The 129,910-nt window shown below is 35.7% G+C and overlaps 6 protein-coding genes across 6 annotated transcripts; 3 read left to right on the forward strand and 3 right to left on the reverse strand.

Annotated features, from left to right (window-relative positions):
- Positions 1-2,922: 2,922 nt before the first annotated feature.
- LOC121372617 (glutamyl-tRNA(Gln) amidotransferase subunit A, mitochondrial-like) lies at positions 2,923-18,787 on the reverse strand. Its single transcript, XM_041499042.1, has 10 exons — positions 18,638-18,787; positions 16,372-16,531; positions 15,238-15,433; positions 13,218-13,457; positions 11,560-11,735; positions 10,286-10,398; positions 6,732-6,924; positions 6,121-6,238; positions 5,438-5,643; positions 2,923-3,161 (listed from the first exon to the last, which is right to left on the reverse strand). Exons 1-10 carry the CDS (start codon positions 18,659-18,661, stop codon positions 2,989-2,991), a joined length of 1,599 nt encoding a protein of 532 aa, XP_041354976.1. The 5' UTR covers positions 18,662-18,787; the 3' UTR covers positions 2,923-2,988.
- A 161-nt stretch (positions 18,788-18,948) lies between these two features.
- LOC121372618 (fructose-2,6-bisphosphatase TIGAR-like) lies at positions 18,949-28,865 on the forward strand. The gene is made up of 5 exons (XM_041499043.1): positions 18,949-19,104; positions 21,532-21,569; positions 24,233-24,426; positions 24,630-24,740; positions 26,351-28,865. The coding sequence occupies exons 1-5, from the start codon at positions 19,064-19,066 to the stop codon at positions 27,386-27,388; spliced, it is 1,422 nt and encodes a 473-aa protein (XP_041354977.1). The 5' UTR covers positions 18,949-19,063; the 3' UTR covers positions 27,389-28,865.
- Positions 28,863-29,333, forward strand: LOC121372288 (the record flags this gene model as incomplete). The annotated part of the gene is made up of 2 exons (XM_041498580.1): positions 28,863-29,016; positions 29,058-29,333. Coding segments are annotated over 2 exons (267 nt in total), but the record flags the coding sequence as incomplete, so codon positions are not given.
- Positions 29,334-38,107: 8,774 nt separating this feature from the next.
- LOC121372620 (src substrate protein p85-like) lies at positions 38,108-75,865 on the reverse strand. The gene is made up of 15 exons (XM_041499044.1): positions 75,742-75,865; positions 61,410-61,554; positions 61,165-61,238; positions 60,245-60,374; positions 57,932-58,042; positions 54,998-55,052; positions 53,159-53,269; positions 49,990-50,100; positions 49,302-49,412; positions 48,157-48,320; positions 46,374-46,440; positions 44,748-44,896; positions 42,663-43,017; positions 41,507-41,562; positions 38,108-40,808 (listed from the first exon to the last, which is right to left on the reverse strand). Exons 2-15 carry the CDS (start codon positions 61,494-61,496, stop codon positions 40,728-40,730), a joined length of 1,662 nt encoding a protein of 553 aa, XP_041354978.1. The 5' UTR covers positions 61,497-61,554; positions 75,742-75,865; the 3' UTR covers positions 38,108-40,727.
- Positions 75,866-76,734: 869 nt separating this feature from the next.
- LOC121372621 (polycomb protein EED-like) lies at positions 76,735-95,513 on the reverse strand. The gene is made up of 12 exons (XM_041499045.1): positions 95,428-95,513; positions 92,255-92,401; positions 91,676-91,768; positions 90,932-90,997; positions 89,735-89,857; positions 89,194-89,275; positions 87,330-87,421; positions 85,770-85,903; positions 84,385-84,490; positions 83,123-83,275; positions 81,967-82,040; positions 76,735-81,333 (listed from the first exon to the last, which is right to left on the reverse strand). The coding sequence occupies exons 1-12, from the start codon at positions 95,461-95,463 to the stop codon at positions 81,207-81,209; spliced, it is 1,233 nt and encodes a 410-aa protein (XP_041354979.1). The 5' UTR covers positions 95,464-95,513; the 3' UTR covers positions 76,735-81,206.
- Positions 95,514-97,748: 2,235 nt separating this feature from the next.
- LOC121372622 (dehydrodolichyl diphosphate synthase complex subunit nus1-like) lies at positions 97,749-109,367 on the forward strand. The gene is made up of 5 exons (XM_041499046.1): positions 97,749-98,283; positions 100,892-101,029; positions 101,890-102,048; positions 106,199-106,298; positions 107,725-109,367. The coding sequence occupies exons 1-5, from the start codon at positions 98,007-98,009 to the stop codon at positions 107,813-107,815; spliced, it is 765 nt and encodes a 254-aa protein (XP_041354980.1). The 5' UTR covers positions 97,749-98,006; the 3' UTR covers positions 107,816-109,367.
- Positions 109,368-129,910: the final 20,543 nt, after the last annotated feature.

Below are 129,910 nucleotides of genomic sequence, written 5' to 3' on the forward strand. Positions count from 1 at the left end.
GGTGTGTGTGTGTGTGTGTGTGTGTGTGTGTGTGTGTGTGCGTGCGTGTGTGGTAATATGGGTAATAAGTGGTAGTACGTAACTGCAAAAACAGAGAATACGCGGGCTGCAGGTTATATAACAACCTTAAAAGTGGTCGGTTTGTACTAATGGCTCGTATTTACCAGATACGTCCTTGTAATGATGGTACACATTCGCGCATGTCGGTGCTAGCAGACGAGAAGCATGGGAATAGTATAATTGATAGCACTTCATCTTATAAAATACCAAACTGGCAGACGTGGGTGGCGTAAGCTTAAGCTTAAGCAATTCGTCTTGTTTACAGTATTATTATAATGGAATGTTTCACGTGAAAAGAAAATAACAGCATGTCTTTGTAATAGTGCATTACGTTTATAGAAGGTTAGCAAAACTTAATAAATAATTATAAAATGATTTTAATACGAAACTGTACGATGTAGGATATGATTTCTCAACACATCGAATATTGTATAAACCTGCGTCATCGTACAATGCAGCATCAAAGGCACACTAATTAATTCACGGCTACTAGATGTCAGACATCCGATAATTGACACATGTAGTCTTCAGAAAAAAAACTAAAAGTTTTCATTAACAGCAAGGGATCTTTATAACACTTTCCCACACAGGGCAACACATATAATAGCCTTTGTAGGTGGGGTCCCTCAGTGCTGGAGCAAATCTTCGGATTCAGGCAAAAATGATGGAGATGTTCAGGCGAAACGAGCTGACCTGAACAGTTTTTACCCTGTATTTCCATTATTCTACTAAAAGTATTAATTGTAATCCATGAACGAATAGGTAGTTATTCATTTAGAACCCTATATATAGCAGTTTGGTAGTAATGTAAATATCACGGGCATAGGAAGGTGACAAAAAATGGGGGGGGGGGGGGGGGGGGGGGGGCACACACACACACACATATATATGTAAATACATGTATAAATATATATAAAAAAAACATCGCTGCTCCCACAAAATGGGAGGCACGTGCCCCCCCCCCCCCATCTTCCTACACCAGTGAATATGAATAAACATTGTTATCCAGATTGAGGCACTCGTACAAAAATGGGAGCCTGTACAGCAGTGAAAAGGTGTTGAAAATAATATACACTGCCCAGTAATGTACTAATGTGACTGAACAGTTTCAAGGTTGAAATATATTATTGGCCTTGGCACACCCAGCACTTAACTTTATGGTTACATGGCGTCGGACATATGGTTAAGAGCCACACATAAAATAATATACACTGCCCAGTAATGTACTAATGTGACTGAACAGTTTCAAGGTTGAAATATATTATTGGCCTTGGCACACCCAGCACTTAACTTTATGGTTACATGGCGTCGGACATATGGTTAAGAGCCACACATAAAATAATATACACTGCCCAGTAATGTACTAATGTGACTGAACAGTTTCAAGGTTGAAATATATTATTGGCCTTGGCACACCCAGCACTTAACTTTATGGTTACATGGCGTCGGACATATGGTTAAGAGCCACACATAAAATAATATACACTGCCCAGTAATGTACTAATGTGACTGAACAGTTTCAAGGTTGAAATATATTATTGGCCTTGGCACACCCAGCACTTAACTTTATGGTTACATGGCGTCGGACATATGGTTAAGAGCCACACATAAAATAATATACACTGCCCAGTAATGTACTAATGTGACTGAACAGTTTCAAGGTTGAAATATATTATTGGCCTTGGCACACCCAGCACTTAACTTTATGGTTACATGGCGTCGGACATATGGTTAAGAGCCACACATAAAATAATATACACTGCCCAGTAATGTACTAATGTGACTGAACAGTTTCAAGGTTGAAATATATTATTGGCCTTGGCACACCCAGCACTTAACTTTATGGTTACATGGCGTCGGACATATGGTTAAGAGCCACACATAAAATAATATACACTGCCCAGTAATGTACTAATGTGACTGAACAGTTTCAAGGTTGAAATATATTATTGGCCTTGGCACACCCAGCACTTAACTTTATGGTTACATGGCGTCGGACATATGGTTAAGAGCCACACATAAAATAATATACACTGCCCAGTAATGTACTAATGTGACTGAACAGTTTCAAGGTTGAAATATATTATTGGCCTTGGCACACCCAGCACTTAACTTTATGGTTACATGGCGTCGGACATATGGTTAAGAGCCACACATAAAATAATATACACTGCCCAGTAATGTACTAATGTGACTGAACAGTTTCAAGGTTGAAATATATTATTGGCCTTGGCACACCCAGCACTTAACTTTATGGTTACATGGCGTCGGACATATGGTTAAGAGCCACACATAAAATAATATACACTGCCCAGTAATGTACTAATGTGACTGAACAGTTTCAAGGTTGAAATATATTATTGGCCTTGGCACACCCAGCACTTAACTTTATGGTTACATGGCGTCGGACATATGGTTAAGAGCCACACATAAAATAATATACACTGCCCAGTAATGTACTAATGTGACTGAACAGTTTCAAGGTTGAAATATATTATTGGCCTTGGCACACCCAGCACTTAACTTTATGGTTACATGGCGTCGGACATATGGTTAAGAGCCACACATAAAATGAGAGAGGAAACCTGCTACATTATTCCATAGGTTACTTTTTATTAGCAGCAAGGGATCTTTTATATGCACCATCCTACAGATAGGGTAGTACATACCATGACCTTTGTTGAATAACTTATGGAGCACTGGTTGGATCAACAAGTAGATAGTTAGACGCATACAACTAACTAGTTTGAAATGCTTTGTAGCATTTATATAACACTGCCATAAGAATTTAATGATGGATACACCAGCTGCGAAATCAGTTCATGCTAAAGAAAATCTATGAACACAAACAGAAAAGACATCAGCTGTTCAAACCACTTTATATACGCTTAAATGTTTTCTCTCCTAGAATCACAGACTGGCCAGTTGTCAACTCCGCTTGTCTAAAAAGTCTAGGTTTAAATATGGAAATCTTGTGTTCTGCTCAAACCACTTTGCGGTACTTAGCAACATTTGTTCACTGAAGTGTGGTCCCATGAGCTGCAGGCCGATTGGTAAACCGTTAGATGACAGACATGCTGGGACTGTCACAGCTGGAATCCCTGGAAAAAATGACAAAGTCTGACTGAACATACAGCTCCGAGGAAACATATTACATACACAGAAATAGAGTTTTGTAATGTAAATATTATAAAATTGGCAGATACAGCAGTATGCCTGAATAGCTTTTTTTCAGACACTATACAACTCTTTTGATGAATTTGGTCATAACAGATGAGAATGAATGAACAAGTGATGAAATGAATAAACAAAATAATGGTTGAATGAATGAATCAATCAATCAATATAAAGAATGAACATATGTATACATAGATGAATGGGAAAATAAATGAAACAATGAATAAACAAAATAAATAAATAAATGGATGGAGGAAAAGATAATGAAAAAATGGATGGATGGATGAATAGATGTATGGATGGGTCGATGGAGGGATGGATGGATGGGAAAATAAATGAAACAGTGAATAAACAAAATAAATAAACAAATGAATGGACGAACAGATAGTGAAAGAATGGATGGATGAGTAGATGAATAGAAATATGCATGGATGGATGGATGGATGGGATGAAATGATAAATGGATGGGATGGGATGGTTGAATGAATGGAGTGAGTGAAAGAAAGAAAGAAATGTTTTATTTAATGACGCACTCAACACATTTGATTTACGGTTATATGGCGTTAGACATATGGTTAAGGACCACACAGATATTGAGAGAGGAAACCCGCTGTCGCCACTTCATGGATTACTCTTTTCGATTAACAGCAAGGGATCTTTTATATGCACCATTCAACAGACATGGTACATACCATGGCCTTTGATATACCAGTCATGGTGCACTGGCTGGTACGAGAAATAGCCCAATGGGCCCACCGACAGGGATCGATCCTAGACCAACTGCGCATTGAGCAAACACTTTACCACTTAATCCATGGGCCAGACCAGAATTTGGTACCACCCAGAGGGACAAAGGCTCATAGAGCTTTTTGATAGGTCTATGCATGTAGATAATAAAATGAGATGATAGCATTCCGTATCGAGTAGCTTTCTGTCATTTTCACCCTGAAAACTGAATAGTGTGCGGAAAAAACTCCAAAGCAAATTTTGGGGGTAGGGGAAACTTAATTTGGAATACTTTCCTTATCATAGCAATTCACCACTCAAAATGTGTGTTTTGAAACCCTCTGATGATTACATATCATAATATGCAAATGAACCACAAAAGTAGGTCATCAGGTCACTGATTTTGGGTTGAGCTCAAAATTTGTTGTTTTCTGCTTTGCCTTGTCATCTATTGGGACATCAATTATCAAGGTATCAATTTCTGCAAAAACTGACCTTGGCTCATTTGTTTCCATTTCAATATTTTTCTAGATGGCTGAACATGGGAGCCTTTAAATGGTTGGAAATTCCTTCTGACACAATTTTCAGCCATTTCTAGGCCTCATTTTGGCAAATGTCCCAATAAATGATGAGGCAAAGCTGATATCTGCAAATTTTAGCTCGACCCAAAATCGGTGACCTTTTGACCTTTGATGACCTACTTTTGAGGTTCATTTGCATATTATGTGTAATTGATAGGGGGCTTCAAAACACACATTTTGAGTGGTGAATTGTTATGATAGGGTGATTCTAAGGAAAGTTATTTCAAATTAAGTTTTCCCTACCCCAAAAATTTGCTTCAGAGTTTTTTCTGCACACTATTCAGTTTTCAGGGTGAAAATGTCAGAAAGCTACTCGATACGGAAGGCTATCATCTCATTTCATTATTTACATGCATAGACCTATCAAAAAAACCTATGAGCCTTTGTCCCTCTGGGTGGTACCAAATCATGAAAATTTGGCCTCTGGCCCATGGGCTAACTGGACTACGTCCCGCCTCGAATGGAGAGAATGAAGCCGGGAGTAAGGAAGACCAAAAACCCCAACTAATGACACCCAGGAACAACAATAAATATCAGGCAAAAGTTTTCTTTTACAGCATATTTAATGCAAATAAATTAAGTAAATTAATATTCATAAGCATATGCCCCAGATTAAAATATTTGGCATTGAATTTCTCATTACTCAAAAAAAGGAAATGTATCAGAATTGGGGCTTAATTCGCACAGCTCTCTGAAACTCTCTTAAGCATCACTGTATCGTCCTTGCAAGTCTTGTGCACTGCACTGCGAGATCGTGAACTTTAGACAGTTTAGTGAATTGGGTCACTGGTTATTTTCCAATGTCTGCATTACAACTTACAAACCTGCCATGTTACTGATACCTTTAATGGTTCTTTTCCAATGTTTGCATTACTCTATCACAACTTACAAACCTGCCATGTTAGCCGGCTGAGTGAAGACGTCCTGTTGCTCCGACAGCGCTCGGTGGTCTATCTGTTTGGATTGTCTGTAGGAGGGAGCCTCACTTAGGGAGGTGGGAGTTAAGAGAACATCAACACCGCTGTTAAAAACCTTCGCAAAGTCTTCACTGATCTTGCGTCTCACTTTTTGAGCCTTGATGAAATAATCGTCGTAGTTTCTGAAAGATAAAAATATTTTTCTCCTTAACAGCAATCAAAATACCAATACCAGATGTGAGATTAAATGATCAATGATCCAAATCTCACAGAAGCAAATATTGGAATAATTATTGTATTGTTGTAAATAATTCAGACCAATAATTTGTTTTTTAATTTAATAACATAAAATAGACAGACAAACAAACAAACAAACAAACAAACAAACAAATAAATAAATAAATAAATAAATAAATAAATAAATAAATAAATTAATACTGGGCAGTGCAACATCCAACTTCATCAAGATCAGACACTAAATATAAAACATGGTTTTCTTTAAATGCTGACTGACCAATCATCTGATCTGTTACAGAAATCACATGCTCAATATCAGTTTAATTTAAAGTCTATATAGTATTAGGTTAAATGTGATAGGACTATAGAGGAAAAGTGTTAAAAACGCCCAACACAAATGGAGGAATTATCAAACAACATACTTTCGTAGAAGATACCAGTTTCCCGTGAGAATGCGACTGCGGACGACAGTGTTGAAACCTTCGTGACGACTCAGAGCGTACAACTCATCCGTGGATTCATCATTATTACCACGGTGACCTGAACAAAAGAAAAAAAACCTTTTCAAGTATAATTAATTAGTGGATCTAGAGAAGACATAAGACATTGTATTTTTAAAGTTCTCAATAATTCTCACATTCCAGCCTTTTTCAATAAAGTTGAAATCTCACCAAGGTATTTTACGTAACAATAATAACACAAAAACCCTCAATCTACAGATTTTAACAAGATATGTTATGAAATTATAGAAAGTACTTCTAAGTTCTCATAGGAAAAATTTTTGGAGTGGGAGGAACAATCTAGTGAATCTCTAGTGGTGGTGGGGGGGGGGGGGGGGGGGGGGGCACAAGCCACTTTTTTATCTATATTTATAAAGTGTAGGTAAAAAAAGTACATTTTCATTCCCAAATGGGGTGGGGTGGGGTCTGCTACCGCGGTCACCTCGGTTCCTATCAGACTGCAAAGGTATTCATAGACAAAAAGTCGAATTTCAAAAATCATTCCAGACAATATTTGTGTGGCCGATACTTACCGAACTGGATTCCGTCATATCTGGCCATGTTGGAGGCCACTTCACAGCAACACAGGACCGAGTAACAGACGATGGAGTACTGTGTGTGAGGTAGGGACACCTGGGATACCTTGGCGCCGGCTCGCTCAAACATGTCCGCCGCCCGGCTCCACGCGGCCAATACATCAGGTGTCACACCAGGGGCGTAATATTCCTGAAATACCACGATTTCACAATTTGTAGACTGGCCTCGGTGACGTCGTGGTTAGGCCATCGGTCTACAGGCTGGTAGGTACTGGGTTCGGATCCCAGTCGAGGCATGAGATTTTTAATCCAGATACCAACTCCAAACCCCGAGAGAGTGCTCCGCAAGGCTCAATGGGTAGGTGTAAACCGCTTGCACCGACCAGTGATCCATAACTGGTTCAACAAAGGCCATGGTTTGTGCTATCCTGTCTGTGGGAAGTGCAAATAAAAGATCCCTTGCTGCCTGTCATAAAAGAGTAGCCTATGTGGCGACAGCGGGTTTCCTCTAAAAAAACAATGTCAGAATGACCATATGTTTGACGTCCAATAGCCGATGATAAGATAAAAAATCAATGTGCTCTAGTGGCGTCGTTAAATAAAACAAACATTATTTTTTGTCAGTTTAAAAAAACAACAAAAAAAAACCACCACAAACATTTAACACAAAGTTAAAAAAATTATTTAATGACACCACTAGAGCACACTGATTTATTAATCATTGGATGTCAGACATTTGGTAAATCTGATATATAGTCTTAAAGAGCAAACCCACCAGATTTTTCCATTAGTAGTAATGGATCTTTTATATGCACCATTCTACAGACAGGACAGCACATACATTGTACCACAGCCATTGTTATACCAGTCATGGTGCACTGGCTGGAACAAGAAATAAACCAATGGGCCCACCGATGGGGGTTGATCCTAGACCGACTGCGCTTCAGGTGAGCACTTTACTACTGGGCTATGTCCCATCCATACGGAGATAAAGACATGTGTTTGTTTTTGGACATTACAAACATGGATGATGCTAAGACGAATGGTGAAACCGCAGTATTTCTATTTCAGTACGGGATTACTTGACAGGGCCGTGCTTCATGCTTGCTGTCAGTGAGCTATCACTGACAGCTATCTCGGTATCACCCGAGCCCTGGGTACACAGAGCCTGCAGTGTATGCCGGGTAATCATCCCCCATGGGAGTTCATACACTTGGGACACACACTCATAATTGCACCCGTGAAGTGGGTGAAACTCAGTGTATGCAGCCTACACCTCACCATTGTGCCAAGCAGTGCACTCACTCAGGGTTAGAGCCAGTAAAGGAATAAAAAATCCCCCACTGCATCAGGTGGGATATGAACCCAGTACCTACCAGCCTCTTGACTGATGGCATAACCACTTCACCACCGAGGCTGGTATTTTTAGAAACATTACTTTGCCACAGGGCAAGTACCAATCATTTATCTACTTTTTCTAACCTTATTAATCTTATTAATACATGTAGTTACGGGTACTTGAAATATGTGACTTTTTTAATAGGGTTTTTTTTTTTTAAATAAATATAAATATTCAATTTATATGTACATGCATATGAAATCACACACCTCAACATGTAGAGGGGGAAATCTCACCCCTCAAAATAATCAGAATTAGAGGCAAGAGACCGATAGGAATTGCACCCATGAACATGATTAAGTTTGAGGAGTAATGATTTCTAAATTAAATATCTTAAGGGTTAATGTTTTGTGTTTTCAAAATAAATATCCTAATTTAACTAATATGATGGTTATTCTCAAAGATGAAGGAATGGGCCATTGCAGTCTTACACAAGAAAAAGAAACACCATGAACACAATATTTATCAATTTCTTATGTATTATAAGTTCCAGCCAGTGCACCACGACTGGTATATCAAAGGCCGTGGTATGTACTACCCTGTCTGTGGGATGGTACTTATAAAAGATCCCTTGCTGCTAATCGAAAAGAGTAGCCCATGAAGTGGCGACAGCGGGTTTCCTCTTTCAATATCTGTGTGGTCCTTAACCATATGTTCGACACAATATAACCGTAAATAAAATGTGCTAAGTGCATTGTTAAATAAAACGTTTCTTTCTTTCTTCTTTTTTTTCTGAATCATGATAATCTGTTGACTATTTATGAATAAGGAATTGAAACTAATTTGTTTGTGCTTATTCTGTTTTATTTAAAACAAGTACAATAATTTTAGTTTTCATTGCAGAATGATACGATTTCTCCATGGACACAAACCTGTGAACTGAATGTAAAAGTGTAATAACCACATAGCACAGGGTTATCACATTTATCATGATATCATAATATACATGTTATGCACCTGCAAATTCTTTATTTAAAAAAATAAAATAAAATACTGTCATGACAGAGAAAATGTCAACATCTATTGTTTTCTACCGAAATATGTCTGACTACAATTTTTATAAATATATATTTTTACAAACAGGATTAGCTTTTATTATCGGTGTACTGTAGTTATTATACACTCGAATCATAGCAACCCATTAAACAAAACAAAAAAACAAACAAACAAACAAACAAACCTAATGTAAATTTAATGTTAAAATATACATGCTCTACACTCGGTAAATTCGAATTACTGAGTTGAAATTAAATCGGTGTATGTTTGTTTCAGGTGCCCGTCAACCGATTACATGTACTAGAAATCTGAATCTACCAAGGTTAATGTCACTGGCTTTAAATCACGTGGCAGTATCGTGAAACAGAAAGTAGAAATGTCTGGAGTACGTCGCTAACAAAAACAAAACCTGCTTTACTAAATTCGTTTGTTGTTGGTGTACGCATTTACTGTGATATCAACATGTATAAACATTATACACATCATAGAATTATTTGACAACGCACCTATTATTTTTTGTGCGACCATTACCTGCATTGTATGAAATTAAACAAAACAAAACAAATCCGACGAGATGTTAATAATAAGTGAACTCCTAGCTGATTGGCTCAGTGTAAAAGATAGATGTAACCAACCAATCGTGTTTTAATTTATAAAAAGTATTTTAGGAAGTTCATTGTGAACAGAATGGAAAGGTTTGTGGCATTGTGGATTGGATTCAATAAACAATTAAAATGGCAGAGTTAAAAAAATTAAATAAAAATACAAGCATGATTTGTTCAATTTAGGGGCGCATTATTTTGCGCCCGTCAGATTGAGTTGACAGGGGTTGACGGGCGTGTTAGCGCTCGTGCCCATCAAAAACGAAGGTCTGCAGTCACTTCATACTATTGTGCTTAAATTTTATTACCGAAAGTAGTAGATTTTATAACGTGTAACTGGCATCAGCTACAGCTAAGACATGCACACAAGACATTTTAGTCAAACACTGACAGAGACAAAGTAAGCATAATTATAATAGTGCATTTTAATGCATAAGAACAGAACTCTGATAAAATCAGAATATTCTTACTCTAATCCTACTAACGTTACAATCCACTCTAAAACACCAACACAACAAAAGTGAAAGAAAGAAAGAAGTTGAAGAGAAATTTACTTTGGGAATTCCAACATGGAGATTCTTCACCGATATTTCATCAGGCAGTGTCACAGGCTGGAATTTGTCCCGGACAGTAGTGGAATCCATGACATCATGACCAGCCAGTGTATCTGAAATAATATCGACAACACTCACATATCAGATAATACAAGAATGAAAGAAAGAAAAAAAGAAAGAAATGCTTTATTTAACGATGCACTCAACACATTTTATTGACGGTTATATGGCATTGGACATATGGTTAAGGACCACACAGATATCAAGAGGAAACCTGCTGTCGTCACTTTATGGGCTACTCTTTTCAATTTAATAGCAGCATGGGATCTTTTATATGCACCATTCCACAGACAGGATAGCACATACCACGGCAATTGATATACCAGTCATGATGCACTGGCTGGAACGAGAAATAGCCCAATGGGTCCACTGAGCTACTTCCTGCCCTCGATAATACAAGAATGAAAGTTAAAGTCTGTTTTTGTTTAACGACACCACAAGAGCACATTGATGTATTAATCATTGGCTATTGGATGTCAGATATTTGGTAACTTTGACATAAAGTCTTGGAGAAGAACCCATAACATTTTTCCATTAGTAGCAAGGGATCTTTAATATGTATCATCCCACAGGCAGGATAGCACATATAGGCCTGGAAATAAATAAAAATTGTGGTGCCTGTGAAAATGACCTATTTGTCTAACCATGGCCTTTGATATACCAGGTGAGTACTTTACCACTAGGCTGTCCCGCCTCATAAAAGAATGAAGAAAACATTTTAGAAATAAGTAAGTTATGACAATTCCCCACTGGTGTTCCATGGCTAGCATTTATTAGAGGTCAAACATATTGTAATTAAAGAATGGTTTTTTTATAAAAATTACTGGTCGAACATCCCAACAGCCAATGGGATGGGCTAAAATTATTCTAATGCACACCCCTTCCTGTTCCAATCACGTGATTGTAACTTGCTTCTTTATCTTTCGCTTTTGTGGTTCAGATGTTTTTCCTTTTTGCTAACTTTTTCCTTCCAACCAGGGACCTAATTCACAAAGATCTCTTAGGCTCTGCTAAACAACAAAACCATCCTCTTTGCAAATCTTTTAGCATTGCACTGCGAGATCACAAAGTTGCGAGAGTTTAGTGAATTAGGCCCCAGACTACTATCTTTTGGGGAACATGCATTTGTGTTTAAGAAAGGTGAAGTTGAAAAGAAATATATTTTAATAAATAAATAAATAACAGTAGGCGTAATAAAACTCCAATGTTCATACTCAGTACAATAGCAGCGTCATCGACAGTGCGTGTGATTATTCCAGGCACATCCATGGAGTTGACAAGTGGGATCAGTCCGTGTCGGGACAGAACTCCGTATGTCGCCTTCAGTCCCACAACTCCACAAAACGATGCCGGAAGTCGGGTCGATCCTCCAGTATCAGAACCAAGAGATCTAAAACAGATGGAGATTTTGTCTCTAAATACTGAAATGGAATACACAACTATACATCTAGATTCGATTATACAGGGTGGTCACTTATCACTACATTATAGACCTGTATTGTGTTTCTACCAACAGCTCTTTACACTCTTTTGTTTGTTAGATAATTATATACACTGTCAAGTTTTGTTTTTAATTTAATCTTATTCAAATACTTACCTTTGTTTGACACCCAATGGCTGATGTGTAATTTTGTGCTGGGGTGTCATTAAACATTCATTCATTATCGTAAATAATGTGTAACAAACTGAAAATAGGCTTAACGGGTGTACAATGAACTAGGATGTGATAAATTTTGTGTACAAGATAGCTAATGATTTCCGAATGATATTCACAAATATTTAGACCACCCATGTTACAATATTTCAAAATCTGAGGTAACTGGAAGTTGGTTCACATGGTTTTTACCTAGGTAACCAATTTTTCGGTTACGTGAATTGTATTTGCATATCCCACGGGTTACCTGATGGGTTACCTCAAAGTTGCGTTGAAATTATATTTTAAATACATAATTTTTAGCTCAAAAATAAAGTTAAAACAAAATACAAAATGAATGAATGAATGAATGAATGAATGAATGAATGAATAATTGATTATCGACACCCCAGCACAAAAATATACATTGGCTATTGGGTGTCACAAATGTTAAGAAAACATTTTATAAAACAGATTCTTTAATGCTTCCTGAAGTTAACAATATTGTAAAAGGACTAAATATCAGCCCCAGTACTAAAACAAAATAGGTACATTTGGAGGGAAAATACCCATTCTCTGGTTCCTCTGAAGACTAACACACAACACTCACTGGTGCATGATTAGACTAATAAAAAATATATATGCTACTTTCACTTTATCGATGGTAAATGTACTTCTATACTACAGTGACATTCCAAATGTTTGTTTTTTAAAGCTCATTATGTGATGTTAGTATTTTTTCAACTTTTGTGACACTTTTGGATTCCTGCTTACGTTAAAACCGTTTTCAACATTTGTAAAATTATAGACAATCCAATATTATGTCTACATGTATTCCTTTAGAGATAAAATAGCAGCAGATAATTTGCCCGTCCCCAGCAGTCCATGCACATTTCTTTAAAACTTTTGGCTCAACTATACTGACAATTTAGTTTAACTTTAGACTGGTTATAAGTTACAACTGTTGCAATATAATGTTGTCTACTGGTTTGCTGCACATCAAGTATCTAAAAATCAGTCTAAAACATTTGTCGGAATACTAGTAGAATGCCTGCATGAATAAATTTCCAGTAATTGTGAAGTTTGCATGTTTCAATGGGTCAAAACGTAACCGATTTGCAGTTCGCGTAAATTTAATTTTGTGTAACCAACATGTGAACAGAACGGCGGTTCACGTGAAATATTGTGCTCTGCCACTATTAAACAGCAAACTCTACCAAACCTAAGTTGTTAACTTACGCACAGCAAACACCAGATGCAACTGACACCACACTTCCTCCAGAACTACCCCCGGCAAGGAACCAATCCCCATCTTCCTCTTCTACCAAGGATGCTGATTGGTCAGGCAAACTGCTCTTATTAGCCAATGAGCTGCTTCTGGTATTAGAAGTCTGTCCATGATCTAATGATTTGCATTTTTTGAATTTGAACTTCCATGGATTTTTCACAGGACCTGCAGTACTTTCTGTACTGGTTGATCTAAAATAAACCAATACAATTTCATTACATCAGTGTGTCCTTAACATAATCATTATTTGAGACATTTTTCACAGACCAGACAGGAAATAAATGATAGATATAATAATAATAATAGATTTTTATTTCAGATCAGAGATCCATAGAACATATATAAACATCACTTACAAAACTGATTACATAATATACAGCAGCTTGTGCCAGCGATTTACACATACAGATTTGACGTACACAGTTGTACACCGCAGGTGGGCAAGTAGGTCGTTTGAAGTTGTTTCGATTCTGCTCTTCAGCGAATATGCTGTTGAGCGAAGTAAAGCGCCAAAGCTTTTTACTCGATGACTGACAAACATCTTGCTGGCACTGTATGGTCGTCGTTGTCCGATCATCCATCGGTATGCATTATTATAACATATGTTAAGATCTTTCATGGTATCCTGCTTAAATTTCACCCATAATGCACCCGCGTACAAATTACTACAATAACTCACAAATAATTGTGTTTTAACAGATTCTGAACATTTTGCAAATCGCCGCAACAACATGTTTGCACGTACACAAAGGGCTCTATACTGTCGTTTAATGTCTTTATCGTCTTTCATGTTTTTGCATATGATATGACCTAGATATTTATAGTTGTCAACAAATTTCAGTACATCACCACACAAATATATCGAAGGCACATTGATCAACTTCAGAGTTTCTGGCTCAATACACATACAAACAGTTTTCATTGTATTATATATAATATCATAATCTTCTGCAAATTTCTCGCAAATCGTTAACATTTTTCTTAATGCAGAAATAGATGGGCAAAGAAGTGACATATCATCAGCAAAACTGAAGTTATTTAGAAACACCCCACCAACATTACACCCAACTGCACATTTTGACAACTGTAGGTTAAGGTCATCAATATATATATTAAATAATAAGGGTGACATTACCCCACCTTGACGGACGCCATTTGTTACATTAAAATTACAGGAAATATATGCACCCCATTTTACACTAAACAATTGGGTTAAATACCATGCTTTGAGAAAGCGAACTACAAAAGTAGGCACGCCTTTTTTCAAAAGTGTCATATATAATGTCCAGTGATTTACTCGGTCAAAGGCTTTTTTCGCATCCAAAAAGCAAACATACACATGGTTGGTATGTAGGCTTAATTGAAACCAGATAATCCAGACAAACTGGGGAAATATAGAATTATGATATGTACCGGTACAATGTATCTTTTAAAAGTTAGAAACCAGATAGCTTAATTGAAACCAGATAATCCAGACAAACTGGGGAAATATAGAATTATGATATGTACCGGTACAATGTATCTTTTAAAAGTTAGAAACCAGATAACGATGAAAGAATGCTAAGATATAGAACCATGGTAGGAACATATAGATTGCTGGTAGAAGTTAAAAGGTATTAGTATGGGTGGTGTTGGAAATGAAGTGATATTATTTACACTGGTGTAGGAAGTGGGGGGGGGGGGGGGGGGGGGCAAGGGGGCATGTGCCTCCCCACTTTTCAGGTATTTTGCTTTATAATAGTGTAAAAGTGTGTCTTTTTGGCACCTTCCTACGCCACTGGATAATATGTGTTGGGGCTGGCACTAAATTATTTTTACCCAAAGGTTGTGTGCCAGGCACCCTCTCCTCATCAGAGCACAATCACAGTTGTGAACTTTTATACAGGCCGTGAAAACTAACTTACAATTCACAATACAAAGCGTGAGAAGTTAAATATCATACTTATTAAATTATAAATTGTGCTCACTGACCCCATAGCAAATTCATCCATGTTTGTCTTGCCCATGAGGACTGCTCCCTGCTGCAATGCTCTCTCCACCATGGTGGCATTGTAGGGAGGAACGTAGCTAGCCAACATCTTGGATGCACATGTTGTTTTAACTCCCAGAGTGCAGAAGTTATCCTTGTATGAAATGGGAATGCCTTCCAATACTCTGGGAGGGTTATCTATAAAATTAAAATAAAAAACTGTCTGAATGATCACTTTTTGTTCACCAATATATTATATGTACCATCATGATTTGAGTTTGTGGGGTCCCCAGCAATTTTTAGTGTCCATTGGACTTGATGAAAAGTATGTGGAGGTAAATAATATTCATAATTGGAGAAAACAGAATGGATCTTTACAAATTTTAATAATACATGTAGTTCTAAGTAGATAGGAAATATTAAAAACTAGATGTAACTAGGTGAGGTTTGATGGCCTTACACTGGGTTATCTCTCCAAAATATGACTGCTGTGTAGATAGCCAGAACTCATTAGCCAAGGCTATGTACACGGCCATTGTGTATACAGTCACTTCTGTGTTAGAGAACAAATATGGCAGCCTCCATCATTACGACTGTATTTATGGAATTCATGTCTATATGCCATATTTAGCACAATGAGTGTACGGTGGTCCACTGGACCTGAGCTCAAAAACATCCTTATGAAAGGTTAAACATCGTTTTGTTTAACACCACTAGAGCACATTGATTTATTATATCTTTTATATGCACTATCCCATGGACAGGATAGCACATACCACGGCCTTTGATATACCAGTCATGGTGCACTGGCTGGAACAAGAAATAGCCCAATGGGCCCACTGACAAGGATCAATCCTAGACCGAGCGCACATCAGGTGAGTGCATTACCATTGGAGGAACTGGCTGGAAGGCAGAGAAAATTGATTGAGGGATAAGTGATATAGGTCAGATCCTAGGGTTGTCTCTAGCTATGCATTGCTAGGACTGCAAGGAGCACTTTGTTCTGTATCGTGTCACAATTCACTACACATGTTTTAGAGATCACTACACAATTTTACTGTGTAATGTTCCTCCAATTTGTTTTCTGCTAGGTATACACAGACAATAATATCTATAACAATATAAAAGACACTTGCCATCGAGCAGCCTTTGAGAGGAACGACTGGCTTCAGACTGCACTTTCTCCGGCAACTCACTGATGAAGGCATTCAACTCTCTCACTTTCCGCAGTCGTTCCAAACATTTTGTACACAATTCGGTTGGTGATACTTTTCCATCCTTGAAGCGACTCAAGACCTGCAATTCAGTATGATCATTGTAGCAACCACAGATCAGACAGGCGAGAGCGATAGTTTCATTCAGGCACCGTTTACATAAGTATAGTTTGCATAACCCATTTGTTGTTTGCGCACTGAGTTTATGATATCGTTTACGTGGTCATGATGGGCTACGAAAAAACGAAATGGGTTACCTGAACTTGTTGTTGCATAATTTAACCCATAAATGGTTTATGCAAATTTTCAATTCTCACAGGTCTGTTAGTAACAGCTTACCCCAATCACCCAATGAATGCATCCACCCCTCCCAGTTACAGTAGGCTAGGTGCCCATAGTAACAGCATCTGGAGTGGGAGTCATAATCTCTAGTGGAGGGGAATGTCTCTTCAGGGTGGGCACTAATTTAAGGTGGACCCACACATTGCTACGTTTGATTCAACATATGGTAAATATGCCTAGTTTTGCCATGGCCAGCCAGCTTTATAGCATTGCTTGCTAGCAGAAGCCAAACGAAGCAAACCCCTACCCATAGCAGTCTGACTGACCAGTAATTGACAACACGTGGGAGATGCAATTCACAATAATAAAAGAACAAAATGAAATTCAACAATGAAATAATGATGCAACTGTCACTTGGATCTCTCTAATCACAACCAACAAGTCACAAACTTGTGGATAGAAAGTTCCAATTCTGTCACATACTATTTATTGAGAATGCCTGGTGCAACATTCATTATATAATGAATAGAAGTTGCAGCCTGCCCCAGCACTGGATCAACTATTCAAACATTTTCAGTTGAGCAGTTAAGTAAGCAGTTTTTTCTTGACTGCCATACATTCAATATTTGCCAAATTATACATTGTGTACACTGTGACATATAGTATTCTTAACCACAGTATGAGAATGCCATGCATTCAACATACCACATCAAAATCATACGCCACGTAAGTCAGTTTCTTATCATCATGAGAATGCCATGCATTCAACATAATCAGTGTTAAAAAACTACCCTAAGCACCAAATGAGTCAGTTTACAGAATCCCCATCATTCATGACTCAACATTGATGTACACAGACCATTTAACTAGTCTGTTTTATACTGTAAATGAGAATGCCATGCATTCAACATGACAACATACCATGCACTGAGAGTATAGGTCTGTGTTTATAACATTTTTATTTGGCCTTAGGCCTATATAAAATGAAATGAAATGTGTTAAGATACACCCAGTCCCTACGTCGGCTCCAAAGTAACAGAAAAATATCAACCTTCACTGAAGGGATTCGAACCACAGACTCTCAGTATAAGAGTCCAGTGCTCTACCAACTGAGCTAATAGGGAAATTCCCACTAGCTACTGCCAGTAGCAGCTTTATATCAACACTACTACGTTATTTAACAACGCACTCAACACATTTTTATTTATGGTTATATGGTGTCAGACATATGGTTAAGGACCACACAGATAGTGAGAGAGGAAACCCGCTATCGCTGCTTCATGGGATACTCTTTTCGATTAGCAGCAAGGGATATTTTATATGCACTATCCCACAGACAGGATAATACACACCATGGCCTTTGTTAGACCAGTTGTGAAGCACTGGCAGAAATAGCCCAATGGGTCCACCGACGGGGATCAATCCCAGACCGACCGTGCATCAAGCGAATGCTTTACCACTGGGCTACATTCCGCCCCAGGCCTATATGAAGTTAAAACATAGTAAAGGAGGCTAAATAATCAATGACTGGCCTCGGTGGCGTCGTGGTAGGCCATCAGTCTACAGGCTGGTAGGTACTGGGTTCGGATCCCAGTCAAGGCATGGGATTTTTAATCCAGATACCGACTCCAAACCCTGAGTGAGTGCTCCGCAAGGCTCAATGGCTAGGTGTAAACCACTTGCACCGACCAGTGATCCATAACTGGTTCAACAAATTCCATGGTTTGTGCTATCCTGCCTTTAAGTTTATCATGGTATACTCTTCAACTAGTGACCTATTTCACATTATTACTTGGTGCCTACATTTTTCACTACAAGTAGTTTTTCAAGAAATACAACTAATCAATAGAAAAGGCTGCACAATTACTGTGTTATTCCTACACTGTTACTAATATAAAATACCTGCCTCTTTTAGTGATAACGAAAGCATGACAAGGGTAAACTTATGCAATATCTCTTCTTCGCCTCTTTCCGTCAGTTGTATTTTTATTCGTTCTTTTACGTCTTACATGGAACAAAGGATCAATTACTAACGACATAATTTTTAGTTGCAATAACAAATCTCTGAAGTTGACGTTTTGTCTTAAATTAATTTATTAAAATGTGTTTATATATGAAGTAGCACAAATTGTATGATAAGAAAGGCTGGCTGTTTTTAGTTTATCTGTTGTTTCAGTATTCCAAATTTTATATTTACTAAATCGGAAAGAACAGCCAATGGAAACTTTCGTCTTAGTCTGGCAATGGGGAAAGAATATGTCTGGTACCTGAGTTGTCTTGGAAGTTGCTCGTTCGTAAAGCTTAATGACCATGTTCTTTGAGTTCCGAGACGATGGGAAAGCTGATCGCAGCTTCGCTAACTCTTGTTAGACAGTAGGTTTCGTAAATGTAGCTTCTTTCTAATGGTGATAATAACTTGGAAGGCTTTTTTTGTATGTTTATTGACACATCGGACATGATTCGGGGCGCTTGATGGGTCAAATTTGGCTTGCGATATCGTATACACTGGATCTTACCATAGACTATAGTAGTTAGGAGTAGACTAATTATATAAGTATTATATAAAAATAAGATATTAACAAATATATTCAAAAACACTTTTTAAATAAAATATTTTTTGTTGTAAATTGTGAAATGGAATACCTGATATATTTTGAAAAAATGGGGGTTGGCCCCAATCACACATATTGGGGGTAGGGGTGAGAGCTTTCCATAGAATCATAATGCATCATGGTAGTAGGGAAGATTTTGTTTAGTAACACATTGCAATTTCAGAGATCACTACACTGTTCCAAACATTAATTTGCAAATCGGTTTTCATAGCCGCTGTCTTCTGCTAATCGAGAGCTAGACGGACATTTGCACAGTTATGATAACTCTCTCAGCCAGAGAGATATATATAGCGAAAACACAGAATGGCTGCCTACCACCGGATAGGCATCTATTCAATTTCTCACACTAATATATCCATAACCCTACGTTTGGCGGTAAATACCATTACATTGATTATTTTCCAATTCGATGATAACAAATAATTCACATATTAATCATTAATACATACACTACAAGAAGAAATTTGACAGCACCCCCTTTTAATAATGTTCTAGTCAAATACATGTACATACTAGGTGCTGACAGGTTTCTTCCTGTAGTGTGTGTATTGGTGATTAATATATCAAATTAGCTTTTATTGGAAACGAACCAGCCTCGGTGGCGTCGTGGTTAGGCCATCGGTCTACAGGCTGGTACTAGTAGGTACTGGGTTCGGATCCCAGTCGAGGCATGGGATTTTTAATCCAGATACCGACTCCAAACCCTGAGTGATAGCTCCAAAGGCTCAGTGGGTAGGTGTAAACCACTTGCACCGACTAGTGATCCATAACTGGTTCAACAAAGGCCATGGTTTGTGCTATCCTGCCTGTGGGAAACACAAATAAAAGATCCCTTGCTGCCTGTCGTAAAAGAGTAGCCTATGTGGAGACAGCGGGCTTCCTCTAAAAAACTGTCAGAATGACCATATGTTTGACGTCCATAGCCGATAATAAGATAAAAAATCAATGTACTCTAGATAGTGGCGTCGTTAAATAAAACAAACTTTTGGCTGGTTTTAACTTTACACCAGCCTCGGTGGTTAAGTCATTGGTCATACGCCTGGTAGGTACAGGGTTCACAGCCCGGTACCACCCAGAGTGAGTTTTAAGACCACATACTACACCCTTTTCTCTCACTAACAACTAACCTACCATCTTGGACAGATAGCCCAGATAGCTGAGGTATGTGCCCAGGACAGCGTGCTTGAACCTTAATTGGATATAAGCACGAAAATAACTTAAAATGAAATGAAACTTTACTTTATACCTTATTATGCAATATGGCCTGCTGAGAAAAAATATGGCCTGCTGGAAATAAAACAACTTGGGCAAGTCGAAGGTTTGAGACAGTGTTGGAAATTAGATTGTCTGAGATGTATTTTAGAGCATTATAAAATTAAAATATACCAATATCACGTGCAGAGCTTCAGCTCTTGAAAATCACCTGCAATTTTTTATGGTAATTATTTCAGGTCAATTTTTATTTCACCTGTTAGGTCTAAAAATAAATCGGACTGCTTTTCACAGGCCACTATTTCAAGCCTTGTATTTTAAAGTTAACCTTTACGAAATTTGTAAGTACAAAATTATGTAGTTACTGTAATCAGTTGATGTTTCAAATCAAAATTTTAAAATATTGTAAATCAGTAAATGTTCACGAGCATAACATTTTAGCAAATTTCGTGAGGCTATACAAGATGCTAAATTTAAAGAGACATATACTATTCCAAAAAATGTTTATAAACTGCATATACGTTAAAATTCATCAAAAGTATTATTTCAGTTGATCCTACAACTTAAGCTGTTTTTAATGACCTCGCTAAAGTGTTACGTCGCTAATATGGGGTTTTTTGTTTAGTTTTTTTTGCTAAATTTCAAGATTGCTAAATAATAATTATAAATCAAAAAAATAAAACATCCATCATTTCTTTAATAATATCTGTTTTTCTTTCTTTTAAAATGTTCTCCTTTTTTTATCTCTCTGGTGTTTTTCTTTTCCTCTTTTTAAAAAAAGAAGTTTTATTGAGTTAATTTCTCCATATCGATGCTATATTTCTGTTATTTATTTGTTTAATTTAAAATATTATTACTGTATTATAAGGCAGTGATTCAGGGCTCCACAACCCTGACATTGTCATTGATGTGGAATAATAAAGGTTTTTAAAAAAAAACAAAAAACATTACCTGTAACTTTAATTTGATTTTTCAGTGGTGAAACGGTTGCTAATCGAGAAAACATCATTCAAGGTAATTATGTCTATCAACTTAATCAGAATTAGGCTGTGTTTTTACCAAGAATCTGTGTTTTCGTGAATCCCAGATTTTAGTTTGAAAGCGCAAGATTATCATTTAATACTGAAACAGTGTTTCCCCCAGGATTTTTGTTCAGAGGGTTGGCAAAATAGTTTGACGTTAACTGAGCCCCCAAAGGGTGCGAAAATGCTAGGGGAGTTTGGGGGCATGCTCCCCAGTAATGTTTTTTAAAATTTCCAGTTGTTTTTAGATGCATTATGGAATACATGAAGGTGTCATGTACACTTATAGAAGGAGATATTTTAAGATAGATTTTAATAATAATGTTTATTATTATTAAATATTTGTATAATGTCAAAACAATAATTTGAAAAGAAGTATAAAAGTATTAGACTAAGCACAAACAGATAATACATATTACTGAATTACTGATTGTAATATGTATTATCTGTTATCTATCTATTTATCTAAAACTAGTAAAAGTAAAACCCAGGTCTTCTAGAATTGAAAAAAAATCCACTAACCATGGGATTGGTAATTTTAAAAATTAATTATCCATGGTTGAATATTCATTAGCCCTACTTCTGTATGTATATCAGGGGTTCTAGAATTCCCATACTGATCAGTGGATAAAATATTTACTGGTCATGATAAAAAATTCACCTTCTAAATTGTAATCACTCGGTGACTGATAAAACAAATAAAAGTAAGTAAATATTTTTTTTTATATGTAGGTACATTTTTAAATTTGTGTTAATTCATCATATAATGCACTTAAAAATATTTTCTTTCAAGTCTTGCAAATTTAATTATGTAATGTTTAAATATAATTTTAAAAACAACACAAAAACAAAAACAGACCAAACCAAAAAAACATTTTGAAGTTATTTAAAACAATATGGTTATGTGCAACCTTTAAAAAAAAACCTAGATCTGACAAGACTGGTCACCATTTATTTTGTTGCGCCTGCTCTGTGTTAGAGTAACAAACTGTTTGGGTACCAGTAGAGTAACAACTGTTTGGGTACCAGTCACTTAGTAGTTAAAGGAAAATTGCACCAAAATGTTGCATTGTTAACTTGGACTTTAATAAAATTACATCTGTAAGTATATTCATTTCAGGGATGGGGCATAGATTACTGGTGACCATATATTCATTAGTGAACTGTTGCATGTGAAAGGAAATCGAAAGTATTGACTTGTAGATCTGTTTTCCTTTTTACATATGATCGATGTTGGTTGATTTTGTTTTTTTTTGGGGGGGGGGGGTGGGTTCATGCGATCATCATCATGATGGTTTATTTGTTTTCCCCTCACTGGCCACCGGGCTCTAACAATGTACATATTTGTGGAATACTAGTATATTTATGACTACTAGCATTTGCTTTCTTTTTTTATATATATAATATCGGCAAATTAATCACAGTCCCTTTTTTTAATGGTTACAATTTTTACGGTCCCAGTAAAAAAATACACAGGGTCGGTGCGGGGTCCTTCCGGCCCCTAGGGGAAACACTGATAATACAAGTTTAAGCATTGCAATAACAAGAAATACATTTGTAATTAAACTTCACTTGAATTCAGTGCTACATTGATAAGGAAATGACAAATACACATTGCATGTACACAAAAGTGCTAGTTATGAGGGCCTCCACAAGTCTAAATAAAAATATTTGACTCTAGTACTCAATGGGTCAAACTCGACTCCGACCCGACACTTACACTAGATGATAATGAGACTAAGGAATAAAGTAAAATAGCATTATACATCTTAGTTTCAGCACTGAACATGGATGCCACATCATACCATTGTATTGTATTCCACACATTCAAGTTTCCCTCCATGTCTCATAGCCGTATAATATAACCAGTGCCAAGCATATGGCAAAATGTCGTAAAATATAGTTAAATGAAAGTGCATGCTCTTCCTTGCATGGGTACTCAACCCTCTACATTAATTTTTCCATCTAGGAGCCAGATGGTACCTACTTGAATTTGTATATAGATAGTATGAAATGTTTTAGTCCTCAAATAAACAAAATAGTCGCATATGTGACCAAATCAGTCTCGATGTAGAGAGCTGGTACTCAAGTGTTGTGAATGGACTCGAGTCTTGCTAGACTCGGCTCGTACTCGAGTAATCGCGGATAGCCTACTGGTTGTTGCTTTTGTCATCTTGATTTCTGTCCATAGTCAGCGTATCATAGTGATACAAATTTCAATGTTTCACCAAGACAGTTTCCAAATGTGCAGCAGGACTAGATCTGGCACTGGCCAAATTCACAAATTGCAAATTTCAAAAATAATTGGCGAATTTTATCTTAATTTGGCAAAATTATTTCATGAAATATATTATATTTTGTTAGAAAATAACTGGGTTTCTGCCATTTTTTAAATTTAAAAGATAATTTGGCAAACATTTTCTGCTGGCCCAGAGCTAGCCGTGTGCAGAGTAATTTCTCAAAAATCATTACAAATTACTTATTTAAACAAAAGTTTGTTTTTAACCAAATATGAAATGACAAAAGGTTGTACTTGTAGCCAATTGTAAGCAACAGTCGAAGCTACCAAGAATCATCCTCTGCTGCTTACTAATAAACACTCTTTGTTTGAGCAGGGTGATCTGAGTTAATGTTAATGTTTTTATGGAATTGCAGGACAGATTGACACATGTTTATCGGAAACTGGTCGTCAGCAGGCGCTGATGGTTGGCAGTCGTCTTCAGAATGAACGGTGGACGCACGTGTTCGCTAGCGACCTCAGTCGAGCAACCCAGACAGCTCAGGTTATTGTTGAGGCCAACAAGTACAACCACTGCTCTATCATCAGTGACCGGCGTCTCAGAGAAAGGGTGGGTTTCTTCAGTTTCGTTTCTGGCAATGTGCTCAAAATTATCATACATTTGTATCTTTTTATTACGAAGACAGGTGGTTCATATAAAGCATTTTAGCAGTTTTTACATATTTCAGGATTATGATTTTTCACATTTCATGAGTTCAGAGTTCTGTAGGTTATTTGAAACTTGTGTCATAACAATATATATTTAATTGTCAGAAATATGGTGTCATGGAGGGCAAAACGTTTCGGGAATTGACGGCAGCTGCCAAGAGCAAGAGTGTGACAGTGACCAACTTCACGCCATGTGGTGCAGAGCATATAGAGGAGGTACCATGTTTGTTCTACTTTATAATACTACACTCGGTGGTGTCATCGTTGAGTCATCAGCTGGTAGGTACTGGGTTCACAGCCCAGTACCGGCTCCCACCAAGAGTGAGTTTTAATGACTCAATGGGTAGGTGTAAGATCACTACACCGACTTCTCTCTTGCTAACCACTAACCCACTGTCTTCGACAGACAGACCAATGATAGCTACGGTGTGTGCCCAGGACAGCATGTTTGAACCGTAATTGGATATAAGCACAAAAATCATTTGGAATGAATGAATATAACACTAAAACAGAATCAACAAATAACACGACTATAAAAAAGTGATTAATCATCGACAGTTGGATGATGAATGCAAGTCTGAAGCTTGCAGTAACTGTTGGTGAAGTAACCATTAAGCTTGCAGTGACTGTTGGTGAAGTAACCATTAAGCTTGCAGTGACTGTTGGTGAAGTAACCATTAAGCTTGCAGTGACTGTTGGTGAAGTAACCATTATGCTTGCAGTGACTGTTGGTGAAGTAACCATTAAGCTTGCAGTGACTGTTGGTGAAGTAACCATTATGCTTGCAGTGACTGTTGGTGAAGTAACCATGAAGCTTGCAGTGACTGTTGGTGAAGTAACCATGACGCTTGCAGTGACTGTTGGTGAAGTAACCATGAAGCTTGCAGTGACTGTTGGTGAAGTAACCATTATGCTTGCAGTGACTGTTGGTGAAGTAACCATTATGCTTGCAGTGACTGTTGGTGAAGTAACCATTAAGCTTGCAGTGACTGTTGGTGAAGTAACCATTAAGCTTGCAGTGACTGTTGGTGAAGTAACCATTATGCTTGCAGTGACTGTTGGTGAAGTAACCATTAAGCTTGCAGTGACTGTTGGTGAAGTAACCATTAAGCTTGCAGTGACTGTTGGTGAAGTAACCATTAAGCCCATCATAATCTACATTTCCTGGGGTATTTAGCTCCATTTGTCACAAACTATCGGTCTTCACCAGGAGCAAAATCAAGGCAAGTTGAAGATCACTCTCCTTAAATGGTGCTAAGCAAAGTGTGAAATAAAATATATTAAACATTTTATTACAAGGTAATCAATTTGACACTCTTAAAAGCTTCCAGGTGAGTGTGGAGCAAAGTGGAAGTGATAGCCTTTCATGGCAATAAGTCCTATATCTGAAATTTAGTTTATAGCTGCACCTATGGACGTTCTTCACTAAGTGTGAACAAAAAAATTAAAGTGTAGTTGTATGTTGGTGGGCTGGGGGATCACATGGGGGATGTAATTGTCAGCAGCATTAAATGCATGTATTGTAGGAGGGATCTATAATTACACAAAAGTCTTATATCAAACAAAAAATTTGCTTTTTATTTCTGTACATAACTGAATCGAAAAATAAAAGAACATACTATCTCTTGTCAGGTCTTTTGAAAGATATTTACATTTACCATAGATTAACTAATGTGATAATACTTATTTAATAAAATACTTTCTGATATTTAGTACTGTATGGTGGGTAGGCTTCTTCTCTTTTTTTTTTTGGTAGGGAGATGGATGTGGAAAATGTCAGATTAAAAAATGATATAAACTTTTGCTTCTTTTTTTCTTTGTTTAAGGTTCGGAAAAGAGCAAAGTCATTTTTCCACGACCTTCTTGATCTGTTGAAGAACAATGCCGTGGAGGAGGTGGACTACACTCCGGCCTCCATCAAAACACGAGTGAGTCACAGCCTCAACAATAGTGTCAACCCCAACACAGACTCCACCCTGGCTGGCCACAGCGACAGCAACAGTAATCTCAGCAACAAAAGCTGTCTCCCAGACGCACCAGACAAACCAGAGAGTATATCGAAACGGCCACGTCATGAAGATGGGTCTGCGGTGGATCAACATACAGGTGTGTTACAGACTGCCCCGTGTGCTAGTGGCAACCAGCCAGCAAATAAAACACCAAGAACTAACGATAGCCCACCTAAAAGTCAGGCTAAACAAACTTCTCATAACGAAAGTGATGGCCGGATAAAAAATAATAATTGTGAAGACGATGGATCGGGATGTGGCAGGAAGGTTGTGAAAGCGGGTTTCCCGGACGACGATGAGTTTGGCTGTCCTAATATCTCCGTTTCACCGCACACCTGTGATGATGATGACTCATCGCAAGTTCATTTTTACACAGACAATGCCAACCCAAGGGAGATAATTTCACACCGACACCCCGCCTCCATATATGGTCGATTCAATGACTCTGAAATCAAAACGATCATCAAACCAACGAAAACTGCCGCACCCGACTGCCCCAACGTGTCTCTCTCGCCACTACTAGAGCACCGTCTTCCCAGCGTCTCTAGTGTCAGCTCGGGTCGGAATAGCAGTTTCGACGACACTGACGGCACCCCTCTTTTCATTGCCGAGGTTCTCGTTGTTAGCCATGGTGGACTTCTCAAGGAGCTGATTCGACACATGATTGAGGACTTCAAATGCAGGATGCCGGGCGGCAAGGGCCATGCACTGCGTGTCGGTCCCAACGCAAGTCTGTCGAAGTTTACCATAACTGTTGACGAAGTCTCCGATAAACCCATCATAACCTGTCTGCGGCTTCACGATAAAGACCACTTACTGTCAATGGATATTCCAGATGCACAAGGAACGTTATAGTGGCACCTATCCTGCCGTGAAACATGCATTTCGAAAGTAGTTGTTCATCCTTAGAAAAGATTCCTTTGTTATAATTAAGGGGGTATTGTATCACGTAGTAGATTGCTAGTTACATGAAGCGACTTAAAAAACACACCGGTATACACAAGATGTTATTATTCATGAGTAACCTGTGTTTTCAAATAGAATTTTAGTGGGAAATCTTGGGTTAATTAATTAAATATTAATTAATTAGTAACAGTTGGACGTGTTGATAGCAAGACATTTTGTGCCTAAATACATTTGGGGTTAGGGGAGGGTAGTGATATTAGTCACATGGTATTAATTTTTATTAGTCTTAATTTCAAGCTTGCTGCGTTAATTACAGTCTGTTCTGTCCTCTTTAATTAGTCAATGGAGCTTTCCAACACAGGTTACGAAGATTCCCAATAATGGTCAAACATTGGGCAGAAGGGTTATATCGGTTATAATTAACACAGGTTTTCTTAGTTTTCAGTTTACCCAGCTTCACTTTATTAGCAATTAGCTGCAACAAGAGATACATCTTCAGAGTTATGTATAGTTGTATGATGTTTTGAGCATAATTACCATTGGCTGGTATTCTAATTTAATAATTATTCTGTCCTCCAAGGTCCTATAACCTTTTTTGCCTCCGATTTCAGTGCTAAAAGTTGTTTAAATGTAAAACTGACTGCAGGCAATTTGTTATGGATTTCAATCAGTAATTGTGTACGTGTATGTTATGGTAATTAATGGAAATACAAATAACCTACGTCTTCCGAGTTTGTAATACATCTCTTTGCATTACGAGGGATTTTGTTTGAAACCAGATTGGTGGAACCCACATTGTTTTTGTTCCAGAACTTGTAGTTTTTGTAATGTGGGTTTGTGGTCCCTTACACTCTTGGATGTTTTGAAAGTAGTACTGTAGCAATATATTATATATAAATATATATATATATATATATATATATATATATATATATATATATATATATATATATAGTAGTGGTGTATTAGATTTTTGTCATCTATTTTGAAAGTTTGATGAGTACATTTATGAGTTCATTTGTATTTTGAAAATATGATCCTACTACTGTTAAAAACATAAAGTTGTGTAAACTTGGTTCCCGACTATATTGAAATGCATTAAGCCAACTTGTTATAGATGTTGCTTGAGTTTTCTCTTTGACCATGCTCAGATTCCTAGCAGACTTTAAATAACTAGAAACACGTTTTTCAAACATCGTTGTTTTTTTCTTCAATCTAATATCAGGCCTCTAAGAATTGAACATTTTCAGCCAATTTTTGGGTTATGCAAAAATAAATCGATTTAACTTCTTTCCTTTTGGCATAAGCCATTATGTCTAGGTAAATGGAGCCCTAAATTTGGCACATTATGGCTAGGTAAATGGAGCTCTAAATTTGGCACATTATATCTAGGTAAATGGAGTCCTAAATTTGGCATAACCCATTATGTTTAGGTAAATGGAGCCCTAAATTTGGCACATTATGTTTAGGTAAATGGAGCCCTAAATTTGGCACATTATGGCTAGGTAAATGGAGCTCTAAATTTGGCACATTATGGCTAGGTAAATGGAGCTCTAAATTTGGCACATTATATCTAGGTAAATGGAGCTCTAAATTTGGCATAACCCATTATGTTTAGGTAAATGGAGCCCTAAATTTGGCACATTATGGCTAGGTAAATGGAGCTCTAAATTTGGCACATTATATCTAGGTAAATGGAGTCCTAAATTTGGCATAACCCATTATGTTTAGGTAAATGGAGCCCTAAATTTGGCACATTATGTTTAGGTAAATGGAGCCCTAAATTTGGCACATTATGGCTAGGTAAATGGAGCCCTAAATTTGGCACATTATGGCTAGGTAAATGGAGCCCTAAATTTGGCACATTATATCTAGGTAAATGGAGCCCTAAATTTGGCACATTATATCTAGGTAAATGGAGCCCTAAATTTGGCACATTATATCTAGGTAAATGGAGCTCTAAATTTGGCACATTATATCTAGGTAAATGGAGCTCTAAATTTGGCACATTATATCTAGGTAAATGGAGCCCTAAATTTGGCATAACCCATTATGTTTAGGTAAATGGAGCCCTAAATTTGGCACATTATATCTAGGTAAATGGAGCCCTAAATTTTGTGTAAAGACAAAAGAGGTTATGAAAAATTAGATTTGCATAAGCAACACACGAATAAAATTGTTCTTACAATTTCCAATGGCATGAATATGTTTTGCATAAGGAGTTTCGAGGCTTTTGAGGGGTTAATGTTTTCTTAATGGTTTGTTTCTTTGCTGTGATTTATGTAATTGCTAGGAAAAATGGGGAATAGTGGAATTTTTCAGTGTTTCTCACCATTTTTTATTGTTTTGTTTTTTTCTTTACCAAATTTGAAACATTCTGTATGTTGACAATGTTTAAAAACTCCTTTCTGTTGGTTTATGGTAGAAGATACGTTTATAAAGCCATAGCAAACAATCCACCCTGCATTTGTAATTATTTATAGTTGCTTTACTTTGTTATCATTTCAAAGCAAAAATTAAAATGAATAATTAGTAACATAATATTCATAAATGTTTTGGGGTTTTTCTACTCTAAATAATTTATCTAGTAAGAAATTGAATTTTTGCTTGTGTGTATTAAAATGTCCTACATACCTTGACACTTCGTGTGCTTAAGCAAGGCCTATGCTTTACAATATTACAGTTTGCTGAGTTTTAGTAATCAAACTTCTTTTCTTGTGCATGAAATATTACTGTGAGATTTTAGTCATAAAATCTGTATTGTTTGCATCCCATTTGCATTTAATTAAGCCTGCTGTATCTTAGTTGATTTTTCAATATTCTCTTTTAATTTCAACACTATAAAATTGGGAGGGGTTTCAAGTACACCAAACATAAAACAACAACAAAAAACCCATCACAAAACTGTAATTTTAATATTTCTTATATTAAATTGTAATATACATTTTCTTGAATAATTATGTATACTAATTTATTTTTTTCTGTAACAATGTAACTTCATTTCTTTTTACTGTATGTTTTTTCTATTCTTTTTAACTTTGATTATAATAGTCATTTTGTTTTATTGACCTAAACTTTAAAAAAATACAACCCTTATTGTATACTACCAGGTACATCTGCTATATTTAATAAGTGATACAAATGTGTATTATTGTACATCTTGAGAATTGTTAGAGTATAAAATAGAATTTTAACCGATACCAGACGATCTTTGTAATGAACCAATTACAGCGATATTAGAATGAACTGGATTTTGTCTTCTCGGCATGACTTTTTATTGTGTGGTATTTTGTGACAATACATATCAAAATAACTTTTTGATACACCAAACTGCGATGTAAAGAAAAACACCTTTGCGTATCCAGTTATTTTTGTAATGCTTGTGATGAATTTACTTTTTCATAAGGAATCTGTAATCAGTAGAATAATTACATTCCATGAAGTCAACAAATATAAAATGTGGAAAGTGAAAATATGCAAGAATGAACTTTACTACCCTTTATATGGAATGATGCGGAACATTTGTCACATTTGCTTTTGGAGTTGCAAGATATGAATAACAATTACAGCTTTTCACTTGTATGCATCTTGGCACTGACTGGTATAATTATTGAATTTTCTTAATAACTAGGTCTCTTTGAATCTGAACACAGTTGGCATTACCAGTTTCTTGTAAATTTTATTGTTTGTTTTTTAATTTAATAAAAAAAAATTTATATGTATAAAAATAACCAAAAACAGTTTTTGATGAATCTTAATTTTCAAGATTTTAAAATAATTTGTTTAGCTTGCTCAGTTTGATTTTGTCAAGTTAGGAAATTTATTAAATTGTATAAATTTCATGTACATGTACTTATTTTATTGGTATTTTTTTCTTTTTATACATAACCTGACCTCTCTAACACTTCCCTCTTAATCCCATGGTCTGGTCTAAACAGGGGCCTAATTCACAAAGGTCTCTTAGACTCTGTTAGACAACAAAGCATCCTCTTTGTAAGTCTTTTAGCATTGCACTGCGAGATCACAAAGTTGCAAGAGTTTAGTGAATTAGGCCCCTGGAATATAGTAACAGAAAAAAAAAGACAATATTATTAGCTACCACATGACTGGAACAAGGTGCCTATGGTTCATTGGCAGGTTGTGGCTATTTGATTGGCTGTGGGGATGTTCGGACTAGGCCATGAGAGTTGGGAAAGGGGGGTTATGTCATAGGTCAGCTTACGGGAAAATGATCCAGGTTTTCTTCAGTTTCATCCTAGTGTTCATTTCTTGTATTCTGAACTTGTACAGTTACTTTGTGTATCAAAATATTTTTAACCTTGTGCAGGACTGACAGAATGGCATATTGGTTTTTTGAACGATATTATTTGAAAGAAATCTTATTTAATTTTAATAATTTTAAGGAACATTGTTTAGCTATTGACATCTGTAATTTAACAGAAAATAAACTATGATTACAGTAAAAAGAAACAAAAATTACACAATGTTGAATCATAGAAAGTTTGTTTTGTTTTGTTGTTTTACAAAAGTGCATTGGTTGACCTAATTAATGAAAAACAACTGATGGGCCATTATGAAAAAAATCCTAGACTTTGATCCACGATGCCCCAACTGGTAGAATGGTGCCAGAAATCTGTGCTAGAAAAACATCCCTAGACAGAAATGAGTCCTTTTAATTGGTTAATTAGTTCCATCATTTAGGGAGAAGACGGCCGTTGTCCTTTTAATTGTTTAATTAGTCCCATCATTTAGGGGGAAGACGGCCATTGGTACTTGTTGATTATGTCATTCTGTAACCAGAGGTAGTATGTGATGTCACGTATATGGAACACTGCATACATTACTTCAGTTGACAATCAGCCAAGAGAAGTTGTGTAAAGGTACAATTACAATAATTATACTAAAAGTATTGATTGATTGAACTAGAAAATATTTCTGACACTCATCCTTTGGTAGATGGTTTTTCAACAATCATCTAAGAAAATCGATGATTTACTTGAGACTTGTCAGAAAAATATCTACAAAAGGACTCGTGCCAGTGACTATTATTCTCAATGCCTCTAGATATTGAATTGACATTGTGTAGTCTTATCATGTACAGTTACAGATCAAGTTTCACTTTTATGTCGATTTACCCATTTTTGACAATTATAGCCCTTGAACTTATACTTAAACATATAATGCTCAATGTGTGGTATTCCTAATCTGAAAATATAGGATAACTGGAGGGACATAGCTCAGTGGTAAAGAGCTTGCTTTATGCGTGGTCAGTCTAGGAATGATCACAGTCAGTGGGTGTATTGGCGATTTCTCATTCCCGTCTGTGCACCACGACTGGTTTATCAAAGGCCATGTTATGTGCTATCCTGTCTGTGGGATGGTGCATATGAAAGATCCCTGGCTACTAATGAAAACAATGTAGCAGATTTCCTCTCTAAGATTGTCAAAATTACCAAAAGTTTGACATCCAATAGCTAATGATTAATATATTAATGTGCTCTAGTGGTGTGGTTAGATGAAAACAAATATCTATATATACAGTTGGACCTCATTACATCAACTGTCGTTACAACGACATTTACACCATCCGACCACAAATTGTCGGGAACAAACGTACATCAGTGTTATTCTGTTCAATACACCGGAATTCACACCTTCCGACACCGACAGAGCAATTTAGGAATAAACATGCATCTGTTGTCTGAAAACACCACTTTACAACGACATTACATAATCACAGATACTGTAGCATGTTGGCAGTACACACACAGCCACTTAAAATCCTTGATCTCGTAGTGAGCCGACTGTCACATGCTGTCCGAGCTACCGATGTCTGCTAAATCTGTAGACATGTAATTGCTTTTGCAAATAAGCCTTTAGTTAAAATGATTAACTTCGAACAATAAAATCTATTTTCATATTTTGTAAACGAAGCAGGTATCAATCGGAGATGTCTTTAACCAAGCAATGATTAGACTGACGGTGAATGCGCCTTGTTTAATACATATAGTTAATGATGTTTTAAAAACATTTAATGTATGTACATGTATTTTGTAGTTTTTAATAATAATTGCAATGCATCAATTACTTAAATGCTATTCAGTCATCGGTTAATTAGGAGATAACCATATGGAGTTTTTAGATTTGCGGGTGTTATTGTCTATTTGATCCCGCAAATGTCATTTTTGACCTCAGGCTAACGCCTTCGGTCAAAAATGACATTTGCGGGATCAAATAGACAATAATATCTGCAAATCTAAAAACTCCATATGGTTATGTCCATTTTGTATTCCGTCCTGTGGCTTTTGACAAAGAATCCCCAATTATCTTTTTTAGGTGTTCTTCATCCACCTTGACAAATCGCTGGTTCTTGGTGTCTGTTGCAACTTGTTGAGCAAGTTGATCAAGGTCATCCAGACCGCTGTTGCCATTGGCGCTTGTCGAGGACGTTGCACTTGCTTCAGTTGTATCATCAAGAACTGAAATAGAGAGAGGAGGCCTATTCAGAAGATAGTTAACCCATCATTTTCCATCTCAAAAGAAATTTAAATTTTGAAGAAGAAAATAATGAAATTGGAAATCAACTAACTTATTTTTAAAATGTCACAAAATTATATATCAACAAAACTTGGAATTTAAATGACTCACACAAAATTATATCTAAGTATATTTAAATTACTTACCATCATCTTTCATCAACATATCTATCAGAACTTCATCTGTCTACCAATTTGTATCGTCGTCAGATAGGTTAAAATTTGGCATATACATTTGAAGAGGTGATCCACTTCGGTTGTCTGCCATTTTGTTGTATGAAATAGTAACAGTGTATTCATGAGCAGTGATTAACTTACCAATTTGAGGGTATCAAATGCCATTCGACAATGTTTATTAGCCAATCATATTACAGAACATACTTACCATCAGTTTACAGTATTAATTTGTATGTTTTGTTACGTTATTTTGGCAATGGAGACAACTCATGACAATTCGATACACCAGCAATTTCGATATAATGACAAAGTGACCCTGGGAGGAACATGGTCGTTGTAACGAGGTCTGGCTGTATACATTTTATTTATTTAATTTTGGGTGTTTTTTTTTTGTTGTCCTTTTAACATAACGATGGAGTATTTTCAATATCCCGAAAATATATGATAAATTTTGCATTTGATTTATACGTTATTACAGGACCGTTTACCAGCATTGTGGGCATCTCCAAAGTGTGATTTTTAGTCTGCTACTGCTGCCACCAACCTCCGCCTACTTTTCATGTTTACAGTTATATATCTCACAGAGTTCAGTAGATACAGCCTGCATACTTTTATGAAACGGGATACTTTCAAAGATTCTGAACATCCTGAATTTCTTGAGTATAGTACACAGTACAGGCTATTCATGTATTCACTACTTGCCCCATATCTTTTCAACCAAGTATACTGTGACTCCAGACAAATGAACCTTGTTCAGTCGAAAAAAAATTCTTGTAAATGCTCCTTTTCCATGTTTGCACAATTTGATATCTAGTACATATCTACTAGTTTTCTTACTTTTTTCCTTGAAATGTGTTAAATTGATTGTCCCTTGTTAAATTGGTAGTGGTTTCTGAAACAACTTTGTGGGTCTGTCACTGGGTATGATGCATTGCATCATGGGCTGGGATGGGATTTACATGTAGCTCAGTTGGTTGAGCACTCTCCTGAGGTGGTTGTGTCGCAGGATCAAATCACCTTGGTGGATTCATTCAACTGATTGCATTTTTTCTCGTTCCAGCCAGTGCACCACAAATGGTCAACGGCTGTGGTATATGCTTTCCTGTTTGTTGAAATGTGCAGTTAAAAGATCCCTTGCTGCTAATGGAAAAATGTGGCTCGTTTCCTTTGATGATGAGTTATTACCAATGTTTTCCATCCAATAGCCAATGATTAATTAATCAATGTGTTCAGGTGGTGTCGTTAAACAAAACAAAATTTTGACTGGTTACGTATTTACAATTCCCATCCCACCCAGAGCTCCTTGAATGGTATATCAATGCAGTGCTCAACATGGTGGCCTGTGAAAAGTGAAAAGTGAAAAGCAGTCCATTTATAGACCTGGCAGGTGAAATAAAAACTCACCTGCTAAACTCATAATTTTTAGAGACCGATATACATGTGTATATACCATTATCTCATCTGCTGTTTAGCTCATGATTGTGTGATATTTTAATTCCTTAATGCTCTGAAATACATCTCACAGGTCCTATTGTCCACACACTAACTGTCCCATCACATCATGCTGTCTTATTTCCAGCAGGCCTTATTCTTTTCTTAGATTTCTTTTGGCCTGCAGTTTCAAAAAACACATACAGCAGGTCATATTTTACTTGCTATTTTGAGCTCTGCAATGGCCTTGATAGATACTGTCCTGTCTGTAATAAAGTTTCTTTTGTTTAACGACACTACTAGAGCACATTGATAAATTAATCATTGGCATTTGGATGTCAAACATTTGGCAATTCATTTCCCAGTGTGGAGCTCAAGGCGGTAAGATGTGTTTGTTTCGCTTGTGCATACTGCACATGCTTTCATGTGCTCAACATGGGGATTCTTCATTTCGTTTTTGTCAGCGAAATGACGGTTTTTTACTAGGATGTATGTGGCCATTGGAACTGATTGAACGCTTCTCGTTTCGACAGCCTGCACCACCAGGTTGGATTCCTTTTTAGCGAGATTCCTTGCCTCCACGTGACTTCTCCAGCTATGTCGAGTTTTTTTCGTGCAGAACGCCACGGTTGTTAGTGTTTAGTTTCTACATGTCCGAGCCTGTCCTAGCAGCACTGTAAGATTGACCACCCCACTCTAAGAAGAAATAGGAAGCGGGGTTGGCCCCTACTACTCTTTTCTAGACTTTGCTTTATAGTGATACCATCTCTTATTCTCCGGAGTCGGGCCCGTCTGCACCACTATACCAACCCATGACGACTGGACCATACCCATCTGATTCTCTCTTTCGTTCAGACGGATCTGGCTTCTCCAGATCTGTATTTCAGCACAACACTACACCTTCAATGTCTATCGACTGTCGGTCTATGGGTTTTCTTGATGGGATGCAACCCATCTCGTCCTTATAAGCTGTGCACCCAAACAGCCTTAACGAGGCCACTCACATGGATGTATAGATCAGACTTTAAACTTTTAAGACTTTCGTCCAAAATTTTATGTCGAAATTACTTTACTTTTTAATATTATTAAATAGTCCGATCCTTTTTTCTTTCTCTTATTTATTTTTGGACTGTCCTAAAATGCCCCAAATTATATAAATATTCAGCCAAGCAGTCAATTCTTTTTATATTTGGCTTGTAATTTTTTTTTTTTTTTTTTTTTTACTAATTGCTATTTTTAAAATTCTGCCCATTTTCAACTCTACTCAACCAAATAAGCTAAATCCTGCCCTGTCTGTGATAAAGTGCATATAAAAGATCTCTGCTGCTAATGGAAAAACAAAATTCAACTCTTATTATTTGGTACCCAATAGGTGTCAAATGAGGCATTTAGGATATAAAGTTTGTAAATTGGGGGATGGAGGTAGCAAACAAAGAACCCCACATTTATTCATGCATCAGATACTTGAAATACACATCAACATTTTAATTACGGTTATATGGCGTCAGACATATGGTTAATGACCACACAGATATAGAGAGAGGAAAGCCGCTGTCGCCACTTCATGGGCTACTCTTTCTGATTAGCAGCAAGGGATCTTTTATATGCACCATCCCACAGACAGGATAGCACATACCACGGCCTTTGATATACCAGTCGTGGTGCACTGCCTGTGACGAGAAATAGCCCAATGGGCCCACTGACGGAGATCGATCCCAGACCGATCGAGCGAGCGCTATACCACTGAGCTACATCCCTCCCCCAGGTACTTGAAATATACATCAACAGTGTGCAGAACTTGGGTGGTGAGGGTTGAAAGTGTGTTTCAATGACACCACTTGAGCACATTGATTTATTAATCATCGGCTATTGGATGTCAAACATACGGTCATTTTGACACAATCGTAGAGGAAACCCACTACATTTTTCCATTAGTACCAAGGATCTGTTGTATGCACCATCCCACAGACAGAATAACACATTCCACAGCCTTTGCTATACCATCGTGGTTCACTGGTTGTGTGGGTGGTGATGGATGCTTCCAGTTATTTAAAACTAGAACATGTTTGGTAAAGAAGAAAACCTAATATCCGTCACTTTACCAAGGAGTCCCATCAAATAGGTGATAAACAAAAACATTGAGTCACCTTTACTGATGGAAATAAATAAGGGAACACATGCAAATGTAGTAATGTCTATATTTCACACACAGTTGTAATGTGGGATTGAATGTCTGTAGTGTTGAATGTGCTGCTTATATGTTCCCAGTCAACTTCTGACAGTATGAACCGATTTTTGATGCAGTCATTATTTCTTGTTGCTATCTGTGTGATCCTTTATTTCTTTTCATCAGTATATATTAAGCTATTGCAGAAAACACTATCTTACGAAGCTATTACATGTCCCCCTCTAAAATAAATCATTTGTATTTCTCTGCTAACACTGGATTTCTCGAGGAACCTCAAAATCCGAACCTGGATCCTTGCCTGGTAGTCTGATTTGAAGAAGTACAGATATGCACAAATTCTTTTTGTAGTATATTTATTTGTTTATTTTTGCATAGTTTTTATCATGTATGAATATATATTAAGATATGTACACTCACAAATATACCAATAGTATGGAGAGTTTTGACTGTTCTCGTACTGTCAGAACTGGACATAAACCAGTCTGGAAGTTGACTGAAGAATCACTTTTTCTAATGTAAACAACTTGATTACTGCACAGCATAACATAGTTAAACATCCACAGATATTGTAAAATTCAGAGCAGCACATACCAGAGCCTTTGAACTGATAATTAGTTCAGTACATCTAGTTTTGTAGTTTCTTAGAAAAACTTGTGTTCCAAAAAACTTAAAAATACAATGCCTGAACTATGCAAACTATTCCCATTATGACTACCTGGTACACACACTGCCAAATAATAAAGTTTTAGTTAAAACATTTAAATAAGAGAAGGAAAAAAATGCTCGAGTTCGCTTGAATGAATTCTTTATAAAATAAAATAAAATGTCCTGCATTATTTTGACATGAGTAACTGACTAAATATTTTTAATAGAATAATTACTTATTCAGAATTCATACTTTGGTAATATAATATCAAAAATCTGCATTATGTTATGATATAAAAAATTTCATAAATCACCTACAGATATATAAAAATATATAACAATTTGTACATAAAAGCATATTTTGTCACTGTCTCCACGAAAATACTTTAATAACCATGCATCAGTGACTCGACATTACAACTGACAAATCTATTGCTAGCACAAATGTGACCAAAACATCCTGCACAACAAAGAATAACAAATATAAAAAGATTGTTTCATTATCCTTTGAAAATCTGTTTTATATACAAAGATATACAGTAATTAAGATTATTCATTTATAAACTTTAAAAGCCAATGACCCAAGTCAGTTTACAATGTTTTAGGTTATTGCAGCTTTTTTACCGTCAATGTACATATTTCTTACATCTTGCTTAAATTATGAAAATTTGGTAAATTATGTTTCTGGTTGTACTTTTGTCTGCAATAGCTCAAAAGGATGATGGTTCACATCTCTGGAACTTGGGTTAAATGCTTTAAATTGTTGTTTACTATTGATAATATTGTATTTCAAACACTGCCATCCATTACTTCAGTAAAATAGTAACAGACTGGTGGAGACGAAGTTTGCTCATCACCAGTTTTACTTCAGTTTCTCGGACAGACACAACCCATCTCTTTCTGCTTTTTAAATGCATAATTTATGTAACAACATACTATGTGAGTTGCCATTAGATAAGACTTATATTAATGAATTGTTTCAAAACATGCAAAAGTGAGTTGAATACATTATAAAATGAAGAGTTATAAAATAAATGACATTTAATACACATTAATTGTAGTATTCTATTTATTATATATTTAAAAAAAAAAACAAGTTAAAAAAAAAATTAATACAAAAAATAATTCAGACTAAAACCTTTTTGTGCTTTCCCAGTAATTTGCACATCATAGTTGATAATTGCCATCAATAGTGTTGTTATCATTGGACAGTTTGGTCTCATCATAAAGCAACCAATTGGATATCTTTAATCTAAAATCTTGCAACAAATGTTGATATAAATCTCAGTCTTTTCTTAAATGGTTGTTTAGGAATACAATACAGAACGGTGTAATAGGACCAAATTACACATTAATACTGTAACAAATGGTAGAGAAAACGCTACAAAATAAGAGTATCAGCCTGCACACAGTTCCTATGAACCCATCATTCAACACTGTCCAGCAGGGTCAAAGCTATAATATCAGTTTTAAAGACAATCTATTTTCAAATTTGTAGGAGTCTTAACAATAAAGTGGTAATGAGCAAAACACTAAGTCACCACTGTAACCCACCTCTCACGATAACAGGAAGACAAGATACATGTATTACAATAAAGCTCAATAGTATCCAAAATAGATTTGTCAACGTACATTAATGGTTACACCAGTCTATAGTCAATATATTGTACAGTTTTATCAATTATTCTGTAGCTAATAGGAATGGAAATCTGCAGGAGTATAACCAAACTTGACACAGTACAACCAATGATGTATACCAGCAAACAAAGTTTATAACTTACAATTATTGAGAAAGTTTGTTTGTAGTTCTAATAACTGTTATTTGTAAAAAAAAAAAAAAGAATGCTCATCTACTGTCATACTGTTCTATAACTTGTAAGCAAATTCACTGAAGATAGAATTTTTTGTAGCTTTTGAAAACAAAAATCCACTAAATATTAAATTCTCTAGCAGTAAAACATGTACTGTTTTGTTATCGCCAAATGGTGCAATATATGACTAATAACAAGCAAAATAACATGCGTAGCTAAGCTGTCCCAGTATGAATGGAACAACCGATGAAGTTCATAAGGGTCTGTATCATTACTTTGTAAGAGTAACATACAAAAGTTTATTAGTCCTGTTGTAGACAGATCAGTGAATTGTAGGAAGATACAAAAAGGGCAGAATCTTGATCTCTGATCAACGTCAACAGTTCTGTCTGTCTTTCATAACGGTCATTTACACATGGAATACTGCGCAGCTAGAATGTTGTGAAGATCATACTGTCCAACTCGGGAGCTGTTGGCTCAGAGCTCTCGCAAACTTCCATTCATTCCTTCATCTCGACGTAATTAGCCGGGAAAAGTCCAGTCTTGCCGTGACACTGCCCTTTCCACCAGCCCTCATCAATCTGAAACAAAAACATCAAGTTAGAGACTCCCCATACAGCTGGTTATCACAGGAACACACAAACCATGTAGCACAATGCATGGCAAATACTACATCTAATGCAAGCAGGGAAAAAATCCTTTTGAGGTTATAACTTTAAAAAAATAAAGGATTCTTGTGAAGATCCAAATAATTTAAAATACAACCTATTCATAGTGTGCACAGTATTCTCTTTGTAACAAGACAGAGAAACAATTTGATACTTTTGACATATACATGTAGTCTTAGAAAAAAAACCTGCTACATTTTTGTTTCATTAGAAGCAAGGGATCTTTTATATGCATCATCCCATAGCACATACCACAGCCGTTGATATATCAGTCGAGGTGCACTGGCTGAAATGAGATATAGCTCATAGAGCCCACAAACGAGTGAGCACTTAATCACTGACCAAAAAAAGTAAATGTCTTGGTCATCACGTGCCCCCACTCTCTCCCCCACTCTCTCCCCCACTCTCTCTCTCCCACTCTCTCACCCCACTCTCTCTCCCACTGTTCCTACTGGCCAGAAATACAAAATTAGAAACATTTTGAAAAATTAATCAAACTTCAGTTGTAAAATATCAATATAATGGCTCAATTCAAAAGTATTAAAAGACAAATTTCTAGTTTAAAATGAGGCTTAAACTACCAAACTACCATCTAAGACATTCACTGTTACCTTTTCAATGTTTGTTATTATATCATCAGGATCAAAAGAAATTTCATCTTCATCATCTGCAACAAAAAACAACAAAAACTGAGCCATTTTCTCTTTCAAAATGTCACATGCTTGCAGAGAGACTGATGTGGTGAATAGCTTTGAAAATATGTTCCACAAAACGTATCATGCTGATATCAAATCGTAAATTAGCAAGTGATAGCCCAAAAGATAACAAACTGCACACAGCTTATCTTCATTAACATTAAATTACTAATTTTGTTAAATACTCAAATTACTGGATTATTTTTAATGCATTATCTAATTCTTTTATAAAATGCAGATAAACAGTTTATTATATTTGTTGATTTCATTTCAGTGTATATTAATTCAGTATACTTTGTGAAAGTGTGATTTTATACAAATTGTCATTTTATACATCAATAGTGTACTCAGAAAATGAAAACATTCTTATTTAACATTCACTCCATTTACATTTGTAAATACACCACTGTTCTTGGAAAAAAAGAGATAGGAACGAAAAAAGAAGAAAAAACGAAGTACACGGAATACTGCTAAAGCAATACATCTTCCGTACCAGGCCCAATTATTTTCACATCTGATAAGATGGGCAAATACCCTACGAAAAAAAAAATTAAAGTTTGGTTTGTTTAACACCACCACTAGAGCACATTGATTTATTAATCATCGGCTATTGGATGTCAAACACTTGGTCATTTTGACATAGTCTTAGAGAGGAAACCTGCTACATTTTTCCATTAGTAGCAAGGGATCTTTTATATGCATCATCCCACAGGATAGTATATACCACAGCCTTTGATATACCAGTCGTGGTGCACTGGCTGAAATAAGAAATAGTTCATAGGCCCACCTGCTGGGGTTAATCCTAGACCAACCAGGCATGAGGCAGACACTTTACCAGTGGGCTACACCCCATCCCTAAATCCTCCATGAAAGTCAAACTTTATCTGTAATATGATAAAACTAGAGACAAAATGTCAACCCAGTAACTTAGGCATTCCCAAAATACAATCGGGGGAAACTATACATGAGACAAATAGATGAAGACAAACTGTAAAGTACACTCAAGTTGGACCGGCAGAGAACTAAACCGACAATAAGACTGATAACAACTGATACAACATTCGGTTCTCACCAGCCTGGTAGTCGTAGAGCGCGACGGCCGTCATGCCTGATGAGGTGTCCACGCTGGAGGTGTTCTCAGGCTCCACATCGTCAGCAGTGTTGTATACAGCTTCATCTTCCACTTGGTCGAACTCGTACACAGACTCAGGCTCGGGTTGCTTGGCTATCGGACTCGTGGGTTTTCCTTCAACGAGACTCTCCGAATCATCATATATCTCCGTTTCCTCGGCAGGACTCGCGGGTTTCGCCTCCAACTTACTTTGCATTTCAACAGCCTCTGATTCGGGCTCCTCTTCATACACATTTTCCTCCTCATACACATCTTTGGCTTCCTTCTCCTGCCATCTCTCTTTATTAATTCTCTCCTGAAAATTATAAATATTTTCTCAAAGAGACTATCGTGAGTTTATAGTTATTAGAATTTATTATCCATTAGAGATTTTTGTAGGAGACATCGCTGGCACTATAATTTGCGATATCTCCTGTGATATTCTCCGCAGGAGATATTGCTTCTTATAATCTTGATTGGCCAAATTTTAATCACAAGACAATATTTTGTTACATTACTCTGTTTGTTTCAGTGCTAAACCTATCATTAATGATGTCACACCACTGCCGTTCTGCTAGTTAACGAGTCTACCACTGCCAAATATAGTGACATTCAACTCATATTACTAACATTGTTCACAACTATCATGCATGAAATGATTGATAATGGATGATATAAAGAATAACACCACCCCCCCCCCCCCCCCCCTCGTGTCTTGTGACATCATAATTTATCAGCACTGGTTGATGAAAGTATAAAATTGTCAGCAAACCTCAGATTTCATACTTTTATCAACTCGTGCTGACAAATTATGGTATCACAAGACACTTGGGGAGTATCATCTATATACAACATGGATTAATACATCTGGGTAACAAGAATTGTTTTTTCTAATATCCCTGTTACACTTAAGCTATCTCTGTTCATGAGAAACAGGAGTTTGATATGTCTGTAATTTCCACCACCACCACCCCCCCCCCCCCCCCACCCCGATTTTTGCAACATACATTCGCACACACACACACACACTTATATTATAGTGTTTTCCCTAGCTGGTTATAGCATGATGCGGCACCATGCCTCAATAGTCTAGCACCATCTTGCCGTAATCAGTGCCATGCTGCCCTGAGATTAAACAAGCCTTTTTCAGTAATTAATTCTAAAATTGCCTTTATAAAACACCCAAAAAAGGTATTATTAATTAATAAAATATGTCTTTTATATCTTTTGCCATTCATTTATTATAGCAAGCACATAAATTACATTAATGTTTATTTCAATTAATTTTTAATGAAATAAAAGTGCCCCAAAAATTTCTAGGGAAATCACTATATTATATACACACATAGACATAGACATATCTGGAAAGATAAAAACTGACAAAATCTGATGCACAAGTAATCGTTAGTTAAACTCCGTGTAATTTTCCCCGAAAAAGGCAGTGAATTTTATGGTTCAAGATTAACATACTGTTTGTAGTGTAAATTATGCCATGGAACATTTGTCAAACTTGATATACTATGGGTTTTGAAAACAATAAACATCGAGATAACAACACTTGACTATAAATTTTGATTTTGAAAAAAAGAACAAAGAGTCATATCAATTGGCTGAAAATGTTATAAAGCACATTGATTTATTAATCACTGGCTATTGGATGTCAAACATTTGATAATTTTGACATAGTCTTTAGAGAGAAAATCTGCTACATTTTTCTGTTAGTAGCAAGGGAGTTTTTATATGTGACATCCCACAGGCAGGATAGCACATACCACACCCTTTGATATACCAGTCGTGGTGCACTGGCTGAACCAAGAAATAGCCCAAATGGGTGCACCGACGGGGATCAATCCTAGACCGACCACACATCAAGCGAGCACTTTACCACTGGGCTACATCCCATTCCATTAAGATGGAATGAATGAACGACACCCCAGCACAAAAAATACATCGGCTATTGGGTGTCAAACTATGGTAAATCAAACAAACTGTTAAGATGGAGCTACAAAGCCTCCTGTTTTATAGGACAACCGCAGACATTTTTACCTCTTCGTGCTTCTTCTGTTTTTCTTGTTCCTTTTTCTCACGAGCCTCTCTCCTTGATCGTTCTTCTTCTGCCCGTTTCCGGTTTTCTTCCTCAGCATCCTTCGCCATATTTTCAAACCTACTCTTAAGACTCTTGGCTCCACTTGAACCTGAAACAAACCCCAAGTTAATGAATTAATTTTGCTGAAGACTGTCTGTTAATATTTACTTCAAAACTGTAAATGTAATTGCAGCATAATGGTGTAGCAACATTCTTCATATGGTAAGGAAACATTTGGAGCTGAATTTACAAGGCTTATTTTTGTCTTACACATGTGTGATTGCATATATTTACAATGCCTAAACATCTGCATTTAAGAAAAACAGGCTTCCTAAATTTGTCTCATTATGTTTCAATAACAAACGATAGAGATACATTCTTAGTTTAATATAAGGTATACATTTGTCTCATTATGTTTCAATAACAAACGATAGAGATACATTCTTAGTTTAATATAAGGTATTTTTTTTTAACTGTGGCTAATAGGTGACTAACACAACATGCAAGATTTTTGTCAAAAAATAACTTGACGGTACGTAATAAAAACAAACAGATCATATGGCCCCCTACTAGGTGGTTATGGGATTCAAATCTTTTGAAAATGGACAGTGCATTCCATGTACTTTTGACAAATTTTAAACAGCACTTCTCTTACTGTAATCTTTCAAAAAATTAAAAATATGTATCTATTACTTTTCACGATTTTAAGGTATGTAATTTTACCCTTTGTACACTGTGGGAAAAAGCCTACATGTGGCTATTTTAATACTCTGATTAGAGACAGGAACCATATTGTTGCCACAGGCCACACCTACCAAATTACAGAAAAGCATCTTTTATATTTACATTTTCATAGGCAGAACAAACACCACATCCTTTTATTAAAAAAAACATGAAAGGTTCACTGAAGGTGATTAATTTTTTACAAGAATGTCCATCAGGTAAGCACTCTACCACTGAGCTACATCCATTCCATCAGATTTCAATGAATTGATCATCTGAAAATGAATAAAATTGCTTGAAGAATGAAAGAAAGAAATGTTTTATTTAACGACGCACTCAACACATTTTATTTACGGTTATATAGCGTCAGACATATGGTTAAGGACCACAGATTTTGAGAGGAAACCCGCTGTCGCCACTACATGGGCTACTCTTCCGATTAGCAGCAAGGAATCTTTTATTTGCGCTTCCCACAGGCAGGATAGCACAAACCATGGCCTTTTTTGAACCAGTTATGGATCACTGGTCGGTGCAAGTGGGAGCACTCACTCAGGGTTTGGAGTCGGTATCTGGATTAAAAATCCCATGCCTCGACTGGGATCCGAACCCAGTACCTACCAGCCTGTAGACCGATGGCCTACCACGATGCCACCGAGGCCGGTCTGCTTGAAGAATGATCGTTCAGTTACTGTGAGATGACCAATAATTGTCTGCTTATAACACGGTAAGCTGTTGGCAGCGTTCTAGTCTACTATCAGTGTATGAAAAAGCTGGGGGACACCAGTCATCTAGTGCTTCAACAGACACAATATTCACATTGTGTTATTGTTCTATTTGAGAGATTTTAGTTTATCAACACTTACTGGCGGCTGGCTTTGTCTTCTCATAACTTGATGAAACACCTTGCATATCTTCGAAACGTCCTGCATTCTATAAAAATCAGTTAGATCTGTATTAATTTTAAAACACACAAGGAAAAGTATCACTTTTAAAACACTTGAGAAAGAACTATACGCACTCAACCACCCCTGAAATATGTTTCATCAATAACTGTAAAAAGGGGTGAATAAAAGGGAGATTAATCCCAAGTACAATCAAATATAGTTATCATCCTTTCTTGGCCAATCAAGTTATAAAATTGTTTGGCTTTAGTGATAAGTACTGCTATTTCATTTATTTCTTAATAAATAAATAGACCGTAAAAAACCCACAAAAAAACGACAGGACCATTTTGTTATTTTGAAAACTCCTTTTTCTCCCTATACTGTGGCAATCTAAACTTTATGATATAAAATATATTTGTGGAAAGTCTACTAAGTATAAAAAACAAAGTTCACTAATCCACAGCACAACAGAGGAAAACAATGTTTGTTTACCTGACCTTTTATATACACCTTCCCATAGACAGGACAGTACATACAATAGCCTTTGTTGCACCATACCTGTCATAGTGCATTGATTCGGACAGGTTAAAAAAGCTGGGTCCATAGTGAAATAATTATCGTTTATCACTCACTAAAGCTCATGATAAATGAAGAATTTATTTCACTCACAACATAAATTCACAATAACTGCTAACTCATTTATTATTCTCTATATAATCACTGCAATAGTTAGTGTTTCATGTCAGCTGCAGCGGAATAACTCATTTATTATCCTCTATATAATCACTGCAATAGTTAGTGTTTCATGTCAGTTGCACTGAAATAGCTCATTTATTATCCTCTATATAATCACTGCAATAGTTAGTGTTTCATGTCAGCTGCAGTGGAATAGCTCATTTATTATCCTCTATATAATCACTGCAATAGTTAGTGTTTCATGTCAGCTGCAGTGGAATAGCTCATTTATTATCCTCTATATAATCACTGCAATAGTTAGTGTTTCATGTCAGCTGCAGTGGAATAGCTCATTTATTATCCTCTATATAATCACTGCAATAGTTAGTGTTTCATGTCAGCTGCAGTGGAATAGCTCATTTATTATCCTCTATATAATCACTGCAATAGTTAGTGTTTCATGTCAGCTGCAGTGGAATAGCTCATTTATTATCCTCTATATAATCACTGCAATAGTTAGTGTTTCATGTCAGCTGCAGTGGAATAGCTCATTTATTATCCTCTATATAATCACTGCAATAGTTAGTGTTTCATGTCAGCTGCAGTGGAATAGCTCATTTATTATCCTCTATATAATCACTGCAATAGTTAGTGTTTCATGTCAGCTGCAGCGGAATAACTCATTTATTATCCTCTATATAATCACTGCAATAGTTAGTGTTTCATGTCAGCTGCACTGAAATAACTCATTTATTATCCTCTATATAATCACTGCAATAGTTAGTGTTTCATGTCAGCTGCAGCGGAATAACTCATTTATTATCCTCTATATAATCACTGCAATAGTTAGTGTTTCATGTCAGCTGCAGCGGAATAACTCATTTATTATCCTCTATATAATCACTGCAATAGTTAGTGTTTCATGTCAGCTGCAGCAGAATAACTCATTTATTATCCTCTATATAATCACTGCAATAGTTAGTGTTTCATGTCAGCTGCAGTGGAATAACTCATTTATTATCCTCTATATAATCACTGCAATAGTTAGTGTTTCATGTCAGCTGCACTGAAATAATTCATTTATTACCTTATCAAACTTGTCTTTCTCTACTCCAAACTTCCCTCCAAATCCTTTTTTGGCATCCACTTGTGACGGGTGTAGTTCTGTCTTGCCCATACTGTCGTAACCCAGTGCGGATGTATCGGTCGCATCTTGAACACCAAACTTACCACCAAAACCTTTTGCATAATCTGCAGCAAAAAAAGATGAATAAATAATATTAAACAAACAAACAAAAAGTCAGGAAATTTGTGCAGGGTGTTGAAACAAATAGGATTACTGTAACCTTTTTACCAAAGAACTAAAACAGGAAGAATTTTAACATAAAATCTAGAATTTCAGCAAAAGCTAGATATTTTTAATTTTTATAAATACAATCATGCTTAGTGCACTCTGTTTTGTCTATTTTCAGTTTATATAATATTACTGGATCACTACAAGCTGAAAAACATCCTTATTATTTAAATTACAGGTTAGAAAAAGCGGAAAGAAAACCAGTCTATACACATGTATATCAATTTCTAAAAGAATGAACTGGATTACCAACAAACAAAATGCATTTTTTAAAAATGGCTTAGTAAAAACCACTGTATTTCAACAGTTAAGCACAAGATTTGTAGAGCTTACAACTATAATTTTCAATTAAAATACTCTTAGAAATATTTAGGTAACTAAAACTGAAACATCTTGTATTTGTTATTTCTCATTTCTACATTTGGTGACACCAGAGTAGAAAAAATTGGCACAGTAACCTGAGTGAGAAAGTTTTCATGCTGAAATAGTCAATTTTAATAATTAAATTTGTTTTTTGCAGCCCTGGAAATTCATATCCTCTTGCAATGAACATTTGGTCCAGATAATACCTGATAATGATAAAAAAAAGCCATTGCAGATCAATTTTACAACAGCTTTTTCCAGCGGTACTGCTGATTGGTGTCGCAAATTTTACTGGCTGTAATTCTGTGTAATTTGTTTCAAAATACAAGTTCACAAGCTTTCACTCTCAGAGTTTATCTCTTTCTGTTAGTATTTTAGTAGAAAACTGCAGAGATGCAGTAAACTCCGATGAGAATAGAGACATCAATCTATTATGGCCAGATCTGGGCTAAGTTTAGAACATAAATATATTGACTGATCTGCCTCAGCTGGCTAACATGGCTAGTGTCTGTCACCTTTCTGTGATTCATGTTTATCAATCTTCTCTTTGTGTTCATAACCGACAGCCGACTTGTCCACTCGATCCGTCTCGACGCCAAACTTTCCACCAAATCCGTGGCTGTAATCTGCAAACAGTATTAAAAAATACTTTTAATATTCAATCAGATTTATGTTGTCTTAACAATAATGTAGTCTACTATTTTAACATGCAGAACACAATTTTATGCTATATATAAAATTCGACTGAGAAGTCCAAGCCACATTGTTAACAACTACGATAAATTACTTTTCTACCTTTAATTACCGATATAGAGACAAAGGGGGGGGGGGGGGGGGAAGAGCCTCCAAAATGCATATGTAATTAATACAACATCATCACAATGCATGTTATGATGTTGTTAGATTATGTCACATCGTTTCATCCCTCTTGGATAGTATTCCATAAAAAAGCAAAATGACAGCCAGCATTAAATGACATGCTTTTTGCTCTAGGCAATCTCAGCGAAATAAATATAGGTTATCATCTAATAGGTGGAATCTGTATCATTGTAATGGGGTTTTTTTCAAGATTTTTGTCTTTACAACATGTGGGGGGAATCTATCGGTAATTAAAGGTAGGAGAGTAATTTATATCTATATTAATTTATTGTAGCTATTAACAAAGTAGTTCAGAATTCAAATACTCATTATTATGTTAATTACCTTTCTGTGAGGCATGTTTCTCCACCTTCTCTTTGTAATCGTAGCCAAGTGCAGATTTATCTTGTCTGTCCGTCTGTACACCGTATTTACCTCCGAACCCTTTACTGTAATCTGTAACCAACGTATTACACACACAATTAAATCACTATCATGTAAGTTTATTGTAATCTGGAACCAATATATTACACACACATTTATATCACTATCATGCAATTTTACTGTAATCTGTAACCAATGTATTACACACACATTTAAATCACTATCATTAAAGTTTACTGTAATCTGTAACCAATGTTAAATCATTGTTAGCTGAACATATTTCAAATATAACACTGTTCCCACAACCTTTGATGTCAAGACTCTGATGGAAGGCAGTAACTAGAATTATGATAATCTAGATTCAACCACAATGTTACTCTTTGAGAAAAATATTTAATCCACATCATTCTTATTCCTCCCCCAACAACCCACTTAAGCTTTCTTTCTTATTTTCTCAAACATTTAAAGAAATGTTTTGCAATGTCTAAATACTTAATTTTTGTCAAATTCAAATCGAAACATCACTCTTAGGACAAAATTTACAAAGCCTATTTCTGTCTTATATGCTTACATGTGTTACTACATATATATTTATAATGCTTAAACATCTGCATTAAAATAAAAACAGGCATTGTAAATTTGGCCTGTATAAAATGTTAACTATACTAAGATCTGACCAAACTGACTCATAATTCTGAGACAGCACATGACATGTACAGCAATTTGTGAATTATGCACAAAACAAACTCCTTGAGCGGTGCTCAATATGTCTGCAATCCAACGGCTCATTGTGTATTTATTAAAGTCCCAACTCAATCTAGATGTGTCAGTAGCTATTTCTATTTAAAATGAAATCTATCTGTTAATATCTCTTCTAGTCTTGTTTGTTAAAACAAGTCGAAATGCATAGTTGACAACCATATTTTACAAGCAACGAAAGTAGCGTATTAAAAATATGAGTGGTCAGTGTTTTAATTAATATGTAATTAGACTATTGGGCAAGGCCTTTTCTTTTATAATGTTATATTACATGTTATTGAAAGCCTGCCATATGGTGGATGATTAACGCTAAATCAGTCACCCGTATTATATAAAGTTGTTATTATAATCATTACTAGTATGCTCTTTGCATCACATCAGATGAAACATTTTACAGTTTTCCGAGATGTTCCCTAATGTTACTGGTTAATTTATACCTTTAGTCTGTATCATTATAAACAATGGATGTTAAACCTGTTCCCAGCCTACATTCCCTGTTTCATGTGAAAGTTAAAATTTGTTTTGTTTGACGACACCACTAGAGCATGTTGATTTATTAATTATCAGCTATTGGATGTCAAACATTTGGTAATTCTGACATATAGGAAACCCACTTTTTTTTTAGTAGTAGCAAGGGATTTTTATATGCACCATCCCACAGACATGATAGCACATACCACAGCCTTTGATATACCAGTTGTTGTGTACTGGTTGGAACGAGAAAGTGTCCAACTGGCACACTGTGATGGCGATCAATCCCAGACTGACCGTACATTAGGCACTTTACCACTGGGCTACATCCCGACCTCTGTCTAATGTTAAAGTCTATTCTCATATCTTCATCACTTTAGTTTACACACACAGACTGTTATACCTTTCTGCCATTCATGTTTATCTAGTAATATGGCATGTTCCCAGCCTACATTCCTCATCTAATGTTACAATGATCTTCATCACTTTAGTTTACACACACAGACTGTTATACCTTTCTGCCATTCATGTTTATCCAGTAATATGGCATGTTCCCAGCCTACATTCCTCATCTAATGTTACAATGATCTTCATCACTTTAGTTTACACACACAGACTGTTATACCTTTCTGCCATTCATGTTTATCCAGTAATATGGCATGTTCCCAGCCTACATTCCTCATCTAATGTTACAATGATCTTCATCACTTTAGTTTACACACACAGACTGTTATACCTTTCTGCCATTCATGTTTATCCAGTAATATGGCATGTTCCCAGCCTACATTCCTCATCTAATGTTAAAAGTCTATTCTCATATCTTCATCACTTTAGTTTACACACACAGACTGTTATACCTTTCTGCCATTCATGTTTATCCAGTAATATGGCATGTTCCCAGCCTACATTCCTCATCTAATGTTACAATGATCTTCATCACTTTAGTTTACACACACAGACTGTTATACCTTTCTGCCATTCATGTTTATCCAGTAATATGGCATGTTCCCAGCCTACATTCCTCCTACAATGATCATCACTTTAGTTTACACACACAGACTGTTATACAATGTTTATCTTCATCACTTTAGCATTTCCCACTCACAGCCTACACATCTAATGTTACAATGATCTTCATCACTTTAGTTTACACACACAGACTGTTATACCTTTCTGCCATTCATGTTTATCTAGTAATATGGCATGTTCCCAGCCTACATTCCTCATCTAATGTTACAATGATCTTCATCACTTTAGTTTACACACACAGACTGTTATACCTTTCTGCCATTCATGTTTATCCAGTAATATGGCATGTTCCCAGCCTACATTCCTCATCTAATGTTACAATGATCTTCATCACTTTTTAGTTATACCTTTTGCCATTCATGTTTACATGGCATGTTCCCAGCCTACATTCCTCATCTAATGTTAAAAGTCTATTCTCATATCTTCATCACTTTAGTTTACACACACAGACTGTTATACCTTTCTGCCATTCATGTTTATCTAGTAATATGGCATGTTCCCAGCCTACATTCCTCATCTAATGTTACAATGATCTTCATCACTTTAGTTTACACACACAGACTGTTATACCTTTCTGCCATTCATGTTTATCCAGTAATATGGCATGTTCCCAGCCTACATTCCTCATCTAATGTTACAATGATCTTCATCACTTTAGTTTAAATACTAGCTGTTATACCTTTCTGCTATTCATTTTTGTCCAGTAATATGTTATGTTCCCAGCCTACATTGCCTATCTAATGTTAAAACTGTTGCAATGTTATACCTATTATTCCAGTAGTACCTACTGTTCTCAGCCTACATTGCCTATCTAATGTTAACCTGTGTCATGACCTCCTCACCACTTTAGATTTTACACTAGCTGTTATACCTTTCTGTGACTCGTGTTTGTCCACTACCTCCTTATGCTCCCAGCCTACAGCCGATTTGTCGACGCGGTCTTTCTGAATGCCATACTTTCCACCGAATCCTTGACTGTAGTCTACGAGTAAAGTGTCAAACATGCAGCAAACAAGACAGTTCAGTTTATAAAACACACAAACCAACACATGCTCTATCAGTCTAGAATATAAAACCAAACCATTCAATTTTAGCTGAGTATGCAAGTATCTACATCACAGTGCATTGGCTAACGATATGCACTCTCTCTGTTGTACATAGCAATGTATTACAGTGTTTTAGGATAAATTTAGTCAAGAATGCTGCAGAATTAAATGTCTCACATAGCATAAACTGGTTCAGTGAATAAAGACATAATTTGTCATGTAACATTCAGGATTAATAATAGGTCTTAGAAAAATTAATTAAATTGTTTTTTAATTTAATAAAAAAATTAATTTTGTTTTAACAGGCATTGATATTAAGATACATAGATGCATCTTGAAATAATTAAATTTTCATTTAGTCTATCCACTTTACAGCAATCCAATTGGTCGAGCATTGCTTACTTTTTTGCATTTATATCTCAATGAAATGAAAACATTTAAGTCACACCTACAGAAGCCCCCCCCCCCCCCCCCCCCCCCACACACACACACTTTTATATGACCCACTACACGGTCAGACAGTGTACATATTGTTGTTGTTTTTGTTCATACTTGCATGAACCAAAAAACAATTGCACTCATAACTTAAATAACCAAGTTTCAAGGACTTATCGTTTGTGAAAAATGGAACAAAACACAAAAAATGCCATCATCTGAAAAGTAATACATCTCATCTTCTGACCTCATCAAGGAGAGACAAAATCATGTGACATTACATCATCACTTTGAGCATACATATAAATCTAAAATTATGTCTTTGTTGCACTGGTGATCAACTATGTGCAGTTAATGGACATACTGGGTCATTTGCTGTAATGTACGTTGAACTGCCCTAAACCCCAAAACATGCCATCTTAGTCCAGTATATAAATCACAAACTTAAAACATGCTATATGAATTGTAGTCCAGTAAATAACTCACAAACTTAACATGCTATATTAATCTTAGTCCAATACATATTAATCCACCAGTACATAACCCGAAAGATGCTATTTCTTAGTCTAATGTCATACTATGTTAACACAATTTAAAGGAAGGAAATGTTTTATTTAACGACGCACTCAACACATTTTATTTACGGTTATATGGCGTCATACAATGTTATCACAATTTAAAGAGTCATTCATTAACTTCACTGAAAACATGACTGTTACCAACAACTATTTATTATTATTCAGCTAGCGTGAAAGAAAGAAATCATATACTATCACCATGAGAAACTGATTTTAAAAAGATATACCGTAGTTTTATTCGTCTCATATTCTTAATTAAACACATATTTTTTTCACATTGAAGATGACGATGCAAGATTTTTTTTATCTTTTGCTTAGAATACAGTAATTATAATTTGCATTTAAAAAATACTTTCAGGAATTATCCATCCCAACATGATATATAACTTTGTAAATGCTAAGACCAGGTAAATGGGAGAAAAATCCAAACAATTCAAATTTAATTCTTTTTGCATACGACTTTGGGATACAAAAATAGTCACATTTCAGCTGATTTAAAAAACATAAATTTAAACTAGTTTTCAATCAGTCAAAATAACTATTTTACCAGCCTAATGGTTAAAAACCACAAGGCATATACCATATTCTGAAAGCCCAGCATGCTATGAAATATCCAATTTATGAACATAAATGATGTCAGTAGAGTAATACCTGTCTGAGAAGCATGTTTCTCAACTTTCCCTTTATAATCATAGCCCTCTGCAGCCTACAAACATAAAATAATCTGTTACATGTATGATAAAAGAAAATAAATACACAAAAGTACAAAACATGTTTCCTTTAATTCGCAATGAGCATAACCTGAAATGGAGTTATGCTAAGAATGTGATTCCTCACTGTTAACCCACTAGAGGTCAGTCTAAACTATTTCAGTGCTCTCTGATTAATATTCATGAAGTTGATTACGGTCGAGTCTGTGTATATACAGGCCTATTTTGTACAAAAGATTAACAACAGTTAATGCCAGTGACAAGATTTCAGAATAAACATATATGTAAGTTAAAATTTGTTTTGTTTAACAAGACCATTAGAGCACATTGATTTACAGATCATTGGCTATTGGATGTCAAACATTTGGTAATATTTTTTTATTTGTAGTCTTAGAAAAAACCTACAAGATTTTTCCATCAGCAGCAAGGGATCTTTCCCACAAACAGGATAATACATACCACAGCCTTTGATACATCAGAAGGGGCGGGACGTAGCCCAGTGGTAAAGCACTCGCTTGATGTGCGGTCAGTTTGGGATCGATCCCCGTCAGCGGGCCCATTGGGCTATTTCTCGTTCCAGCCAGTGCACCACGACTGGTATATTAAAGGCCGTGGTATGTGCTATCCTGTCTGTGGGAAGTGCATATAAAAATTCCCTTGCTGCATTAGAAAAAATGTTGTGGGTTTCCCCTGTTGACTACGAGTCAAAATTACAAAATGTCTGACATACAACGATTAATTAATCAATGTCCTCCAGTGGTGTCATTAAACAAAACAGAACTTCTTGATACATCAGTGTTGGGGTACTGGTTGGGACAGAGGAAAAAAAACAATCTGAGAATGGGACTACTGAGGTGGTTCAATCCTGTAACACATGCACTTCAGGTCAGCCCTCTACCAACTGCGCTAGATCCTGCTCTCAAGAATAAACATAAGCAAACAATGGATGGAATTGTTTATAGATCAGTTGTTAGTGATGGCTGTCATTTTAGCATATAAGATCTTATGTCTTTCACAGGGCATTTTAAACCCAAAACTATCTAATACAACCAAAAATATAAAAAGTTATAGAAAAAATAAAATTGTCAAATTGACATATAGGTATAATTAAACTATAAAAAATTTGCAATATCATCTTCAAAACAGTAATATTGTTTGTGTAATTTTCTGAGCCCCATATAAGTCAACCTCACAGATTTGACTTTTAGATGAAGATATACAGTATTTTATATGCAGAAAAAATTAACTATCAACCAATTTTCATTTACCATAACCAGTTTTAAAATTCCATGACTTTCTAGGCCTGGAAAATTACATTTGCAAGTTTTATAATTTTCAAGTATTTCACAAACCAGTACAGACTCTGTACAATGTATGAGTGAACATAACACTATTAAATGTGTCACCTCGTCCTTTCACAACCATTACAAACTGTGTACAATGTATGAGTGTACCTAACACTATTAAATGTGTCACCTTGTCCTTTCACAACCATTACAAACTGTGTACAATGTATGAGTGAACCTAACACTATTAAATGTGTCACCTTGTCCTTTCACAACCATTACAAACTGTGTACAATGTATGAGTGTACCTAACACTATTAAATGTCTCACCTTGTCCTTTCACAACCATTACAAACTGTGTACAATGTATGAGTGAACCTAACACTATTAAATGTCTCACCTTGTCCTTTCACAACCATTACAAACTGTGTACAATGTATGAGTGTACCTAACACTATTAAATGTCTCACTTTGTCCTTTCACAACCATTACAACTGTGTACAATGTATGAGTGTACCTAACACTATTAAATGTGTCACCTTGTCCTTTCACAACCATTACAAACTGTGTACAATGTATGAGTGTACCTAACACTATTAAATGTCTCACTTTGTCCTTTCACAACCATTACAAACTGTGTACAATGTATGAGTGAACCTAACACTATTAAATGTGTCACTTTGTCCTTTCACAACCATTACAAACTGTGTACAATGTATGAGTGTACCTAACACTATTAAATGTCTCACTTTGTCCTTTCACAACCATTACAAACTGTGTACAATGTATGAGTGTACCTAACACTATTAAATGTCGCACTTTGTCCTTTCACAACCATTACAAACTGTGTACAATGTATGAGTGTACCTAACACTATTAAATGTCTCACTTTGTCCTTTCACAACCATTACAAACTCTGTACAATGTATGAGTGTACCTAACACTATTAAATGTCTCACTTTGTCCTTTCACAACCATTACAAACTCTGTACAATGTATGAGTGTACCTAACACTATTAAATGTCTCACTTTGTCCTTTCACAACCATTACAAACTCTGTACAATGTATGAGTGTACCTAACACTATTAAATGTCTCACTTTGTCCTTTCACAACCATTACAAACTCTGTACAATGTATGAGTGTACCTAACACTATTAAATGTCTCACCTTGTCCTTTCACAACCATTACAAACTCTGTACAATGTATGAGTGTACCTAACACTATTAAATGTCTCACCTTGTCCTTTCACAACCATTACAAACTCTGTACAATGTATGAGTGTACCTAACACTATTAAATGTCTCACCTTGTCCTTTCACAACCATTACAAACTCTGTACAATGTATGAGTGTACCTAACACTATTAAATGTCTCACCTTGTCCTTTCACAACCATTACAAACTCTGTACAATGTATGAGTGTACCTAACACTATTAAATGTCTCACTTTGTCCTTTCACAACCATTACAAACTGTGTACAATGTATGAGTGTACCTAACACTATTAAATGTGTCACTTTGTCCTTTCACAACCATTACAAACTGTGTACAATGTATGAGTGTACCTAACACTATTAAATGTCTCACTTTGTCCTTTCTGTCAGTCTGTACACCATATTTCCCTCCAAAACCTTTGGCAGCATCAGTCTGACTGGCATGCTTCGATAACTTCTCCTGATAATCATGGCCCACGGCAGACTATAAAACAATGTACATATATTAAATCATATTGAATAACAAATACAGCACATTAGTTTTACAACTGTTGTTTCCTGCTTTCAAACATTAAATAGCAAAATTACATCAATTTTGCGTTTTTGTTTATTTATTGGTTATTTTGTTTTTAAAAATATTTACTTTCCTCAACAAGAATTCTGTGGAATTAAATGTCTCGCCTATCACAAAAACAATGTTGATGCACTATTATGAACATACATAGGTGCAACTGTAAACCAAGTTTCACTGACCTCGGACAGAGCTAGCTCTGTCACTCACCAAACTCGCCAATTGTGAATTTTGAAAGCAGTTGGTGAATTTTATTTTAGTTTGGCGAAATAATTTCATGTAATAATTGACATTTTTTAGAAAACAACTGACAATTTCTTCAATATTTGAAGTATAAAAGACAATTTGGCAAATTGTTTTGCTCACCCAGAGCTAGCCCTGCTCGAACATATAGTTTGTGAGAAGCTGATCTTAATGCGAAATGATAAAATTAAGTTTTAATGCAAAAATTGACAGCCACTGCCGCCATTGGAAAAGTAATACCTGTATCAGACCTTTTTACTTTGTACAGGCAAGACACAAATGACATGTTCAGCCTTTGCATCATACTTCTGTGCAGGGCTAACTATTTAGAGCCATATCTAGACTAAAGTCCCTTGCATCATACTTCTGTGCAGGGCTAACTATTTAGAGCCATATCTAGGCTAAAGTCCCTTGCATCATACTTCTGTGCAGTGCTAACTATTTAGAGCCATTTCTAGACTAAAGTCCCTTGCATCATACCTCTGTGCAGTGCTAACTATTTAGAGCCATATCTAGGCTAAAGTCCCTTGCATCATACTTCTGTGCAGTGCTAACTATTTAGAGCATATCTAGACTAAAGTCCCTTGCATCATACCTCTGTGCAGTGCTAACTATTTAGAGCATATCTAGACTGAAGTCCCTTGCATCATAGCTCTGTGCAGTGCTAACTATTTAGAGCCATATCTAGGCTAAAGTCCCTTGCATCATACCTCTGTGCAGTGCTAACTATTTAGAGCCATATCTAGGCTAAAGTCCCTTGCACCATACTTCTGTGCAGTGCTAACTATTTAGAGCCATATCTAGACTAAAGTCCCTTGCACCATACTTCTGTGCAGTGCTAACTATTTAGAGCCATATCTAGACTAAAGTCCCTTGCATCATACTTCTGTGCAGGGCTATTTAGAGCCATATCTAGACTAAAGTCCCTTGCATCATACCTCTGTGCAGGGCTAACTATTTAGAGCCATATCTAGACTAAAGTCCCTTGCATCATACTTCTGTGCAGGGCTATTTAGAGCCGTATCTAGACTAAAGTCCCTTGCATCATACTTCTGTGCAGTGCTAACTATTTAGAGCCTTATCTAGACTAAAGTCCCTTGCATCATACTTCTGTGCAGGGCTATTTAGAGCCGTATCTAGACTAAAGTCCCTTGCATCATACTTCTGTGCAGTGCTAACTATTTAGAGCCATATCTAGAGTAAAGTCCCTTGCATCATACTTCTGGGCAGTGCTAACTATTTAGAGCATATCTAGACTAAAGTCCCTTGCATCATACCTCTGTGCAGTGCTAACTATTTAGAGCATATCTAGATAAAGTCCTTTGCATCATACCTCTGTGCAGTGCTAACTATTTAGAGCATATCTAGACTAAAGTCCCTTGCATCATACCTCTGTGCAGTGCTAACTATTTAGAGCATATCTAGACTACAGTAACTAAGGAGACAGAAAGAAAGGAATCAGGGCAGAGTAATACAGAGTTTTCCCTGGCAAGACAAAAAAAGCATTTAAAAGGGTATGTTCTTTTTTCTTTAGAGGGGGTTGCCCCATTTCACTCCCTCTAATAACAACCATCAGAGGCGGATCCAGAAAATCCATTTCGGGAGCCTCAATGACATGAGGCAGAATGCCAAGGGAATTCTGAGAGAGGTTTGGAGGGGGATCGTAAAAAAATGAAAATTAATATATAACAAAATTATACCTGTTGCAAAATTTAGGGGGGGGGGGGGGGGCCCTGGGGGCCCCACCCCCTAGATCCACCTCTGGCCATGGTATTCTCAGATTAAAAAATTCACAACAGTAATAAAAAAAAAAAAAAAAAAAAAAATTGAGATTTAACCTATAGGGTGGTCATAATTCAAAACAGTGAATACCTGATCCATTCTGTCTTTCTGAACACCATATTTTCCTCCATAACCATACGATGCTTTCGGCCCTTTTTCAAATTCACTCTGTTTTGTCGTCTTGTCATCTTGCTTGACATCTTGTCTTAAAGACTTTAAGCTGCAAAAATATCAATATCTCATGACAAAATTCGGCCTTCATTCTGGTTCATAACTGTGCAGATACATTTGTTATCTCAGAGTTAAAGATGAAAATTACAAATTACAATGCAGAGAACAAATTTTAATTTATTGGGGTTGTCAAGGGCCCCTACTTGGTCCATACTGATGCCAGTCATTCATCCACTCTTGGTTCAAGTCTGTTGTGTTTAACAATACTATTACAACACATTCATTTGGTAAATAAATCATTGACTAACATTTGGTAGTTCTCATAAAACCTGCTATATTTTTCCATTAGCAGCAAGGTATCTATTATGTAAGCTTTCCCACAGACAGGTCATCAAACACCAAAACATTCAACTTTGTTTTATTTAATGACACCACTAGAGCACATTGATTTATTAATCATCGGCAATTGGATGTCAAACCTTTGGTAATCTTGACATACAGTTTTAGAAAGGAAACCTGCTACATTTTTCATTAGTAGCAAGGTATCTTTTATATGCATCATCCCACAGACAGGATAGCACATACCAAGGTCTTTGATATATCAGTCGTGGTGAACTTGCTGGAACGAGAAAGCCCAATGGGTGTACGAACAGGGATCGATCCAAGACCGACTGCACAAGCTTTATGACTAGGTTATGTCCCACCTCCAACACACACCAAGCCCTTTGATCTTACAACCCAAACAGCTCAGGTGAGAATACTTTCAACTGAGCCACCATTTTAACTTACAATGGTAGAATCTCGTATCCTGCTAGTTGGGAAAAAGAAATACAACTCACTCTAAAGATGCTTGGTGTCCAGAGCCTTCCACAGTCTTAGAGCCCCATCTCTGTTCTTGTTCACTGACATCATTCTAAAATAAAATAAACTATTACCAACTCACCATTACTGATGACAGTGCTACTATTATACATTTTTAATTAATGTTTGAAGAATCCTTCCCTCCCCCAAAGGTTACAACAAATGATAGTCCAAGTAGGTTTACAAATAATTTTCAGATTGTCAAATATTTCAGATGACTAACCACAAAATCTGGATCAGTTTCCCAGTCATCATCTTCGGTAGCGACGGGTTTTACACTTATGTTAGTACCAGCAGCAGCTTTCCACATTGTGTATGCACAGATACTCTGTTGATGGATTTAGTCCTCGAAGATCTGCCAATATTCACTGCAAAAAAACAAAACAAATAAAAACAGTCAATGCAAAATATTTAAAAAATAACAAAGATGGAATATATTTGATGTCATATGTTTTCTTCAAAACACTTGTCTTGTGAATATTTCCACTCAAACACATAAAGTTATGTACTTATGTGGATTAGGGGTGACATAAAACTGTTTCTACCCAGTTGTCCTATTTTAACTTGCTCAAACCCTAATATAATAATTGTTTTCATTTCCAAGAAAATGATCAGGAAGGAATTTTTTATCTAACGATGCACTCAACACATTGTAATTATGGCTATATGGCATCGAACATATAGTTAAGGACCACACTGATAATGAGAGAAAACTTTCTTCCGCCATGCAATGGTCTACTCGTTCCGATTAATAACAAGGTGTTTTTTTATAAGCAACATCCCACAGACAGGATGGTACATACTACAGTGTTTGTTACACCAGTTGTGAAGCAATGGATGAAACAAGAAGTAGCTAAATGGGCCCATCAATGGAGATCAATTCTAGACTGACCTGGCATCACATAAGCACTTTACCTCTACACACACACCCAAAAACATTTAGTGTTGTAGTGATCAATTTATCATATAAAATAATTTTTCAGAATAAATTTTTTTTGCAACATGGAACTATTTTTGGTCATTTTGGTTTTGGTCAGCCAGATATTTTTATGAAAGTTTGTTTTGTCTTAACACCACTAGAGCACACCGATTCATTAATTATTAGCTACTGGATGTCAAACATTTGGCAATTCCGATACATCTTAGAGAGAAGGAAGGAAATGTTTTATTTAACAACACACTCAACAGCTTAGAGAGAAAACCTGCTACATTTTTCATTAGTAGCAAGGGATCTTTTATATGCACCATCCCACAGACAGGATAGCACATACCACAATCCTTTGATATACTAGTCATGGTGCACTGGCTTGAACAAGAAATAACATAATGGGCAAACTGATGTGGATCGATCCTAAACTGATCGCTTTACCATATTTTGATAAAGCCAGAATAGACTAAAATGTGGCCTTTATCATACTGGAATCTTGTGACTTCTTATCAGTGCTCAAAGTTCTCGACCAACTGGTCGCATATGCGACTGGATTTGTCATGAGTGCGACCAAAAATTACTACCAAGTCGCACGTGTGCGACTAAACAAAATAACTAGTTTTGCAGTTGGAAAGTTGCCACTGCATTGATGCATACTATGAAATTTGTAGTCTTAAGTTATAACCAAGTGACCCAACATTTGTTAATCTGCACGTGATTCACAACAGAATCATAATGCTTGGTCTGGTGAAATCACCAATTCTGAGAAAAATATGTCACTTTGGCCTAATGCGTTATGGCTGAAAAGAAACAGCTTTTGCTGAACATATTTTTTAAATGGTTAAGTTTAAATAGGATATCAACTCAGTTTGAACAAAATTATAATTATGTATACTGGTTTAATCGGTTTTATTGGGATTCTCGTCTGATAAGCGTTAATGATAACTGAAAACTAAATAATGCCAAGCGACTACAACATCACGGCAACGCGGTTCAAGGCGTTTCTTACAAATAGGCCGTATTTTCTACATGGCTCCATTTGCAAGTCGACTTTTAAACACGTTCACGATTTTAAAGATCTTTAGTTTAAAAACAAGTGTAAGACAATGCACGTGGCATTGTTACATTTACTTTAATTTAACGCAAAGCCTGAACAGTAATGTCTACATACAATCTGATCATCACGTCAATGTCTGGAAAGTTGTGATACATGTACTTTTCAACGATTGGCTAATATTATAATTCGGCATCATGTGATCATCGTAGAAGGCGAAGGAGAGAACTGTTACAGTTACTGTCATTCTGATGATCGTGGAAGCTTTGTTTTTAATAAACTTGTATTTACTCAGGTTTGTATTGTGATCTTTTATATCATTAATATCAAATAACAAATTAATTATTAAGAAGTACTGGTAGAACCATAATCAATATATTATTCTATAGCCTACAATTAACTACTATAATATTCATTGATGATCTGGGGCATCGGAGTTGGGAGCATGCGGGGGGTGCGGGGAGATGTTTTGGTCCCCCCATAATTTGTTTACAAACAGGGTTTTTTCCATCTTTATTACGGAATATATACTCTTCAAAAGAAGAAACGCAAAACCACATTGTCGTAACATTTGGAGAATTGATTTCATTATTGAATGGTGAGTCCGATAATTACCAAATGTTGCAGGATTGTTCACAATTCACTCTAGTCCATTGTGAGTAAGTGATAGGACACACCACCAAGGTCAAGGTCATCTGGAGTCAATACCGGGTGTGGCCTCCGCGTGTGTTGACAACTGCCTGGCACCGCCTGCCCATTGAAGCAACCAGAGTACGGATGACGTCCCGGGGGATGGTGGCCCACTCGGCCTGCAAGGCTGCTGCCAGCTCGGGCAGGGTCTGGGGTTGTGGTTGTCGCTGTCGGAGGTGTCGGTCCAACTCGTCCCATAGATGCTCAATTGGGTTCAAATCCGGTGATATCGATGGCCAAGGAAGGACATTAATGTTGTTGTTCTGTAGGAAAGCCGTTGTGAGACGTGCTGTGTGAGGCCTGGCGTTGTCATGTTGGAACACTGCGTTGGCCATAACTGGAACGATGTGTGGCCGGAGGATCTGGTCAATGTAGCCCTGTGCATTCAGGTTGCCCTGCACGTGGACCAGGTCAGTTCTGCCAGTGTGTGAGATGGCTGCCCACACCATGACACTACCCCCGCCGAATCTGTCCACTTCCTGCACGCAGTTTGCCGCATAACGTTCACCACGACGCCTATACACGCGACATCTTCCATCATGACGTCAGAGCAGAAATCGGGACTCGTCACTGAACCACACCCGTCTCCATCGCAGTTGAGGCCATTGTCGATGAATCTGGCACCACTGCAGTCGGAGTCGACGGTGTTGTGGTGTTAAGATGACACCTCGAACTGGACGTCTGGCACGAATTCCTACCTCACGTAGGCGGTTCCGTACGGTCTGGTCGGATATCCTGCGCAAACCTGGTATTGCTGCGGCTGTGGAGGTGGCAGTAGTCAATCGTTCCCGAAGGTGGCGTACCCGGATGTAGCGGTCCTGCCCAGGGATAGTGACCCGTGGTCGACCAGATCTAGGGAGGTCATGTGTTGATCCATGTTGCTGGTAACGGTCCCACAGTCTGGAGATGGTGCTTGGGGACACATGGAATGCCCTGGCAACGGCCGTTGTGGATTCGCCTGCGTCTAGTCGGCCGATGGCATTGTTTCTCTGCGGTTCACTGAGATGTGGCATGTCCTGGATTGTCAACTGTCGGCCAGATACAGAGGCCAGGCAAGCGAACACCCTGCACTTTTATACTGTCAGTGTTCATGTTGCATGTGCAGACAACGCACGTGCAGTGGTGACATGGTTTGCACGTGGCTGCGTTTTTGCGAATATTCACATTTTGGAACTTTATTGTACAGTAGCTGCGTTTTATCGAATGTAACCGTGGGAATGTGTTTGGGACATGCAATGACCTTATATTCACAAAGCATGAACCGGTAGGAAACATAAAATCGGAGTTATAACCCATTTGTACCCTTTTGCGTTTTTTTTTTTGAAGAGTATATTTAATCTTTAGTCAAAATTGCTCCCTTTACCAGTTCAAAATTCTTTCACTCGGAAATGTTTGAAATAGCCTAAAACAGTTGCCTGGTATCTGAGTGCTAAAATTAGTAATTTGCAAATAATGATTTGGGACTCTTTTCAAAGTGATTTCTTTTGATATTACTGAACTACTTTTAGTTTCAAATGATAAAACTACAGATATCAACAAAGCGAGGTGTACTTAAAGATAGCATCTCTCACCAAATTTTTAAATTTAGGTGGCCTCGTTATTTTCAGTTTTGAATGATAATTCTTTACCATTTTATGGGTTATTGTTTGGGGTATTAATAAAATATTTTTTATTTATCTTCTAAATTTTAAACACTGTTGTAATTTTTTTAATTTAGTTAACTACAGTAAGCAACAGATTGAGAGGACCCCAGAAATTTTAATTAACCAATTGTTATTCTGTCCAAGACACAGCCACTAGCCATGCCAGAGACTGGGCCAGGGATGAATATGTCTGAACTGTAATTGGATAGAGGCTGCAGTTAATACGTTAGGTTTCCAACAGTTGGCAACTGCCAAGTCTTTACATCAGAGGTCACTGTAAAGTCCTAAATAATAAATAATAATGTTTTGAATATTAGAACACAATGTATGTATGTTTTCAGTAAACACTCCTTCCTGTACACATTTTGTACATGACCCCCCCCCCCCCCCCCCTTCCAGGAACGTAAAAACTATGTACTTTATGGATGCCCCTATGAATATTCACCAGTGCTCCAAACTTATTCCCCAGTGCTCCTAAAACTGTGCGCTTATAATTAGAATGTTAGGAGTAGTGCTCTTAAAAAAATATTTCCTCAATTTTATTCTGTAGACCATAATCATTTTATTACACAAAAATCACAAAATATTGGGGTATGAGTCAGGATCGGTGGGGAATTTCTCGTTCCTAATACATGTACTATCCTGTCTGTACATATAAAAAAATCCCTTGCTACTAATCAGAAAGAGTAGGCCACTGCGTAGGCCTGAATGTTGTAACATTCGGAAGTCTCCCCCCCACCCCCTTTTCAATGGTTAGGGTTAGGTCTCACTACACAGATCACTTCCAGGTGAAAGTTCATTCATAACGGTCCACTATAATTCCTAATTGTTAAACTGACACAAGTTATGGTTCATATATTCACATCTAGGAAATGGTGAAGAATTAAAACAATATGTATGTTTAATGGTAAACCATCTGGCTGTATTTTGCCCATGCTATTTTGTAATATTGTGCATTGACCTTTTGGGACATGGGTATATAGCGCAAGAGACAGCCGGAGTGAATCAGTTAATGAACCACCTGTTCGGACCGGTATTACAGCCAGATGCAAAAAATTGAGACGGAAATGTTCTCAATTTTGGAGTGAAAATAAATGCTTATATAATGTATGTTTGCAATGGTATATGTTGTTAATGCCAACGAGAACCCGTTATATTGGCAATCTTTATTTGAAGTTCAGCAATTTAACATGGGTTTCAATGGCAGATTACATCTGTTTAGTGATACCTTAATTTTAGCCTCAGCATTATTAAATTTTAGGGTTAGGGTTAGTCTTTAGAGCTTTTGATAATAGAGGGGTATAGGTCTAATTTTTTCCAAAACAATATTAGATCGCTTGCCCCATTTAAGACACCCTGTGATGGACTACAATCTACAAGTGTACAAATGCATAAGGAGCCAAAATCTTACCGGCTCTGCACAGGGCGGTCTTCCACAGGACGGTCTATAGTATATGCTGCAGTGACCAGTTACCAGTCGTTTGTCTACACGTGTACTAAGATATGGGGGTGGGTGGGTGGAGAGTCAGTAATAATAAAGATAATAATCAATAAATAACGTGTATATATATATATATATAACAAAAAAATAATTAATATAGTGACGACGGCTCTGTACAGGACGTTCCTACACAGCACGGTTCTGCACAGGACGGTCTATAGTATACGCTGCAGTGAATGGTTATGAGTTGTTGTTTGTCTACACGTGTACCGAGTTATGGGGGGGGGGGGGGGGGGGGGTGAGAGTCAGTAATAATAAAGAAAACATATGTATATTGTGGATAATACTCAATAAAATATATGTTTATATGTACAACGTGTGCGTGTGTGAGTATTAAACGGCTCTATCAGACCTGTCAACCCTCCTGGATTCGGCAGGAGTCTCCTGGTATTTGATCAAATCTCCTGACAACCTGTGCAGGAGACAATTTCTCCTGTTAAATGACATTTTTGTAAGCATAAAAAAAAAATCAATCCCCTTTTGCCAAAATAACATAAGGGAAGTAACTATGACGGATTTGAAGTGCCAGACTCTGGCCCAGGGTTGACACAATGTTAAAATCACATGTCACAGCAAGACAAAGAAAAGACCAATTAACTATATAAACATACTTGTGTCAGTTAAGTTTGTATGTTTGTGCAGTAAAATTTTGGTAACAAGGGTATACTTAAATAGATTTTTTTTTTTACAATTAATAAATGTTGTGTTTGATATAAAGTTATCCACGGAAATGGGTATAATTCCGGTATATTTCACACAATGTCCATAATGAGGTTTTACTTATGATTAATGGAAATACAATGTTTATTGCATCATTATAATGATTTTAAATAAGTACCATGCCACTGTTCCTTATTATAGTAAAAACTGAATATTAATTTATAAGATTTATATAAATTTGTCTTGGGTACACTAGCCACAAATGATGATGTAAAGTAACCTGTAAGTGTAATGCCGTAAATGTACTAATTAATGTTCTTAACATTTTTAAACTTTGAAAAGAAATATATACACACATTTAAAAAAAAAAAAATAATAATTAATTAATTAAAAAAAAAATTAAAGCCAAGATCTACGGTTAACAAGTATATATGACATTATGTAGTGTTCATATAACTTATTGTAATAATGTTTACAACAACCATGCGATTTTGGGTTAAATTGTGTGAAGTTAAAAAATCTCCTGTTTTTTGACAAACTCTCCTGCTTTTTTAACACACACCTCCTGCTTTCCCTTGACTAAAGGTTGACAGGTCTGCTCTATACAGGTCGTTCCTACACAGGGCGGTCTTGTATTTTATATACTTAGATATGGTGGGAAAATCATTAACATTAAAGGTAATAAATATATATTTTGTATAATACTCAATGCGTTCGTGATGACACCGTATAAAAATGTGTAAATATATTCTGATATTTAAAATATTACTTTATTGTTAAAACAAAATTATACGTAATTTCAAGTCACTCAGAAACCCGCAAACACTCTCCGTAATTTAAAAAAGTACTTTCTGGTTCCTTTCTTATTGAAATGAACGCCATCTTTGTGGAACTCGGCCGGGTATTGGATGTTCAGACCAATCACACGTTTTCCAAACTTTTTCCTGAGGTGTCTGTTGATGGAATTTCTCTGCTTACAATACGCTCTTGAGGTAAGCCCGGGAGATTTCTTAAAGTTTCCTCGTCTGCTAATCTCTACAAAATATACTTCTTCAACTCGAGTCGTTTGAACGATTGTTCTACTGCGCACAATTTATCAAATATATCTTTTGGTGAACTGCTCCCAGAAATGTCATTTTCCCCTAACTGTACAATAACAACACTAGGCTGAAATTGCTTAACATCCTCCATCATTCCATTAGGGATGTTATCCGTTCTTAGTCCTCCATCTTATCGGAGGTCGGGATGGGCGTGTTCGAAACCCTAGTGGTATATGGGCACGTTAAACTAGTTATCATCATCATCTGGTGTAAGTACTATAGTACACCATTATGTATGTGCCTAGGAAGACTAATTGGTTCTGTTCTCAGTGTAATTAACTTGACAGGGCAAGCTTAGGAAGCAAGCGTATGAGTGCATGTAAGTGTGAAACATCACAACTCTCTGTTTCCTTGAGAAAGGAGCCATATTCGTAATATGCTTATCAAGAGCTGTGTGTGATCACTAACACTGTACCTCATCACGTACTGCTTTCTAATTTGTACATTCACACTGTGAAGAGGACTGACTGACTTGAGTATTCAGGAGGTGTAGTGGTCATACGAAATACTGAACTGTCCGGCAGAAAATGGAAAATAACCCGAGTTAAGTATAGAAGTTAAATAATATTAGGTTTCACTGAAAGTTGCAATGTTAATGCTTGTTAATTACAGAATTTGATGTAATGAACTGAAATGAAATATATTATAATTATGTCAAATAAAAAAATTCCATTAAATAAACAGTTTTAATTTAATAAACATATATTTGGCGATGAAGAACACGTGAAGATTTAACATCCTTACAAACACATAAAACAAGACATTTTCCCCCCGATTGTTGACCGAAATCCAATGTTTCTGCCAAATATACTGCCGTTTATTTTTTTATTTTTTAGTGTACATCCGACAAGATGGATCTGTTTCCCATCATGAAGACGTACTTGTGCCACCTGTGGAATCCCGAGAATTTGCTTATACTTGTAAAACTATGTTTCCAGTTAATAGATCGAGAGTTATAAATAAAGACATACTGGTATATCTTCAATTTAAATGCTACGTGTGTGTATGTATATATATATATATATATAGATATAGATATAGATATAGATATAGATATAGATATAGATATAAATATAAATATATAGATATAAAGGTCTAAAAGTATGTATATGTATATAGATATAAATATAGGTATAGATCTACAGGTATGTATTGTGTTTGATGAAATGAATACTGAGGTGTAGCAACTGGGAATAAATATTGTTTAAACCATATCTTTAATTAACTTCTAGGTTTACAATTGGGAGCTTTAATCTCTCAAGCTATACTTGTCCAGCATTCGACGAGAGAACATGTTTCCCAGTACTTTTTTTTACCTTTTAAAAAGGTTTTTCTACTGGGTTTTTCGTGTCGGGCTGCAAGTTATTAACTAGTGCTGCAACGATAAACCGGTATACCGGTATACCGCGATAATTGATCAGCTCGATACGAACCGCGGTACAGTTTTGCATACCGCGATTTTTTTTCCTTGTAACTTACTTGATTTGAAATAGGCAAACAAACAAACAAAAACCACATCATTTTATTAATTGGTGATGACAGGAAATGTAACAATCACGTCAAGCGTAGTCGGCTTACTTGTTGGCATACGAAGTGATAGGTTGGTTATACTTGGTTCTAACTTCTAAACAAAACGTGTCAAAAGTCCAGTGAAAATAACCAGTTAACGATAATTACAAATAAATGTTTTGTTACTTACACATTATCATTCGTTGTTCATTTACGTTGGAATACGGCTACGGCTATCATCTTCAAAGAAATAAACCAACAAATGAGAATCACACTTCGCTGTTTTTCACTGAACTCGGAATACTTCGGCCGATCGTTCAAAATACCTCGGCTAATAACCTCGGCTCTGGTTCGGTCGATCTGGCGAAACATTGTGACTCAATACGTACATTTCCGTGTTAAGCAAGCAGTAACGGAAAAGCCCGATAGTAAGGATTTCCGAATGTGACAATTTATGAATAGTTTGACCATTCACAGTCTGGAGCTCCACGCGGTAAGACGTGTTTGTTTCGCTTGTGCACACTGCACGTGCTTTCGTGTGCTCGACTTGGGGGGTCCCTCATTTCGTTGTTTTTGTCAGCGAAATGAAATTTTCTACTGGAATGTATGCGGCCATTGGAATTGATTGAACGCTGGAACGCTTCTCATTTCGACAGCCTGCACCACCAGGTTGGATTCTTTTTTAGCGAGATTCCTTGCTTCCACGTCATTTCTCCGTCTGACTGTCGACAGGTTTTTTTCGTGACTCGCATGACGGCCACTCTGCAGAACGCCACGGTTGTTCGCTTTAGTCTCTACATGTCCAAGCCTGTCCTAGCAGTACTGGAAGATTGACCGCCCTACTCTAAGAAGAAATAGGAAGCGGGGTCGGCCCCATCTACTCTTTTTCTAGACTTTACCTTGCTTTATAGTGATACCATCTCGTATCCTCCGGAGTCGGGCCCGTCCGCACCACTATATCAACCCATGACGACTGGACTATACCCTAGTCTGATACTCTCTCTCGTTCAGACAGATCCGGCTTCTCAAGATCTGTATTTCAGCACAGCAGTACACCTTCAACGTCTATCGACTGTCAATCTAGGGGTTTTCTTGACGGGATGCAACCTATCTCGTCCCTTTAAGCTGTGCACCCAAACGGCCTTAACGAGGCCACTCGCGTGGACATATCGATCGGACTTTAAACTTTTAGATCTGCGTTCAAAATTTTATGTCGAAATTACTTCTTTTTTTTTTAAAATATTATTAAATAGTCCAATCCTCTCTTCTTTCTCTTATTTAATTTTGGACTTTCCTTCTAAAATGCTCCAAATTATATAAATATTCGGCCGAGCAGTCAATTCTTTTTTATTTTTGGATTGTAACCCTTTTTTTTTTTTTTTTTATTCTATTAACTTTTTTACTAATTGCTATTTTCAAAATTCTGCCCATTTTCATCCCCCCCCCCACCTCCATCCCAAGTCAGGCCACCGATCTTATCGGAGGTCGGACTCGGGATGGGCGTGTTCGAAACCATAGTGGTATATGGACACGTTAAATTAGTTATCATCATCATCATCAATAGTTTGACACCGTCACGCCAGTGTTCTAGTAGACTAGTATTGTGTTAAAAAATAAAAATATGGCCTAAAACATTTAGCCTGACAGCTGAAACTAATAAAGATCATTAAAAAGTTATGCCTTCTATTTTCATTAAAAAAAACCCAACCCATAAATAATATCAATTATATTGCAATACATATTGCAATACAGTTTCTTATATCGCAATACGGTTTTGACCGTATCGTTGCACCCCTATTATTAACCTTGTAAATAATTTAAATAACTTTAATTAAATACTGTTATGCTTCGTGTGTGTATATATGTATATAGATATAGATATAAATATATAGATATAAATATAGATATAGGTATAGATCTACAGGTATGTATTGTGTTTGATGAAATGAATACTGAGGTGTAGCAACCGGGAATAAATATTGTTTAAACCATATCTTTAATTACAATTGTGAGCTTTAATCTGTCAAGCTATACTTGTCCAGCATTCGATGAGAGAACATGTTTCCCAGTACCTTTTTTTTACCTTTTAAAAAGGTTTTTCTACTGGGTTTTTCGTGTCAGGCTGCAAGTTATTAACCGTGTAAATAATTTAAATAACATTAATTAAATACTGTTATGCTTCGTGTGTGTATATATGTATATAGATATAAATATATTGTATATATTGTTTCTGTATAGAATTATGTACGTGTATAGAATTATGTACGTAAATAAATTGATATTGATTTCCATAGTTGTTCACCGTTTTCTTCATTTAATTAACAGTTATCATCAATAAAATAGCCCAAGTGCTCCCAGAGGGGTGGGTGGGTGGTTGTAGGTCATTAACTGAATTGATTACACAAAAGCAGAGTTTTAACTAGAAGGTGGGGGCTGCAGAACTCACTCGCTCTCTCTCTCTCTCTCTCTCTGATATATATCCAATACACCCGACATTGATGGTACACGGTATTTTACGCAGAGATCACTCCTCTATTAGTAATAGTTAGTGAATTAAATTTGATCTACAAAAACGATGTGTCTATATACGATAATACGGTAGACAAACGTATTTTACGCAGATGGCCTCAGATTATAGTTATCTTCCCATTTGGTTGTCCAAAATCCGGAAGTTTCACCGCGCAAGTAGTCTGCTGTTTGACTGTGATTATTTCATGGCAGACAGCTATGAAGTGGCAACTGTTTGACTGAAGTGACAGGGGATAGCATGTAGTTTGTAAACATGTGTAACTTGCTGACATTGAAGACTTGTTTGTGGTAATTCCGGCCCATGCAAAAGTAGTGCTTTTTGTGTAAAATGGGTGTACTCCGGCCTGGTTTAGAGGGTGTGTCTGTTTAAAGCAATATGCTGGGAGAAAGAGCTGGACAACAGGGGTTGTCCTTTTCAGGGTATGTGTCCCCCATGCAGGCAAAGGTACATACAAAACTTCACGGGCCTGCTGATATTAATAAAAATGTTATAGCCACTAAGGCTATATAGAAACATATAGCGAAATTAATTGTGGTCTGAGGCCTGATATAGTTCACACATTACACCGGTTAAATGCTTGATTCTGATGAAAGTATTATAACCAGAGAGGTGAAATTACACAGACTGATTGTGCATACCACAAGGAATATGAAAACTAATTTATTTATTTTCTAAATATTTTATTAAATTAAAAAACATTTTTTTTTAATTTATTAAAAATTAAAATTAAGATTTTCAACTTTTAAATTTCAGTATCCTCCAAAATAGCATAAAATGACCTCTGATGTTACTACAGGTTGTTGCAATATTTTTTAACAGTTTTGAGCTAATAATTTGGTAAAAAAGAGCAAAAGTTGGATTTTGTTAGTCAATATTGTGATTTTAATTTTTTTTACATATTGAATTTTAATGAGTTCTCAATTATTGCAATTGGACAGAAGATCTAAATATAATGAATATATCACTACTAAATGTAATTAAACACTTTAAATAAATAGTATACAGTTTTTAACAAGATTAAGTACTCTTAATAATACATTTCACCTACATTTATGTAAATTACACACTTCAGTCATTTTTCAAAAATGGTCTTTTATCCTTAGAAAATCTAATAGGCTAATATTCTATGCTGTCTGAATGTATTTATTGTGTTCAGTAATCAGATGCTGGTATACTTGTCAAGTTTATTGCAGAAAATGTGCCAAAAAGGTTAACATTTGGCTTGTAATACATATGGCAGAATAATCCATAATCCATATTCAGTGGTCATTACTACAAACATCCTTCCAATCAAGAAATACTACACTGAGGTATCCCAGACACTGGCACATGACTACACTTGTTAACAGTTATCACTGGAAACTGAAAAATATGGTGCAAGTACCTCTTGGTAGGATTTATATCAGCATTTTGTAACAAAATCTTCATTTTCAAAGTTGTCAACAACAAAAAAATATTATGGTGTATACCTAAGTAATATCTGTAGGGCATATTCATATTAATATGCATTTATATGGACTGTTTTGCCTTTTACAAAGTGGCTACATGTCTAATACAGTAAATGATGTAGATTAAGTAAATACAGCAGGTCAAAATTGAATATGAGGCCTATCATGTCTAATTTTCCCTGAAATTAGTGTGTAAACATTTGTTGCAAATGGCCCCAATTTTGTGACTTTCACCATCCCTCTGACACATTTCTAATAATGTATCATGAATTCAGTCACCATATCTTTACTAAGCCTCCACTTATCATATCTAAAATGCAAAATTTTACAGTTTTAGATTTTTTTGTTTTTCAAAAATTTAAATTTAAGTTTAATATTTAATTAAAAATGAAGTAAAATCTAATGATTCATTTTTTTTCCTTTAAATATTTCAAAATCTTTCCAAGACAACACTGTGCAGATAGAACATATGTAGAAGAAAAAATAGCTGCTCATTGTATGAAGAAATTCCAAAATTTGATAAAGTTATTACATTTTGAAGTTGGTGTCCCTCAAGTTTCCATTGCTAAAATTGGCCATGGCAAGGCACTGTGGTAGGTGTTTTAACACAGCCTCTGTATACTCTCAGTTTAAAGGTGACATACCGATACTTACCGAGCATTGCTTTAATATGTATATCATTGGAATGCATTAGTGTGGGCCAGTTTTTAGGGGAAAAAATGGACTGATAGGCCTCAGATTACAGTTATCTTCCCATTTGGTTGTCCAAAATCCGGAAGTTTCACCGCGCAAGTAGTCTGCTGTTTGACTGTGATTATTTCATGGCAGACAGCTATGAAGTGGCAACTGTTTGACTGAAGTGACAGGGGATAGCATGTAGTTTGTAAACATGTGTAACTTGCTGACATTGAAGACTTGTTTGTGGTAATTCCGGCCCATGCAAAAGTAGTGCTTTTTGTGTAAAATGGGTGTACTCCGGCCTGGTTTAGAGGGTGTGTCTGTTTAAAGCAATATGCTGGGAGAAAGAGCTGGACAACAGGGGTTGTCCTTTTCAGGGTATGTGTCCCCCATGCAGGCAAAGGTACATACAAAACTTCACGGGCCTGCTGATATTAATAAAAATGTTATAGCCACTAAGGCTATATAGAAACATATAGCGAAATTAATTGTGGTCTGAGGCCAGATATCACTCCTCTATTAGTAATAGTGAATTATATTTGATCTACAAAAACGACGTGTCTATATACACAGGGCGGTAAGCTTTTGGATACGTATCTACAAATGTGTAGATTGTACGTTATGCCTGTGGGCTGTGGCTGAGACCGGCGAGGGGATGGTAGAGGAATCGGATACGCAATCATACGGAAGCAGTCATGTGTCTGTCCGACTCTCAGATTTATTGCCAGTTGTAATCGAGCAAAAACAATAATAAGCAATAAAATTAGTGATTGAATATTCTTCGGTATTCATATCGGTAAATACTGTAAATTACCCGTTAGAATAATGCAACTCTGGTATCCGAGTAATCTGCATTCGCAAAAACAAGAACTCTCTTCTACTTCCTCCTCCCGAACTACTTCCGGATGAGTCACATGACAGCATACCAGCAACAATTCCTTCCTTTTCAGGGATTGGATAAAATGTAAAACTAATACGATCTTAAAGTAGCATAATCGTTAGGGACGTTTGCTTTTTTTAAAAGAATATTTCAAATACTATATCTAAATACACTTAAAACATAAAATTATTAATTTTTAATTACTTTTTGCATCACTAAGCAACTTGAGCTAATGTAAAAAAAAAATTAAAAAAAAAAAAAAAAAATTAAAAAGGAAAAAAAACCCAGTTTGCTTCATTTTATATAAAGATTTTTCAACAACAAATAACTTTAGTTTTGTGTTAGCATGAAAAGCTTTTCATGTAAAAATGTACAGTTTATATATTTATGTCAAAAATTTCTTAATCATTTATTAAAAAACTATTTGTAATTAAAAAACTATTTGTAATTAAAAAAAAAGGTCTGTTAAATGGTGACAGAAAGTGGAATGGGGGTGTAAGGTGGCAAAGGAGTGATGCAAGTAGGTTGGAGGTCAGATTAACATGTGAAAGAAACATGTATTCTGCGAGTACTGGCTAAGTAATACATGGCCCCCACCGGGCTTAAAACACTTTTGTATCTCCTAAATAAAAGGGCCATAACTGTGAAAAATTGATAAATCGCCATGAAAATCAAACTTGATCTGTAACAGTATAATATTATATGATAAAGCCATACACAAAATTTCTGCTCAATATCCTGATGCATTGTGAAAAAATTCCAGAAAACTATATGTAGGATAGATGCACAGACAGATGGACAGACAGACAAAACCTATAGTCCATAATTGCTGTAATACAAACTTTTATTAAATACTATGGAATAGTAGGCATACTCCGTGTCTAATTTCATATTTACCAAAACAATTAATTAAAAAAAAATCACTACTAACCATTAAAAACAAATTTATTGACAATTCATGTAAAATACATATCAATGAATGATAAATGTATGTACAAAATGTAAGCCGTATGAAATTCAGTTGATTAATCCACAACTTGGTAGCATAATACATTAAAATTGTTCACTCAAAGAACTAAGAAGGCATTAAAAATCGTGTTCACATTCCAATTTTCATTATTTTTAGAATGTGTAGGGGTCATTCACAATCCTCCAGAATTTTCATTAATGTACATACCATATCGTTTTTGCTACCCTTCCTAAAAGAATGTATATAAAAAAAATTGATATTGTAAGGAACATTTTTTTTTTTTTAAATTTGCTTCATTTTACGGTTATGTTTTGTGTATTTGTAAAAATGTTAAAGAGTGAACACCCAACCCCTTATTTGCATTAACTTATATAACAAAATCATTCTTGTTAGGTTATCTAAAAGAAATCTGAAAATTTGTCTAAAACAATTCTTGAAGTATTAACATACAAATGCCATGTATAAACACTAAACAAATATAACACAAATATAAACAATCTGTCACAATGGAATATAAAATTCTCCAAATGCTTTCTCCTTACATTTCACATTTTTATGACAGTAAATGGTGTCACCATAACAAGGTTTGTAATGATACAAACTATCAAATCAATACGACTTTGACAGAACTCCACACTACCAAGTCATCCATTTGTTGAGTAAAAGATTTGAGATGTTTTGCCAGGTGATAACGAGATTGAAGACATGATTGTACAAAGTAAGCAACTTTTAAGATACATATACATCTTATTGTATAACATACAATCCAAAACATTTTCATGCTTAATGTAGCACTGGCATAGGAAGCGGAGAGGGCACTTTTATCCAGTAGCAGCGATGGTTTATATATATATATATATATATATATGTGTGTGTGTGTGTGTGTGTGTCCCACTGTGTAGCATGTTAAAACGCTAAAAGTAAAAAGGTAAAAGGTAACAAAAGAAATGAGTGAAGGCAAGGAAGGGATTCTCTTGAACCATAGCATATTATTTAAACCTTAGCTCCACAGGTAACGCCTTTTTTCATACTATGGAATTTACTACATGTTATTTACTTCTGAGCCCACTGTTTTCCAAAACACTTTTACTTTTCTTCTTACATCAAACCAAACTGAAATTATTTACCAAAACAAAAACATTCTTGTAGGAGGATGGGAAGTGGTTAACTCTAGTTTTTGAGGTACACATCTTTTCTGTTTCCATAGTACCAGGATGGTGAGAAGTCCATTCAATTTCATTATTTGTCATGAACAGATAATTTAGCAAGCTGTCAGGACCCAATCAAATTTCCACTGTTAATAATGTTTTAACATATTCTGATAAAACTCATATAGGCAGTGTTTTGAACACACCCAGGCAGTACACCAGTAAAACATGGTACCTTACATTTAATCTACCTGCCAAAAATTAGGCTGTCACGTGGCATTCTGCGAGATGTTTTATTTTTATTAACAACCATAATTTTTGCAGAAAATTGCACTTTTAATTTTTTATCAATATTGTATCCTGAATTGGTTTTTTAGTGTACTACTAAATACAAGTAAGTTTACACTGCTTAATAAGGCCTAAAAAAAGGTTTTTTGTTTTTTTTCAACTCGATCCTAGCCAGAAAAAGGGGACAACCATAATTTATTTTGGATGTATTATTATTATATTTTATGTTTTTTAAAATTATTTTATAGAAAAGACATAATTATAATAATGTTTAAAAGCTGATCTACGGTACAAAATTGTTTTTAGCATCTTCCTGGAAACACACTTTTTTAAGGCCTAGCTAGAATTAATGCCTTTATCAGAAACTAATTCTGATATACAGGCCTAGTCTGACCTTAGGAAACATTTGTTATAACCAAGCACAATACAATTGATTAGCAATAGAGAAGACAGGAAAATACATCAGATAGGAAACATTAATCTGAATGGAGTCATATAATGGATAGATGGAATGCAGGCACACCGACGTGAAGTGAAGGTACACTCCCCACAAAAAATTATGCAACAATTTAGTTTTCTCGTAAATATCAATAATAATTATAGCACACATACATGCCTGTACCAAAAATGTCAGAACCATCAGCTGAACAAAAACGGACATCTATATAATTGCAGTTGCAATTAAAAAAACATATGTTGATAATAACTTGCATAATATTTGAGGCTCAGTATATTAAACATCAACAAATTAGTCATGGATACCTGAGGTTTATTCAGTGAACATAAAATTATCAAAAATAGATGAAAATCTGGTCAAGTTCATTTACATCAATAGGAATGACAACTGGTGGAAATAATCAGTTTGCATTAGAACTATTTTCATAACAAAAGCTGTAAACATAATAATAACAAATTAATGTGTATGTTCATCTTAAGAGTGTATGCCCTGTACTATGACCATATATATATGATCACATTGACTTAAAATATGTAACTTTACAACAAAAAACACCATTAATAATAAACTTAATGTTGAGAACATGGTTTTGTTTGCCAAAATGACAATAAACATCGAAGACATCACATTTTTAACAAAACAACATGGACATTTTTTTAATTCACTTTAATTAATAGGCCAAAACCCTAACAGATTTGTAGGTGAAGGTGAAATTAATGCAATGACTGGAAAGAAAGAATAAAATAATGATTTTACATAGATGAACATGTATTTAATCTATGCGACTTTCTACCATGGAAGAAAACAACATCCCTTTTAACATTGTCCCCAAAATAATAAGTTCACCACTAAGAGTTTGAATTATCACTTTACATTGTGGTATCTAAAAGGGAAGCAACTCTCATACAGAAAACACTACTAGAGTATGCAGTTTTAAATGCAGAAATTATATATAGTACATGTAATTAACCTAACAGTCAAATGTCTGCTTCTTTGATGACAGAACGCATGTTACCTGTTGTTCAAATTTGGTATACAGCAATGAAACTCAGGAAATAAACATGTCCTCGAATACATGCCATTTTTAGTTTTTGTGTGATACCCATGCCTAAAAATATAATACCGCCCTAAATAGTGATCCCTAGCAAATTTTTAGTATATTTCAGGGTTCTGTTTAGATAATTTTCAGTCGTGGGGAGCAAAGTGTTAACTTTATGATTTTATTATGCCGACAACAGAAGACAATATTTCAAATCTTAGGTAACCGGAAGACAGTTCACATGATTTTTACTTAGGTAACCAATTATTCAGTTATATGAATTACAGTACATTTCCATAACCTAACCTCAAACTAACATTGCACTTAATTTTAATGACACGGCTTGAAATAGGAAGTAAAATATGACCTGGTTATTTTTTATAAGTAGCAGGCCAAAACAAATATATCTTGCTAAGAAAAAATATGGCCTGCTGGAAATAAGACAACATGGAATGAGGAAATATGCGTGGAAAATGACATCCTGTAAGTTACATTGTAGCATTATGAAATTAAAATAATCGATTCACAAGCTAAACAATATGTCAAACCAATTCACAAGCTAAACAATATGTCAAACATCTGTTTCTTGAAAAAATGGCCTCCGATACTGCAGTAGTTTTAGCAGGTGAATTTGTATTTCACTTGCTAGGTCTAAAAAATGCACTGCTTTTTGTAGGCTGCTATTTCGAGCCCTCGATGACAGTATTTCCAGCCGACCCTGTAAATATTGTATTGCAAATTTTAATGAAGAGTTTCTATGAAAATTGGTAAAGTGACATTCAGAATGGTTCACCACAAAACCAAATAGCAGTTTGTGTAGATTTAACTTTTAATACCCGACACATTAAGAGAACAATGTTTTGTGTGTGAAATATTGTTTTCTGTGACATATACAGTGGTGGTCAGTATCATTATTAGCAAGGTATCAGAATTTTATAATGGTGGTTAGGGCTAATTAGTGCCAAGTCTCTAAGGCAAAAGCCCAATATTAAAATCAGGGACAGTATCCTCCAATTCAGGAAGACATTTCAATTCATAGTTTTAAACTATACAAGTTGAAACTGTATGAAATGATTTTTCAAATTTTATGTGCTATAAAAAATGTTCAATGAGTATGAATCAATTTACCTTTCATTTAAACAATGAAAGTAATAAAATAAAATGTGGACTATTTGAATGCACCTAGCTTGACATTTCTTTCATTTCTACATTTTATATTTTTGATCTATTCTTGTGCAATTGTTTAAGGTCTTGACATGTTTGTATTTTTCATACATGTATCTACGATTCTATTCCCTGTGTACTTCTGACCACTGTCAGCAAGTAACTGCTCCATGACAGACTCTTCTTCACATCAGCTAAGACTGAGGATGTATTACTTTACTTGGCACAACATTCACAAAATCTCTTTCCTTTCAGACAGTTTTTTCATTCTTCTCACTTCACTTTTAAAAATGCAAATTTCTTCAACGATCATTTTATCAAATGTGGATTCCGTCACTTGATTCTGTCCCACCTCCAAATGGTGGAGTCGTCACACACTGCTAGAAGAATGTTTCCATCTTTGGAGAGAGCCGTCTGTCTAATTGGAGTCGTACATTTGTTGTGCGAGAGTTTTGTGAATCTGGAATAGATGTTTAACAAATATCACTGTTATTTACGTCATTCAAAGTTCATAATTGTTTTGAACTATCATTACAGAGAACTAACTCAGGCAGAGTAACAATCAATGAAAAGAATAATTATAAAATTAATATTATACTGAAAATAATAAGTCAGATATTACAGTATACATGTATGCATTTTCTGTTATTCATCCACATAAAAATTTATCACAAGCTGTCATTTAGCCTGGCCCCCCAGCCTGCAGGGTTTCTGCCAGTGGGGTAAAACGGGTATGGCACCATACCCAAATTGTTTTGCAGATTTATTTTTTTAAGTTAACCTTTTGACAGAATTAATAACTTATCGTTACTGTATTATTTTCTTAACCCTAACCCTAAAATTAACCCATTTTCTTTCAACCAACTGTGTAGCACTAACATTTTAAGGTTGATTTCTATTTTAGTGGCGCTGAAGCAATGTCACAAAAATTGCAACAAAACATGACACCAAAGGTAACAAACAGTCCACTGCAACACAAAATTTAAAAAGAACAAAATTGGTTCTTTACAAGAATCTTGAATTTGATCGACAATTAACTGAAACCTGGCATAGCAAAGTACGTCAACAAATGTTGTACTATGTTTGTACTAACCGTGACTGGGTGGGGTCATCAACATCCAAGTCCCAGACAAAGATTCTTCCTACCTGGTTACCCAGAGCCATTATCTGTGAAAACGGAAACAAATCTCACATATACCTCCAGCATCAAGAAAATTTGTATTTGTATATTTTTCAACTCTTAAAGAGTAAAAGACCATCTCATATTTATGTTTGAAACTGACTTTATCCAAGTATTTGTGTTTATTTATAAAATCATTAAATGTCTTGCCTACAATAAACATATTTGGTGTTACTGATAGTTGTATCCACAAATGAAAAAGAATAAAAATTAAACTTAAAAAACTCAAATTCAATTAAAATTTTAATTGAATAAATATCAATTTTTATTTAACATACATCAAGATGAACATTCATGTGTGTAACAAAACCATGTTTTACTGATATACGACTTATAGTCTATGAGAAATGGAGCTAGACACGTAACTTTAATGTTGAGCTAGACACGTAACTTTAATGTTGAACTAGACACGTAACTTTAATGTTGAACTAAACACAAAAGCGGATGCCGTGGTTGCCTCCCTCACAAAAGTAATACCTGTATCTCGCCTATTTCCGTTATAAAGATGAGACATAAATACCATCCAGTAGTATCATAACCAAAGTTAAAGTTGTTTTTTTGTTTAACAAAACCACAAAAGTAATACCTGTATCTCGCCTATTTCCGTTATAAAGATGAGACATAAATACCATCCAGTAGTATCATAACCAAAGTTAAAGTTGTTTTTTTGTTTAACAAAACCACAAAAGTAATACCTGTATCTCGCCTATTTCCGTTATAAAGATGAGACATAAATACCATCCAGTAGTATCATAACCAAAGTTAAAGTTTTTTTTTTTTTTTAACAAAACCACAAAAGCATATGGATTTATTAATCATCGGCTGTTGGATGTCACATTTGGTGATCTTTACATATAGTCTTAGAGAGGAAACCTACTACATTTCTCCATTAGTAGTTAGGGATCTTTTATATGCACCAGCCCAAAGACAGGACAGCACATACCACAGCTTTTGATATACCAGTCAAGGTCGATTGGCTGGAATAAGAAATAGCCCAATGGGTCCTCCGACGGGGATCAATTCCTGCCCCCCGTCATAACCATGACAACAGTGGAGTTTGGCAGATTACCTTTTGAGCGAAGTCGAGACAGAACCTCATGTACCAGATCTCACACTCGCGGTAGTCGAAGCGGTGCAGGATTGTCACTGTGTTGTCCGTGGACGATTTCTCATCCTGGTCCATCGTACCCGGCTTCCAACACGCAATGCAATTTTCACACGACTAACACAAAGAAAGAAATATTGTAATATTTTAACCAAATATGTAAAGTATATCTTGGGTCACTATCAATAGTGATATAGAAACTATTATTGTTTAGAAACTATTACTGGAAGTGGGACAATAGCAGGTGCCCTAGAGCATCATGGGAATGTCAAGGTTAGCCAGACAATAGGTTATGCGTCTCCCAATTTGAAATAAAGCTAATTTGATTTCAAAGTTTGTTCTGCTAGAACATTACCAAAAAAAAGTTTATTTTGTTTAACAACATCACTAGAGCACATTGGTTTATTAATCATCGGCTACTGGATGTCAAACATTTGGTAATTCCTAATATAGTCGTACAGCAACCTTGCTACATTTTTCCAGTAGTAGCAAGGAGTCTTTTATATGTACCACCCCACAGACATGATAACACATACCATGGCCTTTGACATACCAGTCATGGTGCACTGGCTGGAACGAAAAATAGCCCAATTGGCCCATCAATCCTAGACTGACGTGCGTCAGGCGAGTGTTTTACCACTGGGCTACATTTTGCCGCAGTTTAATATTTTAACCACACTTCAGCACACTTTAAACTACAGCCAGTTTATATTACAAATATGGTAAGTGTGATACTTCTTTTAGAAATTGTAAAGAGCTATTTTACTCATTAGAAATGTTATTCCAGATATAATACTATTGTGCACAATATGATTATGACATCCAGGTTGTATTTAAATATTTAGAATTTTGATAATTTAACATACATTTAGTAGAAGAATAAAAATAGGAAAAGATGAATGATGATTATTAATATCATTTTGCTTAAAACTGAACACTGTTTGAAGAAACATTTTAATGTTTTCTCTTTTATTTTCCTCCATTCCGATACACTGATCTGAACATCCCAACAGCCAATGGAATGGCTAAAATCATCCAAAAAGCTCTGGGCTACCTGTTCCAGTTACTTTTCAGTTCCTTCTGTCACCTGAGTCAGAGGTCAGGTTACGGTCAAAAAGAAGTTTTGTGTTAATATTTAATTAGCTTTAAAAAGACAGTTTAAAGGCACTTCAAACAAACTCGACTACAACAATCCCATTTAAAATCAGGTTTTATTCATTATTCACCTTGGACAAGACAAATTTTCCAAGCCATCGCACACAGTCAACATAATTCCGGTGAATATCTCTCGTAGAAAAATCAGGGAAATGATTTGATACTGTAGGAAAAGGGCTGCAAAACAAAAAATATACCGTATATCGCTGTGTATTAGCCGACTCCATGCATTAGCCGACCCCCTAGTTTCACCCTCCAAATCGGCTTTAAAATTATAGACCTTGTATATAAGCCGACCCCCCTATATAAAACTAACCAAGTCAGATGTCTGTGTGGTCTACAAAATGACAAAGTACATCTGCTTTCAAACGTCATTTGTCACAGCAAACTTATCCGGAAGCAGTAGCCGATTTCTGTTTATAGAAACGGTGTCCGGTTAATTTATTTCTCGTAAAATATAAGTACCAAGATAGCGAAATATACCTAAACATTCTTGATTGCAGCCACACGTTAAAAACACAGTGACTGTTTGCATTGTTGATTGTGCTAATCGGTCTTTTCATTACTACATGTAGTCGGCTATACCCTACCATACCCAACCACCCGTGTCGATTAATCCCAAGCCGACAAACAAAACAAATGAAGCTGGAACAATTAACGTGTTCACCGGTTTAGTAAGCAGTTTTGTAATGACACGTGACCTGCGAAGTTTTCCGAAATTGTTTTGATCGGTCACCATTTATTGTTGTTTAAACAGATAAATATTACTAAATAACTTTTAAACACCAACATTTATTAAAGATGAACATATATATACAATTTTAATATCTTTTATTTGTAATAGCTTGTGTTAAAATGCAATATTGAACCTTTATGAAAGCGGAAATGCAGAGCACAATAATGACAATAGATCGAGTCAAGCCGTGACGTCACTATTCTAACTTTACATTTCCAATAAAATGTTGACTCCTTAGATAAGCCGACCCCAGCCTTTGACTTGATAAATTTTGTATCAAAAAGTCGGCTAATACACAGCGATATACGGTACTCAAAATTAAGAAATGGTGAAAAAGAGACAAATAAAATGGTATTAACTTTACAACTGGGAATGCAAACTATTAATTAAAATAGTGAGTTTAATATTAAAAATTTGTTAACAAATAGCTCTATCATAAATGCTGGCAAATAATTAAAAATTGAAGACAAGCTGTGACCCTGCACTCAAGTCTCAACACTCTAACACGTATTTTTAATTTAGGGTCTAAAATATTACAACATTAGTATCACAATATTTATAAAATAAATCAATATAACCAATATCAAAAAATAAAAGTAATTCTGACTTCAGTATTTATCTAGATCCTGAAAAAGTAACCAAATCATTACAAGATACTAACTTTCCACTGAATTAATAAGTATGAATAACATAATTGTGTATAAAAATCAAACCACTTACTCATTGTTTTTTGTGGGGTTATATGTGTACGAATCAACCACAGCTTTCCGGAACATGTCCGTGTTGATTTTCCACATCTTGAGGGAATGATCCATACCACAGGACACAATCCTAGAACCATCAATGTTGAAATCCTGCACAATTGATAGGAGTTTTTAAAAATCTAAATTACTAATTACTAATCAACCATTCTGAGAGTATTTCTAAAGCCATACATGTCCCCTACTGGACCCCAAACTATGTTTGTATCTAAAGAGCCACAACTGTATCAAATATGAGCCATCCCTATGCAAATCAAACTTGATCTGTAACTATACACAAAGCTACGCACAAAATCGCACCTCAATATCTTGAGGCATTGCAAACAAAAGTCCCCTCTGGTTGGGACTGAATGCGATTAATAAAGTCAAAGTAAGTTGACCAGTGGAATTGTAGTCAAATTTAAATTAAATAGCAAATCTGACTATCTACAATATTTTGTTTTGTGTAGCCAAAACCTTTTCATTTTTAAAAGCAAAGCTTTGGTTCATGAACAAACATTTAAGGAACCTGATCAATGTGTTTAGGTAAGGATTTGATGTAGTTCAGCAATGGGTCACACAATCAACTGTCCCCCCTCCCTGAACCTGTCAGATTATACCCGTTTCATCTAGTGCTTCAAAACAGTGTGTTCTGTTGTAAAAATATGTATACAGATGACTTTTTATTTGGTTGAAGTAGCATATGTAGCTGCAGCAGGTTTTTTTCTCTTTCACAATCTAGCTACACTAAGTGTCTAAATAACCACACATTAAGACAGCAAACAACCATAGCTGAAATGTGCTAAGGAAAGCACATTTTTAACAACAGCTATCTGGTGTTTAACCGGCCTCGGTGGCGTCGTGGCAGGCCATCGGTCTACAGGCTGGTAGGTACTGGGTTCGGATCCCAGTCGAGGCATGGGATTTTTAATCGAGATACCGACTCCAAACCCTGAGTGAGTGCTCCGCAAGGCTCAATGGGTAGGTGTAAACCACTTGCACCAACCAGTGATCCATAACTGGTTCAACAAAGGCCATGGTTTGTGCTATCCTGCCTGTGGGAAGCGCAAATAAAAGATCCCTTGCTGCCTGTCGTAAAAAGAGTAGCCTATGTGGCAACAGCGGGTTTCCTCTAAAAACAGTGTCAGAATGACCATATGTTTGACGTCCAATAGCCGATGATAAGATAAAAAATCAATGTGCTCTAGCGGCGTCGTTAAATAAAACAAACTTTACTATCTGGTGTTTAACATATAGTCATTTGAACATTTGGTCAAAAAATTAGAGGAAACTCACTGCCGCCACATAGGCTACTCCCACCAAAAAGCAGCAAGTGACCTTTCATATCTATAGACAAAATTTTTTAATTTCAGTGGACGGTTTGGCTTTGACACCACCATGGAGCTGCCAATCAGATGTCATTAAACTAAATACCTACTTGAGTGGGGTATCGCTGTGCAATACCACAAATCTTGCAATGTTCTCTCTAATGGCTGTTTAAAAAACAACTAATACACATAACGTCAACAAACTGACTCACAGCACTGAGCACTTCGTCCCTGTGTCCATCGACACCACCGAGTATCATAACACACACATCCGTCTTCACGTTCCAGATTCGCAGCGTGTGGTCTGAAAGTAATACAACAAACTTTTTTTTTTTTAAACAAGTCATTTATTATGCAACATAATTATAAATTAAGCAGCAAAAATTGTTCAAACATCTTGTCTCTTTCAGAATAGTTTGTGGAGCACCAACTTGAATAATATACTGTTTAAACTATTAAGACATGATAGATACTGGGACATGTGTATCAGATTTGAAATTTGAATGGTAGTAGCCAAGTGTAAAAAAAACACCAACTCATGGATGTTGTAATAGCAGACTATGTACTCTCTGTTTGGATGGTAAATGACCCGACCTATAATGAATAACACTGATTTGCATTAAAAGTGGTGATACATCATCTATCCCATTGTATACTATTGTCAACAATTAATTATGTTTAACAAGCAAAAAAAAATAGGCCAATTCTCATGAAAATCAAACTTGATCTACATCTATACACAAAATTTTAGCTCAATATCCTGAGATACTGCAGAAAAAAGTCTGGAAAATTATATGAGGGACAGACAGATGGACAGATTGGAATTTGGATGGATAGCAGACAGATGGAGACAAAACAGAGTATGACAAATATTTTGAAAAGTCACTAGCCACAGGGCTAGTGGGTTTGTGAAAACCACTAGCCCACCAAGATAAAGCACTAGCCCAAATTCCTGATCAATTATAACTGGATTTTTATATAATTTTTGTAACATTACACATTTACGAGTATAACAGTAAAATAAAACAAACACTTAAATCATGTTGTAACTTTCAGTTTTTTGTCGTGTCGTACGTTTTGTCTTTTGTCAAGTGTGATCCATCGTCATTGTCCCGTTTTTGTTTTTGCCCCCCCCCCCGGGGAAAATTAATTGAGCAAACTCTTGGTTGGTATCTAAAAACACTATCAAAATAATTAAATTTAAATGAGGGTACGACAGTGTCGCCAGGAACGGTGATGCCAAATACAGGGCATTATCCCGTGTCAGACTGATATCAAAAGAATATAACGGCGACATCTAATCCGTTGTTAATTGATGAACAAAAAAGGTATTATCTTGTATCGGCAGCTATGACGTTTTATCCAAACCGCTACACGTAATAGGCCAAGCCGAGTCATTGCATATGCGGTTACCAATAAAGTATATTGTTTTCCTGATTGCCGATAACCACATGTTAGCGAAGTGTTAAATTAAAAAACAATAGGTAAATAAAACAAACACTGAAATTCAAAGCATGGCTGGGGTTTACTTGATTGAGATTAACCTGTCGTCGCGATTGATGATTTCCAAGTTCTTAGCCTAAAACATGTGCGAGATTAACGACCACGTGTCTAACCAATCAAAACACGCATGTCATTAGACTTTATTTCCTGTGCCAGAAACTTGAAAGGGAAAGGTAAACAATGCATGCTGTAACTGTGACGATGTAGAGATAGCATGTTACTGCAGTTTGCAGACCTAGCTCAAGTGGATTATTATTATATACTCATTGCGTTGTTGATATTATTCGATGACAAACGTCACAATCAAATTTATTAAACGAAATTTCAGCCGAGAGAAAAAGAAAGAAAGAAAACAAAAAACCCACGATCGAGCGATGACGAGAGGAGGGGGGAAACCACTAGCCCGCAGGGGCTAGTGGTTTTGCGTTTCTCACTAGCCCGAACTTAAAAACCACTAGCCACGGGCGTCGGGCTAGCGGATTTGTCGAACTCTGGACAAAATCTATAGTTGTCAGGTTGCACCAGTATGAAACTAATAAGACAGAATACAATAATAAATAATACATTAAATACCTTTACTGACTGACATAAGAAGATTCCGATCTCTAGGATGAAATTTCAGTTCATTCACTGCATTACCATGACCTATGAAATGCTGCAATTAAAAAACGTATTACCCGTAACCTTCAATACGAATCAGCTTTTCTAAAACCTTATATTATGTTTGACAAAAAGACGGAATGGGTTAAGCAATATTACTTGTTTTATTATACACCCATGTGAGAGATCATCCATTGTAGATAATTTTAGTCTTCAATATACATTGGAGATCACTTCTGAGACTTCTGATTGGTTGTTCCATGGTGACAGGGCTGCTATAGCATCCAATAAAACAGAACTTAATTGCTCTGGGATGTATAAGATAACCTGAAACTGATTGCTCTGTGACATTAACTGCATGCACCATTAATAAGTTAAAGATGGAAATAAAAAAATGATTTAATTTGTTTTAAACATGGTTATTTTGAGGTTATGACCAAATTCACAAAATTGATAATAATAATAATAATAATGTGGGTCCAACAAAAATCTTGGACAACTCATAACGACTTACCTTGATTGACTGCATGGCTACTGGGCTGATGACCCGGATAATCCCGCGAAGGCCTGCTGCTGCTAACAACGGCTGTCCATCCTCATCATACGACCATACACAGCAGTAGAAGTTTTCTTCGGTCTTTACTTTGTTAAGGAATATTAGGATCCTTTTAACGTTTAAATACAGAGAACAAAATAATGCCAGCTCAAACTGCTACATGTAATAAAAATAAAAATATCAAGTAAAAAATCCAGAAAATGCATAAATAAAAGATGCTAATCATAAATGTATAAGTATTGTTATATGTGTATTTTTCTTCTTGATTTCTTAATTAATATTATTATATAAGTCAGGTTTGTTTAAACTGTACAAAATCATATGTACATGTACTACTAGGGTCCATTTACACATTTTGATTTGATTTTAAAAAATGCATTTGTATTAGCTATGACTAACAATCACCCTTTCTTAAATTCTTACCTGATGTTCAGGAATGAAAATGTTAATCATGAACTGAGCAAACATTATAGTATTTATATTCTCAGGGAATATGCTGCATGGGCCAAACAACAATATGCAAATTAGCATCTATATGTACACGGTCTCACTACACAGATCACTTCCGGGTGAGAGTTCATTGATCACTGTCCACTATAGTTCCTAATTGTGGCACATGTTATGGTTCACATATTCACTTCTAGGAAATGGTAAAGAATTAAAACAATATGTATGTTTAATGGTAAGCCTTCTGGCTGTATTTTGCCTATATTATTTTGTAATATTGTGCACCGACCTTTTGGGACATGGGTATATAGCGCAAGTGACAGCCGGAGTGAATCGGTTAATGAACCACCTGTTCGGACAGGTACTACAGCCAGATGCTGTTATATAGCAAAAACTGAGACGGAAATGTTCACAATTTTGGAGTGAATATAAATGCTTATATAATGTATGTTCGCAATGGTGTATGTTATTAGTGCCAACGAGAACCCGTTCTATGGGCAATCTTTGCTTGAAGTTGGGCAGTTTAACATGGGTTTCAATAGCAGATGACATCTGTGTAGTGACCCAAGCAAGAACAGCAATTAAGTTTTAGGTGAAATGTACTATTTTTCTTAATATGATCACCAGCTAGTGACAAATAAATAAAACTGATATGCTAGAATTACTTAGAATATTAAAACCACTTATAGATCGTAACATGATGGATACTGATGGATCACTGTAGGCCTGTACTAGTCGAATTTTCCCATTGTCAAGGCACTCATAAATGGTCACCTGAAATGTAACAATTATAAAAATTAAAATTTGTTCTGTTTAACAACATATGCTATTGATTTATTAATTATCGGCTACACAATGTCAAATATTTAATAATTCTGACATGTAGTCTTTAAAGGAAACATGCTACATTTTCCCAGTGTTTATAAAACTATAAATTCTAGACTGAAGGCATTAATTAATAAGCTCTTGCCCATGCAAATAATTACAGTTTAGATATTAAAGTTTTATAAACATTGGCACAGAGCACCAATCTTTACTCAAATGAACTACCTCAATCTTAGGTTTGAGTTCATAGGGTCATTCTGTGTCAAACACTTAGTCTAAAGAGACAGGACAGCATATACCATGGCTTGGATGTAATGGGGAAAACTCCTAAAGGTCTATCACATTTAACTTAAAACTATTATGACTTGAGAAGTTCTGGCACAACAACAAATATAAATTATAGTTAAAAGAGTGAAAACAATAGCAACAGGACAAAGTAAAAGTCTTGTTTTATGTAGTATCTGGTTTAAAGAGGTTATTTTATTCCTAATATTTTGTAATAAAAATGTGATAAATGTCGAGTTTTGATAGCATTCTGGTTTACACAGGGTTGAGTTTTGAAGGGTTTCATGGTCTGTGGTTTATAACTAGTATGTAAATAACATGATTAATGTTCCTTGTACTTACTCTGTTATAACCCGCTGTAGCAAATAACAATGGGTCCCCTTCCTGACAGTTCAGGTTGATGACGACTCCAAATATAGGATGTCCATGGTCCTCCTAAAACATACATGTAATGTGCACATCATAACCAGGGAACATTTTGTTTTCAACTGTTTTTAACTGAAAATTGATCAGCAACTACTGTTTAATTAATGTTTTAAAATTGTGCAGTGATCTCAGAAAGTTGCATAGCGAATCGTGACGCCTCATAACCCATGAGTATTTGTTGTAGTCGGTTTCCAGCAATTACTACCAGGTGTCTTAGAGGTGAGGCAAACATGTAAATGAAAACGTATGACACCAGAAAGGTGACGATCAGTTGAATTTCAAAATAATGTTCATGTATGTATATTTGAAATATCTACAATTCTACATGCCTGTATTTGATACATATTTCACATATCTACAATTCTACATGCCTGTATCTGATACATATTTGACATATCTACAATTCTACATGCCTGTATTTGATACATATTTGACATATCTACAATTCTACAATTCAACCCACACTCAAATCAGTGACATAAACAAGTTGCATACCTTGAGGTAATTGGTACACTTGTACTGTAACTTGCATTTCTTCTGCATCTTTCTCCAAGACCGTCCATATCTGCGTGAATTTAAGGTGGGTGTAGCACTTCGTGATGATTCCTCTTCTCTTGTACTAGCAGTGCTAGAAATATCATCCTACAGAGAGAGAAACAAAACAGTATACTATAGTACGTTAACTACACCAAGTATCAGTTTCTAGAACACCTAGTACCTCGAGGGTCAAACTCAGACCAGAGTACCCGACACTTATACTAGATGATAATGAGACTAAGGAATAAAGAAAAAAAGCACTATGCATTTTAATTCCAGCATTGATCATGAATTCCAAATCATGCCATTGCATTGCACATATATTAGACTTTTGTTTTCCCTTCATGTCTTATAGCCCTATAATGTAACTGGCACCTGGCAAATTGATGTAAAAATATAAATTAAATGGGAGTGTTTTTTCTTGCACAGGTACTAGAGTTCTGTGAACAGACTTGAGTCTTGCTAGACTCACCTAAAATCTGTGTATAAAAAATAAGAACTAAACAAAATAAGACCATCATTAGACCACATTTAAATTTTTTAAATATTTGTCTCCCAAAAATATTGTGCATTTTATTCACCCAGTTTGGCTCACTGGGTAACTCATAAATACAATTGGTTAAATGATGGCAATTCAGCCAATTGGCAGTTACAAACTTACGGTATTAAAATGAACTGTCAAGTCCATTGGGTTGGTTGACCAATATTTCGTAGTGTCAAACAGAAGTAACTACTGAACACTTTCCGAAGTGGTCAGACTACGCCCACAGTTAAAAGCTGATGGGGAATGACAAGCAGATCAACAAAAGAAACAAGCACCTGTCACGGCTGGAGTGACAAAGACTGGGATGTGAAGGTGGACAACAAAAGTTGAAATATAGGAGTTGCCAGATCGGGAAGAAATGAGACGGAATTCAAGGAGTAAAAGGAAAGGGGGCAGTAGGGGGAAAAAATGACACACAAAACACCGAAGCTGTGATCGAATGGTTACAGCAGACAAACACAGTTTAATAATAGTTGACACTTGTTAATTGCTTGTTTTACTACCATGACAATTCACACCATTAATGCCTAGTTTATTCAGTTCCATCACACCAAAGTAGTAGACATCCATTTTAACAGTAAACTTTGATTGACGACCACTGGGGCAACTTAACCAAATACTGGGGTGAATTGGTAACTTTTGGAGGTGAAAGTTGACTGAACAGTTGGTTTTGCTCCATATTTACTCATTATTATCAATGTCCCTAACTGCATTAGGCTTCAAATTCTGTTTGTTTGTTTTCTTGTGCATGGTTCACGCATTAAACAAAATTCAAGTAGTGGCCTTAAAAAAAGTTCATGTATGATAAGGTTATTTTTACCATACTAATGTGGCTGAATGCAGTTAGAAACCGTACACACCTGTCACCCAAAATATGCCTAAAACCGGGTTTTGGGCAATTTTACAATCAAAAAACTTTTTCCCAATCAAAAAACCTCACTAAGAAAATAATTCTGCCAAAATCGTATCCAATAAGTGGGTTTTTTACTTTGTTGACAGTTTATCAATATCATATGATTTACATCAAGCACAAATATAGTCATAATAATAATGTTGTTGGGCCTAAACATGCGCATCTGTCCATTTCTGCCTTGTTGGTAAAATGCGGAACAGAACAAATTTTAGAGTTTATGAAACATCAAATGTGACAGTGAATAAATCTAATTGATAAAATAATATCATTTTGTATTTTTATTTTTTTTGAATGCTTACCTATTGTTCGAAACACACATCTTAATTGGGATTGAAGTTAAGATCAAAGAAAATTTAAGCAGTTTGTGATTTTAGAGTTTATGAAACATCAAACATTCCGCATTTTACCAACAAGGCAGAAGCGAACAGATGCGCACGTTTAGGCCCGACAACATTATTATTATTACTACTATATTTGTGCTTAGTAAAAAAAACACTTACTGGATACAATTTTGGCAGAATTATTTTCTTAGTGAGGTTTTTTTTATTGTAAATATGCCCAAAACCCAGTTTTGGGCACATTTCGGGTGACCACACCTGTGTGTTTATTGGATGGTGTTACACTTTGGTTTAAATACTAGAATGGATTCGCATTATGTCCACATGGTTGACTTTTTTCATTAACTGATAGGAATATATTTGATTTCATGTACTATAACTGGAAAATGTAGAAAATTATTTCATGGTTTTGCTTTACTTAGTTGATCAGTTTGAGACACCTATGCAATTTAATTAAAATTAGCTCCACAATTACATGTGGATCTAACAGCAGCCCGTTGGAGCTCATGTCCAGTTGACCTTTCATTCGACCAATCAAAACCTTACTTGCAAAATTATGCCAGTGATTTGAAAAGAATTTGAAAACATTCGGGATTATGCCAAGGGTATACAAAATGATTCGGGTGAATTACGATGTATGCCAGAAACTAATTTCAAATAAAAAAATTATATAAAATTTGTTTCAAGACAGAAAAAAAACGTGATGGTATAGCCATAAAATCTGTTTATACTATTATACAATCCAGAGTTTATTACTGCACTTTCCCTCCTGGTTTTTTAATGTTGAAATAGACCAACAAGTTCGCCTATTGCATTTATAAATAGTCTCGCCCAATATTTTTAGAATTTGTATGCTCCCGAATAACGTTATAAACAGCGAAGTGTAATTGGTCAATATTTGAATTGTTATTTATAGATGAAATGTCACCTGGACATGGGAGTCCACGCAATGCTGTTAGATCTACCAGGGTAGACCCAGTAGAGCTAATTTCAATCAGATTGACACCTGTTACCTTAGAGATCTTGATAACTTGCCATTAGTATTATTATCGTCACCATTACAATAATTGGCCTAGTGTTTTAAGAATCATTAGACAAAAGTGTATGTGTTTAAGAAAAATAAATAATAAACAATGTTATATGTTCCTGAAAACGCCAACGGAATCAGGTTATGACGGAATCAGATCATGAAACAATACCAATTTCGTTAACTTTCTGTCGGTCCGATTTTTATTTTAGTGGCAAAACTTTTTACTTGTTAAAAAAATAATAATGGTCATCTAGACCATTATTATTTTTTTAACAAGTAAAAAGTGTGATAGTTACAATTTCATACCATTTCATCACCAGAGGTTTCATTTTGAAATGACATAGAAAAACGCTTTTTAGACAAAGAATGAACTATTTCATCGCCATCGGACATTTTGGATATAAAGCCATGTGAACATCACGTGATTTACTTATTTTGGCGGTAAATTAGTAATAGCGAAACATTAAAGTTGCAGACTCTAGTTTCAACCCGTAAAAACGGACACTAAGTTTAGTTAATGTACAAACCTGTTACTCATTTGGATAAAGTTACAATATAGTGAAATAAGAGTCTGTGACGTTGAAACAGGGAAATATCCAAACTAGTACATACTTCTTGTGTATCTGCCTAATTTATTTACGACAATCTGTGTTCACATTTGCCTTTCAGATTGTCATTAAAATTAATATTTTTAAAATCGTTTCTAAGATATCTAGATCAAGCAAAACGTACCCAATATAGCTAGTCTAGGAGTCCCAGTTCTTTTTCAGTGTAGGCCAAATATCAGTATGCACATTGTAAGATGATTTAATTATTTCGCTTGAGGGGCGTTTACCCCTTTTGAGCCACAAAATTAACGTGGTTTTTTTTCGGGGGGGGGGGGGTGTTGGTTTGTTGTTTGGGTTTTTTTAGGGGGTAATTATTGTTCTTCGGTATACAAGTATATATTTAAAAATAACAATTTTTTACTTTCGTCTTCAGATGCTATAGGAAATTGCATTTCAACCGAGGTCGGAGGGCTACGATTAGGCTAAGTATTTCCCTAATTAAAGCGGTCGGGCTATTTCTCATACCACGACTGACCGTGGTATGTGCTATATTCCTGTCTGTAGGATAGTGCGTATAAAAGATCCCATACTAATGAAACAATGCAACGGGTTTCCACACAAAGACTATATCATGTCAAAATTAATAAATCAATTCTTGTGCTCTAATGGTGTCGTTAAACAAAAAGTTTTTCAACCGATCATTTACGGGGGTTGGTGACAGATAGCTTGTACAGTCCCCCCACCCCACCCCCACCCCCAGCAGGTGTGTTCATGTCAAAACAAAATTCATGCTTATTATTATATCCAATTAAGGTTCAAGCAAGCTGTCATGGGAACACTGTCACACCTCAGCTATCTGGGCTGTCTGCTAAGGACTGGGTTAGTTGTTAGAGGTTAGTGGTTACTGAGAGAGAAGAGGGTATAGTGGTCTTACACCTACTCATTAATTCGTTAAAACTCGCTCTGCAGACGCGGATCCAGGGGGGGTGGGGTCGAGGGGGTCTGGACCCCCCCCCCTGCTCGTGACTAGAGAGTTGATCTTGACAACGTGAATATATTTCAAATCCATCTAAAGCTATCTTCAAATATGAAAATTTCCTATCGACGGGGGGGGGGGGGGGGTGGCCTTCAAAGGCCCTGCTAAAATTCCTGGATCCGCCCCTGCTCTGGGTGGGAGCTGGTACTGGGATGCGAACCTAGTACCTATTAGCTATATGTCCGACATCACCAAGGCCGGTAGCAGGTTTGTACCCACTTCCTAAAGGTATCGCCTCTGCGGACTTCATTAGTGAGCCCTGGGCGGAAGGGGGTATTTAAATTATGATCTAATTTCTAATGGGGGAGGGCCCTGGGTATTAATTTTGATGCGTCATTTCTTTACTTTATATTTATACTGAAGTTTCTGCCCACTGTGTGCGTTGTTTTATAAGCCATTTAATATGAACGTGACAGTCTTAGAGGACGAATCTCTCTCTCTCTCTCTCTCTCTCTCCGAAGGTCTTCCTCGATCTCCACTCCGTCTCCTCTCTCCTCTCTCTCTCTCTCCTCTCTCTCATCTCTCTCTCTCTCTCTCTCTCTCTCTCTCTCTCTCTCTCTCTCTCTCTCTCTCTCTCTCTCTCTCTCTCTCTCTCTCTCTCTCTCTCAAATTTTTTTATTGACAATGTCGCAAAATGCTCTCCATTTATCACTGCATGCCGGGAACTTCGCACAATCTGATAGATATTTGTTTGCTGGCTTGTTATTGTGGAGTAATACACATGATGATGAAAGATCAGTGTTAATTTTATATATGATGCATCAATGTATTTTCTGCACGTGTGATAATGTGTACCTTTAAAAAAAAAAAAAAATGTATGACCCTTGTTAAGTTCAGCCATCTGTTTGTCAATAACGCCTGCTATACTGGTTTTGGCGCTACATATTAGACATAATAACCACTTTGGGAACCAGTCAAAATAATTTGAAAACGTTAGCGAAAAACGGTTGGTTGAACGTAGTATTTGCAAGAAAAGGGGCGGGCGGTAGCATAACCACTTTTAGCCAATGACTGCTCTACATCTGGTGGTAACTCACTGCCACTTGCCGTGTTTTGTAAATTAATTCAAATAAATTGTGTGACAAATTTTTAGAATAAACACATAAGGAAAATGTATCATAAACGTTTATTTTCATAACAAATGTTGTTGTGTTTTCTTTCTATTTCAACTGATCGACATTTAACACAGTCAGGATTAATTTCCGGCGGATCTTGAAATGAACAACTGTCACGCAGTGAAAACTTTCTCATGCCGGGAAATGAACTATGTACTTTTCGTCAGTTCGTGACTGTGTGCTAATATGCTGAAGGAATTTGTTCTGACACTAGTACATTATGTTTTATGTCTAGGCGTGTTTCTTCGACAAACTGTTACTAATTTCCCGAACTCGTTTGGTAGTTTCTTTAAGAAAGCTCCGCTTGGACGGATTCGGTCTGACGCAAGAAATCTGAAGAAACTGCCTTTACACGTGGGACTTGTTATCGTTGAAAACGAATACTCCTATCGCGACATAGCCAATGTTATTATTTGGTCAGTTGCTTTGGGGATATCTTATATAAGTGTGTATGATATTAATGGTATGTATTCCTGTTATTGTAGGTGGGCATATCGTGTCTTATCAACACCACCCCCTTTCAGAATTATAGAACTGGTCATTTGGAATAGACACCAATAAGATTACACTTAGTATTTAAAAATAAATGTATTTTTGGCATTGCAACATCTTTCATTTGGACCACTGAATTGCCGTAAATGAAAGTGATTGGATCTGCCTGGTCCCCAATCAACACTTGTCTGAACTGATGGTGGGATAAGATCCCATCGGTGGACCCATTGGTCATTGGGTTTTTACTCCATCCAAACTATTGCCAACGGGTAAAGCTGCATTTCCACATGGGATGTGGTGAACTTGTATGAACGGAAAACTCGTATGGAAAACGAACTCGTATGGAAAAAATAACGGTGAACTTGTATGGGGATGGAGGACCAGACAACTCGGACTGGGGAACAACTCGGCCACAGGGCCGAGTTATTAGACTGATAGACGGGGCATGCTGTGACACATTATATGCATGTTAAGTATGATAGTTGGCCATGTCGTAGTGTCGAAGTATTGTACTATAGTAATAATAATGCATTGTACTGATAGATACCGCTAACTGTATGGTCACCATTAAGAATGACAATTGTATATGTCGTAGGCGCATATCGTAGTGTCTGATGGGTTTCTAGAAGTATTGTACTATAGAAATAACGCAAAAGACATCATTTGCCAAATTCCCACATTTATTACATTAAATACATACGCACATATGTATGCAAAAAACCCAACAGAACACATATACATAAATAGTTATAATAAAGAAATAAAACACCAATCACCAAAAGAACATAGAAATAAAACGTCCAATAAAAGATAAAAGTCAAATTTGTTACAACGATAAATAACTTTTGCATGTTTTTTCTGGGATCATCTCCAATGTTTAGGTCACCGACTGTAGAACAAAAACAATTATTCGAACAGCGGAAACTATCTTCAAAGATAAATGGATCAGCAATTTATCAATTTAACAAAAACAAATTCTTTTATTTCTTTGAGAATACTTTAATTTAAAAAACAACACTTGTTCAACAATAGACAAGATTGTCCATGTGCCGAGTTGTCTCTGGACTCCGGGCCGAGTTGTCTCGCGGTGGGCCGGGTTGTCTCAGAACTCTGGGCCGAGTTGTCCTCCGGGCCAAGTTGTCTTGCATTCATGGTATGGATATGCAGATATACTTTTGATATTTCTCTTAAATGTATATTTTGACACTTGTTTTGTATACATGCTTCTTATTTATGTCACCATCAGTCAACTATTTGCGTGTCAACTGCAGTCTGTGCGTCAACGGCAGTCACCTATTTTCGTGTCATGTTATATATTTTGTTTCATGCATAGGCATATAGGCACATTTTCCCGAATGACATGAGACATCAAGAGCATCCTTGCCCAAATGACCAGACAATTTTTGCCCGAATACGAGTAAGTCTTCCATACGAGTTCACTTGTGGATTTCCATATGAGTTCAATGCATTTTCCCCCCCATACGAGTACGTTTTCCATACGAGTTTACGGCAAGCCTTTCATATATACTTTTATCCTGTTTGTTTCAATGAATCGATCAGTGTTTGTTTCGCATATCAGAGGCTGTGGTATGTGCCATCCTGTTTGTAGGATGGTACTACTAATGAGTAAATGTTGCAGGAATCCTCTCTAAGGCTGTTAAACGTACAAATATTTGACAGTAATCTGTAAAACTGGTGTGTTCTAGAGGTGTCATTTAAAAACAAAACAAACTAACTTTAACACACATTCATGAACCCGGTAACAGGTCGTTTCGCCCTTATTACTAGTTGACCCAAGTCGTTTTGAACAGGGTCGATTCATACCTCTAACCAAGTCGTTTCGATTCGCCCTAATTTTTATTTTGTTAATAAAGTACATTTATTCATTGATTTGTCCTATATCCATTGATTTTTAGATGTCACACATTGTTTATGTTTACAGATAAAAATAATATAATTTTGTTTTATTTCCAATATCATTTACTCATGCCATATACATGAAATACGTACAGGTCTTACATAATATACAGACAATGTATTCACATTAATAATTTATGAATACTGTAGTCACACTGCATACTACTGATGTGCTGTGGTTTCTTATGTACAGTATGTTGATTTCGTCTAGCTTCAGCTGACAGAAAGTAAACAGCTGGTAAAGCATTATTATCCAAAGACAGAAAATCCAAAGAAAAAAAATACTTCAAAACTATAATAAATATATTTATTTTGTGGGGCGAAATAACTCAGTACGAATGAAGATTTAGGGCGAACCAACCCTGGGTGAATAGGACTACGGTGAAACAACGCAGAGTTCGAAATGGTTTTAGGGCAAAACGACCCGGATTCCATGAACCCACATAAAATATTTATCCAAATTATATGATAGGTTACTCTTGAAATTATTAATTTAAATAAAAATAATATTAATAAACTAACCTAAAAAGTCCAAAGAATTAAAAAAAATGTATCCCCTTTTTAAAAATATAGTAACGTATAAATATTTTTATAATTAGCCCTTTATTGAACCATGCCAGTCATAACATTATTATTACAAGTTGTTTTGTTTTATGTTGCAGGTGAAATAAAGAGAAATTATATTTTACTGCAAAAAGAAATACAAACTAGTAAAGAAGAAATATTAGCTTCTGAGAAACTGAAATATGATATAGAAATTCTTTCCTCAAATAGCAGGGACAAGTCAAGACGAGATGGTGGTAAGTTTACAACGCTCTGTAATTTGTCAGTATCGCTGCAAAAATGTGACAAAATAAATTTATACTGTAGCTATAGGCTTTTTTTATATTACAATTTACAGGATACACACATGTCTACAGAGAACAGTTTAATTTCAAGTATTGTAGACCTGTGTTGTGCTTGTGATCCCTAAAACTTACAAGTTACATAGTAAATAGTGGCTTGATAGTGGGGTTCATGGGGCTCCAACATAACATCATCATTCACCAACAGCAGTTGACGTAGTTATGATATGAATTACTGTAGGTCAGGTACTATAACAATGACATTTTTATTTTGTCACTGATAAAAATTATTACAGTCTGTTGAAGGGCTAATCTTTGGGGGTTTTTGTTTGTTTTTTATTTGTTACAAAAATTACTGGTTTACTAAGCTGCAGCCTAGCTCAAAATTACCATTTGTGAACATTTTTCCTGTGGCAAAAACCTTTGCTGGAGGTAATTTTAATCCCTCAAGTGGTATAGTTAAAGAGAAGTCACCAACTTCAACAAGATATACCACCTGTTGCATGGTTGATCTAGAATCAATCCCCATTTGTGGGCTCATTGGGCTATTTCTCGTTCTAGCAAGTGCGCCACTACTAGTTTTATCAAGGCGATGTATGTGCTGTCCTGTCTGTTGGATGGTATATATGGAAGGTCCCTTGCTACTAATGGAAACAAACAAACTTTCAACAATATATGCATTAGTACCTATAACTTGTAATCTCTGATAATTTACACGATCAAATACAGTAGAAAATATTTGCATTCAAAACTTTGACAAATTCTGTTTTAATGCTATTAACTACAATTATAAAGAGGTTTTTTTCTTCTTCCAGGGTGTTCAAATATAAAGCAAGTGAAGGTTAATTTATTGTGTGAGGAGGATGGGAAGCCCAGTATAATCAAAGTGACAAAACAGCTGTGTCGGCTAGTGCAGGCTAGTCAGTACAGAATTGAAGATATTGTGCCAAACAACGTGGACTCCTTTTTTCAAGGTAACTAAATCTTTTGCTTTTTAAATAAATTGTTTAAATTAAAATCTATAAATGCATATATTTGAAAATTCTTCCATAAGTAGCACAGAATGTCACAATGGGGGGTGGGGGGACCCACTAGTGATTACAGCAGGGGAGGTAACTATTAATGCCGATAAATGGCGAACAATCAGAGACTTTCCGACAGGTGGCGCTCGTGCACTATACACCATTCCTTTTTGTAAATTTGTATTGTCGTAAAGCACCGATCGTTATATCCACTCTATTATTCCCGACCTAATTATGAGCATGTATGTGACTGAAGCGTAGAACGGCTAAAAATTAAAGTAAATAATAAAAATCGACGAAATTCCGCAGTTGGTAGTAAAAAAAAATAATGGAAGAATAAAAAAGAACAAAATAATGTCCAGCTAAATCGTGAGTTTTCCACAACCACGTAGGCTACTCCCTACCATTCTTACAACTTTCTATCATATATCCACCATGCCAAAACCATTAAATGTGTATATATTTGACTGATAATACTTGAGTGTTTGCAATAAAAAAAACGGTAACAGCATTTAATAAAGTTTTAATTTGTAAAACGCCACGCTCCATTCTTCGCTGTTTACTTCCGGGTTCTATTCAATGTTATTTGTTTACCATAGTTTGACACCCAGTAGCCGATGTATTTTTCGTGCTGGGGTGTCGTTACACATTCATTCATTCATTTACTATTCAATGTTTGTTATCGCGATTTAATATGAAGATATACGTGTTTTAAACCACAAATTATTCGTTTGCAGAGTAGAGTAAATTCAACCAAATTTGTCAACAATTATTTTTAATAAATTATTTCAATGAAAAAAAAAAAACCCAACCCAACCCAACCCAAACAAATAAAATAAATAAATAAATAAATAAATATATTCAATGTAAAATAAAAAAATTTAAAAATGTTTATTTGTAATAAATTAAAAAAAAATCAACAACATACATATATAATTACAGAAATAAATATTACATTTTCAAATGATGAAAAATAAATAGGAAATTTAAAATATTAAATATATAGTTTTTTTGTTCTTAATTTATTTTATTTGTTCACATGTAAGTAGAAATATAACAATGCTTTTTCATACATATTTACATGAAATTAGAAATGACAGTGGTATTGTTTTTCAATATTTATAATTTGTTAACGTAAATAATTTGTGTGTACAAAATGACATAATCTGATAGGAATTCTGATTTCACTGAGCCTGTTTTAACATAAATTTATTTGACCTACCGGTATCTAAATTTTATACTTTTCAGTACTTATATTAAGAAAAGTCCAATGTAAATAATCTTTATCATGGTTCATACACTTATTTACCAAGAAAATTCATGACTTTCCATGATTTGCACTGATAATGAAATTAACAGCAATTGAAAACTGCTTTAGACATTATACTATTTTTTCTCTCCAAAGGCTGCAAGAGTAATAAATTATAAATTAAAGAAACAAAATACTGCTATTTTATAAATGTGGATTTCTAAGACCAGATGCAGCAATAAATAATTATGACTATATATAAAAGTACACTTATGGTTTACTAATAGTTTAAAGTGAATATAGGTACAACACCAATTAACACTAATTACATTCATTTCAAGAGATGCATTACATGCAGTATTCACACATGGCTTGTTTCATGTTCAATGTATGATGAGTTACTTGCTTAGCATGTACATGTATTTGATAAACTGTACATAAACAATACCTATCTGGTATTTATATTTTCAGTCCAACAGTGTGGGTTTTTTCAATGCCATGCTAGAATTTATCACAATGTAGTCAACATACTACCTCAAAAAGTAAAAGTATTATAAACTGTTATAGGCTTAAACAGTCGCTGGAGAATAAAATGTTGGGATTTTGCTACATTTGTCCAAAATAGTCCAGTTAGGCAATAATAATAAAAAAGACAAAGAATAAAAAGAGACCCCCCCCCCCCTCCCCCCCCCTCTCAAAAAAAAAGAAAGATTTTTTTTTTTTTTTTTTATTGAATATTAAAATTTCCAGTTTCAGGATATTTATGTAAATAAATTCTAGATTATAATTTGGAAAGTATTTTGTTATGGTTAGTTTGTTTTTGGGTCAGTAGCAAAAACAAAACAGTTTGTTCTGTTATGCCTCAAGTATTTAATCAAATCTCACATTGCAAAACAAGCTCTGCAGTCTCTTTAGAATAACTAGTAATGAAAAGAAATTAATATTTTTTGTACAACATCTCAGCACATTTTAAATTTGGCGTTAAACATCTGTGTTTCAGAAAAACAGCCTTCATAATTTTGACCCATGGTTTTGACACTTGGCATAGGTACTGACTCACTAAGAAGGTAAACCCATGGCCACCACACAGGCTACTCCTACCAATTACTTTAATTTCAGCATTTTCACTTTCATTGGAGTTATTTGTTTACACCACCAAGCATCCTTTGGTAGTGTTTTTGTCAGTAATTTCAGATATGCTTAGTATAAAAAGAAAATGCATCCTACATACATATTACAACTTACAAAAGAGATACCAAACTAATAGGCCCCCTATAGATAGATTAACAAAGGAATAATCAAATGAAGAAAAGAAAATTTTATTCTGCCTTGCACCTAAAAAAAATTCTGGGAACATGACTAAAAAATATTAGGTAGGGCCAGTCTAAACTTTAAACCCCCCCCCCCCCCCCCCCCCCCCAAAAAAAACCCCAACAAAAAACAAACTACATCTGTACTCTTTTTAACTTACAAAAAAAATGGGGTAAAATAATCAGGGTAAGCCTTTTTTTTTTTTTAGATAGGGTCGGTTTCATGAAACAATTGTTTTTACACCTCAATGGGCACTCCACATCTCACTATTCTGTTTATATTGTATGTATGCTATTTGCACGTCTCAAACTATTATTTTTTTCTTCTTCATATTGTGTATTAGGGGCTGTAGAAGAGGTGAGGGCCGATAGGGCCATGGTCAGCTCTTTTTTCCTGTTATTGTTCTCAAAAGTCTGGAGATGTCATGGGCCCTATGTTAACATCTGATATTTAAACTTATTCTGGGCGAGCATGCCTTCGAACCCCCACCAACAGGTTCGGGCCCTCAAATACATGTGTATACACACACACATACACACTCTCTCTCACTCACTCTCACTCACTCTCACTCTCACTCTCTCTCTCTCTCTCTCTCTCTCTCTCTCTCTCTCTCTCTCTCTCTCTCTCTCTCTCTCTCTCTCTCTCTCTCTCTCTCTCTCTCTCTCTCTCTCTCTCACACACACACACAACCTTTTAACAAACAGCACACTATAAGTACCCCCACCCCATCCCCACTTTCAAATACACTCCGCTGGCCCTGTACATAAATAAAAAAAAGTGTTGTTTCTAAAACATTTTTTCTTTTAATCTGTGAAATTATTGATTAAAAACAAATTAATTAATTAATTAAATAATCGACAACAAACATGATCAATGCCATGGGGGGGGGGGGGGGGGGTAGGACGAACTCACCTACCCCCCCCCCCCCACCAAAAAGCAGTGAACAAAACACACAAATAAACAAATGTCCACATAGCATACATAAAAGGAAGAAAATATAATATTTCAACTAGATTTTATTCAAATAATATATAAATAATTAATTTTGTTTTAAATCCACGCACCGAGAATGGATAGGCAGTGACATACAAACGCCTTGTTTTTCAGCGATTCACTGTTTGTTTTGTTTTTTGTTGTTGTTGTATTTTGTCATATACTAGATCCGTTATGCAGTCCAGACATTCTTTGTGCAATGCATCATCGTCTGAAAGAAATATGACCACTTTTCCTGTTCGTACAGAGGTGGACAAGTAATTTTATACGACCAGTGGCTTGAAATCACACTACCGAACAGCTGTTTAAAGCGAGACTAGGGTGTATAGTGACGACGCGACCTCTAAGGGGGAGATAATTTCTGGGTGTTCGCCATTAGGATCACACATGGACAGCGTTACTAGTACACATGTATCAAAACTTAATAGTGATCATACATTTTCTTTAAAGTTTACTTTATTTTATTTTGTTCCCCAGATGGTTTACGGAATGATATTTCTGCGTTTATGTATGTACATTGTCATTATTCTTATTAATTACATTTTTCAGATTTAACCAAATTTCCTGATCCAGATGTTGTAATAAAGTTTGGTCCTGTCGATTCATTATTAGGTTTCTTGCCTTGGCAGATACGCTTAACAGGTATTTTGTAAGTATTTCATGGTTCTTTTTTATCAGTTTCTCAATTATCATCTTAAAAGATGAGCCCAGCATTAACTCATGACAATTTCCACAGTTAAAAGCATTATCTTTGCATAAATTTTGTGAGTTCATTGTTGAAATTATAGAATACTTTTAACAGGAATTAATTTTTCTACTAATTGGTGATTACTTGTATCAGTTTATCTCTAGGGAGGTCATTAATAGGTGGCTTCTGGTGTTTTTGAACAACTTTTGAATAAATGTTCATTGGGTATAGAATTACAAAGAATAAATACTGAATAATATTTTTACATAATTTGAGCATGTTGATAACCTTTTAATATGCGTTTAAAACCTTGTCCCTGATTAATTCTTATCTGGTAATTAATGTTCATGGTGTTAATATTTAAACCGGCTTCGGTGGTGTCATGGTTAAGCCATCAGACATAAGGCTGGTAGGTACTGGGTTCGCAGTCCAGTACCCGTTCACACCCAGAGCAGGTTTTAACGACTCAATGGGTAGGTGTAAGACCACTAGACCGACTTCTCTCTCTCTAACCATTAACAACTAACCAGACAGCCCAGATAGCTTGCTTGAACCTTAATTAGATATAAGCACGAAAATAAGTTGAAATGAATTGAAATATAATGGAAAAAAAAGCATCATTCTTACTAAGTTAGGCTTTGGTATCAAGTTATTTATGTCACATAGCAGTAGTAACCACTAATAATTTAATTTTCATGTGTTATTGACATCATTAGTCTTACATCTTTCCTTCTACTATTGGTAGGACAATTTAAGCTTCTTCTCAGCTAATGTGCTGTGGGTATTTAATTTTATTAATATTGGGGGAAATGTGATTTGAGATCATTTTAATGAGTTGATCATTGGATTGAGGGTCATTAGTCCTTGATAAAATGACTAATATTTTTTTTACTAAATACTAATAATAAGATTATTACTTTTAGCTTTGAGTCTGTTCATTTGTTGTCCCATTGTTTTGAGGGTCTTTAGTCCTTTAAAGAATCATAGTGGACTCCCATCTAAACTTGATTCATGGGGGACTGACAGAAATGACTTCCAAACCAGTCCTCTTAAAATTTAAAATTTGAGTAACTCATTTATGGTTTACGCAAAAATAAATTCATTTTCTTTTTTAGCCTTTTCACAATTTGTTTTGTTTTTAAAGCAAACTTAGATTTGCAAGAACAAATTATCGTTCTCTCACAATTTTCAGAGGTCTGTTATCATTCCAGCATCTATATCTAAAGAGGACTATATCTAAAACGATTAGTATGTATGTTGGAATAGTCAGAAATCTTTCTAATTGAAAATAAATCAGTTCTTTTATTTTTCAGAATTGTTCCAAGTTTAGTATTTATGACTAATAGTAATAACACATTCTAATAGTTATTTTATTAATTATTTTCAGATCATTTCCATCTCATAAACAGATAACATATAAGACATTTTTATCGACATTGGTTTCGTACGGACACACAGAACAGCGGCATGGCAAATAACATCAGACCGGATGTTAATGTTGAATCACTGTATGGGTGTATGGTCCTGATGTTGTTTGGATCATGTTCATGAGAAGATGGAAGGGAATAATTTCTTCATCTCAACATTTATGACATTAAACTGTTCATTGGAGGAAAATTATGTCAATATTATGTTGAACCAGAGGATTTGATACTAATTTTCCTTTTTGTACTTTTGAGTTGTTTAAAATTGTCTCAAAATCATAAAGAGAGTGCACCAAAAAATGTGCCAAAATTATCAGTGGTGGAATCGGGTTGCTTGTTGTATGCATTTGTCTGACAAAATTAGGTATTAAGGTGGGGGGTGGGTGGTAACAGCTTTGATTGTGTATTATGAAAAAATGGTGATTAGCATATTGATTCTGATTAACTAACTTTTACATTCCTGTCGGAATTGGGTTTGGGCTATTAATGGCTTAATCGGGTAGTTATACTCAACCACAGAAGTTTAGCATAGATTATTTGTATAATTTGACGAAGTGACGAAAATCCTAAATGACATATATTGTTAATCATTCGACTGGTATGAAAATTGTCAATGTGAGATGCGTATGTGAGTAGAGTGAAAAATTCATTTGGGAATTTGCTACAATAACTCTACAAAAGGACTTCGTTTCATGCAGATAAAAATAACTGAAAACTTTAAAAACTGGTGAAAGCACTAAGTGGGTGTTGCTAATCATTTCAGTGTACACTGTACGTCCATGTCACATAATGTTTAATAAATTGAACAAATCAGAGATGGACAACATTCTGGTAGTGCATGTTCAATGACAGGGTTTAATAAATCCACTACCCCTCGGTCCAGGCTAGTGAATGTTTGCTGTGGGCTAGTGGAAGTTATCAACGGTATTACTTTGATACATGTACATAGGGCACCAGTCAAGGCTAGTGACTTTCTGAAACATTTGTCAAACACTGGCAATGAGAAAAGATTGACATTTAACAAGGTCAGTACTGGTCATCAAAATCCTGGGAAGTCAGTCAAATGTCCTTATCCAAGCCTGAAAAATAATGGAATTTTGAGTTGGGTCATGAAAAGTCATTGCAAATGAAAATCAGCCGAAAAGATAACACTTCACGTTAGTGCATATAATATTTTGGGGGGTATTGTGGAAATAGAATTTTGCTTTAAAAAAGATTGAAACAGCTCAATAAAAAAGTAATCGAAAGTAATTAAATTTCTTCAACAAAAAAGTGTATTACTCTGGAGTAGTACATATTTGTGATTGATTTATGATTGCTTTTCATTTGACTAAACAGTTTCAACAAGCTACGTGCATCATGATAAGTTTGTAATTATTTGCACACAGCTTGGTTCTTTGTCAATCAGATTTTTTTCACTGTTGAATATTTAAAGAAAAACCTCGTTGTTTTCAATCGAGGGCAAGATTTGTGACATTGCTAAACTTTTGGGATTGAGTATAGTATGATTTTGTACATGATTGCCACTTTATATACCAACTGCCATATGATAAACAAAATATTAAATATATTGGTGAATCTGCTGAGTTCATCAGTCTTCTATATTCATGTATGTTTGTGACATTCTATAGGAGTAGCCTGTGTGCTCACAGCGGGTTTCTTCTCTTTCTCATATATAATCATATACGTATGTTAGACACCAAATAGTCATTGACCGTGGCTTCTAGAATTTTCATAAAATCCACTAGCCACGGGATCAGATATTAAAAAAAAATACTAGCCAAGATTAAAAATTCACTAGCCCTACTTTACTTAAAAGTTAATACAATTTTACTAAATACTAGTAATAGTCAAATATGTTACCAAAAGAGGGAGATAGAGCTTAAAAACACTAACATTGGGGGTTGGGTGTGGGCAGGATATTCATATTTACAAAATAAGACTTAACTGCAACATTTGACCAAAATATTCACTAGCCGTCGGGCATTTCAATAGTAGTTATTTACTAGCCCAACATTGAATATTACTAGCCATGGGAGTGAGGCTACCATAATCTAGAAGCCCTGCATTGACAGCATTGTTTAAAATGTGTCAAGTATTCTGTTCATTAATCATATGTGTCGAGACTCGTGTGGAGGAATTTAACATGGGTGGATGTAGATTTGCGAGTGAAGATTAAGGTGCAGGGGTGTCGAGATATGTTCTCTATGAAAGTATATTTTAAAAAAAATAATTGCTTGAGCATGGAGGGGTTTTGTCCCCCAAAACCTTCCCTCAGCACATGCGCCTTGTGTTTAAGTTTCAGTTGCAAAACCATGATGCACCTGCAAATAGACATGTCCTTCGGCAGTCTCAAGTCCAAGAATATTTCAATCATTGCTTTTTAATACATGTATTTAGAATGGAATTATGAAGCTAAGGATCTGATATTTGTCTGATAATAATATTTATATTGTGTAATGTGTACGCATTTAAAAAAAAAAAAAGAAGACTTTTAAAGAGACATTCCCAACTTTAAAAAAAAAAAAAGACTTTTAAAGGGACATTCCCGAGTTAGCTGTAATTGTAAGATAATTCTTTCTAATGTAACCTTTTCAATGAACACGTAAAAAAAAAAAAACCAACATTTTATTATTTAAAATATCAGTGTGTATATTCAGTGTCTTACTTATCATCCTAATGTTTGTAGTAGTGTAAACTTTATTTATTTCTTAATGCATATTTTTTAGATAAATGTTAGTGTAATAAAAATTAGTGGGAGGTAAAAATCCAGTTTGGGCTACCACAAATATTAGGACAACCAGAAACATCAATATTCTAAATGAGGAAATACATTTAATATATGTATTTTGTAATATATTTTTTACGTTTAAAAAGCCTATACTAGTTGCAAATAAGTTGCAATAGTAGCAAGTTTGGGACAGTCTCTTTAATGGGAGCAGACAAAGATGTTGATTTCAGGGATCGTAACTCTCCAAAATATTCCTGATTTTCGGGCTTCAGAAAACCATTTTTTCTTGGTCTTTGGTCAGCAGTTCACAGCATCCTCAGACTGTTATTTGATATTTTTAGATTTTAATAAGTTTTCCAGACTTTTTCCTTTTATTTAAGTTCATTTTTGTCTATGTGCTTTAATTATATAGTGGAATATAGATATTTGTTTTGTACCATTAAAACCAATTGGGAACCATAAAATTAATCTGGTTAAGATAGAGAACTGTATTTAATTATAATTTTTGTATTCTGTATACAAATTATTAAATGATTGTGCTAATATAGAGAGAGAATACTACACGACTAGTTGTTAGATGCCATTAGCTTAAAGGGACAGACCCTAGTTTCAACCCGTGAAAATTAACACTTAGTTTAGTTAATCTACAAACCTGTAAGACATCTGGATAAAGTTACAATTGAGTGAAACATGAGTCTGTGACTTTCAAATGGTGAAATACCCTCTAAACTAAATAAACTAAAACTTACTTCTCGGACACACATGCGTTTTTAAAAATATGAGAAATGTATTTTGTGATATTAAAAACACCAGGATGACCAAAAACATTTTAAAGGTACGGAAATGATTAATCTAAACAATAAAATCTAAGTAAAGTATGATTTCAGTTATCAAAAATGGCTCTAATAGTCAAAAATATGTCTTAGTGTTTAAAAACTAGGGTATGTCCCTTAAATGAGTAAAAGTGAGTTGGATACATTTTTAAACAACGAGATGTAAGAAAAATTGACAGAATAAAGATAGTATTCTGTTTCTCAATCACAGTCAAAGTATAAAAGATGCATGTAAGTTATTTGGATGTGTTTTACTTTTTAAATTTTGTTTTAACCATGAACTTACAGGCTATTATCAGATGAATATATTTAGTCATTATTATTGTGGGATGTCATGTGTTGGGGTTGGGGTTTTTTAAGTGTAGCCAATAAAAAAAAATTAATATAATAATGATGCTTTAATACTAGTAGCAGATCATGAATTCTATGTCAAAAGAAATGTGTCTGTTGGTCAGATGTTAAATCGTGTGTCTTGTTTTATTATCACAATATATAGCAATAAATATTTACTGATATATATAGAGAGAATATTTATTATTGTATAAAGGCGTTCACACAACAGTGGCATTAATTTTTTGATTAAAACATTGCTTCTTTGCTACTGCCGATTTTGTGTTTTGGATGAAAATGGGCCTGAACCATTGTGTATCTGCAGGGTACGAAGGTGTTTTCTATGAAAATGGGCCTGAACCATTGTGTATCTGCAGGGTACGAAGGTGTTTTCTATGAAAATGGGCCTGAACCATTGTGTATCTGCAGGGTACGAAGGTGTTTTCTATGAAAATGGGCCTGAACCATTGTGTATCTGCAGGGTACGAAGGTGTTTTCTATGAAAATGGGCCTGAACCATTGTGTATCTGCAGGGTACGAAGGTGTTTTCTATGAAAATGGGCCTGAACCATTGTGTATCTGCAGGGTATGAAGGTATTTTATATGAAATGGGCCTTAACCATTGTGTATCTGCAGGGTACGAAGGTAGGCAGTGTTAGGATTGGCCTGAACCATTGTGTATCTGCAGGGTATAAAGGTGTTTTATATGAAAATGGGCTTGAACAATTGTGTATCTGCAGGGTATGAAGGTAGGCGGTGTTAGGATTGAACATTCAAAGAGACGGTCCTGAGTTTGCTACCATTGTAGATGTCTTCTGAATAAGAAAATAATGACTGAAGTTAAATACTGAATATAGTTTCTTGTTTAGAATATCCGTGTCTATATATGCTCTGTGCTTCTTGTCTTAATGCCTGTAATTAAACCAAATTGGATTGTGTCTCCCAATAATTTCATACGTATGAAAAAATATATATTGGAAAATAAAATTAAGTTTGACTCCATACAAACACTAGGTCAATTAGAAACACGTTTAACATACAACCACTGTTATTTTATGTAGAGAAATGTATATAATACGCAACTGTAGTCGTCGTATCTTAACAATGACAATAACTCCGGCACTGGTGTAGTTAGAGGGGAGTCCATACACACAAAAACACACACCCATTTCTTTTCTTCCCTGATGCTTATAACTTGACTAATAGACGGTGTGGGTGCACCTCCGTCCCAAATATAAAATCCTGGCCACACCAGTGCAGTTTGGATAGTAACAATTTTAAGAATGTGTCCCCCTTAATGTTCATATGGACTGGATCAGTGGATGCAGTCCGGCTAAAAAACAAATCGAAATGAATTAGTTTCAATGAGAGCATCTAGACTGGATGCATGTAATGAGTTAACGTAACATTTCTGTTCTCTTGGTTGACAGAGAGGTGCCTCTGGACTTCTGAATCGACGGAATACATTTCGCTCTCCACGGCTCACCAGACGCAAAACTTTCCTTCAACTTCAACCTTACCCTGCTCTACAATATCAGCGATGAGACATGTTGCTCTTCTAGCAACACCACAGCTGAGCTTCCAACAATTGAGAGGGGGTGTCGAGACTGGAGGGCACTGGGGGTGGTTGGGGGGAGGGGTCACCGCAAATATGAGATAGACGTAGGCGGTTCGGCCATAGGGAGTGTTAGGTTTGTCCGGGGGCGGCTCCCGCCCCTCCTCCCTTTTTCCGCCCATTCCGCCTCCCACACACCAAGGTTACCAATATGATTGACACCCTTTTCCTTATTTATATTTCTAATTCCCAACCACTAAGTAAAATTTCCTTGACGTGGGTAAAATTCCCCCGTTTCCTGGTAACCTCCCACTTTTTTTCGAATAGACTTTGGGGCAATTAAATTGGTTAAAAATAATTGAATTAAAATTAAATTATAATTGTTTTTATATTCGGGCTGCCCAATCAAATGCGACAAAATTTAAATTAGATCTAGAGCTCTGTGTTTATAGTGATATTATTTTAGAAAATCGCAAATAAATTTAAATAATTATATTAAAATCCCATATTTTATCAATTTAGAAATAATAATCAAAATTGTCCCGTAATGTTTCTGCCCCGAGTCAAGCCACTGGCATCCAGAGACAGGACTCGGGATAGACATGCTCGAAACCTTCGTGGTTTGCTGCCCCGAGTCAAGCCACTGGCATCCAGAGACAGGACTCGGGATAAACATGCTCGAAACCTTCGTGGTTTGCTGCCCCGAGTCAAGCCACTGGCATCCAGAGACAGGACTCGGAATAGACATGCTCGAAACCTTCGTGGTTTGCTGCCCCGAGTCAAGCCACTGGCATCCAGAGACAGGACTCGGGATAGACATGCTCGAAACCTTCGTGGTTTGCTGCCCCGAGTCAAGCCACTGGCATCCAGAGACAGGACTCGGGATAGACATGCTCGAAACCTTCTTGGTTTGCTGCCCCGAGTCAAGCCACTGGCATCCAGAGACAGGACTCGGGATAGACATGCTCGAAACCTTCGTGGTTTGCTGCCCCGAGTCAAGCCACTGGCATCCAGAGACAGGACTCGGGATAGACATGCTCGAAACCTTCGTGGTTTGCTGCCCCGAGTCAAGCCACTGGCATCCAGAGACAGGACTCGGGATAGACATGCTCGAAACCTTCGTGGTTTGCTGCCCCGAGTCAAGCCACTGGCATCCAGAGACAGGACTCGGGATAGACATGCTCGAAACCTTCGTGGTTTGCTGCCCCGAGTCAAGCCACTGGCATCCAGAGACAGGACTCGGAATAGACATGCTCGAAACCTTCGTGGTTTGCTGCCCCGAGTCAAGCCACTGGCATCCAGAGACAGGACTCGGAATAGACATGCTCGAAACCTTCGTGGTTTGCTGCCCCGAGTCAAGCCACTGGCATCCAGAGACAGGACTCGGAATAGACATGCTCGAAACCTTCGTGGTTTGCTGCCCCGAGTCAAGCCACTGGCATCCAGAGACAGGACTCGGGATAGACATGCTCGAAACCTTCGTGGTTTGCTGCCCCGAGTCAAGCCACTGGCATCCAGAGACAGGACTCGGGATAGACATGCTCGAAACCTTCGTGGTTTGCTGCCCCGAGTCAAGCCACTGGCATCCAGAGACAGGACTCGGGATACACATGCTCGAAACCTTCGTGGTTTGCTGCCCCGAGTCAAGCCACTGGCATCCAGAGACGGGACTCGGGATAGACATGCTCGAAACCTTCGTGGTTTGCTGCCCCGAGTCAAGCCACTGGCATCCAGAGACGGGACTCGGGATAGACATGCTCGAAACCTTCGTGGTTTGCTGCCCCGAGTCAAGCCACTGGCATCCAGAGACGGGACTCGGGATAGACATGCTCGAAACCTTCGTGGTTTGCTGCCCCGAGTCAAGCCACTGGCATCCAGAGACGGGACTCGGAATAGACATGCTCGAAACCTTTGTGGTTTGCTGCCCCGAGTCAGCCACTGGCATCCAGAGACAGGACTCGGGATAGACATGCTCGAAACTTTCGTGGTATAGGAGCAGGATAAAACCTTCAAGCCAAGTCAAGCCAAGCCAAGCAGTGAGTTAATAGTATATAGAGAAAACCCCCAAGTGTCTTGTGATATCATAATTTATCAGCACGAGTTGATAAAAGTATGAAATCAGGCTTGCCGAGGATTTTTATACTTTTTATCAGTGAGTGCTGACAAATTACGATGTAACAAGACACGAAGGGGTATTCTTTTTATCATCCATTATCATTCTTTTCATTTGCGACAATTGTAAACATTGTCAGTAATGTGGGTTAAATGTTGCTATATCTGGCAGCGGTAGATTCGTTAACTAGCAGGATGACAGTGGCGTGACGTCACTAATGATAGGTTTAGTGCTGAAACATACACAGTGATGTAAAAAAGGAAGCGATATCTGCTGGGAAATATCGCAAAGTATAGTGCCAGCAATATCTCCTACAAAAGCCTTTAATGGATGATGAATGGTGTATATATGCCCTAGTCTATTATACTCTATATGAGCCTTTAGGTGGTAGTTACAAGTGCAAACCATCTATAAGTCATTTAAGCATACATTATTGTCTTTTAGAGTCTTCCAGTCTGTTTTACTGATTATCTGTGTGGTGAGACCACAGTCAAATGTAAAAGTGGTGGAACAAACCAACCACTGAGGCTCTAACAGAACTGTACTGGATCAGGGGAAAATGCAGGATTTTTCCATGGTGGTGGTGCAACATTTAAACAAGGCACACTACACTATTCAAGGAGGGGTATAACATTAAACAGAGGAACCTACAATATTTAAAAGTACACTAGAGCATACATCACAAATGTTTTTTAATATGGAAAATATCAACTGAGTCTATGTTAATCAGTAGCCTCAATAAATACTGATTAACTATATTCAGTCCGACAAGGAACGCCTTTTTTCATACTTTGAAATTTACTACACGTTATTTATTTCTGAGCTGACTGATTTGTAAATTGTACACAAAATAATTTGGGTTTTTTTATTTCCGAAACACTTTTACTTTTCTTCATACGTCAAACTAAACTGAAATTATTTACAAAAACATTTTTTAGAATGATGGGATGGACTATAGATGAGGTTGATATTTTACATATTAAAAAACAAGTAGCGAATTCTATTTATCCTATAACACTTCTAAAAAAACATTTTAATTAGATATTTAGTAAATCAAAGTTCTGAAGTCACCTCACCAGTAATATGAAGTCATCGCTATTAGCACAAATGAAGTTCGATGTCACATACTTCAACTAAATCTCATCAACACATTTTGCTCAGGTATACAAGTGTTGTTTGCTGTAAACAAATGACCCATTGACAGCAACACATTATTAACTGAGTTGAATAATAAATATCAAATGGGTAACTACATGAATATTGTTATGACATGGTTATAGAATAAATGGCAATACTCCACCAAAACACTAAACGCCTCATAAACACAAATATAGGTCATATAGTATTTATTTATTTATTTATTACAAGCTGGGATCCATTCAATTAATTGGGGAGTTTTCCCGTTCCAACCAGTGCACCACAACTGGTCAAAGGCTGTGGTATGTGCTTTCCTGTCTGTGGGAAAGTGCTTATAAAAGATCCCTTGCTGTATTAAGAAAAATGTAGCGGGTTTCCTCTGATGACTACGATTCTGATTGACATCCAACAGCCGATGATTAATTAATCAGCGTGCTCTAGTGGTGTCGTTACACAAAACAAACAAACTTTATTACATTTCTTCAGGACACTTAGCAATTCAAAGGGGGGGGGGGGTGCACACCTCCAGCATGCCCTCCCCCTGGATCTGGAATAATTACAGAGTAGAATCCATCTATGGGTAGTTGCTGGTTGACTTGTTTCACCCTATAATTACCTATTTGGTTGAACATGCTATTTGGGCTGTGCATGACCAGTTAGTGATATGAAGTCAAATCATGTTTTGTTACCGAGGTGACCCTACCAGACAGTATTGATGCAAGTGTGAATTTTCAGTGATTTATAATCCAGAGATGAAAGTGGGTTACATAAACAAATTTGTAAATTTTAATATTGGTGGGTAGGTACCGAGATATAGCTCAAGGTTAGGAATGCTCAGTGGTGTAAAATGGTTGTCCCCATTCAGGATATATGCATAGTTAAAACCATATACCATATTTTTCTACCTATAAGCTATAGGCCAGAAAATACGGTAGTAAGTTTTGAACAGAATATATGGAACATTTTGTACTAATGGCAATTAACAAGTTAGAAAACTCTTATTTGAATTGTTTATTTTATTTTTATTTTTTTGTATCAAATAATGTTCACAAAATACATTGAATTTGATCTGCAATACTGAAATATTACAGTAACTTTTATTCAAGTATAATATAGTTTTTTTTCAGTTTTAAAAAAATATTGCAGCTTTTATTTTTAAATATGTATCACAACCCTGACAACTGCCATCCCGATAGTCCATGCACGTTCAGCTACGTGTTTAACCAAGACAGTCGACAGTTACCACCTGTCACAGCACTAACACTGTCATACCAGGTTTCACAGCTTTTGTTGATTTAGACCGTATTGCCCAAGATTTGAATGAATATTGTTCATCCCTCTTTACAGCTGCAGAAGTTTTTAGTATTAATTTAGTAAAACCGTAAATCAACACCAACATTATTTTCTGCATTAACTAGGTCAGTCTGTACACAGTTATTGTTGGGTAAACAGCCACCACGGATGATTTGTGTATTTAATTAACATGGAGAGATGAAGTCTGTTGGCATTCTGTAGTCAGTTCATGGTAGACCCTGTTTTGTGTTTTTGACTATGCTGATCAACTCTTTCGGTGCATTTGTACAAAGACACAAGAAAGACCACCCCCACCCCCTTCACAGCCCTTGCCACTGGGTAAACTGAATACAGGTTTTGTCTCCATTTGTCCGTCTGTCTTACAAACTGTTTTTCTTTCTCAGTGCCTCGAAATAATGAGCTGAAATTTGGATACAGCTTTATCATGTGCTGAGTACCCATTTTAGACAGAGTTATGGCCCTTCAATTTTGGAGATAATAAACATTTGCTGGGCTCAGTTGGGACATTCTTTAGCTGTACTCTATAGAATTAATGCTTGTTAGTATGGTAGTGAGGAAGGAAGGAAGGTAATGTTTTATTTTAACGACATACTCAACACATTTTTTTTAGTCATATGGCATCAGACGTATGGTTAAGGACCACACAGATACCGAGAGAAGAAAAGTGCTGTCACCACTTCATGGGCTACTCTTTTTCGATTAGCAGCAAGGGATCTTTTATGCACCACCCCACAGACAGGATAGTACATACCACAGCATTTGATATACCAGTCATGGTGCACTGGCTGGAACAAGAAATAGTCCAATGGGTCCACTGATGGGGATTGATCCCAGACAGAACGCGCATCTAGTGAGCGCTTTACCACTGGGCTACATCCCGCTCCTGGTAGTGGGGAGACATGGATTTAAATTGTGACTAAATAAGGAGCTTCAATGGAGCAGCATATCCTGCTGGAAGTGGCTCAGAAAGATGTAACGTTTTCAAATCATGTCTTCTGTGCAGTCCTGTTTGTGGGAAAGTGCATATTATACAAGTTTCCATTGAAGACTCCATGTTAAATTTATCAAATGTTTGACATCCAATAACACATGCTCTAGTGGTGATGGTAAACAAAACAAAGTTTATTTCACAGAGTTAGGTCATTGATAAGAGTTCCAAAGGTATTTATTCATCAAATTAGTTGTTTTATTACCCAAATGTATTACATGATGTGACTACAAATTCAGGAGATTTCCTTTAAATTCTCAGTTATAATCGGGCAAGGACACCATTTTATTTTTAGGAATTCATTAACTCTGTGATCTGGCTTCAGATATTTACAACTGACAATGATTAAAGAATAAACATGTATTCCAAAATGGTGATTGTGATTTTTTCAGTCTGCCACAGTTTCTCACAGCAAAGATAGTTCTTATTTTCACACCTCGGCACATGCTATTCTTAACGAAAAAGCAGAAAAGAATACAAGACTCCATCATTTAACACTACAAAATAACTTTTACAATGGTTTTAACAAAATATCAATGTGAAACATGTCTAATGACTTCACATCACCAATTCACATTAATATGATATCATAGTCCCTTTGTCAAGCGCAATAACATGAAGAAAGAAATGTTTTATTTAACAACGCACTCAACACATTGTATTTATGGTTATATGGCGTCAGACATATGGTTATGGACCAAACAGATATTAAGAAAGGAAACCCTCTGTCGCCACTTCATGGGCTACTCTTTCCGATTAGTAGCAAGGGATCTTTTATATGCACCATTCCACAGACAGGATAGCACATACCATGGCCGTTGATATACCAGTCGTGGTGCACTGGCTGGAACAAGAAATAGCCCAATGGGCCCACCGACGGGGATCGATCCCAAACCGACCGTGCATCAAGTGAGCGCAGTACAACTGGGCTATGTCCCGCCCCCAGTTTAATGGATACACCGATGTGGTTCGGTCCTGCAAAAACAAATCATCAACAGGAATCTGTTGTAAATGTATATATATATTGTTTAATATACTTGAGAAGGTAACTTGAATGTTGTCAATATTGTACACGAGTTGTTATTCCATACAGAAATGTATTGCTAGAAACTATCTTATAATTTAACCAACATTAAAACAAACTCATTTGTTTTCATCAGATCAAATGACTTTTATTACGACAAATGCAGATAAGAAATATAACATGAAACAACAGTCACCCTTCCACATTTCCAACCCCAAGCCACATAGTAAAGATTGAAAACGTTTCCAGACATGTAATTGAAGACTGAATGACAACATAGTGTAGGAATGTTAACGAAAGCATTCATACATATACAGATTAGTGGTACAGAAAGTGGTATACATATTAATTACCCGGTAGGCCAAACAAAATATACTGCTGGTTTCTGGTCAGAATGCTCGTCCATTCTGATCCTGCATGTCAACAGATTTTTTCCAATATTTACTGCGGTAGTTACATGATGGTAATAACCTCTTTATCTTATAATCTCAAGCTTAATACATGTTTTTGTAAATTGTATACACAACTTTTATTCCAGTCATCCATTACTTGATATTCAAATGTCATATGAATATATGTGATGTTGGGTTTTGAATGGGAATGATATCAACTTTAATATCGTGACTTTTTTGGAATATCCTTGCATAAAAATAAACTACTGTTTAGTACTTTACATATTTTAGTTTTCAGACAACTTTCAATGTAAAGTTTGTGCTGAACTTTGTTTGATGCTTATACCTCAGTTCACTGAAATACATATACTTACATGTCAATAAACGTAGTGCTGTCACCTGATTAACTGACATCTCATTTGCATCTAATTTGCAAAGTTATCAAATTCAGAAAGTATGTGATCTGAAAAACATCACATACTTTTATTACATTAGATATGCTACCTATTATATGACATAAATGTATATATATATTAAATGTTTTTATGGGAATTATAAACTAAAAACTATTATTGAAAATGATAAATATAACATATTACAAGAATAATTTGCTTATGAAATACAAATGTAAGTTATTGGCTTTATCCAGTTCAGGATGTAAGGGGAATTCCTCTTTAACAAGCATTGCAGAGTTCCCCCATTTACACCTTAAATTACCATCACAGGATAAGACTAACAACTTAATCATCAACATTTTATTCTCCACATTGTGGATGGGTAGCAACCAATTTTCTAACATCTGCAAACAGTATAACAGTCCTATACACATAGCTGCACATGGTGACAGCACCGTTAAAAGGACTGTCCTGTATTTAAAACCATTGAAACAGATGAGTTGATTCATCTAATCACTGGTACTGCATCTGTGTAATAAAAACTCTTTTTGAAAGTGAAATAAAACTTTGTTTTGTTTAATGACACCACTAGAGCAGATTGATATATTAATCATCGCTATTGAATGTCAAACATTTGGTAATGCTGACATTTTCTTAATGCAGCAAAGGATGTTTTATATGCACTTTCCCACAGACAGGAAAGCACATTCTACGGTCTTTGACAGTTGTGGTGCACTGGTTGGAGCGAGAAAACACCCGAAAGTGAAATATTAAGCCATATACCAATTATTACATTCAGGATTCACTTTGAGCCAATTTTGTTTTGGTTGTTGGTGTGTGGGGAGGGGGGGGGGGGAAGAGGAGATGAATTGTTACCACACAGGCCATAAGATTTCAAACTTCATGGGAAACACTTTTTCGGGTTCCGTGCCTTATGTATCATGGGAACCCATCGGAAACTGTTTATATTATTTTTGTTGAATAGTAGTACTCGATATAATAATCTTGAGAAACAATATTTTGGTTCCGTGATTTTACCAACACTGTCCCGGAAATGATCATTACCATGAAATTTAAATATAATTTAATTTTAAAAAGACATTAGCCAAAAACATTAACTACAAACTTGGAATAAGTCTGTTTAAAAATTTACATACAAAATTACCTGGAATTAAACAATACATGTTTTAATGTGCAAAGTACCAGTAATCAACATATGCACATTTTCATGATTCCAAATATATATGTATAAAGTAAAATTATTCTTTAAGAACATAAAAATTACAAGTAAGAAACGGGGGGAATAGAATGCAATTAAAAAAACAAATTGCAAACAATAAAGCTAAGATTACATGTAAAAGCATAATCACTATTTTGTATTTTAATTACAAAAACTTGAAATCAAGAAATTAACAAACTCACGTTTCTATACCTGGACCAATGGGATGACGTTATATTGTAATAAATGTAAAGAAAATTTAATGATTGTGACAATAAATCAAGAGTCCAGACTTTTAAAGAACCTACTTAGTGAGAACTACTTCAAGAATAAACTCAAGGACTGATCAGAATTCAACACCAAATATATATTTTCACATGGTGTATGTCAATAAAACTAGTAACAGACCGCATCTTTTTTCATTTACAGGTAATTAAAAAATTAACTAGTACATTGTATTTGGTGTTATAACTATATTATTAAAAACATTTACATGTGGAAATTTGTATGATCTCTTTCAAGTATATCACAATAAAAATGTTGCTTTTCATTTTATCACAACAATAATGATATTTGAAGGTTTGAGTTGGGTGTGTGTGTGTGGGAGGGGGTAATTTCATTTATTTATTTCTGTTGTTGTTGTTGTTGCTATTAACCATTGACAGTAAATGCGTGTGACCCACAACATTGGGGCATTGACTCATCGTGAAACTGGATTAACTAACATGCTTTGCTAAGTACTTTTGTTGTCATCATATGTATCCTTTATCTTAAATATAAGTTAAAATACAAAAAACAAAAAAAGTATCTCGGTGGACATACCAATGTAAATAACTTGTAAATTCTGCTGACCAGATGGGATAGGCATACCAATGTACATGGGCCATAGATAATGCCCTTCCTTGCCAGGCCTCAGCCTACATGTAGCTATGTACCTCACTAGTTGACTAGCGGGGTACATTACAGATTAACCAGACACTTGTGTAATAGAGAAGCCAACTTCACATAAACATTCTAACTTTACAGTTACAGTTAGCAATTGTACATTTTGTATCTATTACACATAGAAAGTTATATCAGAATAAATTGATATGTTTTTGCATTATTATTTGTACTGTATGCAATTATAGTGATATTTTAACATGTGCAAAATTAGGCTACTAAATCCATGATTTAAAACAATAAGTGAGTTCAAAATATACACATATATTTTCTTTTGTCTTTTTCCTTGATCACGATGCATATTCCACAATATTCTGCATTCAGGGCTCGAACTTAAGAATTTGTCTCCCACAGCGATTTTTAAAAGAATTGCAAAGGGTGAAATAATTTTGAGCCTGCTTATGGCAATTTTTAAAAAAGTGACATTTGCAGAAAATAAACCTGACTGAAAGGCCATCTTGTTATATGTAGACATCTTTTAAATGTGTAAATGTTAAATATTGGCAGATAATGTACACCATGTGTATACATTACGCCATTGTTGAGCTTTACCGACAGCACAAAAGTGCCATCAGTGATGCTCTCTACCTACAGCAATTTATATCTCAACGACAGTAATTGCCGTCGGTGCTGCCGTTAAGTTTGAGCCCTGTGCATTAAATAGTTACCAAATACCTGTAAATGTACGAATGCTCACCGTAAATGTAAAGTTACTTTGTTGAAATTGGTTCTAGTTCTCTAATTGTACACATACAATAATATATTAGCACCTCTTTTCAACATCTAAATATTTACTTTTAATATGTACAAAGACAAAAAACCCAGTACAAAAAACAGTGTGAACAAAAGAATATTTTGCTGCTTTTAATGGTTAAAAAAAAGCACCGTAAAAATATAAATGTTTACATTTTGAAATACATACATATCAGTTAAGAAATGTTCCACTAACTGAATTTAGTGTGAATTAAAATAAAGTTGTGACAAAAATGGATGGGTTCATTAAGACTAGATATTAATAATTTCAAAACAAACTTCAGACTGGTCAATCTCCACTAAAGATGGATTAGTGCAAAAATTACAATATTTTAAAAATGTAAAAACTGACAACATGAATTTACTTCACAACTGGTTAGTGAACTTTATTAAGTGGTGCTCCCAAGATTTGTGGGGCTACAAATGCAATTTGCAAGTGAAATGATACAGGAAAGCGATAAACATTAAAAGTTAATACTAATGTATTTATTGTATTGCAGTTTGACAAATTATACACAATCAATAAAATGAAAGTTAACAGTTTATTTTGTTTAACGACACCACTAGAGAACATTGATTAATATATTAATCATCAGCTATTGGATGTCAAATATTAGGTCATTGTGACATCTGATCTTAGCAAGAAACCAGCTAAAATGTATTAGTAGCAAGGGATCTTTTATATCCTACAGACAGGATAGCACATACCATGGCCTTTGATGGTTTGTTAGTTGTTTTTGTGTGTGTGTTTTAAGTCTTCTTTTTATGTGGAGATGACATATTACCGAGACATGATTTTTTAAAAATTGTCACCCCATTTATGTCCGGCAACCATACAAGAAAATTAAAGTTTATTTTGTTTAACGACACCACTAGAGCACATTAATTTATTAATCATCGGCTATTAGATGTCAAACATTTGGTAATTTTGAAATATTCTTTATAGAGAGAAACCCACTACATTTGTCCATTAGTAGCAAGGGATCTTTTATATGCACCATCAGACAGAATAGCACATACCATGGCCATTGATATGTCAGTTGTGCACTGGCTGGAATAAGAAATAGCCTAATTGGCCCACGGACAGGGATCGATCCTAGCCTGACCATACATCTGGGCAAGCACTTTACCACTGGGCTACGTCCTGCCTAGTTAAAACTAATGTATGTATTGTATTGCAGTTTGACAAATTACACAAAATCAGCAAACTGAATTACTGAAATGCAGGTGACCTCAGGTTACTCTGTCAACTTTGTAAATCTTGTGTCATAAAACATAGTAAAGTGTCCAGGGCTCACGTGACCGGGCGAAGTGAGGCCAAACTTCGCTCTGACCAGCCTGACGTCGCTGTGTCAGTCACCATAAGGCGAAATCTGTGTCGCCTTTTAAAAAATATTCATTACTTGCAATGCACACATAACGGATGAATGGTGAAGACCTTGAGGAACACCTATTCATAGATAATAATTAAGTGTGAAGTGTCTGAGAGTTTGAAGAGAGACTGACGCCACAAAATCATGCGACAGGCTCACAGATACCCATAGACTGTCTAGCTCAGACACTAATAGTTGGCCTAAACATGCTACTGACTGTTTAAGTGTATTGTCAGGCGAATGTGCTGGAAACAAGGGTTGGGATCTACACTAAACTGGATCCCCAGGTTGATAAAGTGCCCGTGTTAAACGACCACTGTAAATTCTATTAAAAATGTGTTTTTTTGTTAAACAACAGTGACAAGGTGCAGCAACAGATAAGCAATTTTCACACTTTCACGGATACTAGTACCCATTCAGTCTGACAACTCCACGGTGTATCAATTAAGAAACCGTGACTGTGGAACGCATTTAATTGCCTCTGGGTAATCTAAGCTTGACAGTGGTAGATTAACCTACTAGGACAATACTCTGAATGGAGTAGTTAGTACATGAAAAGAGAAGACAAACTTGTGAGAGAATGAATTCTAAACGGTTAAATTAGTGCTGTTCAATTACATTTCATTATGTGGAAAGATGATTTTGAGAAAACTATACCGGCCTTGGTGGCACAGTGGTTACGCTATCGGTCTATAGGCTGGTAGGTACAGGGTTCGCAGCTCGGTACCGGTTCCAACCCAGAGCGAGGGCTCAATGGGTAGGTGTAAGGCCACTACACCCTCTTCTCTCTCACCAATCACTAACCAACTAACAACTAACCCACTGTACTGGACCGACAGCCCAGATAGCTGAGGTGTGTGCCCAGGACAGCATGCTTGAACCTTAATTGGATACAAGCATGGAAATAAGTTGAAATGAAAATGAAAAAAACTATAGAGCACATATCCATCAATTAGCAGTACAGACGGTAAAAAAAAATAAAAAAATAAAAATACAGAATGTAAAGTTGCACCCATGTTAAGATAACTTCTGTTTGCATATTTTATTTTTTGGAATAAAAATTAGTCTCCCTGCTGTCAACGAAAACAAAGTTATTCTTCTAGTGTTTTTTCTTTCAGGCAAGAACAAATACTTATTATATACTAGTTAGCATTATCATGGGCAAGAGTTAATGAATTAAACAATTAAAACAAGACCAAACAGTTCTACTGAAATAGTCTACTGTCCACTAAGCTATTCAGGTTAACAATTTTATATACCTGTAACATGCAAGTCTGTAAAGCAATTAATAAAATAATAAAATAAAAACTCTCTTAACACATGCAAAATATGAAATGTAAGATAAATGTGATGTGGACTAATTTGATGGGATAGTTTGTCTGTAGCAGACGGCACAGTCTACAAAATAGTGATACGGCTCCAAGTAGCCATACTCTCCTTTCAAATTCACCTGTGAAGGACAATTTCACAGATACAACAAATATAACCCACAAACAAAAAAAGTATCTGTGCGCCCCTGTGCAGTATATTTTGATTTCAGTAACAATTAATACATAATTGCGACACCAGAATTTAAGGAGTATATCACACACATGTATGTCTAGTGACAAAAAAAGGGTGGGGGGGGGGGGGAAGGGGGGGGGAGAGGAATACTAGTACAAAACAAATAAATTGAAGTTAATGTCACACAGTTGTTCGGGTTGGTTTGGAATTTTTTGTTTGTTTTCGACATGTTGATTTACGTAAAAAGAATGATCTATCAAACAAAAAATCAAGAGTACCGGTACTGTGTTATAAAAAGTTATACTTATAGTTTTATATTCAATAAATCCAGTCTTGATTATAAATCAAAATGACAAAATTAAAAATGTAATTGCAAAAACAAGTTTTATTTTACTTTTATATTGGACAAACACATTATGCGGTTTGAAGTATGTAGCAATGAATGCACTATTCTGGATTATGTTAGTAGGTAAATTACTTTTTACATAATGAAAATGATAAATTAAAATTAAAGAATGCAAAGATGAAAAATATCCCAATAAAAATATAGTTTTCTACTGGTACTCTTATTCACCGGACATACACATGTATGATTATCAGATATGATATGCTGTATTTTAAGTCCTTCATTGTCATACTGTAATTCGGGAAATTAACGTGAACAGGATATTATTGCGATAAATGTGTCTAGATATAACTTGCAATAATATCTTGTCACAAATATACTGTATCGCATTTATAAATATAAAATTCCAATAAATGTTTTGAAGAAAAATTTGCAATGAAATACTTTCATTATTGTTTAACCGAGGTAGCAATGCTTTCCCAAATATTACAATTATAATAAGAAAAAAATGTATCAGCTCATAGAGGTCAAACGGTTTGTAATACTTGTACATGTTTTTGAAAACTCAACTAGCCCTGAAAACATTGTTAATTTAATAATACAAGTTACTCGACTGTTGTATAAATATTTATAGACTTTCATCAAAAACACATGGTCACATTTTCTGTGGTAATTAAGTTATTAATTAATAATATCTAAATTTTAAGTTCTCAATATCTGCATTGTTTTTATTTTGTTTGAGCAATCCTTTGTACAATTCCCTAGCTTAAGTGTCGACAACACCTAGTCTACTGGAAAGTAAAACAAATTATTAATCGATTTAAAATGTTTCATTTTCCAGCTATGACATCTGTTAAAAATAAATGGCTCGCATTCCAAAGGTACAGTAACAACCTTTACCATTTGACATAAAAATACATTTGGAAATACTACAAGCATTACAATATTATAAATTGTATTTGTCAAAACTGACAATATAAGGAAAACGTTTCAGTAATCTGTAATTTAATCGGGGGTTTTAAACAGCTGTGGCAGCTGAAAATATTTTCCACTAATTATTTGTCGATTTTGCAGAAGTTTATTAAAAATCTCTGGACTTCCTACCTGTACCACATTTAATAATGAAAGAATGCACATTGCCTATTTCCAAAATAAAGTCTTTTGGGAGTATCACCTTTTTTTAATAAAACTTCTGAAATATGACCATGGAAATCATAATTTTGAATTACACAATTAATACTGCATTTGAATTTCATAAAATCATAAAAGCTGCCAATTCAAATACATTTTAAAAATGATTTTAAGCTTTTAGAATAGATCATCAACTTTTATTTTTTTGATGTGACAAAGTCGTTCTACAATTTGCTTTAGATGTTAAGAATAAGAATAAGAATAATTTATTTGCATAACACCCGAATATGGGCAGAGCAAAAATAACAATATAATATACATTTATCTGCAGTAACAGTAACATAAATATACATTAATTACATGAACAAACATCTGAATCAACAAATACATATGTAATAACATCTATAATGGCTTTAAATAATATAACTGTTTATTAACCGTTTAGTGTTAAAAATGACGCTGAAACTTGCGAGTTGTATATCAGCAATTGGTGATGTCCATTAGCAAATAAACAAAGAGTTTGTTTTGTTTAACACCACCACTAGAGAACATCTATTTATTAATCATCGATTATCAAAAATGTGTGTGTAGTAAAACAGTGGTTGTGTTAGTATTTTGTATCAGCAAAATGAGAGAATGCCGAGGCAAGATTGCAGTTTTAATGAAACAACACATTTTATAGGTCAATCCATCATATTAATGTTAAAAATCTGAATTTGTCACCAAACATTTAACACGGACAAGCTTGTTCATGTCATGCCATCCCATGATAAATATCTGAGATGTAAAATGTTGCAAATAAAAATGTACGCATAATTGACATAGCTGATAAACATATAATTATACAATAGTCTAAATAATAGCATAACGACATATTTTCATCTAAGTGACCCATTTTCTAACTCATTTCAAAACTGGCTACTCATTTATGATCAATGTAGGCTGCATGTATACATGTATCTAACAAATGTATCACAAAATATTGGATCTTTTTATCAAAGAAAACCAAAGAAATATGTCCAGCAAAATTCCATTATAATAACTTACTTTCAGCTGAAGATATCACAATGTATGAATACTCTGGGTTTTTGGTTTGAGTCCGTATTACCAGTTAGTATTACTGGATGGCATCAACGTCTTGTTAATTCACACATGAAGAATTAATTTCCAAAACGCTATACATGTATATCCATTTTTGTCATTTTGATAAAACCAAAAAAGAGAGGTTTTGCTACAACATGACGTAGTGTAATTTATATCATACAAAGAAAGGTTTGACCATCCTGGTCAATGGGTAAAGATTAACAGAAACTTTACTGTTATATTTCTGAGTTGTTTTGCTAACTTTAAAATTTGCAAATTGGCATATATCATGTTTTGCACTTCAACATATATTTCTTGCATTTTGAAATGACCATACGGTTTTGCCTCAGTTGGGTATCCAGGGCTAGAAATGAAAAATAAAAATCTACATGCACCAGGTGCATGCTGAAAAAAAAAGTTACATGCACCATTAAAATTCTGCATGCACCAAAAATAAGGTAAATTTCAGGGTTTTTTTTATACGAAGCTATTCGGAATTATTCGGCAATACCTATATTTATTTATTAACAGTACCGGAACGTTATACAACTGCGTTTATTACTGATTCTTGATCAAATTTGAAAATTTCACCCAACGTAAACGCCTTACAGAAATCTATAATAGGCCTCTTACAAAAACGTACGAATATTTGTGTTTTGTATTAAGCAAGTTATCAACTTTTTTAACTTGATAAGATCTGTTGGTATAATATAAATTAGCCTACGGAATTCGACGAGAAATTGCGACTGAAATAAACACTGGCTGACTTCGAGTCAACTACGCGAGTAACGCACCTGCACGTTCGCAATCATCTGATCAAGTGCCCATATCTGAGGTCGAAAATGTTCAAGGCAGTTACGGTACTTTGTATTGATCACAGATCTGGCAGAGTTCAATTTGTCAGTGACGACAACAACTGTGTTATGCGTGTGGATACCCCAAAGTCGGTCTGGACCACCTTCCCTAATACCGTTCACGGATATATCC

This window comes from Gigantopelta aegis, chromosome 4, assembly GCF_016097555.1.
Source record: "Gigantopelta aegis isolate Gae_Host chromosome 4, Gae_host_genome, whole genome shotgun sequence".
NCBI lineage: Eukaryota > Metazoa > Mollusca > Gastropoda > Neomphalida > Peltospiridae > Gigantopelta > Gigantopelta aegis.

Coding starts and splice junctions, on each gene's coding strand:
- LOC121372617 (XM_041499042.1), bottom strand. CDS start 18,661: ATGCTTTCGTTATCACTAAAAGAG. Junction 5,644..6,120: donor AACTGGTATCTTCTACGAAA/GTATGTTGTTTG, acceptor TTTATCTTTCAG/AAACTACGACGATTATTTCA. Junction 3,162..5,437: donor TCAGCCGGCTAACATGGCAG/GTTTGTAAGTTG, acceptor CATTTTTTCCAG/GGATTCCAGCTGTGACAGTC.
- LOC121372618 (XM_041499043.1), top strand. CDS start 19,064: ATGGGAAAGCTGATCGCAGCTTCGCTAACTCTTGTTAGACA. Junction 24,427..24,629: donor ACCGGCGTCTCAGAGAAAGG/GTGGGTTTCTTC, acceptor TTTAATTGTCAG/AAATATGGTGTCATGGAGGG. Junction 24,741..26,350: donor GTGCAGAGCATATAGAGGAG/GTACCATGTTTG, acceptor TCTTTGTTTAAG/GTTCGGAAAAGAGCAAAGTC.
- LOC121372620 (XM_041499044.1), bottom strand. CDS start 61,496: ATGTGGAAAGCTGCTGCTGGTACTAACATAAGTGTAAAACCCGTCGCT. Junction 58,043..60,244: donor AGAAAGACAGAATGGATCAG/GTATTCACTGTT, acceptor ATTGTTTTATAG/TCTGCCGTGGGCCATGATTA. Junction 43,018..44,747: donor AACAGAAGAAGCACGAAGAG/GTAAAAATGTCT, acceptor TATAATTTTCAG/GAGAGAATTAATAAAGAGAG.
- LOC121372621 (XM_041499045.1), bottom strand. CDS start 95,463: ATGTCATTTCAAAATGAAACCTCTGGTGATGAAATG. Junction 89,858..90,931: donor AGGCCTACAGTGATCCATCA/GTATCCATCATG, acceptor AACAAAGTAAAG/ACCGAAGAAAACTTCTACTG. Junction 87,422..89,193: donor TCTTATGTCAGTCAGTAAAG/GTATTTAATGTA, acceptor TATTACTTTCAG/ACCACACGCTGCGAATCTGG.
- LOC121372622 (XM_041499046.1), top strand. CDS start 98,007: ATGCTGAAGGAATTTGTTCTGACACTAGTACATTATGTTTTATGTCTA. Junction 101,030..101,889: donor CAAGTCAAGACGAGATGGTG/GTAAGTTTACAA, acceptor TTCTTCTTCCAG/GGTGTTCAAATATAAAGCAA. Junction 106,299..107,724: donor ATACGCTTAACAGGTATTTT/GTAAGTATTTCA, acceptor AATTATTTTCAG/ATCATTTCCATCTCATAAAC.